The sequence below is a fragment of the Mus caroli genome, chromosome 5 (assembly GCF_900094665.2).
Source record: "Mus caroli chromosome 5, CAROLI_EIJ_v1.1, whole genome shotgun sequence".
NCBI classification, from domain to species: domain Eukaryota; kingdom Metazoa; phylum Chordata; class Mammalia; order Rodentia; family Muridae; genus Mus; species Mus caroli.
In genome coordinates, this window is record NC_034574.1 from 107,673,526 (window position 1) to 107,781,032 (window position 107,507).

The following is a 107,507-nucleotide window of genomic DNA, read 5'->3' on the forward strand; positions in this document are numbered from 1 at the left end:
CCCCCCCCCCCATGCCTCACTTTCTAATCCTGCCTCAGCTCATTGGCCAGAGGCTTTTTTTGAGACCTGATGCTTCCACACAGTACACTGCAGAAGAGAGTCTCTCTGCAGGTAACACTGGCCACGGTCATAGGAGAGATGAGCTTGCCAGCCCGAGTAAGGGGAAACAGAGAGGAAGCCAGCACCCACTCTTATGTACCTTACAGGGAGTGTTTGGTATGCGGCTTATAAGTCACTGTGTGGGATTCATCTTCACTTTTTTCAGTTCTCTGGTCCCACCAATACCTGGGAACGTTGTATTTTATGTTTTGGGTGGCTATGGTAACTAGTTGCAGTCTGTGTATTTTAGCCTAGTATGTATTTAGAAACTTCTGCCCCTAGAAGGGACCCAGCCATAGCATCAGATCTTAGCTGGCTCTTGGTCCACTGAGACAGGCATTTGTCCATGCCCTTCCGATTGGCTCTGATGTCCCATCTCCAGAGCTGGTGTGCAAAGGCAGCAGGTTTTAATGGCAGACGGGGGTGTCATCACTGAAGGGAGAAGCTGACTTCTGTTGTATCTCATCTAAGTGTGGATGGATGTGAATAGTGACCTCACGTCTCCTGTGTTTTCTTGATAGATTGCTGAACGACTTTTGTATGAACACTGGAAGAAGAACAACCCCAAACTTCGAGAGGTGAGAACGAAGCCTCCATTGCTTCGCCTGGGTAGGCGCCATCGCGGTTTCAGATTTTGTTCCTTGTTTCTGGGTCTAGATGTGTGTTAGGCTGCCTCTTTGCCTCTCTGCCCCTCTGCCTCTCTGCCCCTCTGCCTCTCTGCCCCTCTGCCCCTCTGCCCCTCTGCCTCTGCCTCCCGAATGCTGGAGTTCAGTCCTTTAATCTCAGTACTGGGGAGGCGGTGGCAGCTGGGTCTCTGAGTTCAGGCAGGAAGTTTTGGTGAGCCAAGCTTAGGGCTGGCTCTGCTTACCCAGCATCTCCCGGGCTCTCCTTTCAAATTGCAGTTTTGTTTGAGAAATGCTCGCTGCCCTCCCCTGGGCTCCCGGAGAGAGCATTGGCCCTTTGTGACCAGGGGTAGACAGGGCTTAGAAGCTCGTGATCCTTTGGTTTCCTATTTGCTGATCATTTAGATTGGATTTTGTTTGTTGACTTTTTTTTTTTTTTTTTTTGGTTTTTCGAGACAGGATTTCTTTGTGTAGCCCTGGCTGTCCTGGAACTCACTCTGTAGACCAGGCTGGCCTNNAACNCAGAAATCCNNCTGCCTCTGCCTCCCAAGTGCTGGGATTAAAGGCGTGTGCCACCACCACCCAGCTTGTTGTTGATTTTTATTGACGATTGTGTGTGTGAGGGGTGCAGATGTGTTGTGGCCCCTGTGTGGAGGTCAGTGATCAACCATTGGGCGTCACTTCTCCTCCTGTCCCCCAGCCTCCCTTAGAGGCAGAGTCTGTCCTTTTCTGCTGCTAAGTTGAACTCTGGGCTAGCTGACCCTTAAATTTCTGGGCTTGTAGAGAGTCCTCTAGTCTCTGCCTCCCACCTCACCACAGAGGTGCAAGGAGCCCACACGCACACCATCACATCCTGCTCTTTACATGGGCAGTGCCAGGGATGGACCTCAGGTACGCAGACCACGACTTTACACTTGAGCCCTCTCGGTGGTCCTCATCAGGCTGTTTTTGTTGGGGTAGCGAGTCATGGTCAGGTTCCAACAGGTGGCACCGACCACAGCAAGTCACCTCAGTCAGTGTCACACAAACCCTCAGGCAAAGTAACATTTTCTTTCTCACCCTCAGCTTGAGTTGGACCTTCACAAGAAGCACGTGATAAATTCTTGGGCAACACAGAAAGAAGAAAAAAAGCAGGTATGTAATGTGTGACCCTCACACACTGTCGGCACTTGTGATTCTGTCCTGTCTCCGTGCTCTTGGCTAAATGAGCAGCAGGTGCCTGCCTGGATGCTTGCTGCATGTGCAGGCTGAGGTTTGCTTTGCGCATGCTCATATGCATGTTCTTGTATGTGTGCACACACATTCACATGTAGGTGTGTGCACGCGTGTGTGGGTTCACATGTGTAGGTGTGTATGCAGATGTGTGCATGTGTGGGGGTGATGTTTCTCAGGAGCCAGCTGTCGTTTTTTTGAGAGAGGGCCTTTCAGAAGTCTGTAGCTTTCCCAAGTAGACTTCCAAGGACCCGTGGGGACCCCTCACTTTCCACTTCCCTGGGACTAAGGCTACAAGGGTGGACTCTTTTGCCAGCTTTTTTAAATTAAAGAAAAAAGTTTTTAAAATGTATTTTCTGTGTATGGGTGCTTTCCTTGCATGGATGTGTAGGTGCCTCAAGCATGCCTGGTACCTTTGGAGGCCAGAAGAGGGTGTTGAATCCTCTGGAGCTGAAGTTATGGGCGGCTTCAAGCTGCCATGTAGGTCCTAGGAATTGAACCTGGGTCCTCTGGAAGAGCAGCCAGTCAGTGCTCTTAACCATGGAAGCATCTCTCAGCCAGCCGTAGGTTTTTATTTTTTATTTTATTTTTGTGTGTGGGTGTGTGTGTGCTACATGTGCTGGTATCTGAGAGGTTAGGTGAGGGCATCAGATCACTTGGAGGAGGAATTAGAAAGTTCATGAGCTGTCCAATCTGGATACAGGGGACTGGACTCAGCTCATCCTCTGGAAGAACAGCATGAGCCCTTAACCGCCAAGCCACCTCCGGCCCCAGCATCATAAACCTACATCACAAACACTCGACCCTGGCTTATCTAGTGCAGCACCTCTGCGGTCCACAAGACACATGTGTCATTTCGCGTCTAGGTTCATTGTGTTATCTTGTAAGCCGGACAGGAGGAAGGAACCTGGCGTTGCTGAGCCCCCAGGGCTTCTGCGCTGAGCTTGCCTGGGCCCTGTCGCCCACTGAAGGGCTGCATGTTGACCCGTTGTCCTCTTATAGCAAGAAGCCACGGAGAAGCAGGAGAACAAGCGGTTGGAGAACCAGTACGCAGCAGCCCGCCGGGAAGCCGAGGCGAGGATGAGAGTCGAGGAGGAGAGGAGGCAGCTAGAGGGGCGCCTGCAGGCCGAGGCGCTGCGCCAGCAGATGGAGGAGCTGAAGCAGAAGGAGATGGAGGTGAGCGGGAGCCTTCCTGGCCTGACCCAGCCGCTTTGTACACACTACTCTAACATACATGGGAATGGGGAAATTTCAAAGGCCATTCTGAGAAGATCACAGCGGGAGTGGGGGTGGGAGGGTCTGTGAACCCGATCCAGCCTGTGTCCTCTCTTCTTGCTTGTACACCCCATTCATGGTTCTGCTGAGATGCTCCACAGTGTGCCTCGGACTTGGGAACATTATGGTCTAAGACACACCTGTCCGCTCGGATGACACACCTCGCCAGCGCCTTTTCAGATCAGGGTTTTCCCAGTGGGACATGGTCTAGCACCCAACACACAACATTCCACTAGTAACAGCTTTGGGTCTCAGTATGTAAGTCATGAGGGAGTTTGGTACACTGTGGTCTCCTGAGAGAGCTGAGTCCTCTGTTCAGATGGAGGGAGGCCTCTCCTCTTTGGTCTCCTGTGTTTCCCTCTCCCTGGCCCCGTTGTTTTAATAACTGGGAATGTGGTACCCACTCATTCTGAATGAAGAGACAGGGCCCAAGCAAGGACTTGCTCATCTCTGGCCTCACCCGTGGCTGCTGTGCTGGCCAAGGAAACTGAAGCTAAGTTAGCTAAGTGTGGCCCAGCACTGGAAGTTTCTCGGGCTGGGCCAGCCTTGTAGGAATGGTTTAGTTGAGGTGGGACTCAAGAGTCACATGAGGTGGCCATGACATTTGGGGCCAGCCTGGGCTCACATAGTACCTGCCAGACCTGGGGATGTGCAGGAGGGCAGTCTGATCGCCCCATCTCACCCGGGGTTTACCATTGTAACCACAGGCAACCAAACTGAAGAAGGAACAGGAGAACCTGCTGAGGCAGCGCTGGGAGCTGGAAAGACTGGAGGAGGAAAGGAGGCAGATGGCCGCCCTCCGGCGCAAGACAGAGCTGGGGTGAGTCGGGGATGCCCAGGGCTCTCCCCAGAGGGTGGGTCTCTTGCCTTCTCAGGTGTCCTTGGGATCTCCTGAGAACCAAAGGGGTTGTGGTCTGTAGGGTGCCGCTGTTAATCGGCCCTGTGGGGACTGAAGCTGCCTGATTCTTCCTGTCTTTAGGCGCTTCTTGAAACATCAGTACAACGCGCAGCTCAACAGGCGCACCCAGGAAATCCAGGAGGAGCTGGTGAGTGAGCAGGCAGGCTTTTGCCGATCCTCTGGGAACAGCATCACCAGTGCGCAGGCAGGACCTGATGGGGGCAGAGCAGTGCTGGTGGACGGTGCAGAGAGGAGGGGAGCTTGAAGCACGGGTCACTCTCACAACACTACCCATGTGCCTGAGCTGCCAGGCGCTGTGCGACCATGGTGGACTGTGTTGCTTTGGGTTTTTGTTTGTTTGTTTGTTTTGTTGTTGTTGTTTTATTTATATGAGTACACTATCGCCATCTTTGGACATACCAGAAGGGGGCATCCGATCCCATTACAGATGGTTGTGAGCCACCATGTGGTTGCTGGGAACTGAACTCAGGACCTCTGGAAGAGCAGCCAGCACTCTTAACCCCTGAGCCATCTCTCCAGCCCCTGTTTGTGTGTGTTTTTGAGGCAGGGTCTCACAGTGTGCCCTTGGCTGGGTAGGAATATGCTATGTAGACCAGCCTGGCCTCAAACACACAGAAATCCACCTGCCTTTGCCAAGTGCTGGGATTAAAGGTGTGTGTCATCATACCTGGCTCGTAGGCATTCCTTTAAAAATAAGTAAATGGATGGAGGAATGTTAGGGAATGGAGAGACGGCTCAGTGGTTAAGGTCACTTGCTGCTCTTGCAGAAGCCCTGGGTGTGGTTCCCATCTGCAGCCATGCCTGCTCCCACGCAGGCGCAGATTCTCTTGGTCTTGTTTACCACACACCCACAGCGGCGGTTCCTCCTGTGCTTGTTTCCCAGGGCCCTTTCAGTTGCTTTGCACACGACGGTTTTTATAGGGAAGAGTGTATGTTGGGTGGGCTTTGTAGCAGTGGCTGCTTGGTGTTCCTGTCACGAGCTGTAGTAGGCTGTGGGTGAGCACAGCCATATTTCCTGACCGTCTGCCTCCTCTGGTCAGACTTGGGTGTACTGTCACTGTTCTGCCTCACCCCAGAATCCCCCCCTGCTTTTGTTGTGTAGACATGGTTAAAGCTCGCCCCCTGCCGGTGCGCATTCCTGATGTCTGGGTTTCCCTGTTTACTGGAAAGTTGCAGCGAGCAGTTTGTGCATGTGTCTGTTTGAGTTCTGCTGTAACTTAAATGGGTTCTCGCTACGTAGTGTTAAGTGTGCTGCCGTACATGTCCAGGGGCGAATGCCTGTGGTGGCACAGATGGCAGGAGGGGGTCACTCCTTTTTTGGGGGCGGGGGGAGGAATGTTTCGAGACAGGGTTTCTCTGTGTAGCCCTGGGGCTGTCCTGGAACTCACTTTGTAGACCTGGCTGGCCTCGAACTCAGAAATCCACCTGCCTCTGCCTCCTGAGTGGGGGGTCACTCCTTTTACTGGCAAGCATATGTGCCTGAAGCTGATGACGTTATCAGAAGCAGCACTCCAGCCCCTTCCCTTCTGTCCTGAGGATGTGTGTCAGGCCCTACATGGCTGGGTAGCAGGGACTGTGTGGGAAGGCGGGCTCACCTTGCCGCTGCCCCAGGGCTGGGAGCAGCCCACCCACAGGCCCTGCCCCTTCACCCAGGAGGTAGATGGGCGGATCCTGCAGGCCCTCCTAGAGAAGGAAGGCGAGTTGCAGCAGGTGGAACTGGCCAGGCGGGAGCAAGCCCGGGCCGACGCGGCCTGGATGAAGCAGGTCATCGAGGAGCAGCTGCAGCTGGAGAAAGCGCGGGAGGCAGAGCTGCAGCAGCTGCTGAGGTGAGCAACCCTGCTGGGCAGGAGGCTCCGTGAGGTGCCCTTGGGTCCCTGGGTGGGCCACTTTTGTTCTGCGACATCTGTCCTTGTGACTCACTTAACCATCCCCGGGGACTATGTCTTTGCTAGTGGCTTAGGGTAGTGACCTAATGTTCTTCAAGGTGGAAATCATTATAGTTCAGAGTAACTGACGTGGTCATGTCAAGTCTCAAACAGCGTGAGGAGGGTGCTTGCAGGGTGCAGATGTTTAATGCTGCTTAGCTCTGTAACAAGATCCTGGGGTCTGGATCCTAATGCCCTCCTGAAGATGGTGCTGCCGTGGTGCCTCAGCTGGTCTCCTCCTTAGTGATCTCCTTAGCGCCCAGGGACTGGGACGGCTGGGACTGCTGGCCTGTGTGTCCAGCTTTGGGGACTAAAAGTCCAACCCATAGATGGAAATAGCCAAATAGCAGGCACTAGACACTGATGTCCAGACACCATTATTGGGTCCTGACATTCAGCCAAGCGGTAAGTGCATGGCACATGGAGACCTGAGGGGGTTGCTAGCTGTCTAGAGGCTTTAAGCCACTAGTCTTCTCGGGAATGCAGTGACCGGGCTTGGGTGCAGGCCATAGCCTCCTCCTGTCTCTGGCTTCCGGTCTCATCAGCACTAAATGATGACTTAAAATACTAGAGACGTGTCCCTAAGTATCATCGTAGGAAAGCTGGTGTGGACACTCTTGCCTGAAGCTTGGTGGCTGCGTGTGCCCTCCCATCCATCTTGTCCCTTTTGTGTTTGTCCAGGGAGGAGGCCAAGGAGATGTGGGAGAAGAGAGAGGCCGAGTGGGCCCGAGAGCAGGTCGCGCGGGACAGACTGATGAGTGAGGTAATTCCAAAAAGCATGCTGGTGTCTTTTTCTCCCCACTGTGCATTTGATTGGGAGCATTCTCACCAGCTCGTCATCAGTGACAACACTCACAGAGTGGTCTGGAACGATCGTCTGCGTGTGGCAATCGGTCCGCGGTTGGTGGTGTTCACTCTTGTATAATGCACCCTGTGGCTTTCCACCTTCCTCACTTCAGTGTCCTCCCTGCCTGTTCGTGGCCACGTTATTGTCCCCTCCTTACAGAACACATGTCAGCATGTCTGGTGGTTTCTTGGATCCAGGGCTGGGACTGGAATATCTGACTGCTCTGGGTCAAGGTCTAAGCCGCAAACAACAGCAGGCGTCTGCCTCTTGGAGCAGTGGAGGGGACGCCTGGCTCCATCTCCCTACCTGTGTGGCTGACCCCTGGTGGGCCAAGTCTTAGGTGTTTCTCTGAAGCTCCTCCCTCCCTGTGGAGAGGGCTCCCCGGCGTTTTGCTGTCCTTCCTCGAGCACTGCTGTGTCCTGTGGGTTGGTGTCGTTCAGGGTTCCTTTTGGCTCACAGCTCTCAGGTCACAGTCTGTCACTGAGGGAAGCCAGGAATAGAATCTGAGGCCGTGGAGGAAGGCTGCTTGCTGACTCGCTCGCTCCTCATGACTGACTTAGCCTGCTTCCTCATACAACTCAGGGCTCCATGCTCAAGGGTAGTACCAGCCACGGTGGGCTGGGCCCTTTCCTGTCAATCATTAACCAAGCACATTCCCTGCTGACCTGCCTGTAGGCCAGCCTGGTGGAGGCATTCTCTCACTGAGATTCCCCTTCCCATATGACTCTAGTGTGTGGAGAGTTAGAAAAACAAACTAAACTGACCAGGGCAGTTGGCATGGATGCGAAAGAGCAGTGGCCCGCACTGGGCCTGTGGCTCAGGCCTGCTCTCCATGTATTAGGGTGGACTAGACTGGGTTGGTAAGGATGCGGCTATAGCTGGGGTGAGGCTTGGGACAGGAGGTTTAGACTGAAATGCAAACCTTCTCTTCCCCCTCGGCCAGGTTCTGACCGGGAGGCAGCAGCAGATCCTGGAGAAGATTGAACAGAACCGGCGGGCGCAGGAGGAGACCCTCAAACACAGGGAGAAACTCATCAAGAGTCTCGAGGAGGGGAAGCAGTTAGCTCAGCGAGCTAAGGAGGAGAGTGAAGAGCTGAAGTCGGCCAGGAAGCAGGAGCTGGAAGCCCAGGTGGGGCCCAAGGGCAAGGGCAGCCTCTCAGGACACTGCAGAGCAGAGCTCAGCCGGGGTCCTTGAGTCCAGTCCATTGCTTGCTTACATCCAAATCTCTGCCGCAGGCTCCATCCTGGTTTCCTAGTCTGTGGAAACCAGGCTAATGTCACTGTCCCCTTTTCTTCTTTCTATCCTGTTCTCCAAACACATGGCTGCATTCAGAGCTGTCCCATGGTTCACAGCACCGTCCGTATGGCCGTTCCCAATCCTCAGGTTCTTGTCCTGGTTTCTGGCACTTGCCATCTGTGTCCTTGCTTGAAGGAGGGCTGTGACCTCTGGGCCTTGTTTCTGGTGACTCTGTTCTCGGTGTCCAGGTTGCAGAGCGCCAGGGACAGGAATGGGAAGCAGCCCAGCAGGAGGAGGAGCAAGAGGAGGAGGCCAGGCAGGCGGAAGAGCGCTCCAATGTTCTGCTGCAGCAGGAGGCGAAGACCATGGTGGAGAAGGGCTACCAGCCCAAGGTGGGTACTTGCCAGGTGTCGAGCCACCATGGTGCCATCCTCAGCTCTTCTTGTCTTCTCCCTGTGTCTGTCTGTCCTGACTGGTTATAGCCTCTGTTCAAAGGCTGTCATTCCTTAACTTGACCTCAGATGGTCCAAGGGTTCTTCTCTGGTCCCCATGGCTTCAGCCTTTGCAAAGACCCAGAGGCTGACTGCTGATTGTGGGCCTGCCCACTCTGTTGGGGGACAGAGTGCAATCTAGAAGAGCCCTGGCCATAGCTGGTGAGAGCCGGATCAGGTCCCAGCTGCCAGTGAAGCCAAGTGACCAAGAGATCTACACCTGTCTCCCCCTTTTCCTCTGTTCTTTGTCTCTTTCTGAGCATCTTTATGTGTGAGCCCTGAGCAGGGCACCATGGAGCACATAGGAGCAAAGGCTGTCATGTCTGTTGTGAGGAACCTGCTGACTAGGCTCTCTGGAGCTAGGGCTGCCTGGCCCCTGGCATTCTGAGGGGTGTGTGCTGCAGAGAGCATTCATTATTTCCCTGTCAGAGAACCCGGGGCCTGGGTGGCGTAAGGCTAGAGTGGGTCTTCCATTTGCTGTAGAGCCTCAAAGCCCTATAGACCGAGGGCTCTAAGCACAGGGAACAGCATTTCCAAAGCCACCTGAGCACGCATCAGTGTGTCAGGATGCGCTTCACAGAGCACACGCAAGTGTCTCAGGGCAGCTCATAAAGAGCCTTATTTATGGCCCAGAGTCAAGGCTTTCTCAGCGGTACATGAAAACCCACTTGTATGCTCCTAAAGAAAAGGGAGTCGGTTCCCAGTGTTCCAGACTGCTGGCCTGATGGAATGTTATGCTTTCTCTCCTCAGCTTCACGGACACCTCAGAGTTGCCTGGGACTGACGTTGAGCACAGAGAAGCAAGCCGACTCACTACCACTCCAGACAGTTGTACGGTGTTGGTGCTGGCCAGTGCTCAGGGTGCTGCTGGCTAGTTGAGCCATACCTGTCAGGCACATCATGGGCCATAGATGTCAGGATGCCATGGGTGTGCAGCGTCCCCTGAGAGCCCTTCTCACCCCAATAGGCCTTGGCTTCAGTGCCGCCAGAGATCAGGAATGATTTATAAGTAGATGTTAGAGTTAGTCTAAGAAGAAGTCATGTTCCCTGACAGACAGGAGTACCATGACAGGATACGTAGGTTCCTCTCATCTCACCTGTAGCTGTCAGCTCAGGGAGGACCAGCCGCAGAGAGGAGGGAGCCGTTTAGGTTTTCAAATTGCTGTTCAGAAGTTATTCTATTGAGGGCTCATAGGTCTTGGTGCTGTTATTGCCAGTTATGAGCTGTGTAGCCCCAAGGCCCACGTGTGTACTGTGGAAGAGCTGGCAGTCTGGAGAGCTGGTGACAAAGGCATCCTTGTTTGGAAGTGTTGTGAGGGCTACCCCTAGGGGTTAGGGGTTCTCAGCGTGGGGTACTTAACCTTCCACTTGTGTGGTCCTCTGCCCAGCTCCACACCACCGAGAAGAAAAGAATCCTACAGAGCACTTGAGCCCAACATGTGCCATCCCGAAAGAGTCCTCAAGGTCACTTGGTTGGCTAAGCCTGATCAAGGCAGAGGCTTGACTTGGGACCTCCTGTGTCTGCGGAAGCCCAGGGTGCAGCCCCATGGGAATTAAGTGCCCAGAGAGACATGTGACCCTGGAGAAATGGCATGGGACTCGGAATCACAGATGAGCGTGGCCCCACTGTTAGGTCCCAATACACCTCTGCAAGCGGCCATGGGTCCTCATGGCGACAGTCGGGTTGTTATGGCTTGTATCTTTCCGTAGCCTTCCTCGAGTTGGCTTTCATCCCTGTATTCCAGATTCTGCCCACTCTAGCTGAATATACGGTATTGTCCCTGATTATGGGAACCCAGAGTTCGCCTGGGCTCTGAGTGCTGTATCACTTCTCTTCTATCACAGAACTGGTTCTCAGCCTGTTTCATTTCCTGCTGAGGTCCTTGGATGTGGCCCCCAGCTCTGTTTCCACTACACATTTGCGAGCACTTGTCAAATGCTCACTAACTGAAGTAAAGCTCTGTCTCAGTATCACCTCAGGCTGTCACTGCTGCTTTCTATGGTGTTAGGCTGGTGGGCGCTGGGTGTTACTGGCATGTCATCATGTAACATAGGACCCTGTTTGACTTAAAGTGGTCCAAGATCTCTTGAGTCCGTTCCTCTAACGATCATTCTGTATAGAGATGGGATGCAGCTAAGGGCGTGGACTAATGGAAGCTCTGTGCAGACAGCCTGTCCTCTAGGCTGCTCTCTTCAGTCTCCCTAGGGGGATCCAGGCCTTAGGAAGTCTCTGGCAGGAATCAGACACTGCACTGAGCCACGGACACACAGACAGCACAGCCTGAGACAGACCGTGGTGCCACAGGAAGTCAACATAGCTCTGTTCCTTTATGGACAGAAAGCTTTCCTGCCACCTGGGTTTTATGGGTTTTAGGAGCTTTCTGTTCATGAACTAAAGCAGTCGCTTTCAGGACTGCGATGCTCTCCATGACCTGGCTTGGGGTCAGCCATGTGGAGCCATGAGGAAGGGGACCTTTATGGTCACCAGGACACAGTTGTGCGCTCTGTGAGCAGTTCTACAGTGCCCTAACTTTCACGCCGCAGCTCCCCTGTGATCCTTTCCCCAAACGCCCAGTGCTCCGTTTCCCTAGTCACTGTAGGCAGGGTGTGCGTAAGAGTCCTCGCCACCGTTCATGCCACCTGAGCCATGACTCCCAAGACCGCACTGAGCACTTAGACCTAACTGGCCACACCACCTGCTTCTAGCTGCCAGCTCAGAGTTATTTCTGAACCTTTCTGGGCTGTGAATAGAAATTAGTTTTGCAAGATGGCTTAAGGGTTAGATGCACTTGTTGCAAAGCCTGATGAGTTTAGTACTTGAGACTCACGGTAGGAGTACAGACACTTGTAAATAAGTACACAAGTGTGCACGCACATGTACACACACAGCTGGTCTTTGCTACTTTGTGGGTTCTTTTTCCCACCTTTATCCCTCCTGCCCCCATTTCTCCCCCACCACTAAGTAGGAAGGAAAGAAAGAAGAGAGATCCCTGAATCTAACTTCTTATGTTTCTTCTTTGGGCACAACTACTAACAAACCATAACAACCTCCCTAGATGACGCCGACCACTGACCATTCTTCTCAGGGCCCCTAGCATTTATCAACCCTCTGAAAAACTCCCAGAATCTCAAACATCACACAATCACGGAAACTATCTGCAGCTGGCGAAACCACGCCTCTGCTAGAGCAGGAGGCAAATCAGTGAGCTGGGGAAACAAGTGGCCCCACCCCCTACCCCTGTGGGTAAAATGCAAGCACATTCTTAGGATATTCCTGTGTGTTTTAAAGAAACCAGAATTCCAGAATTATCACTATACACACAGGCCCACAGAGCAAGCGAGCACCTCTGAGCTTACCTGCAGCGTCACTGGCTTCTTCCATCATCAAGTCAGGAGTGCAGCCCTGAAGGTTCAGATCCTGACACCTCCCAGGCCTTTCAGGGTGACATGAGGCAGGCTTCTGGTTTTCAGTAACCTCCTCATTGGTACTTCACGGGGCCGCAGGCTTTTCGCAACTCTCATGCCCTCACCGTGGAGCCTCTGTCCCGTGCCAGGCAGTCATCAGGTAAGGCCAGACTCCCATCACAACCCAGAAGTCTGTCTGCTCTCTGTGTTCTCAGCTAAGTCAACGCCATCTGTCCTGACACCAACCCAGAGTCCAAGTTTCTCCCGCCTCACCCATATTGATGAAGGAGATGTGGGCTTACTCCCCAACCCCATCTTTTCCTCAGCCTGTAGTCATCCCCTTTACACACTCAAACCTGCAGTGACCAATAAGGGAGGGCCTCGCTCATTGTGGGCAGAGCCATCCCTGGGCTGGTGGTCCTGGATTCTATAAGAAAGCAGGCTGAGCAAGCCATGAGGAGCAAGCCAATAAGCAGCAACCCTCCATGGCCTCTGCATCAGGTCCTGCCTCCAGGGTCCTGTCCTGATTTCCTCCAATGATGGACTAGGATCTGGAAGTGTGAGCCAAATAAGCCCTTTCCCCCAGACACGTATTTTGGTCATGGTGCTTCATTACAGCAAAAGAAACCCTAACTAAAACGAATTGATACCAGGAGTGGGGTGCTGCTGTGACAGACCTTACCAGACCATGTGTTTTGGGAACCATGTGTTTTGAGGAAGGATTGTGGAAGGACTTTGGAACTTTGGGCTAGAAGAGCCATTGAGTATTGAGGGCTCTGGGATGTTCTGCAGGAGCCTGGAAGATAAGAATGTTGAGAGCAGTGCAGATGAGGCCTGGCTTGTGACATATCAGAGGGAACATTAAAGACTCTATCAGGGCTGTTTGCTGTTTTAAAATTATGTGGTTCAGAGCTGGGCGTAGTGGCACATGCCTTTAATCCCAGCACTTGGGAGGCAGAGGCAGGCGGATTTCTGAGTTCGAGGCCAGCCTGGTCTACAGAGTGAGTTCCAGGACAGCCAGGGGTATACAGAGAAACCCTGTCTCAAAAAACAAAACAACAACAAAAAAGATTATGTGGTTCTGGTTAATTGGGGCTGAAGAATCAGTTGTGAAGGCATCAGATCTTATTACCGACGGTTGTGAGCCACCATGTGGGTGCTGGGAATAGAACTCAGGACCTTTGGAAGAGCAGTCAGTGCTCTCAACCGCTGAGCTAACTCTCCAGCCCCGAAATAAATAATTCTTAAAACATTTTTTTTCTAAAAAAAAAAAAAATAAGAAGAAAGAAAAGAGGGGGCTGTGGGGTATTCGGGATGGGGAGCAAGGGCCAGTTGTGCACAGGGGGTTGGATGTAGGGGTGCTGCTGGGATCATACCTACCTCTTGGAGCCCTGCTTCATGACTGACGTCTGTATACAGAAAGCGAGTGAATGTGAGGACCTGCAGTCGGGTTGAAGGGCAGAGGGCAGAGGTCGTTCCTGAACAACCTCACACCCTTGGCCTGCTGGGTAGCAGGCAGGACTCTTGGGTCCCTCTGTGGGAGATGGCCTGTGCTCAACCTACAGATGCAGGGCATGCTTGCACAGTGCTGACCCAGTGGGTAGGCTCAGCAGTCCTTTCTGTTGGCCTCTGCTGACACCAGGCAGTCCGGGTGCACCGGCCTGAGAGCTTGCAGCCCAGACCCCATTGGGGAGGCCCCAGGCTGACAGCTGAGAACCATTTGTTTGAGCAGCCTTAGTGGTGCCCCTGCAGTGGCTTTGAGGCCCCCAGAGGTGCTGTCAGTGGCTTCTCTGCTTCAGTTCTATCAACTGTCAACATTCCTCACCCTCCCCAGGCTGGGGGAGTTTGCCTCCTTGTGTGCTGGCTTCTTCTCCTGTCAAATGGATACACCTTCCTCCGTGAGTTAGCGTGAAGACTGTAGGGGTTTATTTTGTGTGTGTCCGTGGGTGTACACATGCCACAGTGCACTCGTGGGGTTAGAGGGTAACTCACAGAAGTTGATTTTCTCTACCAAGTGGGACCTGGGGATCAAACTCAGGTTATCAGGCTGCGAGGCAAGCGCCTTTACTGGCTAAGGTATCTCCCCGGTACTCCCAAGAAGTCACCCACCTAAGGAACAGAGCAATGCCTGACACAGCCAACTGCAGCTAGAATTACGATGGCTGACCAAGAGCTGGGGAAGTGTGGTGCATGGACTTCACAAGAGTCTGCCTGCAGCAGCACAATGCCTTCTGGCATGGTGTAGACCTGCAGTGGCGGCCGCGGCGGCGGTGGTGGCAACAGCTCTAGAGCACACATCATGCAGTCAGATCAGGGTGTGCGTGGGATAGGCTCAGCAGCTCTGCAGGCGGTCTTGGGAACCTGGCTCAGGAGCACTCTGAGCTGTTGGCTCCAACCTGAGGGTTGTGGGCCCTCCCTCCTGGCAAGCTGGGCCACACAGGGTATATGCTAACACTCCATCTTGCTTAGACTTCATTTGGAGAAGCCCAGGAATGGTCCTTTTGTCTCCTCCTCCTTTCATCTGAAGTACCAAGTCACTTCTCAAAACATGCTGGTGGGGCTAAGGTTGGCCCCACTGTGGGCCTAGTTTTATCACCCGACTGCCTGTTGGGAAGGAGGGCACATGCACGGGGCCAGCTTGGGCCGACCTAAAAATGACTGGGGTAAGCTTACCGGGTTAGATGGATACATGGGCGAAGAGCTGGGCATGGTGGCACATGCTTGTAATCCCAGTTAGTATTCAGGAAGCAGAGGCAGGGGAATGACAGCTCAAGGTGCACCTAAGCTACATGAGACCCTGCCTCAAATACAAAACAAACAGGCTACAGAGAACATAGGAAGGAGAAGACTGAGCCGAGACCATGTCTCCTTAAACCATGCCTCCTTACAGATCAGCCACGTGGGAGTTTGCCCCCATTGTTGCAGAAAGTATTTAATCTTGGTCTGAGGTTTCTACCCTGACTTTGTTTAGGTTCCTGGATGAAAGACACAAACAACCCTCATATTCACCATAAGCCTTAAACAGGATGAAAGTCAGGCCATTGTCTACCCCCTCTATGCTGTTAGAATCTATTTCCTACCGACAACCCCAAGTTATTACTATATTTCATCTGGGCTGCTATTTTTGTTTGTATGTTTGTTTTCAAGACAGGGTTTCTCTGTGTAGCCCTGGCTGTCCTGGAACTCACTCTGTAGATCAGGCTGGCCTCGAACTCAGAAATCCGCCTGCCTCTGCCTCTCAAGTGCTGGGGTCAAAGGCATGCGCCACCACTGCCCATGGCTATCTGGGCTCCTCTTAACTCCAATTGGCCAGCCCACGGAGCCATTTTTCTTTCCTCCTAACCCATGGCTGCTCTCATTCCCCCTCCTGCTGCCTTCTTTTCCTCATGATCCTCCTCCAATCCCAAGCCCTTGAAACCCAAACTCCACCTATGTCTCTTCTGCCCAGTTATTGGCATCTTTATTTTCCAGTCAGAGTTAACTTGGGGACAGGGTCACCTAATGTCTTCAGTGGGGACTCTCTTGTCTCTGGGACAACCAGGCTTTGGGAGCCTGCACTTAGCATTACAATAGATAACAAAAGACCAAATCTCAACCCCCCCCCCACCCACCCAGCCTACCTAGTCTGGAAATATCCACCAGCTAGAGGGGCACATGACCACACACTTAAAGAGACGATTTATTGCATAACCAGTGGGGCACAGATTCCAGAAGGACTTTACAGTAACTTCAGGATGCTGACTGAGAAGCCACCAGAGGAGGAGGAGCGAGGGGGCTTAACACCAGGTATGCAATGCATCTTCTTTTCTCTATGCAGCACTTTGCTTTGTAAGAGCGTGGGTGATAGCCAGCTAGGACAAGGAAGGAAAGGAAACTGCACTGCGAGTCCACGGAAGCCGTGGAGGATGAAAAACGTGGCTTTCAGGATGCATTCCATGATGGAGGTCACTGCGGTCAGGGCAGAGCCCCTGCGCTGTGCCATTAAGAGTCCCGAGTACACGCAACACTGGACTTTGTCTTTGGCAAGTAAAGACCGTGGTGCTGAGGCCACGGTGCCTTCCGGGAACAGAGCTTGAGGCAGGGCCTGCTCCATTAATTGTGTTTTCATCCTCTCCATCTTAGAAAGTGGGGTACACAGGCAGGAAGGCAGAATCCCAGAGAGGGGAGAGAGCAGCCAGATTGGATGCAGAGCTCACTCCTGCGAGGCGATGAGACCCACATGCAAAAAACCCAAAAATGGCCAGGGTGAGTTTTGAGACAAAACACATTTGCCTACAGGAACAGTGTGCTCTAACCCCAGGTCTCAGGGGGGACCGTGTGGGGCCCCTCCTGCTGTCTCCTCAGGCCTCCACGCAGGGCCTTCAGCCTGAGGACATGGGACTGACTCTGGTGTTCTTGAGAGCATCTGGAAACACTGTACTGGCCCCATGTTCTTTGATTTCTCAAGGACAGCGTCCTTCTTCATGACTTAACGGGAGGACACCACTCCACCTCTAACAGTTCTTTTCCCGGAAGCCTCCAACAGAGGCCTGCTCTCCCTGGGGATGGTGGGAACCAGCTCAGGCTGGAACCAGCTCCAGGGAGCCTGCCAGGAAGAGTAGTCGTCCTCGGAGCACGCAGAAAAGCTTGTCAGAGAGGATGCCTGAGCTCGCAGTGGCTGGCCCCTTTCTAAAAGGCCCTGCTGGACATCCTCCAGCACTTAGGGTTGTATGTATCCAAGAGTGGGCAGGCCTCTGGAGCGCTGAGCTTTTCCTCCGAGCTGTGAGCCTCACGTTGAGGTGATGCTGTCTCCAGGACGCGTTGGCCGTGCTGTAAGAGGGACCATGAGGCAGGCTCAGCACACTGAGGTCACCTCACTTTGGTCGTTCTAAGGGAGACTGATGCTGCCTTCCGGGGCTGGCTGACAGGTTCACTCATGTGCAGGTTACAGACCCCAGCAGAGGCTGAGATGGGCAGCCTGTTCAGTGGGCATGTCTGGATTGACTGTCCACATTTTTGATTAGAAAAATGTCATGAAGCCAGGCAGTGGTGGCGCACACCTTTAATCCCAGCACTTGGGAGGTAGAGGCAGGTGAATTTCTGAGTTCGAGGCCAGCCTGGTCTACAAAGTGAGTTCCAGGACTGCCAGGGCTACACAGAGAAACCCTGTCTCGAAAAACCAAAAAAAAAAAAAAAAGAAAAAAAAGAAAAGAAAAATGTCATGACAGAACTCAAACTTCTGGTTCCTTGAAAAACCAAAGCACTGGCAGCCACAGGCTACTTTACAGCTGCATGAGGGTTATGAGTGGGAGAAGCTGCTGTTCTCACAGGCTGGGTGGGGTCCCTTGGCTGTCTGTGCACCTGGCTGGCGACATAGCCACTGCCTGCTCCCTCAGGTCAGGGCCAGAGCTCCACCCAGGCAGAAGTGATGCAGTGAAGCCACAACAGTCAAACATTCCAAACGACAAAGTGCCTTCAGCACATCGAGCACCAGTGCTGTGGTGGCCTGGGTGTCAACCTCTGCCCTTGGGGAGCTGTGGGGGAGCTGCCACCAGCTAGGGCACACGGGGAACTCTTCGTGCAGCGCCACAGGATTTCTAATCATGAACTGCCCCTGAGGGGATGGGGACACTGAGGCCCTGCGTCTTACCTGGGAAGACATCCTTCCAGAGGAGCCGTGCGGAGGATGTCAGCAGCACGGCCTGTGAAACTGACTCAGGGTTCTGAGTGAACTGTCTGGCTTGGGGGGAAGCAGGCCCCGGCAGTGGGCAGTGCTCCTGCTCTGAATGGAACCGACTGGAAGCTGATGTAAAGGGTGGGTTTGTAACTACTTTCTTGGACATTATGGAGACATCAGCATGATGGTAAAATCTTTATAGATAGAAAATCAAGATAAAAACATTAAATAAGACAACACTTAACATGATACAAGAGTTAGAAATGGATCCGCTCCTTGTCACTCCCAAGAGATGCACTCTCTCTAGGAAGTGGGAAGCTCTGCTCCCCGTGCACACGGAGAGACCCCAAACCCCGAGACCCCACAGGATGGAAGGGAAATTTCCTGACTGACTGCACGATGCTTGGAAGGAACGGATGCTGCTGCTGGGGGTTTTGTTTTTAAATCCAACTTTCTTATCTCTTAAGAAAATGTTTTACTAAAAATATCAATTATAGCTTTAGGCATGGGTAGAGATTGTAAAGGAGAGGAAAGTTATAACACACACGGAGAAATGACTTTTGAACACATGGGGTCATGACCTAAGCACTTGGTGACAATCTGACAGGACAGAACTAAGTTGCAAATAGGCACAAATAAGGCAAGGGTTAAATTACAGTCAAAAATCTGTTAGAAAACATGCAAAAAATAATACTGAGTTTTCTTTTAAAAAGTCTGAAATCATTAAATGTTTTGTAAAAATCTGAAGAGTTCGTGTGTAGTCTACAGGCAGGCGGACAGTGCCCGAGCTCAGCTGCTGTTCTCTTTGGTGGTGATTGTGACCAGCTGTTTGGCGGCCTTGGCGATGTCATAGGCACACTGGATGACCTGCTGTGTGACCAGCTGCACATCTGTGGGTAAGCTGGAGTCTCCTGGGAGAGCCTTTCTGCACTCCGACTGGAGCCGGTAGGCACTGGACGTGAGTAGGCGGAGGGAAGTCCTTACTGTGTCAGACTTGGGTTTCTGAAATGAAAGCAGAGCCGTCTGCTGGGGGCTGCAGGGTGGGGAGCCAGCAACACGGAGTAAGCCCGTTCCCAAGAGCAACCTGAGCTGCCCCAGAAAGTCTGACTGCTTTCAGCTGGGTATTTTATTGTTTTGTTTTGAGACAGGGTTTCTCTGTGTAGCCCTGGCTATCCTGGAACTGGCTCTGTAGATCAGGTGAGCCTCTTGCCTCGGCTTCCCAAGGCATGCCCCATCACCACCCATCTAGTTGGGCATTTTAAACATTATCAGCTTTGCAACTTGTGGCCTACGAAGAGAAGTTTAGGTGCTATATCCTAAACTCCATTGCGTTGCCTTGCAGCACCTGACCTAAATATTGATGCCTTATTAAACCGATGTTCATGCACGGTAAAAACATCTCAAAGCCCCGTGAGACGGCATACTTGAAAACAACGTGGAACAGGAACGTGAGAAGAAGGTTAGGGGCTGAAGCTCTGCGGTGCTGTGCTTGCCCGGTGTGCACGGGCTCTGGGCTCCTCCCTAGATGACACAGGGCCAGGAAGCAGCGCCTAGCAGCTCATTTGAAGATAAACAGGAAGAGAACTTACTTTGGGGAACAGGGCTGCCATCTCGGTTACAGCAACGTGTATCCTCTCTGAGCAGGGAATATAGCTGTAAGATATCGGAGAGGCTGTTAAAACGCAGCTCAAACACTTGAGAGGTAGAGTCCTCAGAGGCTGGACAGGCCCCACCTCTACTTGGTTAATGAAGGGGTGGAGGCTGTCCCTGCCCTATGTGCACGCTGGACGGCAGGCTCCCCATCCTGTCACGAACACACATTCACCCCGAGACAAACAGTCCTAGGCCTGAAATCTGTAGTCTGTGACTGGGGCGACAGGTGAGAGAGCCACGGCTCTTGTACGCCTGGTGCCTGCCATCAGATGTCTAGAATGAGGAGCAAGGGTCCATGTCACGGTCCATAAAGGTGACAACTGAAGGGCTGAGGACACTTCCTTAAATCCCAGTTGGCACCTATATGCCACTGTCCTGCTGCTGGTCACTGAGCCCCCCCCCCCCAGTTCTGTTCCCACAGACAATCTGATCTCAGCAGCAAGGAGGCGACCTCTCACCTCTGTCTCTTTCCACGGGCATGGTGGCTGCCGTGTGCTGAGAGAGGGCTTTGCAAGGACTCTTACCTTCAGCACTGACAGAGCAGCAGATGGCTGACTCACTGTAGCCTACTGTGCAGGTTTGAAGCCTGAGGACTGACTGTGTGCTAGAGGACACAAACCAACAGGCCCCAGGGCCAGTTCCTAAGGCAACACTGCCACCGAGCCATGGTTCCTTGTGCAGGACTGACCAATGCCTGGGAGGGCCATGGGCACAGGGAGAGCAAAGCACTTCGGGGGCACTTTCTGCAAGGAAACACAGCCAAGGCTGTGGCAGGTTTGGCCTGGCAAAGCTGTTCCTAACTGTCACAGACCCAAAGCCTCAAGTAACAGTCTTTCATTCTTTCCCTGTTTTTTTTAGATTATAAAATTAACTTCTGATGAAATCCATTAAAAGCCATCTTTATTTGTAATTTTATATTACTCTGGCATGTGTGTGTGTGTGTGTGTGTGTGTGTGTGTGTGTGTGTTGGTGAGATGACAGACACGTGACCCTGGCAAGTGAGGCTGCAGGATCGATGAGGGGCAGTGAGGGGACTTCCTGGACTCCGTTAGCTGGAACCCAGATGGAGGTGCAGGTGCGCCTTGGCAAGCCTTCACCTCAGCAACCGTGAGTGACATGACACAGACACGTGTGATACCGAGGCAGAGGGGTCAGGCTGCCCCAGCTCAGCATGCGTCCCAGTGGAGGTACAGAACCCATGACATTAATAGAGTGAGTTCTCTAGGCCGGCTGGCTCCAGCTTCAGGAGCATAAGCCCATGGTTCTAGGATCACTGCTTTCTCCTGGCCTTCAAAGCAAAGGCGATCAAATCATAAAAGGTGCTGACAGGGGGGCTGGAGAGATGGCTCAGTGGGTAAGAGCACCCGACTGCTCTTCTGAAGGTCCAGAGTTCAAATCCCAGCAACCACATGGTGGCTCACAACCTGCCATAATGACATCTGGCGCCCTCTTCTGGAGTGTCTGAAGACAGCTACAGTGTATTTATATATAATAAATAAATATTTAAAAAAAAAAAAAGGTGCTGACAGGATTTCTAAATAAAAAGTCTTCCCAAATCAAAGCAAATGCCATATTGTAATCTTTGAAGGCAGAAATGGCCACAGGGCACCCATTTATATTTCTGACACCATCAGAGAGTGATCAGTGAAGTGCAGCTTGTAGCCCAGCAGTGTTTCTAACTGTGTAAGGAGTCAAGCACAGAGCCCCGTCAGATGGGAGCCCTCGAGGCGTGGCTCTTGTTTAAGACTTCTTTACTGAGCTCAGGCTGTGCTGTGCACGGTAGAGGCTGTGGGCACTCTGCTCTGTACAGGAAGGTACAGTCACCTTATACCACGTTAACATGCTCAACTCTATGTGCACAAGGGAGCAGACAGCTCTCAGGTAGCTCCACTCAGGACAGCTCTGCAAACTTTGGCTCAGGGAATCTTGGAGCAGCATTGGCTAGAAGACAGACCTGCTTGCTAGTTGTGAGGTGGCTTCTCTCCTGCCCCTGGTACACTGCAGTTTTGTTTCTAGATATATTTACTTTCAGATTACTTTATTTATTTATTTACTTATATTTATTTATTTATTATACATAAGTACCCTGTAGCTGTCTTCAGACACTCCAGAATAGGGCGTCAAATCCCATTACAGATGGTTGTGAGTCACCATGTCATTGCTGGGAATTGAACTCAGGACCTCTGGAAGAGCAGTCAGTGCTCTTAACCACTGAGCCATCTCTCCAGCCCGCAAATTACTTTGTAACATGATGAAAGCAGTACAGGACCACACTAATATGATGCTTAGGTTTGGGTACCCCCTCCCAGAGCGCAGCGGCGGCCCATACCTGTCATGCTTGTTCTCCTGGGCTGCTCGCAGGAGCTCCTGGATGTTTTTGGTGATCTGCTCGGTCTTCCGGATGACGTCTTCTGTGCTGGGGAGGGCAGGGCTGGGGACCGAGTGGGGCTCTGCTGTGTCTGGCAATAAGCCATCACCTTGCCAGAGCATGCTCCGCTGCCGTCCCTTCCGGGTTGACCTGCAGACAGGTAAGAGCTGCATGTTGATGGCATGATAAGCATGCATCGGAGGTTCCTGCGTCTGTGACTCACACCACTGGCACTCAAGCAGGCTGTGTCTGTGGTCTGCTTTCTCCTGTTCAGTGGGAGGCTCATGGGCTCTGCTTATCACCCGGCACCTACAGCCATCCTAGGAGCTTTCCCCTTTCTCCTGGGTGGGAGGTTAGTGCTGCTGTGGACAGGGTGAAGGAGGCGGAGGGGATGGCTGACAGAGGGGCATAGCTACACACAGCCATCCCTGCAGGCAGTATCTTGGGAGACCAAGGTGGACTGTGGCTCACGTTCGTGTGGCACAGTGGATCCTGCATGTCAGCACAAGGGCAAACAGCCCGAAGGTTGCAGTGTGAGCAACAGAAGACATAGTTTATGAGCATAGACACAGGGCTGGGGGTGCTGAGGCCTGCCGTGTCCCCGCTCCCTCTGCCTCACACACGTACCCCGTGTCGTCTGGCTCAGGGTCACAGGCAGTGTTGTCATAGTCACTCTCCGGGGTGCTGTTCTGCTTCTCCAGTCTGGAGGCCTAGAAGGAGAAGGGGCCCCATTAGTGTTGAGCATCCTTCCGCCTGCCAGGCTCTGTCACCTTCATACCCAGGGCACATGTGGTACAGGAACCAGCCCTTTACTGGAAATCTAGTAAAGAGGAGTGAGTAGTAGGTCCAAAAGTGCCTTTTCGACTTCTGCGCCATGTCTTCTTAATTCACTAACGAGTCCTAAACAGACCCCGGTGCCGCCCACAGTCTGACAGCCACACGTGCACACACACATGCACACCCGTGCCGTGCAGTCAGTAACAAACACACTTATCTGAACACACACTTCAGAGCTGGACTTAGCAGGCTCTAATTGCCTGGTTTCACAGCAGAAGAGAACAGGACCAGAATAAGCTAGCTGCCCACCTTCAGGCACAGTCTGCGGGAGGAGAGGACAGGAGCCCTCTGCGGCTCCCTCCATTACTACATGCTTGGGAAGCCTGCACCGACCGCTCCTGCTAAAACCTGACCCAAGGGAGGGTTTTCATGAGCTCTCAAGGAAGCCAGCCCCCTTGCTGCCTGTGAGTCCCCATGCTGCTGCCTGTGAACCACATGGATTAGCCCTGGAAGAGCCTTAGTTCCAAACCACTTTACTCGTTTTCCAAAATATTGACCTCTGAAAATACAGAGATTAGGTCTAACTGTGGAGGTTACAAATGAGCTTTATCAGGACTGGCAGCAGCACTAGAGGTGGGGCCTGTCAGTGTGAGGGGGTGGGCACGGATGGCATCCTCTGGAGGAGCCTGGTCTGGAGCGTGGGAAGAAACCTCTCTCGTTGTTCATCTCAAGGTGTGACAACCCCTCACCTGGATGGCAGCATAAGCCGATGAGCAATCTAAACTGATTACTGATTAGCTATTTCCAGCCGTGTAGCCTGCAGTCAAGCCATGGTTATTAAAGTACACGGCTAGGTGGTTTAACTGATGCAGGGAAAGGTGGTGAAGGCTGCGACTGTAGAGGCTTTGCTAAGTCACATGAGATGTGCAGCCTTATTCAGAAAAATGGCTGCTAGAGGAAGTTGGTGGGGCAGTCTGCACGAGGCCTGGGGTTCAGCCGGCTGAGGAGTGGCGTCTTGAGACCTGCTCCACTTTGCTCCCCCTCCCTCCTCCCGAGGCCCTCACATTTTCCCCTGGACATCCTCTTTCCCACTCTATGGACGATACTGAGCAGACCCTTTCCACACACTGCACTTCACCCAGCAGGTGGTAAGTGCTGGCTAGCCGCTTTATGAGGCTATCAAGTGAAGTTCGTAACTTCCTGCTCTGTGGCTAAGTCAGCGGGTAACTGACACTAGAGAGAGGGGACACGGTATTCGTGCAGGGGCAGAGAGCAGGGTCTGGTGGTCCTGAGTTCCGAAATCTGTCCCCCTAAGACCTTTTCTACCTGTAAAGGAATGTCTGACTAATCTTTACTTAAAAAAAAAATGATTTCAGACATACACGCCCACACACACACACAAACTGAATTTTAATTATGTTGGACAGTTCATTCATTGAAACTGCTCCAGTGGGGAGAGAAATCTAGAAGACAGTGCTAACACCCTCCATAGCTTACATTTTGGGTTTTGAGACAGTGTTTGTCTTAAATTAGCAATCTTTTGCGTCCTGGAATCCTGTATCTCTCTAAGGGACGCTGCTGCCTCCCCTGATGTCACGGTGACAGTTGGAGATGGAATACATTACCCAGAGTGATCAGAAGTGCCAGGGTCTGTTTGAGGATCTCAGAAGAGTGACACACCTCCACTAACCGCGTTCAGGAAACGCTCCTCAAGTACAGCGCACAAGTACTGACGGACTAAGTCCTCCTCCGTCAAAGTGCACAGCACTTCAATGAGCCGGCATTTAAGTTTATGGAAGTTACAGTGAGCATGCAGAGCCAGGAGTGTTAAAGCTGTTAACACGAGCGTTACCTTGTAGCTGCTCTTACTTCTCTGCACAGACAAACCCCAGAAACCTAAGCCAGGACAGAGCTGCCAGGAGGAGCTCAGAGGACCCTGGATGACGTCACTGCTCACTGTGCACAGAATCACTTCAGTGACTGGTCCCTTTCAAAGCTACCACACCACAAATCAAAAAAACTACAAAATTTTATGGTAAGACCAACCTACCTGACTCTCAACATCATTATTATCAAAATGGGGGATTTCCTTATTTCTATGCTCTTCCGTAACCACCATTTGGAACAAAGACTACAGTGCACTTCTAGGGCTGCTCAGAACACCAGAAGTGCCAAGCTTCAAGAAGTCCTCTGACTTCACAAAGGCTGTAAGGAAACTCAGAGTGACCTGGTCAGCCAGTGGCCCCGGCAGTGCACAGGGTCCTCTTCCCCACACGGGGGTTTGCTGGGAAAGGTGGTGTCTTGTTTGCAGTTCCCTGCCTTTTTTCACCCTTGCTACAGACAGACCGAGCTAGGAGCCAAAGGGCAGGCCTCTAACACTCAGGCTTGCCCCAGTCTCCCACAAGAGGAAATCAGCATGCTCTCTGTGCACATGAAAACAGTTTTCTTCTTACACAATGTCCCTTTGGGAACAGGGACCATGTCACTTAAATCTTTTGCACCCTTTAGCTGCCTTTTTTTTTTTTTTTTTTGGTTTTTTGAGACAGGGTTTCTCTTCATAGCTCTGGCTGTCCTGGAGCTCACTTTGTAGACCAGGCTGGCCTCGAACTCAGAAATCCGCCTGCCTCTGCCTCCCGAGTGCTGGGATTAAAGGCGTGCGCCACCACGCCCGGCTCTTAGCTGCCTTTCTTAAAAGTGGGTGTTAGGGAGGCCACCGGCGTGAGTCACACACCAGCAGAAGGGTCCGGCCTACCATTCCAAGTGGACAGCTTTAAGCCTGTAGCCACCTCTCCTCTGCATGACAGTACCAACTGAGGTGGGGCTTGTCAGAGATGATGGTGCTAACAAAAAGTAAGTCAGCAGTTAGAAGAAAAAAGCTATGATACTTTTGCGCTAACCCAAATATACTTTTAATTTCATAACTGTAGCTCAAAAACCCTGGGTGGACTGCCCTGTTCTATGTGACCAGTAGCTAGCTCAAGCTCCGTTTGCTTAACACGACAGTGCTCGGAAGATGTGCTCTAGGTGATCTGTGAGGCGGTTAGACAGGTGAGAGAGGCAGCGTGGAAGGCACACAGCGTGGAGGCGCAGAGGCCGGCTGTGCACGGCTGCATGTGCCTGCTGCTATGAGAACCCAGGAGCAAAGCTGCTTCATGCAGGATGAGGGCAGTTAGGAAGGGGCGGGGGCACAAAGCCAAGGGGTGCTGGCCCTCCTCCAGGGCAGACCAGTCAGAGTGTACTTAACCCTTCGGGCGCTTTCGTCCCTGGACCAGGAAAGTGTGGAGGGGAAGGAGGGCAGAGACGAAGAGGAGGCCACAAGTGCACTCCTCCCAATCTGGAAGTGGAGAGAGAAACAAACATAAAACAAACACGTCCCACCTCCCACCGCACAGCTCCCACGTGTCCCTCAGCTCGGTGACAGCTGTGGCAATGATCCCTAATTAGGCAAGTGGCCTGCTGGAAACCACTCTGCACTGAAGAGGCCACTTGTGCTTACGGAAGAGATCCTACCGCCATCGCAGCTACACTTGGCACTCACTGTTAGCGCCTATAGTGCCGCTTGCTCTGGGTTGGGAGGGACAGGACCACACAGCGCTATGGACGACTCTGAACAGATGTGCACATCACCCTGGTCCTCAGGTCAGACTGGGCGGCACAGCCACAGCCTCACACCCACTTCCTCTAGGATCAAGTGCACTGTGTAAGCTACCAAGGTGAGGTTGCCTAAGTTTTGTTCTCAGCTCTATGAAAATGAGGCTCCTTTCACTGAGAACATCAGGTCAGTGACCGGTCTTCAAGCATTAAACCCACATAAAGAGAAGCTGAGACAATGGATTCCTGGATACATACGGTACTGCAGTCTTACACTGCTAAAGTCTCGAATGTATTAGATCTTACCATCTGCTTCACATTACCCTAAGAAGCTTATTGAAGCACTCTATGTACTTTGAAGAAATAATTTTGACATTCCAAAGGATGAATACCACACTCTGAAGGAAGAACTACGTAAGGCAGTTTATGTCTGGAGCACTCTGTGGAAACCGGTATCTTCACAATAGATCGATCCAAATGACAGAATAGTTTAATGTTTGAAAACTTGGCACCCCAACGCGTGCACCACTGTGGTCGGCGAGAGCCTGCCACAGAGCAGACACTGTGGGCAGATGGACATTTTCAATTATTTACATATTTCCTTCTTTTTCCTTTTTTTTGGAGATAAGATCTTATGTGGTCCAGGCAATCCTCCTGCTTCAGCTTCCTGAGTGTGCTGATATAATGGCTGCTTACACTGCATCTTTATGAGATGTCCAAGTCATGCTACCAGCCTAGGTGAGGTCAGTAACCAGGCTGCCGAAGCCCAGACTCTCTCAACTCCATGTATCCAGTCACAGGGGAGTTCCAGCTTATAAGGAGGGCATGCCTCTGTCTACTCTGTTGTTTTTAAAAAGATCATTTTACGTATGAGTGTTCTGCCTGCTTGTCTGTGTGCCATGTGCATGCGGAGCCCTGGGAGGCCAGAGGAAACATCAAATCCCCTAAAGCAAGAGTTAAGTTGGTTGGGAGTGGGCTATGTGCCACCTGGGTGTCCTCGGCGACAGCAGCCAGTGTGGTTACCACTGGGCCATGTCTCCAGCCCCAGCTTCTGCCTATGATGAAGACAGACACTTCTGCCAGTGACCTTTACAACTGGCTTCTGTTTGTGGAGCTCAGGAAGGAAGCTCTACACAACACATGCCAACAGAGGCTGCCTGGGAATGACATCATGGAAACAGAGGAACTGAAGGGGAGGGGCTGAGCGAGAGCCAGAACGCCCAACTTTAGCCAAACCCCTTCAGTCCTCAAGCCTGGCGTGACCAGGAGGGAACACACAGTCAGACTGCACAGCAGAAATGGGACACACAGCAGTGCTACTCACATGTGTGGGGAAGGGTTGAAGTCTCGTCCGGCTCTCCTCAGGGTGGCTGGCTTCTCCCATTGGGAGGTATGGCTTCTGGCCTGATCCAGTCTCATACATGGACATGGGTCTACTGCCCCGGGCAGATGGACGGCGCTTTAGGGACGAGTGGCTTGCAGTGTCCTTGTGGTCAGAGCCAGTCTGCACCTGACAGGCACTGGCTGTGGCCTGTCTCCTGAGGCTTGAGTTCTCACTCTGGAGAGTTTGAAGCTGAAAGAAATGTTTGGCAGTGGGTCTGTGTTTTTGCACACCAGACAAACAAAGCAAAGTCAAGTACACCAACGTAACACGACCTTGTGAGGACATAAAGCTAGTAGGGCTGCAAGGCGAAGCCATGGCAACTCCTCCTCCTTCCGGGATAACCTACAGGCTCATGAGAAACTCAAGTCTACCCGCCTAGAGAGTTGTCACGGTGGGGCCAGAAAACATGTGCAGACCAGCAATACTCTGGGTCATTCTAAGGCCGTCTCGAGAAAGAGATTCAGAACATTGACTTTGACTCTTCACACGGCCCTGAGCCATCTGCAAATGGGGAAGTGACAGGAGATGCCATGGAAGCAGCCCAAAGTGCAAAGCAAGCAAAGGTGAGGTCCACCAGGGGAAATCCCAGCACCAATGCTTTCCAAAACGCCAACAAGAAAAATTAGGATAAAAATGTCTTTAGTATGTAGCATTTTTGATATTCTAAACAATTCAAGCACATCTTTAAAAAAATATAAGGGACCCAAACCATGGTAAGTCTGCTAATTTAACGTATCACAAGAAACCGGCAACCTCTTGGACTAGATCAGTGTCCTCACGAGAAGGGCACTCCCTGAGGCCCACTGGCTTCCCTTGGTGGTCAGTCTTTTTCTGCATGGCTGTTACCTGACCTCTCTCTCCTTGACCCATCAGTGATGTTGGCCTTGAGTGGGCCGGGCTGCCTGGTGCCAGCTCACTTTGGTTAGACACTGACACCCAGAGACCCTGAGTATTCTTTGCAATTTTCACACGTGAGCTGCTTCATGAGATCAGAGATCAGCAAGGAATTGTGAGGCTGGCAACTTAAATACAAGTGACCGTGTCTGTGCTGCCTCAGCCCCGCACCTGTGTGGCATAAGCTGGGGATGGTATGGGTCCAACTGCCTTCTCTGAGAGAATGTACGCTTTGACCACGCTGTCCTCCAGCGCCAAGGTTTAAGTCCGTAAGCAACCATGTCTGCACCAGGGGGTCCTCACTGTCCAATAGCAAGGTCATGCAGTATTGGGAGTTAACTTTCAAGTTTTATTTAGAAAGCACCAATCTGTGGGAGTCCATCACTAGCGGCTGACCCTCTTCATTGATCTGCATAGTTTCTAAGCAACTGTTAACCGTGAAAGATGAGATAGAAATCACACTACTTGGCCAACTCTACTACAAACTTTAAAATAAAACAGTACAGCCTGGCTATGTGAACAAGCCCCATGCTCTATCTGTAGTGCCTACCTCTACACAAGCATGGCTTCCCCGCCTATATTTATAACCTCCTCTGCAAAGAGGGGGAGCCTCTAGAAATTCTTGCATTCCAGGACAGACAAGTGTGAGTGGGCTGTCGGGATATGAATGGAAACTGGGTGGGGTCCAGACAGAGGGAATAATACAAGGGACTATATCCCTAGATGCAGGGCTCATGTGTCTGCCTGAGCTAAAAGCTCTCTGTGCTATTCTGAGCAGGCTGTGAAAGTATAAACGCCCTGAACACTGCTGCTACCTCTGAAACACCCAGTCTGGACTCTGGCCAGCTGCCTTCTGAGATGAGCACAGACCCTGGTTTCAGTCACCTCAGCCCCTCCCCTACACAGGGAATTTAACCCAGGGCCTGAAGCACAGAGGCACATGGTCTACCAGGGCCTCCCCCTGGTACATCATGCCCAGGAGCTGAGACAGAGTCCAAGTTACTCAGGCGGGCCTCGAACTAGTTCTTACCCCAAGAAGGAACTTACGATTCTTGTATCTCAGCCTCCAAAGTAGCTGGGATTACAGGGCTGTGTCCAATTAAAAAATTCATTACTCTGCATTTATGAAAATGTCCTAAGACAGATTTTAATAATGTTTATAAGATCCAGGCTGGGGCTGGTGAGATGGCTCAGTGGGTAAGAGCACCCGACTACTCTTCTGAAGGTCTGGAGTTCAAATCCCAGCAATCACATGGTGGCTCACAACCATCCGTAGCAAGATCTGACTCCTTCTTCTGGAGTGTCTGAAGACAGCTACAGTGTACTTACATATAATAAATAAATAGATAAATCTTAAAAAAAAAAAAAAATCCAGGCTGTACTCTGGAAAAAGTATGGCAGGAAATAAAAAGTTACAGATAATTCACTAGTTTAGAAATCATAGGCATCGGTATGATAATAATGGACAATGGCTCTGCTCGTCAACACTTGGCTTGTCTGAGTGTATGTGCATGTGTGTCAGGGTGAGTGCACAGCACGGTACACATGTGGAGGTCAGGGAGTCTAGGGACTTGAACTCAGGCCATCAGGCTGGGTACTCGTCTCTTACCCACTAAGTCTCTCCCCAATTCTTGCTCTAGAGAAACTATAGACACTTGCTTTCAAGAGATTCGAGCTGTCTCTAGCAATTACAATAAAAATGAAGTCTGACTGTGTCTGCGTGTGCTTGGTGGCTGCGTGTGGTGTCAGACGACAACTCTGGGGCTTCTTCTCCCGCTTTCTGTCGGCTCTGGGAGTTGAACTCAAGCTGTCGGCTTCTGCAGCTGTCAAGTTCCTTTACCTGCTGAGCCATCTCTTCAGCCAACACTGAGTTTTCTTTATTAATCTTTGGCATACACGTGTGTACACATGTGTGATGGGAGGCTCGAGTGGGGCACTGGTATCTCCCAAAACCACTCTGTGAGCCTGAGCACACAGGTTAGCTGGTCTGGCTGGCAGCTTGCTCTGGGGACTCCCTGTCACTGCGCTTGCTGCTCGGCACTGCAGGTGGACCACTGTGCCCAACTGGTCTTTCACATGGGTTCTGGGGGTCTGGACTTCGGTCCTCTTCTTGTCTTTCAATGTTTGACTTGGGCCATCTCCCCAGCACAGGTAACCATTATGAACACTAAAGGAGAACTATGGGTAAAAAGGTGAAGCCCCGCAGACCAACAATCAAAGGCAAGTTTCAGAAAAACAAATCCCCCAAGAAGCTGGTAAGATGGTGACTGCATTAACTACCACATCTGTGTGACCCTGCTCAGAAAAGGCCGAGGAGATGTAAGCTGTCTGCTGCGGCAAAGGCCTCTCAGGCTCTTGGTCACAGCTGTGCACTAGCCTAGACGGGGCTGCGAGGCAGGTCGGGGTGCTAGTCCACGAGGGCTCAGTATCTCAGCCTCCGCACTACAGCACAAGAGCCACTGACTGACTTCACAGGTCTCACAACCTTGCTCCCTAGCCAGTGGGAGTGCCCTTCTTTGGCTTTCCTTGAGAAGATGTACCTTGTGACCGGGCCTTACAATACTCTGAGTCTGAAATCGCGTTCCTCAACAATAGTATAAACCCCAAAGCCAGTCTATTTTTTTCTGCGTGGGGGTGCATAGCGAGCTTTTTCTCACAACAGTCAGCGATGCTTACGCTTACGGTGCCGAGTCTAGGGCACAGCTGGCTTTCCTGTCTGTCGCTCTCCCATCGTTATCCCAAGCATTGCCTTCCCTACTGACCTCTCCTACAGGTGAATTTACTCGTGCAGTTCCCAGTCCCTGAAGCAGGGGTTCTCAACCTTCCTGACGCTGTGACCCCTTAACACAGCTCCTCATGTTTGTTGTGCTGACCCCTAACCACAAAATTATTTTGTTGCTACTTCCTAACTGTAATTCTGCGTTTTCCAATGAACTTAGGCGACCCCTGTGAAAGGATTGCTTGATGTCCCCTAAAGGTTGAGAACGGCTGCCCTGGGGGAATGACTAGGATAGTGCAGCGTACATGGGTTGTCTCTCCTCGTCAGTACAGGCAGACATGTGGCAGTCTTCTGCGTGTCAAGCCCTGCTCCAGGTGGCGACAGCAGGCTGAGATGCTGGCGAGGGTTGCCAGGGTAGCAGTCAGAGTCATTGCCAGCAGAGAAAGCACGGCACATGGTACGTGCTAGGGCTTACGCTGAGAAGCACGTGCTTCTGCCTGCTCTGTCTGCATGGTGAGATTAATCTTAAGAATTAGCAATAGGTGTGGAAAATCACACCCAAGCAGTAGCTTCCAGATTCCCAGAAAGCCCAGGACAGGGCAAAGTAATGCTATCTCACACAAACAGTGGGCTGTTAGGTCTCTCCTAGGGGAGTTTACTCTGAATGCATTTTTAGGTGCAAACCCAAGGCTTTGTGTCCATACATACACTGAATTAGAATCCCAGCCAAGCACAGACCCTGGCCCAGGCTTTGCTCATGCTAGGCAGATGCACCACCCACCACTGGGCTATAGTTTCTGTCCTACGCTGAACACATTTCTCATCAGAGCGCTGCATTTCAAACATACACACACAGCCTGCTTTCAAGAGGACAGCTTGGCCACAGTATGTCTATGTCTGTTACAGTGTTTTCTTCCCTCTGACCATAAGCATGGTGACTGGGATCAACGAGTCAACCATCCTGGCATTTATTAACATGTTACCTTTTTCTGCATAATTCTCAGCTCGTCACTCAAGTTGTTATTCACCTTCATTAGCTGCTGTCTCTTGGCCTCAGAAGCCACTAGGGCGCTTTTGACCTCCATAAATTCCTGCACAGTGACTGGTCCATCTGACAAATCTGAATCTAGGCTCTAAAAATAAACCGGGAAAATGTTCACAATCCGCGATGATGATGTTAAAGACTAACAGCTAAAGAATGTCCATCTCCGCCACGCCCGCTGGACTGCAAAGGTGGACCATATGAAAGGCAGGGGCACTCCAGGACTCATGACACTCTGCAGAGCTTCCTGCAGGAGCAGGCAGAGTGCTGCAAACCTCTGTGGACACTGGCTGCCAAGGCTCTGCGCTGCCCTGCACACACTGTCCTTGCTAACTTAAAGAGCTCACTCTTTATGGATTCACTCGCTCCACATGACCTAGTGAGCATCAGGCAGTCTCCAGTGCGCTGTGACAGAGAGGACAGGCTGCTACACATCCATGGCGCTCACACTCCAGCAGCACAGGAAAGGGAATGGCTAAGGTGTTCCAAGGCAGGACCAGCAGGATGGAGGGACTGAGTGCTGGGGACACAGACAATGGAGTGGGTGGGACGCAGCAGCTGGCTGGGCTGCCTGGGGAGGAGCTGGGGGAGTTGGGAGGCGTGCCTGAGGAGGCCAGGGCTCCTGAGAGTCCAGCAGCAGTGCTCAGTGAGAGGCTGAAAGGGCAGCAGGAGCCCAGCCAATCAATGGATAGTCCGTCCCTGAGGGACTGGTAATGACCCTACCTGTCACTGAGTGGACTGGCACGGGGCAGTCCAGGTAGGGGCGTCCCTTCTGCCAATATCAAACAGCAAATGCTGGACACATCTAAGCTTATCTCCCTGCTTCAAACCTGCAGACCTCGGCAGCCTAGCTTCTTGTTTATTTGTTACTCAGTGTCTGTGGAGTGTCTATCTGAGTCCATCCTGAGGGTTCAGCCTGCAGACCCCTTGGCCCTCTCCCCTGTTCACTCAACAGTGCCCTGTCTCTCTCCCTGGGCCCCACTGGCCTGAGCCCTGAGGCCATGCTGCAATGCCCTTTAGAGCTGAGGTCCTCACTGTGCTGTCCGGAGTCTCTGCAAAGTGTGTGACTCTTCTAGGCTGTTCCAACCCAGGCTTTCTTGTTCTGCCTTCTACGCGGGTGCAGGACAGCACATCTGTGAGGCCTTGTTTCAGAGCTCTGCACTGTCAAGAGCTCCTCCCTTGATGCTCTCTCTTCCAAACTCCTAACCTCCAGCTTGTCTGCTCTTGCGATGCGCACCACCTGTGCAGTGCATAGTCTCCTGTCCCTGCTTCCCCATCAGTGACATCATGAGGGGAGGAGCTAAGCACACTGGGAGGATGACACACAGAGAAGCCTCCAGTCCTGACCTCAGCCTAGAGTCATGGCTGATCCTTCACGTGCTCAGTGACAGGGCCTTATTTTGAGAACATGGCTTGAGTTAGCAGTGAGCCTAACTTGAGCCCTCTCACAGCACCTTCCAAGGCTTAACCCTTCTGCTAGTTTTACTTTTTCTGCCATGTATATGTGTCTTCTGGTGGCACTGGGAACTAAACTCAGGGCCCTGTATAAACTGGCGAGCACTCTGCCATTCAGCGACAGCCCCAGGGCAAGAACACGTTTTAGGAGGAGCACGTCTGTCCTGTGGGAGGTGTGTCCTCTCACCTTCTGCCGGTTTGCCTTGCTTGCCCTGGTCTCCACGTCTGTGTCTTCATCGGAGGCCACGCTGTCATAGTCTGGCTGGTCGTTGTCTTGGCTCTCAGTGCTGTGCTGGGTACTGACTGTTCTCAATATGAGCTCCACATTGTCTGTTCACAGAAGAAGGAAAACTACTTCAGAGTTAAGATATATTTTTCCTTCTAAAAAACTACTAAGGTGACTTTCTGGTTTAGCCATTAAAGGGTGAAGAAAATGACAGAAAGAGCAACGCCCGAAGAGGCTTAAGGGACAGCCACACAGAGCAGTTCCAATGCTTCCCACTCACCACAGAGCTCAGCCACGCCCCTCGGGGTGGCTGTCAGCCTGAGCGGGGAATGCCTAACTCAGACACACCCCTTGGGCTTCCAGACTGAGTGGGGAAGTCTCAGGTTTGCATGCACAGGGCACTGCTTCAGCCATAAGAACATAAGGTGATCCAGGCAGTGGTGGCACATGCCTTCAATCCCAGCACTCAGGAGGCAGAGGCAGGTGGATTTCTGAGTTCAAGGCCAGCCTGGTCTACAGAGTGAGTTCCAGGACGGCCAGAGCTACACAGAGAAATCTTGTCTCAAAAAAACAAACAAGCAAACAAACAAAAAACAAAAAAAAAAAAAAGAGAAAACACCCAGCCTAGAAGTCAGGTGCAAAGACAAGAACAGCAGTGGTCGCTCATCTGCATCCAGGCTGCGAGACAGACAAGGGGACACTGGACCAAGTAGACACATACGTGTACATTATCAGTAGTGTCCATTCCACAGATGGGGAGCAGTGACTTACACACTCTTGCACATTTAGAATAAGTGTTCAGAAATCCCCAAACATTTTTGGTTTATTTGAGGCAACTCAAGTTAAGCTCCAATTTCCAATGATGTTTTATAGATAGCTTCATCTGGACAGTGAATTCTGATTTCTTAAGACATAGTGGTCCTATTTTAACTTTTACAATGAATCTTTAAGATTCATCAGCATGGCTGGGCGGTGGTGGCACACGCCTTTAATCCCAGCACTCGGGAGGCAGAGGTAGGCAGATTTCTGAGTTCGAGGCCAGCCTGATCTACAGAGTGAGTTCCAGGACAGCCAGAGATACACAATGAAACCCTGTCTCGAAAAAAAAAACAAGGGCTGGTGAGATGGCTCAGTGGGTTAGAGCACCCGACTGCTCTTCCGAAGGTCCAGAGTTCAAATCCCAGCAACCACATGATGGCTCACAACCATCCGTAACGAGATCTGGACACTCTTCTGGAGTGTCTGAGGACAGCTACAGTGTACTTACATATAATAAATAAATCTTAAAAAAAAAAAAAAAAAAGAAAAAACCAAAAAACCAAAACAAACCAAAACAAACAAAAAACACCAGCATGCCAATACAGAGATACAATACAAAGACTGAATACAGAGGCTGTAACCACTTGTGAGGAACAGTGGAGATCACCCAGTCTGAGACACGCTGGCCTGTTTCTCTCTAGTTACTGTCCTAAGCATATATGCACACATACAGTCTTGTTCTCAGTGAATACAGTCTAAAAGCTTGTCACTCACTGAGACAAAGGACTCAGTTCCTGAGAGCTGCCAGTCACAGCCTTATCATGAGCCAGTCCACACACACGCTTCTGTTTAAGGACACCCTGTGTGACACATACCATGGATTCATGACCACAGTCTGAGGCCACTCCATTCACACCAGGAAGATGCTCACTGTGCACACACAGCTTCCCATGAGCCTCTCCTTAGCCCTCTTGCATGCAGGCACACTGTTCAACATCTTCCCATTGTGCTCAGAGCCTTTGTTAGAGCAGTGAAATCACCAACAAAAAGTATGAGAACACAGGCAAACATGGCACCCAGCAGTCTACGCGAGGCCAGTGACAGGGTATGAAACTGAAACCTGCAGGAGAGTGCCAGCCTCAGCCTCAGCCAGACATCTAGACAAGCATCAAATCTGATGTCAAGGAGCAACCACATGTGCATATTCATCTGGGGAAGGCACCGTTCCCTGTACAGTTACTTATATTAATACACACACCTGACAAAACAGAGACTATAGCAAACCTTTAAAGACTGTATTGTTTTACTCCACACCATGAAGTATTTCCGGGAGATGTCTGTACATTAATCATGTGACTGTTTCTCTAGAATTTATTATTTAGTTGTTTCTAATGTTTTTGACATTATACACAATATGGAATCTCTCGTTATTTCTCTTTTAGAGTGGGCATATTTTGAGGTTTCAAGTTTATACAAAACCTCTCCAGACTGCAACCTCACCAATTTAATGCCACTTCTGAGAGCATCTTTACTGCTGGCTGGATTGATAGGACCAAATTCCTCAACAGTCAAGAAGAAACATAAATTACTGTTACTTAATAATTCCTGCCTTAGGGGAGTGTGATATTGACAGGAACCTTAATTTTTATGGTACAAACATCTTGTTCAAGTACCTCAAAATAAAAAGGCATAGTTCCTGTATCTATAAAAAAAACAAGAACAAACTTATGGGCTGGCTAGGAGGAAGCGGGCCCTATGTCTGGAGACAGGGCCTGTAAGAGCCATTCTGAAATAGATGCTCAGCGGACATCCCAAGGTTTCTTGCTACAGACATTTAAAATTACAGCAGTAAACAGTAATTGTTCAGAGGCAGGGGTTCTGAGTTAAGTGACAGCTGCCATCAGGAGTCTCCATCTCCTCACTTATGTCCTTGGTAAAATGTTAGAGTTACGCTTTTGGGTTAATTTCAACATGCCAATTTTTGGGGAAAATAAGTGATTATGAAAAAATACATATAAAACAAATGTGAATTATACTTAGTAACTTTGAGGTACTCCTTATTCTTCAGGATTCCAACAGGTACCTCTCTGTCGTAGTCTATTAGTGAGGAGACTCTCAGGATGGCTGTTCTTATGACTGCCCCATCACCTCCAGCTCGGGACTCCACAGTGCATCCCAGAAGGCCCAGGCACTCTCAGCTGGGGCTGGGCTGGACACTTGCCTTTTGACCTGGACAGAGGACTGCCCTGCTGTCTCCTCTTGGCGTCACTAAGGATGTCGATGACCAGCGTAGCAAACTCGTGGGCGTTAAACCGAGCTAATTTCTGTCTGCCCTAAGGGAGAGAAGAGAATGGAAAATATTACCTAGTGTAAGAATGTAAGCGCCAAGGGCGACAACGAGTGCCCAGGACTGCAGCTTACGCAAGGGTCTCCCAGCTCAATCACGGAATCTCAGCCACCATTGCTCTCTAGTCAACACTAATATTTCCTGTGGCAGAGGATTTAACATCTCCATTTCTACAGCAGGGATTACTGTAATGAATTATAAAATGGTTCTGGCTGTATAGCTCACTGCTGGGACACTTGACAAGCAAGGATCAGGCCCTGGCTTCGATCTTCAGAGCTGCCAGAATAGAAAACTTCTAGTCCCAGTGATTTAATTTGCAGTGCGTGAGAAGTGAATCTGGAGGGACATCTCTGACTTTAGAGATGAGGTGGGTCTGCTCTTACAGTCAGCCATTATTCAGCACCAACCCCTCTCCTCCTTCCCTCCCTCCTGTCAGAGGCTGAGGCTCCCTTCAGTGCTCTGTTGTTATAGACAGCAGCACAAGGGTGGAAACCACATGTATGCGCCTGCTTCCATTTTATTGGAAATAGCCTTAACTGAGGACTCCTTTGTACATCTGAGGCTTCAGATCACCTGGAAAACAAATTACCCCACTTCGTTCTCTCCACTTCCCCTCCACCATCTCTGTCATGGTCTTGCTATGTAGTCCAGGCTAGATGCCAGCTTGAGGTCCCCCTGTTCCAGCTTCCTGAGCACCAGGACCCCACCAGAAGCCAACAAGCCACCCACAAGCTTGGCAGTGGCATGGGACCCCCATGCTCCCCGACAACTTGGAGTCTCCTTTACGATCTTTTATCCTTTCTCCTCATGTTTGTGTGTCGTTTGTATTTCTCTTACCAATTCTCACATTGTCTGTTTCCGTGTATGTCCACAAGGACACCAAATATCACGCCATCAGTCACTGCCCAAATAATACTATTAGTAACTTTTCATACAGAGCCACTTGCCTGGTTTCGTGTGGAGGAGTACTCGGGGTTGACTGGAAGGAAAGGGACGACGGTCGTCTCGGTTACCAAGGTACTGTGGTTCTGTGTGGCAAGCCAGACTAGCCGGAAGAAAGGAAAAGCCGGAAAGAGAATCTCAACACACCTGCGGCGGCACGGCTCTGCTGAGAGGCATAGCTCATGCACTGGGCGGGAGACCTGGGGAAGCCCACCTCGGAAGCCAACTCGAGCAAAAGCACGTGTCTGCACATGGGCTATGAGGACAGGGGCATCTAGACAAGAAGAAACCCAGGCCAGCAGCTGGCCACCGCCCACCGGGAGTAGGTAGGCCGCATGCTAAGTCACCTGCATCTGTCTCTCGCCTGTCAACTTCGTCGTACACATCCATGGCAAGTTCTTCAAACAAATGATTACTCAGCTGAAAGTAAACATATCAGGGACACAGGGACAGCAGTTAACACGGGAGCACGCCTGTGCCGGCCTCACCCTTCATCTTGGGGCGGGTGTGGGGGGGTGTTCCTACTCAAAGCCAGCACTAGAACAGCATTTCTCAGGCCCTGCTCTTTGACACACAGGCTACTGCCACAGAGAAGGCAAGAGTAACTTGTTACAAACCCTCTCACACACAAGTCCCCGCCCTGCTCCCTGTGTCAGCCAGCACCCCAGAAGTCTGCTGTCCGGAGAACTTATGTCTGCTCTACAACAGGAAGGGGATGGCGACGGGGCTCAGCATCAGGACTTCTGCCCAGGCTGTGCAAGGCTATGGATTGGATGGCTGTACTGCTGGGGTGGGGAAGGATGCTACTGTGCACTGTGCAACAACATGCGTCTCAGAGAGGCTTCCTATCAAGCAAAGCACAGCGTGATCCCCCCCCCCCCCCCCGCCCATGCCGCTTGCGCTGCAGTTCACAGCGCAGCCCCACAGACCAAACTTCCATACAGCAGCCAGGAACTGGAGGACTATCCAGGTCTCCCCACGGAGGCAGGCTGAAACCCCAGCCTCGGGGTCTGGCTCCTCTGTCATCCTGCAACTCGAGGACTATGGCCTCTTTACTGCTTTGCATCCTGTGCCTTTACTGACTGCCTCGTGCCCCGTGTAAAAAAGCAGAGTATGAAATTCTGCTCCTACAGTTTCGAGAAAGAAAAAAACGATAGCGTGGGAAATAAAGGCTGAGGGGTATGCCAAGTGCTGAGCATGCGCTGGCCGAGAGCGAGGTGACTGAGGATGGTGCCATCTTTCTTTAAGTTCCCTAGTGCCCTCGGATTAACTGATCATTCAAAATAAACCCCACAGAAGGCGCTCGCTGAGGACCCTGCACGGGTTTGGACTGAAAGCTGTTTTGTTGTCACTCATGGCCACATGGCAGAACTGCTCAGGGCCAGTGGCATCTTAGACACAGTGCTAAGGACACCATCCAAAGCCAGCAGCGAGGACAGGACAGAATTCACTACTGTCTTACTTTACAGACAAGGACATCGAGGAACAGACATTTTCATAACTCAAGAATACACTGGGTTTTTGTTGTTGTTGTTGTTATATTTCTGTCAGTTTTTCACTAGGGAGGAAGGAGAGGGTATGAGACAGACTCAGGAAGGGAAGGAGCAAGGAAGAGAAGGATGGAAAAGGGCAGAGCAGGGGATGAGTGCTGCCCTGCGCTGCTAAGAGCAACCACCTATGAGGAGGGCCAGGATGCCCAACAGGGATGCCCACCTATGAGGAGGCCCTGGGATGCCAGCAGGGCAGACAGTGTCCTCTTCCCAGCACTCCTGTTGGAAGGGAGACTGTGCTTTGGGGGCTGCCGTGAGCTGGGCAAGCCTGACACACAGCCTAAGGTCTTAAGGGCATAGGAAACTATACCCAAGGTATGTATTTAATGCCCACCCCATAACCTCAGGCTTCATGTGGTATCCAGCCCAGCCAACAGACAGAGCAAGGAGGAGTCTGATGCCAGGTATACCTGTAGTTTGCTTACAAACTACAGTAAGGACAAGGAAAGCACTCGCTCTTGCGCTGCCTCGAAAGCTTAACATCTTATTTATCTACTAGGTGGCTTCCTTAAGAAAGGCATAATACACTCAAACACACAACTATAGATACAGAACACAGAGACACCAAACAAATTGCATAAAACATTTATTTCACAGTATAATTAAGTACTAGGAAGGATAAATCCACTTTATGTGATAGTGATATCATATGAGGCTCTAAAATCTCTGTGAAAGGGAAGGAGGGAAACCACAGGGCAGGAAACTGGGCTTTGCCCACACATGGAAGCACCAAGTTCTAAGTCTAAGAGGAGCCAGCACCAGACAAGGCAAACACGCAGGCACACGTCCTGGAGCAGGGCTCCAAGGCAGTGACTTTTGCCCTCAGAGAGCTGATTCACAGAGCTGCCCCAACAATGCACGCACACCTAACCAGAGGGGAAGGAAGTTGGTGCCTAAGGGTCTTTAAAGGTCACAGGAAGAAGCAGAGACTCTTGGTTCTGATGCAGGGACCACTGACAACAGGTAAGGAGTGAAATCTCACAAGGTGAGCAGGAAGCACCTGGTGAGGCATCATGGGAAAGACAGACAAAGGGCCTCTTGCCGGAAAGACAGAGTAAAGTGATCTTGTGACCTGCAGGGCTGGGTAAACCCTGAGCACACACAATGGTTCCAGGCCACAAGCTCTCAGCCGCATAAATTTACCAAGCTCTAGGAACGGTGTATGATTGATGGGCAGGAGTCACAGTACTGCAGTGGACGGACATCCAGACTCACTGTCCTACCAGCAGCTACTATTAGTCCTCAGTATCCCGTGTGAGTAACATAACAAATGCCAAGAAGGGGTGCCCCGCACACCCCAGGACCCCAAGACACACCCACAACTTTGGTTCTCTACCATCACAGGCAAGGGCTGCATTTTTAACAGAGAAGATCACGGGTTGTTTGAAGTAGTCAGCGGACTGGATATACTAAAGTGCTTTTGGTCTTGGTTACTGCATTCACACCAGACAGCATGCGTCTAATTTAGCTACTATGATGCAATAGGTAACGGACTGACAATAGGGACCAAGGGTTCCATACTGGGGTTCCTAGGGAAGAGATACTCACAGATTGAAGTTTCTTCTTTGCAGCTTTTGCCAACTCAGACAAATCCAGGCTGCTAAGAAAATGCACAAAACCATTAAGCCAGTGCACAGACACTGCCGTGACCTCACTAGAAGACTAAGACACCCGAGGGATGAGACAGCCCTGTTTATGGAACGATTCTGTAGCGGCAGAGTCACTGAAGACTTAGACACTTTGGTCAGGACTCTTAGAGACCCAATAGTCAGGTAAGAGCAAACTGCCCCACGGCAGGGTGGCAGAAGCTATCACTCGCTCTTCAGTTCTTCTCTAGGCCTCGGGGTGTGGCTCAGTGGGAAAGCCTGTGTCCAACGTGTGAGCCACTGCATTCCACCCATGGCACAAAGGGAAACAAAAGTCAAGACAAAACGGAGAGGAAACAGAAAAGGCAGAAAGACAAGCTCACAGCTACAACAGCAGTGAATCGGGGTGTGTGTGTGTGTGTGTGTGTGTGTGTGACAGTCACTGCACCTTACAGGCTGGGGACATGGCTAAGGACTTTTTATCAGCTCATGAACTAAGGGTGGCTTTTATGTTTTTAAACATTTTGAATAGAGAAGGAAAAAGAACATTCATTTCTCTCTTTCCCTTCTTCCTTTCCTTTCCTTTCCTTTCCTTTCCTTTTTCTTTCTTGCCCCTCTCGCCCTTTTTCTTTCTCATTTCTCAAATGTACAAATTCATCCAGCCTGTAACCCTAAGAGCCCACGGACACGCCAGAGGACATGCTGAGCAGCTGTGACACGCTGATAGCCCACAGATTAGTGTGAAGTGCGCCAGGGCCTGTCAAAGGCAAAGCAGACCGTGTTTCCTGACACAGAAACACCTGTGACTATAACCTATAGACACAAAACAGCAGGACAACTGGACAAACAGTGGAGGCATCCCTGGCTGCGACTCTGCATCAGTGCAACTGTCCTTTGGGCTCTTTCCAGGTTAAGTTTCACACGGTAATTTACTTACAGCCGTCTTATTTTCCAAAGTGAGTAGCCGTAAAAGAGAAAAATGTATGAGCTCTGTTAAACACAACATACAATGCACTTGAATACTGTAGACAAGGCGATAGTGGGTACGTAAACCAAACTGGTCCTTACCTGTCTGCCCTCTGAGGGATTAGAAAGTGCTGTCCGCTTTTATGATCTAAAACAGAAACCAGTTATGCTCACATCAATTTTGAAATCACCATTTTTTTCCAGTTTAAGTTTTCCCATTAGCCATTTTCCATAACCAGGTGCCACGTGGGACAACAGAAAAGTCTTGAGATTGGCTGCGAGTTCCCTGAAACCCGCCCTGCTCCAGACATCACTCAGTAAAAACTGCTGAGGAGCTCAGTGCAGGCTCTGTCACTGTCAGCTCCTGGTGGCAGATGGCAGAGCTGCCCTGAGCCTGGGAAAGGAAGGCAGCCAGGGCTGAGCAGGCCTGCTCTGTGTGCGGCTCTGGAGGGACCCGGCCTGGCCATCTGCTGAGTTCTGTGTCCTTCCCTAGCTTTCAGAACACGGATGTCCATCCCAATGACAAAACCACTCCAAGCACCTTTCGGGTTTCTGTGTGCAATCGGTTTACCCTCTGAGGCAATGCCCGAGAGCAGGAGCGCAGTGTCCGTGTCCGTGTCCGTGTGTGTGTGTCCGTGTGTGTGTGTGTGTGTGTTTGTGAGCGTGCGCATGCATCTTACTTGGTAGGAAGCTGCCATTTCTTCAGCACTTCTGCTGTTCTATATTCTGAACAGCAAGCGGAGTGCAGAGTTCACAGCACAGGGGAAGCTCAGGTAGAGGGACTGAGCTACAAAGGAAGACCCCTTGTCTCCTGACACAAACACTAAAAGCAGCCCTGCCCACCGCTCCCAGTGTTCTGTGCTCAACAGTGTGAGACTCACAGTTGTTCCATGCCTCACCCAAGCTATACTCCTGGTTCTGGGCAGCATTACAGTGTGTGTGCTTTTAATGTGTGTTTCTGAAGGAAGGATATGTGCCCGGGGTGTTATTGTTACTTGCCTGTTTGTCTGTTTTATTGCTATTTATTACCATCTTCAGGTTTTGCTTTTTTTTTTTTTTTTTTTTTTTTGGTCGTCTTGAACTCTAGGGCAGAGGAAATGTACCGGAGCCTGGAGATGGCTCAATAGGCAAACCCTCTGGCTGCTAAAGTCAGCTGTGGTTGCAAACACCTGCATCCCAGCACTCCCTTGGGGAGATGGGAAGTGGAGACAGAAGACTGCCTGTCATGGGTCAGCTAGGCTGGAGTACAGTGCAGAGACAAGATTCAAGCTGAAGAAAATGGAGAGAATTGACTTCAGTAAGCTGCTGCGAGTGTAAACACACGCGCACACGCATGGTACTGCATACCAATAACCCTAGCCCTTAGGTGGATGACCCAAGTTCAAGGTCACCTACAACCACAGCAACTTTAGAGAGCAGCCTAGGTGCAGGAGATCCTGTTTCATTTCTTCTTAAAATTTGTTTATGTATATGCCTGTTTTCCCTGCATGTATGTCCGCATATCACATGTGTGCTTTGTGCCCACAGAGGCCTGAGGGCAAAGGCTCTCTAGGAACTGGAGTTGTAAGCAGTCCTGAGCCAGCACGCGGGTGCTGGGAACAGAATCCAGGTCCTCTCCAAGAGCAGCAAATGCTCTGGACTACCGAGCCAGCTCCTCAGACCCCACACACCATCCTGTTTTAGACAGGTTTCTCTGTGTAGCTCTGGCTGTCCTGGTCCTCCTGGCTCTGCCTCCCAAGTGCTGAGATTAAATACTTCCTCCCCACTTCTCTTTCCATCCTTGTCAGTTCTTTAGAGCAGGAGCTTGGGGTTCTGAAGCTGGGGGTGATGCTGCACACCTCTAATCCAGGACTTGTGGGCAGGGCAAAGAGGGCAGCATGAGTCTGAAGCCAGCAGGGTATAGGCGAGTGAGCTGCTCACAGAAACAGAGAGCACATGAGAGTGAGTGCTTTTGACAATCACACATAATTAATCTAACAACTGAGAACTTTAATCCAAGATCACAGCCCCTCCATAGCTTATAGCTTTAGCGTTTGTAATTATCTTCTTGAAATTATTGTCTGAGTATGCTGCCTTTTAGTTCACTAATGCCCCGAACTACATTAACTGGTTTTCTTCTAAAACTTTTTTAAAAGTTTATGTATATGAGTGTTTTGCCTGCGTACCACGTATGTACCTGGGTGCCCAAGACGGGGCCACATCCCCTGAAACTGGAATTACAGATGGCCGTGAGCCAACTTGTGGGTGCTGGGAACTGAACCTGGGTCCTCTGTGAGAGCAGCAGGTCTCTGACGACCACGCCTTCGCCCAGTCACACTGACTGACTTCGGTTCGTTGTGTCCACTGGTTATGGTGCATCTTTCCATTTTACAGATTGCTGGATTTACTGTTTGCTGAGGATTTTTCTGTGTATGGGGAACCCCCCCCATACCCACCTTTCCTCTTCCCTCTTGCTGGGTTTGGTACCCCACTAATCCACTCACACAAACCCACAAGCACTCTCTGTTCTTATTCTCTCTCCTGAAGAGACTTATTTTGATGTCTTTTGCTTGTATACATCTGTGCACTCTCATGTGCCTGATGCCCCCACAGAGGGCAGAAAAGCAGGCAGACTCCTCTGAAACTGGCTGCCATGTGGGTGCTGGTGCCAAGCCATCTCTCCAGCCCCTCTTCCTATTTTTTTTAATTTATTCATTTTTATTTCATGAGCATTGGTGTTTTGTCTGCATGCATGTCTGTGTGAGGGTGTCTGACTCCCTGGAACTGGAGTTACAGACAGCTGTAATCTGCCATGTGGTTGCTGAGAATTGAACCCAGGTCCTCTGGAAGAGCAGTCAGTGCTCTTAACTGCTGAGCCATCTCTCCAGCCCTTCTTCCTACTTCTTGAACCTGACATTTTCATTAATGGGATGTGTTGAGGTACAAATTGAAATTCTTGAAAAATACAGTTGTACAGGGCTGGGGAGGAAGTGTCTTTTAAGTATGCAAAGGAACATACATATAAAATCATATATGGGGCTGGAGAGATGGCTCAGTGGTTAAGAGCACTGGTTGCTCTTCCAAAGGTCCTGAGTTCAATTTCTAGCAACCAAATGGTGGCTCACAACCATCTGTAATGGGATCTGATGCCCTTTTCTGGCATGTACAGAAAGAGCACTCATACATGAAATAAATACATCTTTTAAACATAATTGTATTATTATCTTCGCATTGTTTCTAGTGAAGATTGATTTGAGAGCTATACTTTTTTCATATCCAAGTATTTAATGCTACAAACTTCTTGTAAAGACTGTGTTAAATAAACTCCATAAAGTTTCCCCCATCCCCTGTTTCTGAGACGGTCTCACTATGTAGCCCTGGTTGGGCTGGCACACACTATGTGCACTAGACTGGCTCTGAATTCACAGGCATCCCAAGTGATGGGATTGATGGTATGTACCACCAGGCCTAGCTAATACTGCAGCTTTTGATACTGTATTTTCATTTAGTTGAAAATACCTTTGATCCAGGCATGGTAATACACACATGTAATTCCAGCACTTGGGAGGCTGAGGAAGGACTGTGGTGAGTCTGAGGCTAGCCTGGGCTACCACATGCTATCCTTTCAAAACAACTATCCAGCCCCAGATACATAATATGTATGACACTAATTTCCCTTGAGATTTTCTTTTGAGACCCATGGATGACTTAAAAATGTGTTGCTAAGCTTCTAGGTGATTGAAAATTTTGATTTTCATAAATTTCTAGCTTAGTTTTATTAGTCAGAGAATAAACTTTGTAGAAGTTTAAATTCTTTGGAGTTGCTAAGGTTTATCATTCAGAACATGACTCACCTTGCTGAAGGTGAACTTACAGAGCCGTGTGTGGAGTCTGCATTAAGTACTGCATTCTCACCTTCCTTTCAGCTCCACAGGCAGGGTTCATGTACTTTGTGCATGTGGATGCATGTGGACGCATGTGCATCAAGGCATGCACATGCAGGGTGGAAGACATCAAGAATCAGTCCTCTCCTTCCACCAGTTGGGACCTGAGGCTGGAACTCAGGGTGGCAGGTGCCTCTGCCTGCCGCCACCTTGGAGGCTCGCCTTTGGGTCTGTGGACACCGGGATATGTGACCTGGAGCGCTGCCATTGCCTATGCAGGCACTTTGTCACTGTCTCTCGACCCTCTCTGTCTTTGCTGAGGTCTGCTCTGACCCAGGCAGGTCATATCTGCTTCATTCAGGGTGGTGCAGCCACAGACACAGCCTGCTGCCATCACAGCCACAGTAGCCTTGATGTCTGCATGGACAACCGTTTTCTATCGTTTGGTGCTGACCTCGTCGTGGTATAGACTTGTGCATACTGTACAGCGCAGCTCTTGCTCTGTAACTCTTTTCTGACACCACTACTTTTAAAAGTCTCTTTAGACCATTAACAGTCACTGCAAACACAGTTTTGGAATTATGTGTTTGGATTTATGACATTTTATTATTTTCTGTTTAAGCGTCAGGTTTTTTCCTTTTTGTTCTGTTTTTGAATATTTTCAATAAAGATCTTTCGATTATTTAAGTACTGCTTCACAATGTGTTTTGTTTCGTTTTTATCTCTAGGTTTTTTGATCGCACATTGTTGTGCGATCTGTCTTTCGGTGGCTATGGGTTACAGGAACTACGCACACCTTGTCTACTTAGAAAGGTCACTGTCCAGCTCCGCCCACTCTTTCCCCTTCCTCTGCACTGCCCTGCACTCTGAGCCTGCTGTGCACCCACACGAGAGCCTCTGCCGTCAGCGGCCACACGCCTGCAACCCGGGCTACTGGGCTTCCATGCACTTCTTGCTGGGCTGCTCTTCCATCCTTCTATGCCGTCCTCAGGCCCACGCTGACCTGAGGAACCTTCTCTACTTCTGCTGCTAGAGCAATGAAGTCTTATAATCCTCATTTAGCAATGTGTTTAATTTGTCTTCATGCTAAAGGCTTTGCTGGATATGGAGCCCTGGGCCAGCAGCTCTTTTCTTTGGCCACCTGAATTATCATTCTTTTAAATTAAATTCCATTTAATTTCCTTTTCCTCTCAGTGACTTCTGAGAAGCACCAGGTGCTTCAGATTCCACATCAGAACGAGGCCCCTTCCTACCCTGTTACTCTTAGTTTCATAAAGCATGCATGCCATTATGTGCACACCTATGCTTTGCCTGCACATACATGAAAGCACCCATTGTGGCCGGTGGCTGCGGGAGGCAGAAGAGGGCTTCGAATCTCCTAAAACTTGAGTTACAGATGGTTGTGAGCCACCGTGTGGGAGAGAAAAACCAACCCTAGATCTTCTACACAGGCATCCAGTGCTCTTAACTGCTGGGCCAGCTCTCCAGTCCCTCTACTCTCTGCCCTTCTGCCTCTGCTTCCAAGTGCTGAGACCTAAAGGTAGGAAACTCACTTCCACTGCTTTAAATAAAATTAATTTTGAGATTATAATTATATCATTTTTCATTTCTTTCTCCCTGAAGCCCTCAGACATCCCTCCTTGCTCTTTCAAATTCATAGCCTCTTTTTATCATTAATTGCTGTTGTACCCAGATATGTATATACCACCACAGCTTTCTGAGACTGGGCCTCTTACCTAGGACTGGTTGACTGGTGAGACTCACTGGCCAGCAAGCCCCAGTGATCCCAGTGTCTCTGCTTTCCCAGTGGTGGAACTTACAGGCATGTGTCCCACCTGGTTTCTTATATGGATGCTGGAACAAGCACAGGTCTTAGGCTTGCAGAGCAAGTCCTTTATCCCTGCAGCGTGCCCGCCCCATTCTTCTAGTGCTTCCCCACAGGCCCAATGCATGCTGCCACTGGCTCTTTCTCTTGTGCTAGGGACTGAGCCTTCCACATGCCAGCTAACCACTCTACCATGAGCTACATCACTTCCTAGTCGCCTATTTTTAATTATGTTTTGAATATTTCTAGCCCTCTATTAAATCTATTAATCTGGAGTTAATATTTTACGTACTATAATTTATTTTATTTTTTGATTTTTCGACATTTTTCTCTATGTAGTTCTGGCTGTCATAAACCAGGTTGGCCTCGAACTCAGGGTCTGCCTCTGCCTCCATAATTAAAGCTATGTATCACCACTGCCCCACTGTAATTTTCACTTCTAACATCCTTACTAGGTTATTCTGTCTTATGTGCCTTTTTTTCCTTTTGAAAGAATGCTCATTGCTCTTCAGCCCACGCTCTTACTAGCTGGTTAAAATGCTTCTGACAATTCCAACAGGACAACTCACGGGAGCTGGCTCTCTATCATGTGCGTCACAGGATCACTCGGGTCACTGGGTGGCCCATTCTCTTTACCTGCTGACCACCATCTGGCCCCAGGCCTAGCGCCTGTTCACCTAGTACCTGCTTTCTCCATGCAGCCCTTGGTTTTCCCAACTCTTTCTCTCCTGAGTCACTATGGACGGAATCTGGGATATTCTAAACATTGTATTGCAAGACTCTGGGCTTCTTCAACATCTATGTCAAGTGTTATTTCTGTTTTTAGCAGGCAACAGGGCAGGCTGGGATTTGCCTACTAAGCAGGCAGCAAGAGAAACACAATCCATATTCTTTCATGCTGGTGCCCAGACATTTATACATCTGTGCTGTACACTGCCATTGCTGTGTTTAGAAAGAGCGGGAAAATAAAATGAAACAACCCAGAGGAACCTTCTTGTCTGTCTGCTTTAGGTCTCATTTCTGAAATCGGAAAGAGAAGGCCTCTTTGTACCTGCAGCTCCGTATCACAGGCCACCACTGCATCCACAGAAGGAAGATGCTACAAGCTTGATAGGACTTTGGGTCTTGTTATTCTTAGTTCAGATTTGCTTTTCAAAGCTAAGCATTTTGTCCATAGTTTTTAGTTCCATTCAGAAGGAGAGATGGGCTAGCGTATGCTTGCTCTACCTTGCCCCCAAATGGCTCCTAATGCTACTGCACAATCAGAGAAAGGAATCTGCACACAGGAATGAGGTGGCTCAGGATTACAAGTACTCATGGCCACTTCTGACGACCTAAGTGTGATTCCCCAGAAACCAAGAGAGAACTCCTGCACGTTGAACTCTGCCCTGTGTGTGATCATACACATATACATGCGTGTGCGTGCACACACATCCCACAGTATGTGCTCCTCCACAGACGTGTTTTTTAAATGGGGTTGGCAATGTCTCTGCATAGGGCTGTAGAGACAATGCTTGAGGCTTTGTGTTTATCTTTATCCCTTATGAGAGGGATAAAGAATAATTTCACTTCGTGAGGCGAAGAGAGAGTGAACTAGGCCGAGCCTGTCCTCAGCACTCTTCTAGTGATGAAGGCTCTAGCTCTGCGCTTCCACTGCATAGTGTGTAGTATGCAGGAGGGTTTCGAGGGGAAAAGGGCAGGGGGAGATGATGTAATCACAGTATCTCAAAAAAAATTGTAAAAAAGTTTAAAACCAGCTGAAGGTACAGAGAAAGCTGCAGGCAAAGCTGAGGTACATCATGAGATGCTACCTAAATGCAACACAAACATAAAAACCCTGACGTTACACTGTCCACCCAAATACAAACCCTATTGACGGTCATCTTCTCTTTCTGTCTTTTCAAGTAACAATGCCGTCCTGACTTGTCCCTCCAGATAAGAGGCGAGCAAGGCTGCTCTCCTCTCACTCACCTGGTTTCCGGCCGCAGAGGTAGAAGGCCAGTCTATCCGTCAGCTCGTACTGTATTTCTACAAGGCGTTCTGCCAACTCATGGTGCCCTCCTTGCCTACCAAGAGAACAAAGCAGCATTGACTCAGCTCACCGCCCACCAGCCGGGTCAGAGCGCACAAAGCATTGGGATACCTGAGCAGCTTACCAAGCATGGCTGGCTGGAATACTGTGCATGGCGGACCATCACCATCACTTTCAGTCCCTCTGGAAGCTGGGGCTCCCACCCAAGGTCCTTTCTTTCTTTATGGCATAGGAGAGTGCATTTTATGCACTTAAGAACTTAGGAGAGGGGCAAAAACTGACTTCATTTAACGAGGTGATGGAAGAGGTTCTACAGCTAGCTGGAGTGTTCCCAGAATACAGACCCTTGGGAATTCTGGGTCAGTCAGGACAGGATGGCCCCAGGCGTCAACACCCTGGAGAAGCCCTTCCTTCACATGATCCTGATGCACTCGGTCAGCTGGCGCCAGATCAGTCCAGAAATCCAAAATCACTGAAGGGCTTCAGGCAGACTGACCCACTGCAGAGCTTGTCCCCGCGGCTACTCCCCTGCGGCTACTCCTGCCTCTGCATCAACAGGAAACAGCACTGCCTTTCTTAACTCTCAGCCAAGCTGCCTGGGTCCTTCAGTGTAGAAGTAAACTGTGACACTGTGACGCGGACACGCTACTCCATGCAAAGTGCACAAGGAAGCAGGGTGACTGATAAAGCGTCTGCTGTGGATTCTGCTTATCTCCAAACATCAATCTAGCTTTAGCCAGGTTCTCTCTCCACACAATTCTTCCTGACCAACGACACACAGACGTCCACCAGACAGCGTCTCAGCCTGCGTCCATGCACCCGGCAGAGCTCTCTCTCAGGGGGTGAAATGAAGCAGCACGGTGGGACCTCAGTGCTGATGAAGCGCTGCTAGTCTCCCGGCCTACACCTCACTGTCTCCTGGCCCATCTCCATGGGGATGAACACTCCACCTTCCCTCTCTGGAGGATACTTTAGCTCCTCCTTCACGGGTCCATATTCAACCAGCTCTTTAAAGACCATCTGAAGTAATGGATTCATTGGGGCCACCACAAGGAAACCACCTGACACATGTTCATTTTCTGCACGTGTGTGTGTGTGTGTACACGTCTATGGAGACTCAAGGCTTACGTCAGCAATCTCTCTCTACCCATCACTGAGGCAGGGTCTTGATGGAACTAGAATCTGATGGTACAGCAGTCTTACTCGTCAGCTAGCTATGGCCATCCTCTGTCTCTGCCTCCTATGATCAGAACAGAGTAGGCCCCCACTCCTCCACGGCATTTGTGTGGTTTGAGGATCTAAACTCTGATCTTCATGTTTGCACAGCAAGTCCCCACAGCCCCTAACAGATGCCCTTTAAAAGGGATTATGTGTGTGACTGTGAGTGTGTATCATGGCATGTGTGTGGCTCAGGAGATGACTTCTGGAGTGGGCTCTTGCTGTCCATCCTACTGATGGCAGCAGGGTCTGCCCAGGCCATGAGAGCTGCCTCACACTTTATGACTCCCCTCTCTGCTTCTCGTCTAGCTGGGCTTACAGATGTGGGAGCCCGCACCTGGCTCTTCCTGTGGACTCTGAGGACCACACGCAGAATCTTAAGGCAGCGGGGCTTTTCTCGACTGAAGCCCATGTGCTTTTTAAGACCCACTGTCAGCCATGCATGGTAGTTCACACATGTGATCAGAGCCCGGGGAGGGCGGGCAGCACAGCAGGAAGACTGTTTTGAATTCAAGGCCGGCCTGAGTTACAGAGTCACACAGTCTTACAAAGGAAAACAAAACAAAACATGGCTGTCCATTTTGAAAACAAATCATATATAATCTTGCCTCAAACTTCTCAAAAATTTATTAATCATCTCTTCCAGAGAAGTAAGTGCTAGGACTCTAGAACAGACTTTTGTCATTTCCCATGGCATCCTTTATGACATAGAATGTGATCCTTCATAGTTAATAAAATAACAGGGAAAACAAGGAAAGCTATCCATCTTTCATCAGTTACATGTTAAAGGCTTTAACATTGATTAGGCCCCATGAAGTCCCCTTATGCAGCCCCAGATACTTAGGAGAACACAGTAACAGGCTTGTCCAAGATCTGCCTGTCTTAACCTTGCCCACAGACAGCAGGCAGGCCAGGGCTGCGGCACTGTGCCGGTTCCAACCCAGTTCTGTTCTTCATGCTTATAGGAAAACACACCACTCAGTGAGCCATTTCCCTAGCCTTCTCTAATTATTTCATTTTAAAAATTAAGATGTGTTGATTTTTACATATACAATGCTCTGTCTGCTCATAAGTGTACCGTGTGTGTGCCCGGTGCCCTTGGAGGTCAGAAGAGAGTGCTGGATCTCCTGAAATTGGAGGTACAGATGAGGCACTGTGGTTCTGGAAACTGAACCCTGAACCCCAGTTCTCTGCAGAGCAGATGGCAGTCTGAACCACTGAGCCCACTCTCTAGCCACCCCCACTCCCAGTTCTTGATCCCTGATCTGTATGCTATAACCTGAAAACCACTGTACTATGACAACCGGATATTAACCACACCAGCTAGGACTCTGCAGTCCTTTCATCTTGTCTGTCTCAGCCGACACACATTTGAAACATCTTCATCAACAAAATAATAGAATGGAAGTCTTTAAAGGGGGTAAACACAAGCCATACCCAGCATAGTCGCTTAGCAAGGAAAAGGACGGTCAGCACGCAGTGCAGTGAGAACCTCAGCCTCTCACCTGGCATAGTCAACAGGCGTCTTCCCACTAGAATCTTGTGTGCCTGGGTCAGCTCCGTACACGGCCAGTAATTCAGCCTGTAAGGTCTGTCCTGCTTTGGAGGCGACGTGGAGTGGAGTGCTGCCTTTTTCCTAAGAGTTATTAATAAGAAGTAGACAAAAAGAACAAACTGAGCAGACCTGGACTATCCAAACATAACTCAGCTTCCGTTTAATATCTGAATAATTGACATTTTCGTACAGGATGAAAGAAGTTGGCTTGGGCTCCTAAAGACAACAGTCTCAGACAGGTCTCAAGGTTCCCTGTTCTCACACTTGAATGGAGTTGCTGAAAAACAAACAGAAAGAGAGTAATGTCAGAAGGTCAGGAGAGCTGCGCCCGAGCTGCTGGCCGCGCGCTCTACACCACTAACAGGTCTTGTTTGGCTCAGGAAGATGGCTGGGATGGATGGGTGGGTGAGTTCTTTGCTGTTTACAATGACTTCAGGCTGCAGGTGGGTCTGTCAGTTTACCAACAAGGAGCTTGGACTGCCAAGGCCAATCTGCCCAGACGCAGGACTTGCCAGTAAGAGGTACAACCATAAACCCAGCAAGAAGCACTTGACCAGGAGGTGGTGGTGGTGGTGGTGGTGGGGGATATGGATTTCAAGGTCTACCTCCCTCCAGCTGTGTGTTCTGAGAAAACCTCTGAGCAGAGGAACCTGGGTGCTACGGTGCCCTCTGCCAGGAGGGTTATGGTGTGGACTGAAGGAGACAGGAAATGATTCAAAACTCAGCTGCTGCCACAGCACGGATCCCAGCGGCTCCAGCCACCCGCGGCACATGCTGGCCACCTGCTCACGGCACTCACTATCCGTCTGTGCTGTTTGTCCACACAGCGATTCTGCCAGGCTGCGCTCAGTGGGAAGTGGGCCTGTGCACACTAAATCCGTATCATCACAGAAACATTTTTAAACTCCCAAAGAACAAATGGCTCTCTCCTTCAGGGCTACTCTACAACTGTCCTGACTGGCTCACAGGGCAGAGGAGTCCTACGGAACCAGTCTTTGTTTTTTTTTTTTTAATTTTATTTTTATTTTTAATTGTATGTATGCGTACATCAATGTACATTGAGTGCAGGTGCCAACAGAGGCCAGAAGGGGGTGTCAGCTCCCGGGAGCTGGCGTTAGATGTGCTGTGAGTCATCTCACGAGCCATCTGCAGGAACAGTGTGTGCTCTCAATCACTGATCCACCTCTCCAGCCCAAGTCATCGCTCTCTTCTTCTTTTTATTCTTCTTATTTTTACACACACACCCTTTAACACAGGACTCACTGTAGCCCTGGCTGACCTGGAACTCACTATATAGACCAAGCTGGCCTTGAATTCACAGCTGTCTGCCAGTCTCTGCCTCCTGAATACTGGGGACTAAAAAAAGATCTGTGCCACCACACCTGACCATGTTTTTTATTTGGTAAAAAAGGAAACTATTTACTCACTAGGAAAATCACTTACGTCTGTGCAGAATTAGTATTCTGAATTGTGCACACGCTGTCTTGAGTGAGCATCTAGTTCAAAGCACCGCTCAAAAAACTGTGATGTGCATTTGTACGGCATCTCTTAGAAACAGCCTAGGCCACAGGAAGGCACCGCTCACAGTGTAACAGACACGGCTGTGCTACAGCTCCAGGTAAGCTTTGCCTTCTGAGGATCCCTCCAGCCTTGAACCTGGACAGCTGAAGCAGTCGGCCTCCTTCCTCCAGCATTCTGCTCTATTGCAGATGCTAGGTTCTCGAGAAAACCTTCTTTGAAATGGCTATTATTCTCAAGTAAAAAACTTATCAAAATCTATGTGAAAACTGTACTGAAAAAGTACAAATTAATTAATCAATTAAATGAAAATAAAAGGGGAAAAAATACAGTTTCTTAGAAGCGTATTTTCCTTTTGTCCAGTGTGTCCCAGAGGAGGAGTGAATGCCACGGAAGGGAGAAAGGTCAGTCAGTCAAAGGCATGCGCGAAAGGCTGCTTCTTCCTCCTGACATGGCTTTAAGGGAAGCGGCCCATCTCACGGGCCCCACAGAGGCAGAGCGTGCCCACCTTACTGAGATCTTTGGCTGTCACGCTGTCATCCTCGCGGCAGGGCAATCGGTGGACAAACGCTAACATCTGATACTTGGCTCTGATGAATTCTGCTTTATTGGGGCTGGTTTGGAAACAATTAAGAACACAGTTCATTTAACAGCTCTGACACATTTCTCATTCTTTGTGCTGTAAGAAGAGGAAGTGACCCCCCCCCCCCACACACACACTGGACAGTAAGAAGGGCAAAGCTGGACTCCATTGCAGCAGAGCCAAAGGCCTGAGCTGATAAGAGAACGCCTGCACTCCCCAGCGCCTCTCTTCCCTTTACCTTTCTCAACGGGGCACCCTGAGGAAGCAGCATCTAACCCTGTGCCACAGGCCAGGCACTGCCAGAACGCGGCGCGGCGGCCAGCAGACAGAGCGCTCGGCTTCATCTACCTCATCACCCCGAGTCAGGGCCCAAGCCCTGGACTCCAACTGGAGAAATCACTGACTTCAATTGGGTGAGCATCCAAAGTTATGGTCCCCCTGCCTCCCTCCCTCTGCCTTCCTCACAGCAAATGCCCCAGGCACAGCCCACAGCCCCTTTGGAGGCTGATCAAAATAGCCACACTCCTTTCCACAGGGCCACTTATTGAGAAGAAATAGAAGTTATAACCACTCCACTCACTGAACTTTGTCCTGTGGGTTAGCTTTCCGCCTCCCACTCATGATAGAGGCAGGGTCCAGCAGAGAGTGTTCCCATATAGAGTTAGCACCGTTGTTGTACAAGGTCTCAACCATCTGAAAACAAGGAGTAGGAGAGGAGAGTTTATCCCACAAATATTCAAAAACAACCAGTAACAAAAAGGAAAAAACAGGGCTGCATGAAAAACACTCCATATCTGGGGACCTCCCGCCACTGGGTCTGACTGCACAGTGAGACCAGGGACTGGGCCGGGGACCGGGACGTCACTGTTCCTGACTGGCAGTGAGACCTTGGAGCTCCACAAGGGAGCCAGCTTTGTGTGTAGGATAGCCCAATCCCGGCTCCTTGACACACACCTGCCGTTTACCACTGTGCACACCACTCGCTCAATGCTTTTCATTAAATTCATCTATTTAAAATAGCTTGTTAATAATTATGTTACTTTCCTTGTACATGATTAAATAAAGTAATGCTAAAAGCACAGGTCTGCGTGCTAAGCTCTCTCACACCCCACTGTGGTCCTGACCCTCCAGCCCCACCCCACCACTTCAGAGTCTGTTGCCTTAAAGTCAACCCTAGCATTTTCTTTTTTGTTGTTGTTGTTTTTGTTTTGTTTTGTTTTTTGTTTTTTGTAGACAGGGTTTCTCTGTACAGCCCTGGCTGTCCTGGAACTCACTGCAGACCAAGGCTGGCCTCGAACTCAGAAATCCGCCTGCCTCTGCATCCCGAGTGCTGGGATTACAGGCATGGGCCACCACGCCCTGCTAACCCTAGCATTTCCAATCATTCATCTCTGGATCATCTGTAAATTCTAAAACTGTAAACAAACACAATGTGGGTGGAGGGTGCTAACCTTTCACGAGAATGGGCCTTTGGACACTTCTAACAGACCTCGTGTAGTTTTGGTTGTGGGCTAGCATTTAAAGGCTCAGCCATCTCTTCAGCCCCTAAGTAGAACTTTTAATAAATCTCTCTCAACTTCCTTTCCAACCAGGACTCCTAGAGCTACCCGGCTGCTGGTGCAGCTCTCAGGGCTTCTCATCAGTAACCCGAACCACTTGCTTTGGTCCCTTCCTTTGTGGGAGTTTAAGTACTTCTGTGCAGCTGTTACAGCTTTAGTGAGATGTGTATTAAGACAAATATCGCAAAACACAGGATTAATCCCTGAGTTCCAGGAGACATGAAGACTGTGTATCTCAAACAGAAGTACCGGGAACATGACATCAGATCCCAAATAAGACAAAGCCCCCTGACAAGTGTTAGGCATGCGATCAAAACACGCTCACTCAAGTCTCTGCCTGACAGCAAGAGCTTTTAAAAAACTTCAAATGCTGAAGCAATTTCTGAGGAATCCCAGTCTACGCTGCTATCAAAGCAGGAAAAAAAAGTTCTGAAAATCTAGGCAGGTACTCAGAAATTTGCCTGTTAATGAAAATTTTCTGGATCATTTATTACAGTTTATAGGAAAGAAAGACTTTAAAAAATGTCTGAGTGCTGCAGAGATGGCTCAGTGTTTAAATAAAGCATTTGCTGCTCTGGGAGAGGACTCGGGTTTGAGTCCCAGCACAGGTGTGGTTCACAACGCTCTGTAATTCCAGTGTCAGGAAATCCAGTGCCCTCTTCTGGCCTCTGTGAGCACACACACAAACACAAACACACACACACATGCACAAACACACACATATATCCATACATACATATATATAAAAGAAATACATCTAAAAAAATAAAATGATTTCTGAAGTTGGGCATGGTTGCAATTACCTTTAATCCTAGTACTTAGCAGAGGCAGGTGGATTGTCTATGAGTTCAAGGCCAGCTAGGGCTATATAGCAAGACTCTGTTTCAAAACAAAACACAGCACAACACAACAATTTCTGGTGATACTCTCTAGAAAGCCACCAGTGAAAACACACTAGAGAATTTAAGCTTTTATCGACACAGTCTATTGATATATCTGTCTATGGATAACTGAGTGTGGGGAACACAATTATGTTAGGTAAACAAAGAAAGGACAGACAATGACTTCAACACAGGCAGTACTTTATACTATACAGAGAGAGTAAACTTTTATAAGATTTAAGATGTTTAGTAGGCAGTATTTTAGTTGCTAAGCAACAATCACTAAAATATAATTTTCCAATTATGAGAACTCTTCCTATGGTTTACCTGGAGCAGGGTTGGAGGCCATGCTGTGTGTTTAAGATGCCTCACTTGGGAGATATGGCGCCCCAGGCTCCGATGGACACTGCAACACTCGTCACATATGAAAGTTCCCCTATTTACTGACGCCCAGGAAGGATCTGGAAAAAGAACAACCCCTCAGTGGCAAGGACACCAATTGGCTGCTGTGTACAGGATGGCAAAAAGTGATGTTTGGTTTTTAAGAAAAACAGAGCACATTTTTGTTGTTTTATCTGCTCCTCAGCCTAGGAGGCTGACGATCCCCCACCCGGACTGACCCATCTGCTAACTAGGCTGGCAGCTGCACACAGCAGTCACCTTCCTGTGCAGGCCACAGTCTGCAGCCTGGATGTGGGTGCACGCCACAGACTCGTGCTCTCAGGGGATGTTGGTTAGAGCAGCAGATTGAGGGAGCAGGGGTGGTTGCTCCGCTGGTTGCTTCCAGTGCTGGAGACTGAGCAGTGCGGGGACCTTGTCTGGGCTAGGCAAGCACTCTATGCTGACCTCCAGCTGGATGACCACATCGAGTCCCTTTTTGAGAATAACAGAGCTGTGTGATCCTGACACACACAGTGCGTAACAGTAGCTAAGGTAAATGGTGAACTTATTGCTGCCCAGAGCAGGAAGTCCAGACCCAGGTGCTAACAGAAGCCAGAAGAGAACTGCAGAAGCGCCCAGGCCCCCATGCCCCGGGCAAGCAAGGGTGGCCCACTCTGCTCAGAGAGACAATGCTCTATGCTAGCACTGCAGTTTTTGACCACCTGCTGGATCTGAAGGAAGGTACTTCAAACAAACAGACGGAAAACAAAAATGATGGTGTTTTGATTGAGTACAATACCTTTTTCCTTTAAAATCCCACAAAACTGCAGACAACCTGTCATATGAGGAGTAACCCACACTGGATGGGTAGGACGGATCTGTGTGAGTAAACTGAGCCCTAGAACTCCCATTTCATCAGACTCACGTGGGGTGACATTAGATGCTACCCCGGCTGCCTGGCCTAAGGGTTCAGTTTAAAATTCTTCAATGTCCACAAAAATCTCGGAAATGCATGTAGATCATTTTTACCATTTTTATGTTTATTCCAACCCTTTCAAACCATATAATGAAAAGTTACGGGATTTCAATCAAGGTGTACTGTGGTTAAGAGGGCTGGTTATGGAGACAAACAGTCCATGGTTTGAATCCCAACCCTGCCACGCCACCTCTTGTGCAACCTCTTGTGCAATCACCTGAGGCAAGCTGCGTGTGGACCAAACTGGAATAGTGATGTATCTATCTCACAGAAGGGACTATGTAAAGAATAAAAATAGAGTGTCATTTTGGCACAAGAATGGTGCATTTAAAATGAACTAGATTCATTAGAAACAAACAAGAAATCAGGGCTGAGGGTGTGGCTCTCCTAGCCATTGTCAGGGCCTGGCTTTGATCCCCAACACACAAAGGCAGACAGTGAAGCTTCTCTAAAACAAAACAGAAAGGGTTTCAGCCAGCTTTATCATAGGTGCTACCAGCCATTCTAAGGAGCAAGGGTAGGAAACAGGAGGCTTTGCTCGCAGATGTGTGACATCTCTGCTTTCTGCAGCAAGTTATTAATATTGAGACTGAAAGTGTGACTTTGCTTTTTATTACCAGAGGTCCACAGTACTCTTGGGGCAAACTAGTCAGGATAAGGATGACAATGTTTTAACGCGCACCACACAATGGTCTCCATTAATCACTTAAACACCATGGAACAGAAGCCCATGGAAAGAATACAGACGACACATAAAACTTAAGCTTTTACAAGTGAGGCTGCGTGAAGCTCCTCCAGTTCATCTAGAAGGCAGGACTTTTTTGTTGTTGTTTTTTTTGTTTTTGTTTTTTTTTTCCGAGACAGGGTTTCTCTGTATAGCCCTGGCCGTCCTGGAACTCACTTTGTAGACCAGGCTGGCCTCGAACTCAGAGATCTGCCTGCCTCTGCCTCCCAAGTGCTTGGATTAAAGGCGTGCGCCACCAAGCCCAGAAAGGCAGGACTTTTTAATCAGGCTCCAGGAACAACACAAATGGACTTCAAAAGTATCTGTGCCCCCACCTGTCTTCTGCAAACATTGTCCAGGAGAGTCAAATGTCTGTCTGAGCGTCTTCTGAGAAGGCCTTAGCATGAGGATTTCAAAGGAGCCCTATTCCTACAGGTAACCTTTCACCTGAGCTGGGCACAAAAGGCAGTACCCATTCCTAGCTGTTCCTCAGCCTTCAAGGTAGCTTCATTCTATTCAAAACAGGAAGTGACTCAAGCCTTTCTAGATGTTGGCATTCAAGACCTCTAATATGAAACAATAGAAAAGGCCCCAAAACACCACAAAATGGACAAGACGGTATCCGGGATGGCAAGGGGAGGCAGCCCGCCTCTGCCAGGGACCAATCCCTGGAGAAGTAAGGAACACGCATACCAAGAGGAAGTTTTAAGTTAGACATGAATCAACGGAACACAGGCAAGAAAAGAAGGAAGCGGAACACACAACATCGTTAGCGAAATAATAGTTTGTATAAAAGGGGCTTGCAGACAAAGCATCTCTTTTAAAAGTGCCCCTGCCTCTCCTTATCTTTCATTTGTTAACCTGTAGGACCCAGGGCCATGAAATAACCAGTACAGTTACAACCGTACCACTTAAAACCAGTCTCTGCTTCCAAATGACAGACGAAGAGAAAAATCTGTTGCAAACCGCTGACGTCCAATGGCTTATTAAGACTGTTTATTGACACTGCTACACCAGGAAAGTCATCAGATATTTGACTTCAAACCCGAAAAGTCCAAGGACCAAAGCAAGCAAGCAAGCAAGCGCGCGCGCGCACACACACACACACACACACACACACACAATCAGAATCGAGACCTGTCAGTTGGGTTCCAATTACAAAGCCAGATCCAATCTTCAAATCCAAATCCTATCTGCAGTTTAGAACAGTTTTGGCTGTTCGAAGTCGCTGTGAGCCACAGTGTGAGTCTGAAGCCAGACTGTGGCCGAAGGAACTACAAGGGTTTTGAACTGAGTTATCCAACGAAAGGAGCCAATCCCGGGGGAATGTCCATTGACCACTGCGCACTGCATTGGCGATAGTTTCCAGCGGTGGGTGGGGGGAAAAAACCCCGAGGAAATCAAGGTTTGAGCAAGAGAACGCATCGGTCCAAGGTCACGCAGAGGGAATATCGGGGGGCGTGGGGGGGAAGGGAGCACGGATCCTCAAACTTGCGCTCCCGACTTGGGGCAGGCAGTCTGTCCCCTTAGGAGCGGCCGCCCGGAGCAGGGCTGCCCTCCACCTGGGGCCCGTGGGGCGGCGCAGCGGGCGATCGCGCACTCGCGCGGGCGGGGCGGGAGACCGGGAAGGGGAAACACCTGCAGCCTCCGGCCGTCCCCGTCTGACTCCTGTCACTTGGCCTTCCCGGGCTGCCTGTCCCGTTCGGTCCCGTCCCGTCCCGTCCCGTCCGGCCCCGGGCCCTCCGCCTCTGTGCTCGCCCGAGCCGCGGGAGGGAGGGAGCCCCGGGCCGCGCGGCTGACAGGCCCGGGACGGTCTCGCGCGCTCCGGCAGCCCGGGGGTCGGGGTGACTGGGCCGCGGTCAGGCTCCCGCCCGCGGGGACCGCCCCGCCAGGGGTCCCGGCCGGGAGAGCTTGGCCAGCGGGGGCCCGGGCGTCACTCACCAGGCCCGCTGCAGTCGGCGCACACGTCGCTGCTCCGGAGCCGCTTCGACATGGTGCCCGCTTCACCTGCCGGGAACCCCGCGAGCGACGGCAGAGGCGGCGACGGCTGTGCTTCCGCTCTAACGGGTCCCGGGGCGGCGCTGGCGGCGTCTCTCCCCCCCGCCCGCCTTTCCAGCGCCTCGCAGCCCCGGCGCACTGCGCACGCGCGGGGGGAAAAGACGGCCTGCGGGTCATGTGACCGGAAAGGGCACGCTTCCGTATCGCCATCTTGAATGAGGGCAGAGGTCCGCCCAACCCTCCAGTGCCTGTCTCTAGATGCTCTCGCAATTGTGTGTGTCTCCCTTTTGGGAAGTGATTGCTTGTTCCAGGATTGATTAGAACCAGAGAAGAAGCAAAACCTTGTGGCAGAAACTTTATACATATAATCTCCCGGGAGACAACAGTTAAGTTCATTTAGTCATGTCCATAAGAGGCCTTAGGAGCACGGGTCCTTTTTAATGAGCTTGATAGTTGCCACGCAGTCCTCCATTAGAGCTTTTAGGTACTACTTTATATATTAGCCTCATTCACTCTCCAATGACCCCGCACCCGAGGAGAATGCACTAGATCGGTCAGGATTCGTGGACAGCCTTCGTTCTCATCTGAAAAGCTAAGGTTGTGTAGCTAGAGCCAATAAGGAAGAGGGGGTGCTTGCAGGTTGCACTGGACGACTTCGTGGCAGTTGTAAACATCTGGGCAGACACAGCACTTGCTTCGTTCTTCCTTGTGTCGAGAAGACAGAGCGCCTGAAGTCGTAACCCAAAGAATGAATTTTACTTGCGCATACTGTGGGCCAACCTGGATTCTCCATTAGTCCTTTGGGCCACAATCCTGAATCTGAATGGCTAGTTTAAGGAGACTGATACGGGATAAACCTTCACAGCAAACGCTTTGAATTATAGCCGAGTTGGGAATTCAGACAAAAGAGTCGTTTTCAACTGGGCGTTTTTTGTCCTCCTGGGGAACAACCGCTCCAGTCTGGAGACAGTTTTGGGGATAGTGAATACTGATGGCATTTTTTGCATTAAACAGGCGGGCGTCCACCCTAACTTACAAAGCATCGGATGACCTCCGCGCACAGAACCACCCAGTTCAAAGATTCCAAAGCTTAAAAGCTCATAGGCACAACTACCCCGTTATCACGAGGGTATCTGGTGTCAGCTCTCCAGGTTCTAGCTCGCCCGTGAAAACGATTTCCCGTTGCCCACTTCCAAAATGGTTTCTGACCAATCGTGGAAGGCAGCCTGGGGAGGCTCCAGCCGGATGGTTTGGTCCAGGCCTGCGCGCTCACCCCGGGCTGCAGAGCCGATGGAAGAGGCCCGATTGTGGAGCGCACCACTGGAAGAGGCTGGGCAGGGGACGAGAGTCGCGGGGCGCGCATCGTGGACTTTGTGCGTGGAGATCTCGGGCTTCTCGAGGGCCCTGCGGTCCCACAAATCGTTGTTTGTCGTGTGTCCCGGGGTGGGGGCACGGCGGGGCGACATGGAGCGCGGCTCGGGCCGGTCGCGCGGTCGCGTCCCCCGGCCGCGGCGCGCGATGGAACTCCCCGTGCACTTCCCTATTCGGGGCGGTTCGGCCGGCAGCAGTCGGTTCCCGAGCTGTCAGCGCGGGCGCGAGCGCGCGGGGCGCGGGGTGGGCGCGGCCGAGCGGGTCCCCGAGCCGGTCCCCAGCCCGGCCCGCGACCCAGGCCTGCCGCGCCGCCCGCTCCGGACTCGGAGGCCCTTGTCGCCCGCTGCGCCCCGCACTCGCCGGCTCGCCGTCCTCCTCCCCTCGCTCTCCAGCCGGTCGGGCGGGCCCCCGAGACCCCGTCGGGTCCAGGCTGGTGGCAGGCGGGCGGTCAGGCCCGGGTGGCGGCCTCCTCGCCATGTCCTCGGCCCGCGACACCAGCAGCCGCTTCCCGCTGCACCTCCTGGTCTGGAACAACGACTACCAGCAGCTGGAGAAGGAGCTGCGAGACCAGGTGAGGTGCGCGGCGCGGAGTCGGGTCCGTTCGCCTCCTGAGCCCCGGGATCCATCGAGCGCTTACCGTAGACCGGGCTCGGTGCCGGGGGCTTTTGGTCCATTCTCCTCTTTCTGATATCGTTAGGAATGAGCGCTTATTATTCCATTTGACAGAGAAGGAAACTGAGACCCCAGAGCCTACTTGCCTTGCGCAAGGCCATCGGGCTAATGAGAACCACGTCGGGATCTTTTATCTCAGGCTCGCTGGCCCCAGAATTCACCTTTAAGCTTTATGGCCTTGAAGACGGAAGAAACACACACACACACACACCTTACTCCACCCGCCCTGGTGCTGGGGAAGAGCTTGGTTGGCTTCGGTGGCCTGGTTCTAACTCTCTTGTGACCTTGGGCAAAGCAGTTACGTTCGGGGGACCCCACTTTTCCTTACCCATTGGATGAGGATGGAGGCAGTGACGACGGAAAACCCAGTACTTGTCTAAATTGATGGGGCTGCGGCTGGGCCTAGGAATCGGGGTTTTAACGAGCTAGCTCCCCAGGGTGGTTGGTTTGAGAATCTTTGCTGCTCAGACTCCTTAGGACCTTCCTGTTCTGAAGTGCTTTTTTTTCCCCCCACCTCTGTAAATCAGTGGTTCTCAGATGAAGATGATAGTGAATATTTGGCAGTGCAAGGAGACGAGATGTTTTGGGTTGGGTTGACTTGAGAGGTGGGTGCTGTTGGCATGGAGTTGGGGAGAGACCAGCGACCTCTCTGTGCCCTACAGTGTTCAAGGCAGCCACCTACCCACCACTGAGTGTTACCAGACTCCCAATGTTAGTAGAGCCTTGGTGGAGAATCTTTGCATTAATATGAATTCTTATTTCATTTGTTTGGGTTTCTTGGTTTTTTTGTCCTTTTTGCTTGAGACAGGGTCTCACTGTGTAGCCCAGGCTGGCCCCTAACATGGGGGAGGGGTAGCCTCCTGAAAGGCAGAGCCACCCACCAGGAATGAGACACCTGCCATTAATGGCACTGCAGTCATTTCATTAGGTACAGGTGCCCTGAGTTGCTCTCTAGCCTGTAGCAAATGAGATAAGGATTTATAATTACTCCCGAAATCTGCCATAATTGTTATGGTTTGGCTTCATTCATTCAGCTTAGCCAGTGTGTCAGAGCCTTGCTTTTGAATGACTTAACCGCTGACTCAGTAATTGTTGCGAACCCTTGGTTCTTTTGATTGGTAAACATTGGGCTAGCCCCACATCACAGCGCTGTTGGAACGGTTCTAAGTGTTGGTTTTGCAGCTTGCCATATATATATTTTTAGTTGTATGGGCAGCATGGGAAGTCAGAAGTCGCATTTAAAAAAAGGATTCCACGGCGGGTGTACACGGGTAACCCAAGACACCCTGGAAGTTGAAGCAGGAAGATTTGAAGGCTAGCCTGGGCAACTTGGTGAGGATCTGTCCGAAAATAAATAAGAAAGGATGAGACTGTGTGCAGCGCAGTGGCCCCAACATTTGTGTGTTGTGTGGGAGGCCCTGGGATTCATCCTCAGGTGTGTGTGGGGCAGGAGAGGGTAGTCCAGACAGAAGATGGCTTTGTAAGAGTCATTGTTCTTAATTAGATGGCACAGTAACGACTTAGGATTTAAAGAGATATGACACATGCCCCCAGAGAGGATGATTCAGGCATCCCAGTATACCTGCTGATATAACTCTTTGCATCACACACACAGCTCAGAGGCCTTCTCTAGAATCTAAGCAAGAAGCTCTTCTGCCTATCCTCAAGGCCCACTCTGGACATTTCAAAGAAGCAGTAACCAGTTTTGACTGGACTTGGTGTCCCACAGCTGTAGTGGAGGCTGAGGCAAGAGAATGACAAGTTCAAGGCCAGTCTGGGCAAGTTTGACTCTGTCTCAAAATAAAAATGAAAAAAAAAAATGCAGAAAAAGGAATTGAAGCAGGTATATAGCCCAGGGCTAGGACGTGGAAGAGCTCCCGGTTCTGGTTCCATCCAGCCTTGGCACCGGTTCTGCTGTACACAGTGGTTCGAATCCCGAGCACCGCTGAAAGTACAGAGTCACGAGGTTAAATCCCATTTGATAGGAAGGTTTGTTGTCGTCACACCACGGGCTTCAGGCCTGAGTTCTGTAAGCAGCTTTCTCCTCACTGAGGAGGAAGAGCTGTCTGCAAAAGTAAGAGGCACATCTTGGTCAAGATCTCAGCTGTGACCCTGTCACCATTTCCTGAAAATGGCGATAAAGGTACCCAGGGACATTCTTCTGTCTTTGGCCATGACAAATCTTGAGGACGTTTGGAATTAAAATTTGGGAATTAAAATCTTTTAATTTTGAGACAGGGTGTCACTGTGTACATCTAGGTGGCCTGCAAGTCATCTGTGTGGCCCAGGCTGGCCTCAACCTTCCTCAGTGGCCTCCCTTCTTAACCTCCCCAGTCCTGGGGTGACAAGGCTTGGCAGGGCTTGGGAATTAAAGTCTTGCAGTAGATTCTATGGGAGAAAACTTAAGGTCACTGCTGCCCTTGACTTCAAGGTTGAGCGAATGCTCGTACTTGCTGATCCTCTGGTCCTCTGGTTTTGACACTGCCCTAATTTAACACAATGGGTTTCTTGACAGTGTAGCACTTGTGTCTAGGGAGTAGACCTTGACATGGACATCTTGCTGGTCATCACCGTACAGTCGAACTTCAGCAGGGATGGAGCAGCAGTGTAGGGCTGCCTCCTCTCTGTTGTCACAGTTATGAAATTTTTCACTATTTCGAATAAGGGGCATCTTGGACTTTCATTATATTGTAAATTATATGACTGGTTTGGGGTCAAGATGATCCATATTGCTAGAATATCCTTAAGCAACACAGCAGGAAGTGTGTGTTCATTCAGATTCTCCATTGGTTAAGAAATAGCCACCTTCTTCTTCGACCGGAAGGCAGTTGAGTTTAGTGGTCAGTACCAGTGCTAAGTTGTGTGTGGGGGTGTGTGGCTTGCCCTTGTTGAATGATCACCTGTGAATTTGGGTGGCCTGGAACTTTACTATGTAGTCTAGGCCAGCCTTGAACTCATGGCTGTCCTCCCGCCTCAGTCAATCTTCTGAGTGCTGGAATTAAAAGACGGTGTGGCCAGCTTCTGCTAAATATTTTTTTCTTATAAAATTGTAGGGTTGTTTGTTTGTTTTTTTAGGTCTAAATTTTGTGTGTGTGTGTGTGTGTGTGTGTGTGAGAGAGAGAGAGAGAGAGAGAGAGAGAGAGCTCATGGGTCTGAGATCTTTGATTTAGTTCTGCCGACTCTCTGAGGTAGGTCAGGTGGCTGTGCTTCCTGTCCTAGAGACCTGAGGAGCCTCTCACTTGCATGCTTTGTCTGTGCCTGAGCCATCATTTGAAACTGGAGAGGGGTGCTGTGCTCTGTCTGAATCCTGTCTCTGTTTCTGCTTCCCTCGCTCTGGAGAGAAAGACAAAAAGAAGAGAAATGAAAAGCAAAATTTTGTATTTTTATTTACTCTTACTTGGTATGCATTTGTGTTTGTGTGCATATGTGTGGGTGTGGTGTGGCTGTGTGGTTTGTGTTTGTAGGGTGTATGTGTGTATGTGTGTGTGTTCCTGGTTGTGTTTGCCTGTGAGGGAGCCGGGGAGGCCAGAGGTTGATGTTGGGGTGTTTTCCTCAATCATTTCTCTACCTTACTTTTTTCGACAAGCTTTATCACTGAACCCGCAGCTCATGATTTCCCCTAGAGCGGCTGGCCAGTGGACTCCTGGGATGCTCCTGATTCTGTGTCCCTAGTGCTGGGGTGACAGGTGTATGTCATGCCTGGCTTTTACATGGGCACTGGGGGGGGGGTCTGACTTCAGGACCTGATGCAAACACTTTCTTTACCCACTAAGGCACCTCCCCGGCCCCTGCTTTGTGTGTGTGTGTGTGTATCTGTGTGTGTTTAAGATAAGGTTCCAACATGTAGCCCCTGCTCCCCTCTGCAGAAGGGGCGTCCCACTAAACCTGGCTAAGAATTAAAGTCTTCAACCAACGAGCCCAGGCTGGCCTCAGACCTGCCTTCTTAACCTCTGCTCATCATCCAGGGAGCTTGCCCCTACTTCAGGGGAGCCAAGGACTGCAGTAGATTGAGCTTCTGGCCTACAGTAAATGGACCCAATGCCACCGAGAAGCAGCGTCAGCGCCCCCGAACCCAGGGATTTTAGCTTCACGTCCTGGTTTTTCTATAGGAGTTGGGAATTGGCTGTAAAATTAAAACCGAAGAATCCCCGTCCTCTCAGCTGTAAAGCCACTATTGGCCTTGCTCTGTCGCTGCCACTGAGCGTCGGCGGCCGGCCCCCTCAGCCTCCCATCTCATGAATGGGACCTGAAGCTGGCGGCCCACTAGCATTCTATTTTGTTCCCATACCTATGGTAGCCCGAGAAGAGTTGAGTTTATCCAGACCAGGACACTGAACCCTTGTCAGCTCCGAGTGTGGCTGGGAGCCGGTGGGCGGTGGTGTGACATGGCTGACTGTGGGAGTGTTTCAGTCACTTACTGGAGTGCCTCTTAACCCGCGGCTCAGATGTTCAGTGGGGCTTTGAAGTTGAAGGTGTCTGTGTTCCAGTTGTCATCTGGCCAACTCCATTGGCCTCACACTGATGCTGGGGAGTGAATGAACTCTTACAGAGATGAAGGCAACGGTGATGGCAGGTGTGTGGGACTGAGCATAAGGAGTGCTGGGACCAGTGGGGGAGTGGCAGGCAGGGAGCACTGGATCAGTGTAGGGTGGCTGGCAGGGAGCACTGGATCAGTGGGGGGTGGCAGGCAGGGAGCACTGGATCTGTGGAGGATGACAGACAGTCCACTCTTTCCCGAAGAGCCAGCAGTGCAAGCATGGTAGCAGGGAAGGGGAGAGAACGTTCCACACTGCAGGAGCCCCTGGCTCCTGGTGGAAGCCTGTGGCAGGCAGACAGGCAGGCGAGGTCTCTGGGCACACATTCTAGTCAGTGCCCTTTGCCTGAAGGCCCACACTGAGCCGTCCGAGGTGAAGCCCCCAGAGACTCTCTGGTGCACCTCCTTGGTCATCAGGACCTCAAGCTCACAAAGCCACCTCGGGGATACCTTTTCCTGTCTGACCTGAGGTGGAAGCCCCAGTCTCAGAGGCTCAGGGTGGCCGGAGAGAGGAGGAGAGAAGACAGTGGGTTGTCTGTTGGGAGACCTCAGAGGTAGTGACTGCCATGTGTCAGGGCCTTGAGAACTCACGGGAGCTACTGTGGCAGCTGGAGTCAGCGCCCAGGTTGTCCGCAGACCGCCCTCAAAGACCAGCCATTCTTGGCCTCTGGAAGATGGCAGGGTGGTAAAGAAGGCCTTTGTGCAAGAGCAGTGGCATTGTCCGCTGACTTCATTCGAGACTCAAAGGGAAAGTGGAACTTTTAATGTGAAATAGCTCGTGGCTGAGGAATCAAGAGTCAAGCTAGCAAGGACCAGGGGTTTGTTGAATTCTGAGAGCTCGTGCTTTCTAAGCTCTGGTAGCTCAGTGCTGAGCCCGTGTGCAACTCACGGAGCTGTGCAAACCTCTCTGGAAGGGTGACAGCTCTGAACCTGCACGGTGTGGGCGGATGCTCACCGAGGAGGCGGCAATCACGGAGCCAGGTGAGGCCTCCCCCCACCCCACCCCCGAGAGGTGCTCATTTTTATCGGGGAGCAAACCCGAGCTCAGGAGAACCAAAGAAACATCCCAAGCCATAAAGCAGTTTATCGATGCTATATTAGGTCCTGTGTGCTGCAAATAAACGCACATACCGTAAGTCTCCCCGTGGCGGGTTGAATGAATGGACTCTGAGCACTTGGTTCCAAGCTCGCAGTGTGTTTGTGGGGGGTTAGGTGGTGCAGCCTTGCTGGAGGAAGTGCGTCACTGGGGGCGGGCTTTGAGATTGTTCTGCTCCTGCCTCTTTTTTGGCACTGGGATGTGAACTTACAGCTTCCCCCCCTCTGGCCGCCACGATTGCCCACTATAGTAGACAACCCAGTGGGGACTATAAGCCAAATGAACACAGTCATTGCAGTCACTGCAGTCACGGTACTTTGTCACAGCAGCATGTTCTTCATGTAAAGTGGTCTAGCCTGTAGTGTCAGTGTGTCTGTCCCCTTGTCAGTTCCAGGCATTTCCATCACCCTAACAAGAGCCTCAGCCCATACACCCTCCCCCCTCATCATCTAAAGACTCCCACTTGCCAAATGCCACATGTCATCTGTGCCACCCGTCTCTGCCATCAGTGGCTTGGTCTGTTGGCCTCAACTTAGCCACTTCTGGCAAAATCCAAAGCTTGGTTTTTGTTTTTAACCTGTTAACCCTTGAAATTCTTTTTTAAAAAAAGCATTTGAATTATTTTTAAACATAATAAATAAGAAAGGAAAGCATATCTATATATATTCTTAGCATCCGCTTTTTTCCCTTCTCCCAATCCCTTTGGTCCCCCACAGCTAATGTGTGTTCTGTCTCGGTAGACCTGTCTGCTCTGGAAAGGCCACAGGAATAGACTCATGTGGCGTGGCCTTTTCTGTGTAGCATGCTGCTTTTGAGATTGGTCTGTGCTGTGGCACCCATCAGTTCTCCGTTGTTATCACTAACTGGTATGCTTCTGCATAGGTAGACTATGTCTTGTTCGCTTATAATATGGCCACTCTGATTAGCTTTTTGAAGGATTTCTAATTTTCAGAACAGTTGCACTTTTTTGTTTCATTTCGAGACAGGGTTTCTCCGTGCACCCCAGGACTGTCCTGGAACTCACTGTGTAGCCCAGGCCGGCCTCGAACTCTGAGGTCTGCCTGCCTCTGCCTCCCGAGCTCTGGGACTGTGGATTCCGTGGGATGTTCTGTGTGTCTGATCCTGTAACATGTGAGTTGAGATGCTTTTATTCACGTGTCATCTCGTGTCTTTCTGTATGAGCGTGCGCCACGTGCATGCAGGTATGCAGAGAGACCAGACACCCCGGGACTAGAGTTAGAGGTGGTTGTGAGCTTCCTGGTGTGTGGTGGGAACCAAACTTGAGCCCTCTGCAGCAGCAGCAGCAGCAGCAGCAGCAGCGTGCATGTGTTAGCTTGTCTCAGTGTACGTGGGCTGCAGGGGTAGCACTCGGGAGGTCAGGCTTGCGTGGATAGAGCTTCCAGCCGCCGACATGCCTCCTCTGCACCCACATTCATTCTTGACTCGAACAGCTCTTGGTTTTAAAAACCCAGGTCCCTCTTTCTTGCCAGTGTACCGAGGCATCTGTGGGTACAGTAAATGTGTCCAGGGCCCTCTGCTTCGTTGCTTTGGAAGTTCCTTATCTCCTCTCTGACCTTTATTCCCCCACGGTTTTCAGTCACACTGTCACCATAATGTAGAAGAGAAGGAGGCTCTTAAAAGAGTCCTCAGCAGCTGTGCAAGAAACGTGACGCTCATGCATCTTTCTTCCTGTAGGTCAGAACAGAGGAAAGCAAGTACATAGTGAGCTGGGGTTTTGTGTTCGCATCAGTCTAAGAATTGGTCTCCCGGGAGGTGGAGTGTTGGCTGCAGCCTCAGCGTTAAGAGAACAGGATGGCAGAAGCTAAGAAATATAATACTTAGACCCTATTTTTCTAGTTTCAGTCTCTTTGGTGCAATGGGCAAGCCATACCCTTGAAGTCTGGGAAACCCTGAGAGGTGGCGTGGACCGTATGTGGAGACACAATTGTAGAGCGGTCTCCCCTATTCAAGACTTTCCTTTATGTCAACTTGACCCACTATAGAATCAACTGGATTCTAGGGATTGTCAGCATTGGGTTGGCCAGTGGACATGTCTGTGAGGGGTTGTCTTAATTGGTTTCATTGATGTGGGAAGACTCAACCCACTGTGAGCGGCTCCATCCCCTTTGAAGTGGGTTCTGAAACAGTTGAGAAAGGAGAAAGCAAGCTGAGATCTGGTAAGCCAGCATGCCTGTATGTTTTTTTCTCTGCTCTTAGCTGTGGATGTGATGTGAGCAGCCGCCTTAAAACTCCCGCCTTTTATGATTTACCCAAAGCAATGGCTAGTACCCTGGAGTTGTGAGCCAGATAAGCCCCTGCCACTGCCTGGCACCAGACTGCTCGTTTTTTCAGGGTATTTTATCACAGCAACAGAAGCAAAACTAGAGGGTCACCCATGATTGGTCAGCCACAGCCTGCAACTACCAAGTGGGAAATTCCAGAGAGAACTTGTCCGTTCCCAGTTGTGTGTTGCTCAGCGTAGGGGGGTGACATCCCTACTGACTGCTCTGTTCTGCGGTGACATGAGCCATCCTTGTCCAGCAAGCCCACACTGTGTACTGCTGCCCGCCAGTCACTGAGCAGCCGCTGTGTGGATCAGATCTGCACATGGCACTCGCACCACAGTGTCTGCTCACATGATCTTGAGTTTACCTCATGTCCCCTAGGTACGAGGTGATGTTGGCAGCTGGGCTGTGCCCACGGGGACGCTAACTTTAGTCCTTGCAGTGCAAAGATGAAAAGGCTTAGTTAATTAATTCTTTAAACGGAGTCTCACTATGTAGCCCTGGCTGATCTGGAAATGACCATGTAGATCAGGCTGGCCTTAAACTCAGAGAGATTCATATGGCCCTGCCTTCAGGGTGCTGGGATTAATGATACGGGCTGTCCTGCTGGGTGACAATTCTTTTTTTTTTTTTTTTAAGATTTATTTATTTATTATATGTAAGTACACTGTAGCTGTCTTCAGACACTCCAGAAGAGGGCGCCAGATCTCGTTACGGATGGTTGTGAGCCACCATGTGGTTGCTGGGATTTGAACTCTGGACCTTCGGAAGAGCAGTCAGGTGTTCTTACCCACTGAGCCATCTCACCAGCCCCTGGGTGACAATTCTTGATCTTATTGTATGAATGTGTATGTAGGAAAAGCATGGTATATTTATGCCGTTCAGAACTTAGTTTCGGGGCTGGTGAGCAAATCCCAGCAACCACATAATGGCTCACAACTATCTATACAGCTACAGTGTACTCATACATTAAATAAATAAATAAATAAATAATCTTAAAAAAAAAAAACTTAGTTTCAGGCCTTCCCAAGGACTCCTGGGACCTATCCCCTAGGGGAAGAGGGTACCCTATTTTAGCAGTGGGGAGAGTGCTGGGGCCTGGGACGGGCTCAGGGACTCATGCCCCGCAGGCATGCTGCTGCCTGCGTCTTTTCCTCGATAACAGTTCTTATCTGTGTTGTGCAATAACTGTGATATAACTTTAGCAGAATGGGAGGTTGCATAACTGTCAGATGGTGGCCGTTAACCCCCCTGCCCCCCCTCCTGTCCCGCTCAGCTTCCTTCCTCAGGCCTGTGAGGCGATTGTTTGAAGACTATGGTTTGTACCTAAACAACTCTCAAGGCAAAGCACCTTTCTTTCCCAAGGACCTGCTGGCATTCAGAAAGACTCCTGTTCACCGTGTCCTTGGAAGAACTTGCAGTTGTGCAGCACAGGCAGTGCTGAGACATTGATACACCATCAGACTGGGCCACTTCTCTCTGGGGAGCCAAGGGGAAGAGGGAGGACCTCAGACCCAGTGTATGTTGAGAAATGATGTGTGTCCTCTCTGATTCCTGCACACGCGAGTTCACGGGCGTGTCCGACAGGTCTCACTCCCGCTCAGTGAGGCCTGCGGCTGCTGTGTCCTCTGCTGCTACTCCTGGGCATCTGGAATTCAGCATACACACACACACACATACATATGAGAGAGAGAGAGAGCACACACATACATATGAGAGAGAGAGAGAAGGCCTTTGTAATAAGTCCAATGGGGAATACAGGCTTGCCCTGGCCCAAGTTCTCATCTGAGCTCTCAGGGTTGCCTACCAGGCCATCTGTCCTTGAATGTGAGTGCTGAGCTGGCTCAGAGAAGTCCCCAGCATCTGTAGCTCAGGGCAGTTGCACCAGGAAAGCTCCTATTTGAATGGGGTGGGGGGGAGGCTCACCGGTTTGCATTGGAGGCCATGAGGCTGGCAGTCTTGTCTGTCTGTTAGGTGAGTAACTTTATAGAAAAAGGAACTCATTGTTTAAAAAATTAAAGCAAAAAAGGAACTTGGGCACAGTTGGTGGTGTCCTCCTGGATTCCCAGGACCTGGCGGGTGGAGGCAGGAGGAGCTCAAAGCCAGACTGTGTGAGAACCTGGAGAACCCCGTGAGTCTCCTTTGTTTCCGTCCCGAGTTCGCGCTCGCCCTGCCTGTCTGTTGCTGGAGTGTAGCCATAGGGTGTTCTGTTTTTTTCTGCACCTCCTAGGGGTTGGCAGTGCTCTTTCATGCTCTTTATATCCAGTGTGTGACGCCAGTGTTTGCTTCACAGAATGCAGAGGCCTTGGACCCCCGGGGTCGGACATTACTGCATCTTGCAGTTTCTCTGGGGCATCTGGAATCTGCTCGAGTCTTGCTGCGCCATAAAGCAGATGTGACCAAAGAGAACGGCCAGGGATGGACAGGCAAGTATCCTTGTCACCCACGCATCAGTTTCAGTGTCTCTGGCTGAAGACGATGAGTCTTCAGTGGTGCTCTCAGGGCAAGGGGCAGGGATGACAAGATGAAGCCAGGATACTGGTCTCCCTGTCCCGAACCCTCAGTAGAGGGTGACTCCTCTCCCAGAAGTGGTCCTGCCCAACATCTAGGAGCAAAGCTGGTTTGACCCTGGGAGTATGGTGGGAACACAACTGAGGCCAACTGAAATCAAAGATCTGAGTGCCAAAAGTGCCCCTTCTGGTGAAATCTTGGTTTTTGCTGTTTGCATACCCTCACGAAACAGTAGTTTCATGTAGACCAAGCAAGGACTCTTGTGCGTGTGAGTCCTGCCTCCAGAACTACCTGTAGGCGAGGCGGTGTGAGTGCAGGAGGGGTCAGTTTCAGGCTAGTAAGCGGGCCGAGTTTTCTTTAGTGGAGTGAGAGTTAGCAGCAGCCGTCCATAGACCCAGCCTCAGTGCTCTGCCCGTCTTAGGTGTGTCCTGGCCTTTGGGCAACCCCGAGCTACCCCTATGGCTTTTCATGTTGGGATGTGTCAGAGTGCGTGAGGATGCTTCGTGATTCTGTCCCACCCTTTTGTTTTCTAGTTTTACACGAAGCTGTGAGCACGGGTGATCCCGAGATGGTGTACACCGTCCTGCAGCACCGAGACTACCACAACACGTCCATGGCCCTGGAAGGTGTACCCGAGCTGCTACACAAAATCCTCGAGGTAGCTAGCCAAAAGACCGGCCACGCCGATCTCTGAGCCAAACACTGCCACGATCTCTGGAGACAGCTCCACAGCCTTGAGTGTCAAGGTTCCTTAAGTCGTCAGAATAGTGAACGTGGCACTCCACCGCCAAGTATTACCAACTTCCTCTTGTCTCGTTGGCATGCGGGGCCTCCTACAAGTTATGTCTCTGGGGCTCGATGCTTGCCTTTCTCGGTGCCACTTTGATATTCAAGCTTGAGGGACAGTGCATGTCCAACACAATTTGCCTAGGGCCCTGTGTCCTTAGCAGAGCCCTGTGCTGAGGTGATCACACGGGAGCAGCGACGGGCCCAGGGCTGTACCATGTCTCCTTACCACTCTGGCCACTCATAGCCATTAGTATTCTGCGGCTTCTAGTCCATTTCCCTAATTCCTTGGCAGTTAGTGGCTTTAGGGACATCATCTGTCTTGTGAATCTCGGGGTGAGAGGTCTTTCTTTAAAAGCAGTGACTCCTAGGCTCCAGGGTTGTTTGGGATGATGGCTCTCTGCCATTTGAAGGGACCGCCCCGGAGCACAGGTGGTGTGCCCACGGTGACAGTGGAGGGTCCGGTTCATCACCCTGGGATTCCAGCTTAAGCACGGAAGTGACTTTCCCAGAGCAGCTTCCTAGCGATACTAGTTAGGTCAGTGTGGAGAGAGGGAAGAACTCGGCTGTAAATAAAGCGCCGGGCAGTCGCTGTCCAAGCACTGTGTGTGATGCTTCAGGGAAATCCCGTGGAGATTCTCAATTTCCCAGGTAACCTCAGTGAAATGTCCCACCAAGTTGTCTTAAGAACGTGCCTGTTTGCATGTTTGTCCCATGCAGAAGACCCATGGCTCTCCTCTCACCTGTGTCCCCATCAGCGGAGCCAGTCATTTGAGCTTTTTCTTCTCCCTCTGAGACAGTGTCCCCTGTAGCCCAGGGTGTTCAGCCATCCGACGATGCCCTTGAGCTTCCGGTCCTCCCAGTTCCATGTCCAAAGGCCAGGCAGGTCACCAGTGTGCTGCCATGCCTGCTTCAGGCAGTGCTGGGATGGCAGTCAGAGCTTCTGGCATGGCTGGGCAGGTAGTGTATGTGCTGAATGACGTATGTCACCAGCCTTCAGCTGTCTATGTTGACAAGGAAGAATTAAGATCCAGTGTAAAGGATTTTTTAAAAACCTGTATTGATCCTCAGAAGTGGATTGCATTGATTTATATCTGATGCTTCAAGGGTTAGACGATGTCCAGATCGTTTTATTTTTTATTTTATTTTTTAAAGTTGTCTCTTTTTTTTTTTTTTAAAGATTTTATTTATTATTATACATAGGTACACTGTAGCTGTCGTCAGGTGCACCAGAAGAGGGTGTCAGATCTTATTATGGGTGGTTGTGAACCACCATGTGGTTGCTGGGATTTGAACTCAGGACCTTCAGAAAAGCAGTCAGTGCTCTTACCCGCTGAGCCATCTCGCCAGCCCCAGATCGTTTTATTGTGGCACCAGAAACTCTGTTGATGATTGTACGTTCCAATAATGTCTCCTTAGAACATATGTTAGCATTCCTTCCTTACCAGCTAGCTATCGCTTGGCGGGTGAGTTTGCCAATAGTAAAATCTTGATTGGTTTCACTCAGGGTAGATTTCCTTGCCTTCTGCCCCGTGCAGAGACAAAAATGAATGCAAAGCTTCGGGGGTAAAGGTGAAAAGGGAAGCAATTCTCTATATAATCCCACCTCTCTCCCTACTGCCTCCCCCTCCCCTTTCTCAGACAGGGTCTCACTATGTAGCCCCGGCTGTCCTGGAACTTACTCTGTAGATCTGTAGATGAGGCTGGCCTCGAACTCTCTCCCAAGTGCTGGGACTAAAGGCATGCAACACTGCCCACGCGCGCACGCACACACACACACCCATGTCTCTCTTTTTTGGACAGTCGGTTGGCTTTCTTAAGTAGCTGTTCAAGAGCCTTATGTAAGAAATTAATGAGAGACAAGAAAGAAAAAAAAATCCTAAACAAGGATGTTGCGGTGGTGTGAAATCTCAGAAAGCCAAATTCTAAAAGTTTAAGAGGAAGCTGGGCCATTGGTTAAGCAGAGTGAGAGCCCAGTTCCTGTGGAAGGGACGGCTGGCCTCCCGTTTCATGTTTGTATGCTTGGCCCTTCGTTAGCGGGCAGCACTTCCTAGCACACCCAGCCTAGCACACCCAGCCGCTTACAGTCATGTTCCCCGCAGAAGACAGGGAACTGCCTTCCTTCTGTTGACCTTGGACATTACCCACATCATATGGCAGCTTTAACTCTCTTAATGCTTGCAGCCCAGAGACCCCAGTAAGGTTCCATTTCCGACCCAGTCACTTTCCTGTTAACTTTTTTCTTTTTAAAGATGACCTATTTATTTGGATCGCGGTGATGGCATGTTTACCACAGCATAAATGTAGGCATCAGAGGACATCTTGTGGAAGTTGGTTCTCTCCTTCCACGGTATGGGTCCTAGGGAGCAAACCTGGGTTGTCAGGCCTGGCTGCTAACACCTTTGCCCACGGAACCATGTAGCTGCCCGATAGTATTTTCACCAGGATAAATAACTCATCAAATGTAAAATATCTGTCTTAGTGTATTCCTACACTGTCTCTTTGCATTTCTCATCCCTCCCGTAATTGTTTAAGACGCACATTAGCCATGCGACGCTTGCTGAGTTGGTAGTGCTATGGTTCACCCCTCATAACCTTCTGTCTGCCCTTCAGGCCCCGGATTTCTATGTGCAGATGAAGTGGGAGTTCACCAGCTGGGGTGAGTGACCATGGGCCTGGGATTTATTTGTTCTCAAATTCGCATAGTCTCCATAGGTTTATCTTCCGTTGTAAAAGCAGTATATGCGTGTGTGCGTGTGTGTGTGTGTGTGATGTGGGTCTGGGTGTGTGTGCGTGATGTGGGTCTGGGTGTGTGTGCGTGTGTGTGTGTGTGAGAGAGATGTGGGTCTGTGTGTGTGGTGCAGTGTGTGTGCGTGTGTCGGTGCAGGCGTGTGTGTATGTGTGTGTTCTCGTGCATGTGTGTGATGTGGGTCTGTGTGTTTTAATCCACATCTGGTTGATGCCCTGCATTCCCATTTAGTCTCTGGTCTGTCTTGCTGAGTGTTGTTCGTTTGGCCCTGAACATGCAGTGCTAGCATCCAGACACCCGTGTTTCCACCTCACATTGAGTGTCCCAGACACCCACATTGTTAGTTTGATTGCCTTTCGTGATTTTTCAGGGTGAGTGGGGTCGGGCTGGTATAGCCCTGCCAGGCTTTCTACTCTGGGTAGCCCATCCTGGCCACAGCCAGTCCTCCCACCCTCCGTGCTAAGACGACAGGTGCGTGCCCACACTTGCAGCTTCCTTAAGAAGCAGGGTCTCATTGTGGCCTCTGGGCACCTGGACTGAAGGGCCTTCCTGCCTCAGCTCCCCATGTAGCTAGGAAGCTCGGACCCCCTGACTGCCAGGTCCGTTTGAAATGACTTACCACGGTTTGTTACTTAAGGTGTTTCTCTTGATTCTTTCAAACTTGTTATTCTGGGAAAAATGAGACAGAGTGGAATTGTTCTCTTTCTGATTTTTCTTTTCTTAATTTAAGTTTCTACAAAATACATGTCTTTCTCTAAAATGTTCTATAGTACAATTTTTTTAAAAAGATGTATTTTTTTATTACATATAAGTACACTGTAGCTGTCCTTAGACACACCAGGAGAAGGCATCAGATCCCATTACAGATGGTTGTGAGCCACCATGTGGTTGCAGGGAATTGAACTCAGGACCTCTGGAAGAGCAGTCAGTGCTCTTAACCCCTGAGCCATCTCTCCAGCCCCTGTAAGGCAATTGATGATATAAATTTTCATAGAAAATTTATAGGAAGGCTAGAGCTAACACTTGTTTTTTTTAGCTTTTCACCTCACTCTGATTTCCAGTTTTGATAAAGAGCAGATTGTTTTTTTAAGATTTACTTATTTATTTACTTATTTTAATGAGTACACTGTAGCTGTCTACACCAGAAGAAGGCAGGCATCAGATCCTATTACAGATGGTTGTGAGCCACCATGTAGTTGCTGGGAATTGAACTCAGAGCCTCTGGAAGAGCAGTTAGTGCTCTTAACCCCTGAGCCATCTCTCCAGCCCTGATAAAGAACAGATTTTAGATCCTTGATATATTTTTAATGGCGACTGTACTATGGGAGCTGTGACCACATAGCAACAGTAGTAGACGTGGGATCTGAGAAGGCCAGATGGACACAGCCCCAGCCCTGGAGGGTCAGTCCAGGCCTTGGGAGGCTGATGGGAAATCTCTGTACTGTTTTCTCTGACATCCTAGAGGAAAAGGCTGAGTTTTCTTTGTTTTTCATTATGTTTTTAATGTTAGGACTTGAGCCCCACTGAGCTATAGCTCTAGCCTTCCTATTGCTTGTCTGCCTGCCTGCCTGCCTGTCTGTCTGTCTGTCTGTCTGTGGTACCAAGATGGAACCAGGTACATACGAGTGACCCACCACTGGGCTATGACTCTCACCTCTTAGAACATTGTTTAGTTTAAATTGGTCTTACTAGGTTGTCTTGCTACTGTGGCCCATGCTGGCCTCAAAATAGAACTCCTTCCCCAGCCTCTGAGTGTTGGGGTGCAGGCCTGCACCACCGTGCCCAGCTCCCGGTTCTGCTGCCAGGATGAGGTCCTTTAGGAGCCGGAAGGGAGTGGTCCAGTTGTGTGCGCCACTGGGATTGTATACCGACTCTGCCCTCTTTGCTAAAGTCAGAGTCCTGAGTCCCTGGTCCCCAGAGTCCTGCTGGGCCCTTGTGTTCTTCTCGGTCATACACCTACCTCTCTCCTCCAGTGCCCTTGGTGTCTAGAATATGCCCCAACGATGTCTGTCGCATATGGAAGAGTGGCGCCAAGCTGCGTGTAGACATCACCTTGCTGGGGTTTGAAAACATGAGCTGGATCAGAGGGAGGCGGAGCTTCATATTTAAGGGAGGAGGTAAGCAAGCGATTGTAGGAATCTCTTCTTGTTGTTACTGAGACAGGTCTCACTAGGTTGCCCAGGTTGGCCCTTGCCTCTCCTTGTAGAACAGGCTGGCCTCTGCCTCTCGACACTGAAGTTAAAGGTGTGCGCTCCCCTGTCTAGCTGCATGCTACATTTGAACCAGTAAAATATATTTGTATTTTATTCTTCGTCTGTTTGATATTTGGTCTTGGTGGTTACTGTAAGTATTCAGTTCTTCATCCCTCTTATTTTGGAGATTGGCTAGTTTCCTGCTCATTCATTACTGAACACCAGTTGTCTGTCACACGTGAAATACCACCTTCTGTCCCGTGTAGCTCGGCATTCCCTTTGTGATTGGGCGTGGTTCTGTAGTGAAGGGAGATGCCACAGTGCTCACCCGTGTGCCTAGTAGATCATTTACATTAACGCCATAGCAGTGCTCTGTAAAGGTCATAGGTGAAATGCATTGCTAATAAGGAAGGAATATTGGTTTTAAAATCTCCATTTTGGGGAAGATGCTCCAGGGTCTCTGGTGAGTCGTAGAGTGCTGGCCAGAGGAGCTCTGTGCAAGCCGAGTCAGTCAGTAATTGGTAACCTCCGAGGTGAGGTTCAGTGGGGGTGGAGTGGGGGAGGGGAGGGGAGGCCTCCATGCAGCCAGCTGCCTCACACCCAACCTCTCCCTAACAGACAACTGGGCGGAGCTGATGGAGGTCAACCACGATGACCGCGTGGTCACCACCGAACACTTCGATCTTTCCCAAGAAATGGAGCGCCTCACCCTGGACCTGATGAAGCCAAAAAGCAGGGAGGTGGAGAGGCGGCTGACAAGCCCAGTCATCAACACCAGCCTGGATACTAAGAACGTTGCCTTTGAGAGGTATGGACTGGATTCCCGGCCACCATCTCGTCTGGGGACTGCTTTCATAAACGACAGGGTTGCAGTAATGGGAAGTTATGGCTGGGTTGGGACTTCTCTAATACGGCGAAATGCTAGTCGGTTTTAAGAGTGCTCTCCAGGGCTAATCAAATAGGCATCATAATTGATGTGCTGTGCACGGCATCTCTGTGGCACGGTGTCTAAGTCTCATCCCTGCGTGCTTCTGTGGGCCCCTTCTTCTGGGCTCCCTGGGTCTTTTTATGTTTTGATAGTTTGGGATGCACAACACTCCTTCATCCCAAAATGTGGAACTTGGAGTTTCCTGAAGCTAGAGTTGACTGGAATTGTGTTGATGCTAGGCAGTCAGATTTATACTTAACATAACAGTTTCCTGAAGCTAGAGTTGACTGGAATTGTGTTGATGCTAGGCAGTCAGATTTATACTTAACATAACATATTGTCGCCCCAACCCCCGCCTGTGAGGCAACAGTGGGGAAGAAGCACCTGAAGGCTGCTCAGTTCTTTCCAGGTCCTAGGAGGCACTGGGAGCTCTCCGGAGACCAATGAGACGCCATCCGTAGGCGTCCACTGGCACAGCCCATCCTGTGCGGTGTGCTGGGCAGGGCAGGGGCACCCTGACCAGGAAGGAAGTAGAACCTGCCATCTCTCTCTCTACCATGGAGTTCAGTGAACTGAGGGTGTCTGCAGCATCTCTAGAGTTGGCCTAGGATGTCACGTCTGCTGCCTGTGAGTCAGTGTCGCCTGAGCTCATCTGGTCCTTGTTCCTGGATCCAGGCCTTCTTTTCTCCACGAGTGTGCTAACTGATTGATCTCTTTAACCTTGTTTTCACCAATAAAATTGGTGAAGAAAACTCAGAGACATCTCTGTAGTCAATTCTAAAACATAATGGCCCTTTTCTTTTTGGTCAGGAAAGCCACAAAGGCAGGTGTCTGACAGGGACTAGGACATGCAGCCCGTGTCACATCTTGGGGCTGTTTCTGCTTCAGAAGTAGGAACAGGAACTGGATTCTGAAGGAAGTCCTCTTGCCAGCCTAGTGGCTAGTGACACTGAGGCTTAGGGGCCAGCTATGGGGTCCTCTGCAGGCTCTTGGCCTGATGGCTTTAGGTTTCAGCATGAGCCTCACAGGCAGGGCGGGCCCTCAGAGGCCCTAGATGAGAGGAGGCGCTGGGTCACTCCTCGGGCATTGTTAGAGCCATTGTTTGCTGTGAAGTGGAGCCTATCCAGGGTGTGTGGCAACTCCTGGCCTTAGTCCACCAAGTGCAGATGGGAAACAAGAGTGTGGCCCTGTGTACCGAGGACGAAGGTACATTGTGTATTCGCGGGGTCACAGGGTTTTCAGACAGCCAGCTCCAGCTGACTTTCCTGAAGCTGACAGTAGGCCGAGGCGGGGGTGCTGAAAGACAGCTGGGTTTTTTTTTTTTTTTTGCTTTGTTTTAATGATGTTCATATGTGATCAGTGAACGTGGGAATAAATAGAGATTGGAGCCGCTCCTGAGTACGAGGTTTGCAGATTCAAAGACACATGACTGATCAGTTTCAGCAGAGGCTCTCTCCGAGGTTCTTTGCCATGTTGTAATGGTTACTGTCATCCTTTTCCAGTGCCTATACGGGATGATTCGATGCTTATAAAGCACTACCCTCCCTGATGAGTTTCGGGGGACGGTATGTAACTGGCCGAACTTTGGTTTTTACCCTTTTCCTGAATGCTATGCAGCAAGAACAACATCCCTGCCACTTGAGAGCCACCTTTAAACTTCATGATATTGAGTCACAGCGCCTGCTACGTGGCCTTTGGTGTGCTGGTCTCAGATGGGACAGGCAGAAGGAAGCTGGGTGTCCTGTGGTCTTCAGATGCTTGGTGCACACAGAGCTGACAGAGGCTCAGGGAGTCACAGCTGGGTTTAACATAGTGGAGGCTGAGCTTCCCAGCTCAGATGCTGTCAGAGCCGGGCAGCCAAGAACAGCAGGAGCAGAGATGGCGATGTGTGAGAGCAAATGACAACAGCCGAGGAATGGGCATGTCTGCCTAGCACTAGTGCAACATGAAATGGAGTTAACCCCGGGTGCATCTGGGGTTTTAGTCACTGGTGGCAGCAAGGGCTGTGACCTGCTAGTCAGGAGTGCAGTCCCAGTGCCCTGTTCTTGTTTGAACAGTGTAAGCTAGAGTAGCCAGCCTTTGCCAGAGTCCCTTTAGGACTCTATCTCTTGCTGTGTGGGGTCATGTTCACCCAAGAGGAAAATTAACACCCATGGGTCTTCCTTTTATGATGGGCTCAAACCAATCTATAAGACTCAGTGTGTTGCCTGATTTGACTTACCGGAATCCCACTAGAAATTCCTTTCTATGGAATTTATGTTATGGAAATAAACATTTTACAAACTGCATTCTGCTCTTGTCAGCTGGCTAGCCTGCCACCATCCTCTGAGCTTCCTCTGTGACAAGACAGAGCAAAGGGCAGACGGGTGGCAGCTCTACACAGTGCCAGGCAAAGCTAGGGTGACAAAGGCCGGGCAGATGGGCTCCTCCCAGGGCAAGCTGCTCTGAAAAGCAGTCACACCCAGGAGTGGCAGGAAGCTCTTGCCTGTAACTCCAGCACTTGGAGGCAAGAGGCTTACAGGTTAGAGGCAGTCTGGCCCATATAGCAAGATCCCGTCTTTAAACAAAAGAAACTAATCAGAACTTAGAGGCTGTCCTCTGATCCTGAATACACTTTCCCCTAGAAGTGTATAGCCCTGATGAAATGGCTTTCTAAGCACATAGCCCATGCTACAGGTGTAGCTGCAACCCGGGCTGCCTCAAAAGTCACCCATCAGCGACTGAGTTGAAAAGCCACTCTTCATGTCCTCCCTCCTTGCTATACCTGACAATGAACATGTGATTCTCCGGCCATTTTGAAAGCTTTAATGGCCTTCCCTAGCCTCTCAACATTGTTATGGGTTCAGACTCCACCTGCCTTTCTGCCAGAGGCGGGCAGGGAGCTGTGTGTTCACAGTTCTGAGAATTCCTGGATGGAGGAGAGGCTCTTGTGCCCTTGCTTGCAGTAGATGACCCAGATACATGCAAGCAAGACCTTGGACACGGGCCATCTTCACTCACTTATTTAGGACAGCCGTCCAACAGATGACATGACCTTTTCCCCCCTGTGCTGGCAGGTCCTGAACAGAAGCCAAGAGTGGATGCTCTCTTTGCCTGGAGTGCAGCACACTGATAACTGTGGGAGGGGGAGGGGATGTCTAAGCCATCTGTCACTGGTCGCATCGTTTTTTGTGGACAGTGGGACCACGATTTCCAAGTGTCCTTCACTAATGTCGGGGGCGGGGGTGGCCTGTAAGGGCTGCAGGGGTGACCTCTGTGCATGTGGAAATTTTTGTGGTGTTCACTTTTGTCAGAACTAAATCCGGATTCTGGGGCTGGAGGACAGATAAAGCTGAAGTTGTCAATGGTTATGAAGCCAAGGTAAAAGCAAGCTCTTGAACTAAGATTCCCTTTAGCTTTTCAGTGGCTATGCAAATGAGGGGTCTGTTCTGATTGCTTCCCTGGTCTGCCAGAAGGACAGTCCCTGGGGAGGAAGTTCTAAGGCATCTCCTACCTCCTGTTTCATCTTACTGGTTTTTTTTTTTTTCAGAAAATGGGACAGCATGCTCTGAGCAGGTCTGTAGCTTTATGGCTGTCCAGAAATGAGATGAGAGACATTCTTTTGGTTCTTTAAAAAATATTATTATTATTATTATTGTTGTTATTATTATTATATTTAGTCGGTTTTTCTCTTTTAAAGAAGATATATAGAAGATAGCTTCTGTGATCATTTGTTATTTAAGCTTTAGGTAATTTCTTTAGCTGACTCTAAGCCTCGGCTCAAAAACAAAAACAAAAACAAAAAAACCAAAAAAACCCAAACCCAGTCGCTGCAGCTGCTTCAGTGCCTGAAAACCTTGCAGTAGCAATGGCAGTGTCTGTGGTATCATTTGGTATTTTGCCAGCGGACAGGCCGTTTGCTAGCCTTTCCTTAGTGTACAGCAGGGACGGAGGGAGTGTCTTCTGCTGGCCTCCATCACACTCAGCGAGACGCATTTAGAAACAGCTGCTGTGGTGCAGAGTGCGGTTTCTGCAGCTGTCAGCACACAGCCCACTGAGACCCCTCACACAGCCCTGACGGACAGCACAGTGCTCCCTCTGGCAACCAGAATCTTTTTTTGTTAGTAGAAAGCCAGCCGGTTTTCTCTGATCTCCCAGGCGGTCTAAAGAGCCGAGGTCTGGCTTAGTCAGTACTGTCAGGAGAGCACCACAGATCACAGGAGACAGACGGGAGCAGGAGGAGCCGGGTGGACACCCTCCTATCTGCGGGACACCTGCCGAGCGAGCCCCTTTAGCTGGCGGTGCAGAGTAACTGCTGAGAGCATCCCTGGGCGGGCGGGAGCTGTCTGAGGGGCTGAGGCTGGCTGTCGGCCAGTTCTCGCTTTGATTTTGCTTCAGCATTCTTGGTCTCGCGGTGCGTGTGTTGGCTTTCGTCCCCCATGTCACAACTGTCTTTTGCACACAACCCTCAAGGTTTACTCGGTAAACAACGTGAGCGTGATAACCAGGATCCGCACTGAGCACCTGACGGAGGAGGAGAAGAAGCGGTACAAAGGTAAGCCCCGCCCCGCCCCGCCGCCCCGCCCCGCCCCGCCCCCCACTGATGGATTGTGTGCACCAGCATTGTTGATAGCACTGTGTTTCTTTAGTGTAAATGTGTTGGGTTTGGACATGTGAATCCTAACTTTCCTTTGTAAAAATTTCCTTAGTTTGACTCGTTTGTAGGCTTTTCCATGGTTGGTTTCAATTGTAATTAAAGCCACTCGTGAGGGCTTACTTAGGTGCTGTGGCAGTAGCTGTTGGTAGCAGAGGACAGTGAGAAGAACTGGGAATCTTGTCCTTAAGATGGGTGACTTTGCGGCCATTATAGTGACAAGATTTCCGTGGAACTCGGGCTTTGGGCAGAATCCCCTTGGGCCTGTGATTACTATATACCGGCTCTGCCCGCTCTGTGGCCTTGGAACGCTGTCTCTTTGTAGTAAAATGGAGTTGGTACTGAGCCATTCTTCTAGTCACTGAGAGGAGTATGAGTCGTCGCCACGTGCAAACATTTAAACAGTGCAGACAGTTACAGTTGGCCAGCGGCTGCCTCTGCTTTGGGTGGGCAGGTGGCTGGCAGAATACGGCAGTGGGAACCAAGGAGAGAAGGGACCCAGACCCAGCTCCTTACTTCGAAGCTTGCCAGGTGTTACAGCTGCTCTACCTGAAATCTTGGTTCTTTTTTTTTTTTTTTTCCATTTTCCTAATTGATCTGTGTTGATCGCTCCATGGTGAGTGCTTGGATTATTAGGACGGTCCCTCCAGGTTAAAGCTCCTAATGAGAAATGCTAAAGAGAACCTCACCTTGGTGGGTGGTTTTTATCTCCCTCACCTACAAATGGAATCCCTACTGTCGGTGGCTTGGATCAGGACCCGGGAATCACAGTGAGGAGCCTGATTCCATTGCTCTTCCCCCCTCTCTAGAGGACCGGAATCCACTGGAGTCTCTGCTTGGAACTGTGGAACATCAGTTTGGTGCTCAAGGGGTGAGTTGACGACAGGGTATTTGGGAGAACTTAATGATTAAGATTGCCCCTCTCATCTGGGTTTGGTGGCGCACGCCACCCAGTACTTGGGAGGCAGAGGCAGGCGGATTTCTGAGTTCGAGGCCAGCCTGGTCTACAAAGTGAGTTCCAGGACAGCCAGGGCTATACAGAGAAACCCTGTCTCGAAAAAACCAAAAAAAAGAAAAAAAGAAAAAAAGATTGCCCCTCTCCTGCTTGTGATGGTGGCTGTGGGTCCTGAGCAGGGTCACATGACTTGGGAAGGTTCTCAGGTGGCTCCTGGGAGAGAACTGGATGAACGAAACTTTGAAAATTCGAGATTTTGGAGGAAGGGTAGATCCTACAAACGGGCTCTCTCTCTGAGTGTGGCTCTTAGGTCAGGCTGGCTTTATTCTGCAGCCTGGCTCCTTACACACACACACACACACACACACACAACCCGCCCCAACTAACCACGCATCAGGAGCAATGATGTCACTGAGGGTCAGGAGATGCAGCTTCCTTTACAGCTTTGAAGCTGGAGACAGGAACGCCAGGTCCTCTAAATCCCCCACTTATGCACTGGGATGTCTTGGACTTAATCAGGTAGACCTGTTTCTGCTGGCTCCATGTCATGCTGGTCCCGTTGGGCCCTCCCCACAGAGTAATTTCTCTCTTTGTGAAGCTGTAGTAGACCTGCGCTTTCAGGTCAGGCCGTCCTGACTCTCCCTAGTTCTGGCTCAGCAGGACCTCACTACGGAGTGTGCCACTGTGAACAACCCCACGGCCATCACGCCCGACGAGTACTTTGACGAAGACTTTGACCTGAAAGACAGGGACATTGGAAGACCAAAAGAGCTGACAATTAGAACGCAGAAGTAAGTGTAAGACCCGGATGTGCGCTTCCATCTTCTGTGGTTTGCTGGTTCCTTGTCCCTTTTCTTTAAAAGTAATGTTGAAGTCCTCTTCTCTCTCTCTTAAAAGATTTATTTTATGTATATGAGTATACTGTTGCTTACTGTCTTCAGACATACCAGAAGAGGGCATTGGATCCCATTACAGATGGTTGTGAGCCACCAAGTGGTTGCTGGGATTTGAACTCAGGACCTCTGGAAGAGCAGTCAGCGCTCTTAACTGCTGAGCCTTCTCTCCAGCCCAAAGTTGAGGTTCTTAATCTGGCAAGACCCAACAGTCAGTGGCTCCCTGCCTTTGTCATAGAGGGCAAAGAGAGAGGAGCACGTGTGCTCGGGTGAGCACGCATGTGAGTGTGTGGCATGTATATGTGTGGTTTTACTGCCAGTAAAATCTAGCTGATGAGTTGAAATGCAGTCATGCCAGCCTGCTGTACAGGTAGGCAGCAATACAGGCCTTTCTCCTCCTGAGTTCCTCGGGGTTCCAGTCCCTCAAGAGTCCTGAGCTCAGGGCTAGTGCAGAGGTGGGGTTCGGAGGACAGTGTGTGTGTCTAGCCTTCTGAGCAGCAGTGACCGACCTGCCTCCCTCTCCCTCTCCCTCTCCCTCTCCCTCTCCCTCTCCCTCTCCCTCTCCCTCTCCCTCTCCCTCTCTCTCTCTCTCTGTCTCTCTCTCTCTGTCTGTCCACCCTGCAGGTTTAAGGCTACGCTGTGGATGTGTGAGGAGTTCCCACTCTCCCTCGTGGAGCAGGTTATCCCCATCATCGACCTCATGGCTCGCACCAGTGCTCACTTTGCCAGATTGAGAGATTTCATCAAATTGGACTTCCCTCCTGGATTCCCTGTCAAAATAGGTATGGCTAAATGCGATCGAGATCGAGGGGCGGGCGTTTGCAGGTTCTGCCTGTTTGTGAATCAGACTGAACCTGCTTCCGGGAACCGGAGCAGATTAAGGACAAATTAGCAGCAAGGTGTGGTGGTGCACACTCTTTAATCCCAGAGTTTAAGAGATAGGGTTGGGGGATTTCTGTGAGTTTGAAGCCAACTTGTTTTACCCAGGAAGTTTCCAGGGCTGTAGAGAGACCTTGTCTTAAAAAAGAAAAAAAGCAACAGTAACATTTAAAAAGAAAAATCAGCAGGGCTGGGCAGGTGTAGCACACACTGTTAATCTCAACACCCAGAGACTGCGGCAGGTGAAGCTTTGAGTTCTAGGCCAGCCAGGGTTATATAGAGAAACCTTGTCTCAAACAAACAAACAAGTTAGCACACGATAAACAGACCAGAGAAGGCCAGCACTATCCTCTGACTGGGCTACAACGGGAGGCTCCACGTGATGCAGTGTGTGATTGCTTTCCTTACCAGCCAGTTTAGCTCTGTGTACAGATGGTGCTATCAGGCACAGGCTGGCTAGGAGGGCTGGGGCACCTTAGTCCCAGCAGACAGAGGCAGGCAGAGCGGGATGCTGCCGAGGTCAGCCTGGTCTACATTAGAAGTTCCAGACAGCTCGGAGCTACAGTATGAGGCCCTTTCTCTGGAAACAAAGCAACCCTCCTCCCCTCCCTCCCCCCAAAACAAACATGGATTCTAGTGTTAGTGTCCTACCTTTAATGTAAGCAAAACTTCAAATTGGGTAATTTTATTTTGAACTTTTTGGATTATTCTTTGATATTTTGTTAATACTTGGATAATTCCGTGTGTGCGTGCGTGTGTGTGTGTGTGTGTGTGTGTGTGTGTTCGCGCACGTTTTTGATCATCCACATGCCCTACCTAACTGCTCTCTGCCACCCCTAGATAACTGTTGAATGAAGGCGTTTGGCAGGAAGATCTTTTGATGCATGGAGTAGTGTAGACAATGCTGTTTGGGTTTTGGATGGTTGACTATTCATGACACCTGACTCAGTTTCCCATCTGTGCACTCGGGGTAGGGGGTAGCTGGCCACTGTGGGGACTGAAGGAAGCCGTGCTGATAAAGCACGGTCTGCGCATGCTCGGTGTAGTGCTAACACGTGACCACTGTTCTCAGTGAAACCTACTAACAAAAGCTTCTGTTGGGCAGAAATCCCCTTATTCCACGTCTTAAACGCACGGATCACATTCGGAAATGTCAATGGCTGTAGCACTGCTGACGAGAGCCAGGGTGTGGAGGGGACCCCGGCCGAGGCAGGTAAGACGAACCGGAAGCTGGTCGTAAAACCGGAAGCTGGGACTTTAAAAGCAAGTTTTGGATGCTAAACATTCTGAAATGAGGCAAATCTGTGTTTCAGAAGAGGAGAGTTTAGATTAAGTGGGAAACAACTTGGAACGGTGGAGGAGGGAGGGTATGCTCCAGCCGGGGTCTCAGGAGGTCGGTCGGCTCCATTGTAGAGAAGAATCTCCTTTCAGTCCACTCTTGTTTCCTTCCTGAGGATCACGTTAGTTTTCCACCAAGAGAAATCAAAGAACAGAAGCTGTGTTATGGTGAAGTTTATTGTCACGATTATTATCCCTTTAGAGTTTCCGGAGCAAACTAATGAGGACTTTCATCATGGCCTCTTGTCTTACCTTTTATTGTCTGATCTCACTTAGTTGTCGCCCTGTGGGCGGGGTCATGTGCGCGGGGGTGGGGCCAGGAGCCTCCCTGCTGGCAAGCTCTGCTCTGTTCTGCTCGGCCACACCCTCAGCCCCAACCCTCCCCACCCCACCCCACCCTCAGCCCTTGGGTTCTTTTGTTACTGGTTTCATTCTTTTTAATGTGAAATGTTTTCAGGCTGAGGCAGGGGCAGGAGGGGCTTTGCATAAGTAATATTTTATTACTCTGCCTCTGTAGTTAGAGGCAGGAGAATTATGAGTTTGAGCCAGCCTGAGCTATATTTTGAATATTAGGCCAGCCTGGGCTGTGTTTTGAATTTTAGGCCAGCCTGAGTTACACAGACACTGTCTCCAAAAAACAAAACAATAAAATCAGAACAACAAAAAACAACCCTCTAAGAAACATTTGTCTGAATGGATTGTAGTGAATACAGACCTGGACCTTTGTATTTCAGTTTCTGAGGCCACAAACTTCGAGGTTGATCAGTCTGTCTTTGAAATCCCTGAATCCTACCACATTCAAGACAATGGCAGAAACGTGCACCTGCAAGACGAAGACTATGAGATCATGCAGTTTGCCATCCAGCAGAGCCTGCTGGAGGCCAGCAGGAGCCAGGTCGGGTATCAGCCTGGACCTGTGGGGCTGATGCACCCCACCCCGCCCCGCCCCCTCCCCATCCCACCTCCTGGGGAAATGTTTTGTGTTGGTCCTTTCACAAAGCTTGCTATGTAAGAGACCCAGCCTCTGTTGGTTGGCATCTTTTATGTGGTGTCTTCAGACGGACTTCCTGTCAAGTTTACCAGTACAGCTGTTATGTGATCGCCCTCCCCCAGGGGTGCTTTATAGTCTTGTAGCTCTGACACTTGCAGTCTTTACTTGGGAGTGCTGTGGATTCTGATCTCCAATACAGCAATCATGTGCCTCCCGGGCTTAGTCAGTGGGGTGAGAGAATGGAAGCCCAAGTTTGAGGTTTTCCCATTTTAATAGCTAGGTAAAAGCCGGGCGTGATGGCGCATGCCTTTAATCCCAGCACTTGGGAGGCAGAGGCAGGCAGATTTCTGAGTTCGAGGCCAGCCTGGTCTACAAAGTGAGTTCCAGGACAGCCAGGGCTACACAGAGAAACCCTGTCTCAGAGGGGAAAAAAAAAAGAGCTAGGTAAAGAGTGTTAGAGGGCCTATGCCCCGTTCCTCCAGACCCCGACTGCTTGAAACAGCCTGGGCATTAAAGACACCCTTCTGGTGCTGATGTGTGGTCTCTGCTGTCTGCTGTTCCTAGCTTGGGCAGAAGGCAGCATCAACATGGGGACAGAGAAGAAGGAAATCTGGAGTGTAAATATTAGTCTTTTCCTCCAAGGCAGGGTCATGTGGTCTGGAATGGCTGTGTGTCCTGGGTTTTTGTTGTCCATTTGTTGGTCGTTGGTTTCTTCTTCCTTCCCACGGACTGTCCAGCAGGAATCGCAGAGCATGCTGGGGATTCATGGGTGAAATCGCTTCCGCTCTGCTGGAACCTCTGAGCTGTGAGCACGGTGTCCTGCCACGGCTTTCTGGGGCTTGAGTAACTGGAGCCTTTCTTACTTGCCCACTGCCATCACAGACCTGTTCCAGATACATCCTTTTTTTTTTATTCTTCATTAATTAAAACAAACCATGTATAGTTATTTTCCCCTGCATGTCTGCCTGCACCTGGAGCCTGAGGAGGCCAGAAGAGTGTCGGCTCCTCTGAGCCAGAGTCAGAGATGGGTGTGAGCTGCCATGTGGGTGCTGGGAACCAAACCTGGGTTCTGGAAGAGCAGCCAGTGCTCTTAACCACTGAGCCATCTTTCCAGCCCTCACTGGGGGGTGGGGGAAGGTGGTGTTTATTTTGGGGGAGCTTCTTGGAGAAGATCCAGCCCCTCATAAAGCCCTCAGTGCTTCCTCTCAGCACAAACCAGCTTCTCCTTGTTCTCAGGAGAGCTAGAAAGACCTTGGTAGCCCTTTTTGAGGACAATAGCCAGAGTCTAGGGCAGCAGATGGCAACTCTATCTTCTTAGTTTCTCTTGAAAGCATGTTCTGTCTTGGTTGTTTGAATGTTGGGCCAGGCTAATGGTTCTTACTAGAGTGGAACTAGGTAAAGTCTAAGGAGGTGACGGCCTTGAATCCAGGGTACACGCTGATGATGCCCTGTGCCACGTTAGAAAAGCATGTCACTGTCGGCGGCATGCTGTCCGCGGCAAGCCGTAAATGCCCTGAGTCTTGTTCTCTCTCCATTCACTTCCTGGTTGCTTTGGCGACTCTTCCTTCAACGGCGAGATGAGTTTATACCTACCCTTTGTTTTTGTATTTGCCAGGACCTTTCAGGACCAGCTTCCAACGGAGGGGTCAGCCACACACACAGCTACGAAGCCCAGTATAAGAGGTAACAGATGGGGCTTCTCACGATGCGGTTCTCGTCACACCGAGCTTGTCACGGGCACTTGATACAGGGGCATTTGCGCGGCTTGTGCTCAGCAGGAGGTTTTAAGAGTCAGCTCTCCTGGCATCTATCGTTACTGTCCCTACTTAAACCAGCTCTGAACTGAGAGAGGGGGCACAGAGTGCTAGCTGGGGCCCAGGTTAGGGGTGCACAGCTGGAGTGCAGGTTAGGGGTGCTTAGAGCGAAGCATTGGGTAAATGTTTTCTGATTGGTGTGGTCTCCTGTGACCATGTGACTGCAGGTCTGTCTGGGCGAGGACATTCAGGGTTAGAGAGAGAGATGGAAATGGCTGGAAATCCCAAACAATGGCCATTCCTCCCTTTTCCTATATGGTAGGCATCTGTGAGCATTGCAACCTCAGCTTTGCTTTCAAACAGACCAAGTTCCTTCCACTCATAGCCTTGTACTGGGTGATGCTGGGTCACAGAAGCCCAGCAGCTCCACCTCAGGAGGCAAGATGACCCCATGCATCTGGAGTGCTCGGCACGGTACACCCTTAGTAACCAGTAAGAAAGAAATGGAGCTGCTGCCCCCGCACCCCCAGGACAGGAATGACGCTCTCCCACTCTCTACCCTAGGGCCATCCAGGAGAGTCTCCTAACCAACATGGAGGACAGGTGCCCAGGTGGCCTCAGCGAGTCGAGCCGATTCGATAGCGACCTGCAGCTGGCCATGGAGTTGTCTGCCAAAGAGCTGGCAGAGCAGGAGCTCAGGCTCCAGGAGGAAGAAGCGGAGCTCCAGCAAGTCTTACAGCTGTCTCTCACTGAGAAATAAGACATTGCCGTCCAGGGCTGCAGAGCAGAGGCTCTGGGCTGCACATGCCATGCCAGTGAGGCAGACCCGGGGGGCCGAGGGCGTGCACTTACACAGCAGCCCCCCTTTCCTTATGTAGAGGTGCAGGACCAGGGACTCCCCAGAGCGGAGATATGGGCGTCGGCAGAGCCCCATCTCCACACCGAGGGGAGGAGAGCATCTTTACCTTCCATTCGCTGTCCTGCCTGGCAGGTCACATTTTTTTTCTACCAGCTTTAGACAGAAATGCCGAGCCTGCAGGCTAGTAGATGCATCTTAGTCAGAAGTGACATGCTACTGCGGAGTCACGGTGCTTTTCCACAGGAGAACAGCAGCCTTTGTAGAGTGGGTACAAGCTGGAGACGTTCCTTCCTGTTCACCAAAGAAACAGGTTCTGCTGACCTCTTTATTTCCCTTCCCGTAGGGCTCTTGCAGCATGGCCATTGTGCCAGTCCCATTTCCACCTCGTTCCATGCCTTTTACCCCCAGCCAAGAGGATATGTACAGGAGCTGGTTTAGATTATAGCTATTTGCATCAAATTCAGATATACAAATGACCACGGATGTTGCCTTAGCCTTAAAAAATTACTAACAGTTTTAAGCCACCTCACTCCACACACCGAGGACTTGATTTGAATCTGTAAAGGCAGTCCCTTTGGGATCAGCATCCTCTGGGCTAAACCAAAGGCAGCTAATCCTGTCCTTGGAGGAGCAGCTAGGGGGTCCCCCTGTGGCTGGGTTCTCAGAGCAGGCAAGCTGGCCACATCCCTGGAAGAGCCCAGCCAGTGTGTTTCCAGCCTGGGGAGACCCAGCTGCACAGCCTGGCTTCATTAGAGAGGACAGGACGGACTTGAAACAAGAAAGGGAGCTAACTTAGAGCCAAGGCTCTTCATCCAAAAGGGAAAAATGACTCCACACTGCTTTTTAGAGTTCAAATCAACATCTTTCTGGAAAAATATATTTTTTAACAGAATCTTTTTATTATTTTTAAAAGATATAAAGCCGACTCCTCCCATCAGTAGCAATACAAGGTTATGCATTTTAACCAGACTTTCTCAGGCCTCTTTTGGATACCTTTAGTAGTTAACTATTTTTGTCTAACCCTCCTGTAAATACCTACTGCATAACAGCCCAACCCCTGGGGAACACAGCTGAGGGCACCTTGCCCCTCTCACGTGGCGCAGGCACCCACCCCCACAAGGCTGTGCTGATCACACGGCAAAACAGTACCTTTCCCTCTGTTCTCTGTCTGTTTCCTGTTATGCTTCTTTGGGGATAGGAAGAGAAGCCACCATTCCCAGGAATGTCTGTTTGATACAGTCAGTGTTGCCAGTAAAATGTTCTGAGACACAAAGAATTGTGAGTTTTATTTCTCATAGCCATCTGCCTTTTTTTTTTTTTTTTTTTTGGTCACAGTCTGATCCAAATCCCTTCCCTGCACACAAGGTCAGCATGGGCACATTGGTTCCGTACCCAGGCTGGTGGTCTGTTCACTTGGCATCTGCCAGGGGCACAGGCACTTCCGGGAGTGGCTGCAGCTGTGCCATGCGTGATCACGGAGGGGGACCCTAGGGAACACCGTCATCTGCATCCTGTGGCTCTGCTTCCCTGAAGTCTGTGACTGTGTCCTCGGAAGCCACATAAAGCGGGACTCAGCATTGCAGCAGCCTCTTACAGCCTTTCCCATGTTCTCTCTAAAAACACAAATAAATCCATTTCCATAAAGGGTGCTCAGTGTTGACAAGCCTGAGCAAGTCCTCCAGTCATTGTGTTGCCGGAACACAGGCTTCCTGTTCACACTTAACTTCCTGTCCACAGAGCGGCTCGCCTTCCACAGCACTCGCTGGATGGAAATAAAAAGTGTTGGGCTACCTGGATCCTCTTCGTGGGCCTCCTGAAGTATGGTGCCTTTGAAAAGAGAAACAGACTCGCTTCTTGAAACTGGGGTTTCAAGAGTGCTGGGGGCTGCTTTTAACACATTTGGGTAGATGCTGGGTAACAAATGATGTCAGGGTTCCAGAGGTGGGCGTTGGTGTTCTAGGAGACAGGAAAAGCCAGAGGCTTGTGAAGGTGAAGGCGTAGGGGTACAAAACGGGGCACCAAGGCTCCGGTGCCCCCAGCGAGCTGAAACTGAGAAGTTCTACCTGGACATATGCTGGCCCTGAGTCCAGGCTCCCGAGTGTCCCAGCCTTGGCATGAAATGCAGCAGGAAGGAAAAGCTGGCTTTAAACGGTGACCGGACCGTACAGGCAGCAGCACGGGCTCAGGCGCCTCACCTCCTGACTGTGATGACATGGAGAGATGGACCGGACTATAAAAACTAGGTGACTCCATGTGGGACAGTCCTGGAGACCAAAGTGTGCTACCCAGACCTCAGTCTAGAAATAGGTGTGGGTTTGGGATTTCAGTGCAGCTGGAAAATGACTGGTGCTCCCAGACCTCAAACAGCGCCCCGGGTGTGGTGTAGACTGGTCACTGTTCCACTGGCTACACAGGTAATGTGTGGGGGACAGTTTGACTAAGGGGCCTTGCACCCCTGAGTTCCCTTTAGTAAAGCTGTCTGTAGCCCTGGTTGGCCAGGAACTCTTCAGAGACTCACCGACTTCTGCCTCAGGAACCCTAGGATTAACGGTGTGCACCACCAGGTCTGGCAACTTATTTTTAAATACTTTTAATCGTGTGTGTCTGAGGAGGGAGGGTGTACACTTGAGCGCTGGTGCCCTCAAGCCAGGGCCTCCTGGAGCTGTATGCATAGGTGATCAGGTGCTGCCTGATGTAGGCGCTGGGAGGGTAAGTCCAGGTCCTCTGGAAGAGCAATATGTGCTCTGAATTCCCCAGCCATCTCTCCAGCCCCACGATTTCTATTTGTAACCATGCATTTCTGGTCTAATTCTCTGCCCCGGGAAAGAGCCTGGAGAACTTCAGCCAAGTACCCCTGGCGCTCACATCCACGTCTACACCAAGCAATGAACGAGTAATGAGGGTTATAGACTTGGCAAAGCTCTGGTGTTTCCTTTTAAAACATTTAAAAAATGGCAACAAGGACTAGAGTAGCATAGCAAAACAGGCTGGCATGTCCTGCTGGGGAGAACAGCCTGTGGCCACTCCTACATCTCAGTATTTTACACCACTGACTGCAGAGCGCCAGTGTTCTCACTGATAAAGAGGTGGGCACTGGAGAGGGTGAGGTTTTAAGTTCTTACAGTCGGCCCTGGGACCAAACCTGCAGGCCTGTTCGGTCCCTGCCAACTCCAGCTCAGCTCTACTATTTTTTTTTTTTTAAAGATTTATTTATCTATTATATGTATGTACACTGTAGTTGTCTTCAGACATTCCAGAAGAGGGTGCCAGATCTCGTTTCGGATGGTTGTGAGCCACCATGTGGTTGCTGGGATTTGAACTCTGGACCTTCGGAAGAGCAGTCGGGTGCTCTTACCCACTGAGCCATCTCACCAGCCCTCAGCTCTACTATTTAATGTACTATTTTAAACTCAGGGCTTCCTTAAACAAATCAGACCAGATATTCATTCATTCATTCACTCACTCACCCCCCCCCACACACACACACACACGCACACCTGCATTAAAGATTTTTTAAAAAGGATTTTATGTATATGAGTGTTTGCCTTTGTGGAATGTGTGGTGCCCGCCAGATATCAGAAGCAGGTAAAAGATCCTCTGGAACTGGAGCCACTGGTAGTTGTGAGCCACCGTGTGAGTGCTGGGAACCAAACCCGGGTTGTCTACAAAAGCAACAAGTGTTCTAAGGACGGAGACATCTCCAGCCCAACCCCTGCACTTCAAACACTTGGGAGCGTAATGAGGCACAGAACAGCAGACGGGACCTCTCTTCAATTTAACTGACATTTAATGGCTCAGCTCAGGGTTACAAGGTTCCAGATGTGACCCCCCACAGTTGGGTGGTATTCACATTAGTGCAGGCTGTTAAGTTAAAACACAAAGAGAATACACAGTAAAGCCTAACAACAATGTTAGAGCAAAATTTAAATAAATACTAATAACCTCTGTAACGACAGAAAGTCCCAACAGGGACGTCTAGTTCAGAAGCAGCAGCTGAAAGGCAGACAGGCAGTCTCGTCAGCTTGCACGGGGGTGGGGGTGGGGGGCACACGGCTGAACCCTCTACACCTAGGGAGAAAGGGAGACTAAATCCTAAGTCTCAGGTTGCCACCTGTCACCATGAGGACATCTATATGTCTGAGCCACCCAGAACCTTCCAGGCCAAAGTGGGAGGTGCGGGTGGGGGCATGTGACACTATCACAGACCTAGGATGCAACACTGATTGGCTCGGTGCCAACGCAGCAAGGAATGATGGCTAAGTTCCCTAGCTTTGTAGCCAGGGTATTTGACGGCAACTCAGTGGAGTGAGATGTGGTGTGTGTTTTTATAGTTACTTATTCCTGTGCAGAGGTCAAGGAACAACCCATGGGGGTGGGGTGGGGGGTTTCTCTCCCTCCAGGTTCCACCCAGGAATCAAAATTGGCCTCAGTGGCAAGTGCCTGTACCCGCTGGATCATCTTGTTGGCCCTCGAGTATGATGAACACACTGTGACAGAAAGGCAGAAAGCAGGGGGAGGTCTGCATGCTAGGTCTTCCTCTTCTATCCCAAGCATTAGCGATTAGTCCTTGGGGTAGCTCTTCCGGACACTTCACAATGGACATGTCTTTACAAGGGCTCTTGGAGCCTCCGACTTTACTTTTAACCAGCACAGCCAAGCAAAAAGAAAGAGACGCCGAATCAATCAGTAGCAAATAACTGAAAACAATCCCCACTGGGCGCTTTCCTAACCCTGTAGCATTTACCACCTGCCCAGAGTTCTGATTCCACCATCTCCAGTGGCCTGCGTGCAACACGACTTCTGTCCCGGAGACTTGGAGCAGCGCTTCCCCATGTGGCCATCACCGCCGACGGATGGGCTTGTAGACACAGAATGCCATAAGGAGGACAGTCACCAGCAGGATGCTAAAGATGGTTCCCATCAGCACTGCAAAGGGAGAACAGGTGATCTATCCATGAAGAGACAGCGCTCTTCCAACTGCTACTCACACCGAGGGGACTTACCACACAGGGGGGCCTGGAAGTAGCCATGAACAGGCGCTCACTCAAGTCACCCCACAGATACTGGAAAGTAAACACAAGCCTCCTTCAGACAGCCCCTGCTCTGCTCAAGGAAGAACCACAATGTGCCAGGAGGGGGGGAGGGGAGGAGGCTCCTTCTGAGAGACAACTCAGGAGGCCAGGGCAGTCACAGGGCTCAGCAAAGGGCCTTGAGGCCAGAACAAGGCCAGCACGTGAAGCAAGCAGGTAAGTATCGTGGAAAGCCAAGGTATGCAGGGCCTTTCAGACAACAAAAGAACAGGGACTGGCTGCTCACTGGGTGATTTTTGAAGGTTGTGTATGTGCATGGTACAGGTGTGTGTGTGCGCACGCGCGCGTGTACACACGTGCGCACAAGGCCAACACAAGATGTCATATCTCTTCCTGCAACTGCTCCATGATTTGATGCCTTCAGAGAGGAGCCCCCCCCCCCACCCCCGTGGGACCTGAAGCTTGTTGTTGTCATCTGGGCTGGCTGAACAGCCAGCAAGGTTTCTGTCAAGTGCAGCTTTGTATGTGGGTGTCAGGGACTCGAACCTGGGTCCTCGGGCTTGCAGGCTGAGCACTCGCTCTTACTGAGGCATCTTCTAGACCCAATCCTCACTAAGTATCAAGAAAGGCTGGAAGGCCTCAGGCCAAGACCACCTGATCTGATGAGTTGGGACAAAAAGGTCCTCTAGCTTCTGTTCTGAGAACATCTTGTGGCAGATGGCAGACCAGGGAGCCTGGGTAAATAACCCCGGTCAGGCGTTGGGTGGATCCTGAGAAGATCATCCTCACCAAAACAGCAACAACTTTACAAACCTGCTTTAAAAAAAAGTCTTGGGCTGGAGAGATGGCTCAGTGGTTAAGAGCACTGACTGCCCTTCCAGAGGTCCTGAGTTCAAATCCCAGCAACCACATGGTGGCTCACAACCACCCGTAATGAGATCTGATGCCCTCTTCTGGTGTGTCTGAGGACAGCGACAGTGTACTCGCATTAAATCAATCAATCAATCAAATAAATAAATCTTTAAAAAAAAAAGTCTTTTAAGAACTTATTTTTGTCTATGTCTGTGCATGCACAGGGGTCAAAGTGACAGAACTCAGGTCACTGGGCTCAGCGGCAAGTGCCTTTATCTGCTGGGCCATCTCAACTTACTGCGTGTGTGTGTGTGTGTGTGTGTGTGTGTGTGTGTGTTAAAACATTTAGGTGTCCTGTAAGTGTGTGTAAATGCCATGTTTATAAATGTAAGTGTGTGTATATGCCATGCATGTACAGGTGCTTCCTGCAGAGACCAGAAGACGACACTGGGCCCCTGGAACTAGAATTACAGGAGGCTGTGGGCCACCAGAGTGCGTACTGGGGACCAAACTCTCATCCTCTGGAAGAGCGGGAAACGCTCATAACTGCGGAGCCGTCTCTCCAGCCCCTGATGTCTTTCTGTGGGTGGGTTCCCATCTAAAATATTCAAGGCATTAACGGGAGGAGTGGGGCCTACAGGTGACTACTAAGCCTGGTGTCCCAGGCCTTGAGGACCCGATGACATAAATAACCAGCCACCCGCCTTACTCAGCAATAGCTGTCTTCCAGGACACTCAAAACACTATGACCTTCAATAAGCAAATTTATAAACCCTTAGTTCCAACTACGTGGCCCCACGCCAGGTTCCAACTGGGTCTGACCATGATTGTTGTGACCGAGTTCCTGTTCCTCTGAAAAGCCAGGACCGACCCAACCACTTTCCAGGCAATAATTTCAGAGCCTCTGTGCCCACCCCACCTCCTATACCATCACATCCTCTTAGCCTGGTCATCAAACACAAAGGTTCGTCTTTTCTTGGTGAGGGTGAGAAAGGACAGAAAAACATGACAGAGCATGCCACAACTCCAAAAAGGCCAGATGTCACTTTAAGACCTTTATGGATGCTAGGAACCAGGCTCTCTTAGAGTGCAGCCTGCTTCCGGGTTTGTTTGTTTTCCAAGACAGGGGTTTCTCTGTGCAGCCCTGGCTGTCCTGGACCGGGCTGGCCTCAAACTCACAGAGGTCTACCTGCCTCTGCCTCCTGAATGCTGGGATTAAAGGCATGCACCACTACACCCCCCATCCCCCACTCCTGCTTCTGCCTGTTTTAAAAAGCAGAGTTCCCTTCCAGTCTCAGAATCTGTCTTGAAAGTTTTGACTCTTTAAAGCCTCTTCCTAAGTAAGGAAATGGTTTAAATGGAGCGATAGGATTTAAGTCCAGCTGTAGTCATAACTTTAGGAAACTGGGAATTTGAGGCTTTTGTCAACTTGACCAGGCACTTAGTTGGCCTGGGCTATTTGGCAAAAGTAAGACCAAGACTGTGTTTAACAATGACCCAGGATCCATACTGGAGTTAACACCAGCTCCAGGGAACCTGATGCCCACTACCAGCCTCACTGGAAAACACACACAAGGATGTACATCTTAAAAATCTAAAATATAAAAGAAGAGAAAAGCTTAAGACCACGTGTTAGGTCCATAATATCATTTGGATTAATATCTGCCTGGAGCCCGATAAGTCCCTCTATTCTTCATCCTTATATCTCCCTCTCCTGCATGGCATATCCAGTAACTGACTGGACTGGTGGTTCCAAAGAGAGCCTTAAAAGACAATTTTAGCCCACCCTATGATCACTGAGCCCCACATTCTGCACCGATAATCTGGGGCAAGCAGAAACTCACTTAAAAGGATTCCTTTAAGCTTAACTATAGATTACCTTCAAAACTTCACTTCTGAACAAAACAGGCAGCACTCAGGGTGGCAGGCAAGTCTGCATATAGAGGGTAAAAGAGACTCCGCCCCCTGCCTTCCCTCCCAAGAAAGAATCACTTGATCCAATATGTCCCTAGGGTGATAAACCCAGCTCTAAAGGGAAATCCGTGAGAACCGCCCAGGGGAATGCTGGATAGGGTACCAAGTTAGTGGCCAAAACATGGAAGGAACCAAGCCGACTGAAAGGCAAACCACAAATGATACGGGGTGGCCACTAATGAGGAGGGAAGAGAGGCTGAGACAGGACAGACAGATTCTCTCTGAAGTCTGCCCACCTAGGCTTCCTTCACCGCCGTGCACTCGCTTGTGTGTGTGCGCGTGTGTGTAATAGACACCGCCCTAAAGTTCCTTCAAGCCCCCACAAACCCCGGGTTCAAGTACCGACATCCACCACTTCCTACCCGAGTACCCCTGAGTAACACCTCTACCTCTGGGCTTCATTTTCCTTTTCTCCAGAACAGGGTTGAAAGCCCTACTTTTCTCATTAGCCCTCTGCGAGGCCCAAAAGAATTCCCATAAACAGCGATGCTATGTAGGAACCCTTGCTGTGTAGGAAATGCTAAAACTTGTCAATCAGGAATGGCCATCGCTGAGAACGGACGAGGGATGCAGGATGAGCCCGGCTGCCTAGGCTGAAGCCACAGAGCGAGCGACAGAGGAGCGCACACACACCCAGGACTCCAGGTTCTGGCTCCAGCAGGTGCGCCAGCCAGCACACGGGGGTGCGAGCGCTGGCTCCCAAGCCTAGAAATGACCCCAGGAAAAGCAGCTTCGCGAGGACCACAGGGCCGGGCCGGGCCGGGGCCCGCCCGCTCGCGCCCCGCACAAGCTCCCCGCGCCCGGATCCGGCTGCAAACGCGTACCCTCCGCCCCGTCCCGCTTACCCAGGTTCTGCCCCCGCAGCACCGCGTAGGGCCGGCTCTGCTCCGGCGGCACCCCGGGGCTCGGGGCCTCGGCTCGCCCCAGCAGGAGGCTGCAGAGCGCGGGCAACAGCCGCATCCATCCTGAGCGCAACATCACTGAAACCCGCACCGCACGGAGCGCGCGGACGCCGCTTCCGCCGTAAGCCCCGCCCCTAGACGTTGCCGTTTTTCCCGAGGTCCGCCCACTCCGCTCGCGCAGTTGCCACGGAAACAGGACCGGTGGGGGGGGGCGAGGGGAGGAGCCACCCCGACCAACTTGGAGGGAGGGGGGAGAAATTATGGTTCCGCGCGGAAGGAACTGCGGCAAGCGCTCGCATCGGGCTTCCCCGTGGAAGGCTTTGCTTTACACATTCATACATTCATACATTTTCGTATTAAATAGTCAGTGCAGTCCGAAGAAAGAGACACCGTAATCTCATTTTTGAAAAATGTAAGTTATTTTAAACAATATTTTCTTAAAGATTTATTTATTATATATAAGCACACTGTAGCCATCTTCAGACACACCAGAAGAGGGAGTCAGAAATCATTACAGATGGTTGTGAGCCACCATGTGGTTGCTGGATTTTGAACTCAGGACCTTCAGAAGAGCAGTCAGTACTCTTACCTGCTGAGCCATCTCACCAGCCTGAAAAGTGTTAAGTTTTATGTATTTTGCTTCCTTTCGAGACAGGGTTTCTCTGTGTAGCCCTGCCTGTTGGAACTCACTCTGTAGACCAGGCTGACCCAGAACTCAGAAATCCTGCCTCTACCTCTCAAGTGCTGGGGTTAAAGACTTATACCACCACCACCACTGCCACCACCTTTCCATCTTCCATATGTGGGCATTTTTCAAGCATATTTTTCTGTGTATCACATACCTGGCAGTGCTCATAGAGGCCAGAAGAGGGCGTGGGATCGTCGGGAATTGGATTTACAGATGGTTGTTAGCCGCTGTGTGGGTTTTGGGATCTGAATATGGGTCCTCTGGAAGAGAAGTCAGTGCCGAGCCGCCTCTCCAGCACCCGTAGAGTGTGTGCGTATGCGTGTGTGTGAGACAGAGACAGAAAAAGTCGGAGAATGATGCTATATGGGTGCAGTGCCTGTGGCGGCCACTAGAGGGTGGTGTATATCCCTCAGCAGCTGGTGTTATAAGTGGTTGTGATGTATCTTCTGAAATCTCTCGCTCTAGACCACAAACTCATTGCTTCTTTTCCTAAGAATTTTAAAGTATATTGCCAATACCTCGTGGGATACCACACTAGTCCGTTTGAAATTCAAACCTATGATGGTGGTGGACGCGGGCTGTGTTCCTTTCCTTTGGGTTACAGTTGGTGACCAGATGGAAAGCACGCCTGTCTTCCTACCCGTGATGTCCTGGTGTCCTTGCTCCGGGGGCATGCTCACCATCCAGTGGCCAATAAGCATCCTCCATCCCTATGGCTGCAAGAACTAGTTCATGACCTAGTGAGTGGCCTGAGTTACAGGCAGCCTTCTTCCGAGAGGATTATTATCATCATTAATTTGTTATTATGAATGAGATGGAGGGGTCTCTTTAAACATCACTGTCCTGGAACTCACTATCCCAGCACTTGGGAGGCAGAGGCAGGTGGATTTCCGAGTTCAAGGCCAGCCTGGTGTACGTAGTGAATTCCAGAATAGCCAGGGCTACACATTGAAACCCCGTCTCCAAGCCCCCCCCCCCAAAAAAGGAAAATGTACCTTGAGATGAATAAAAACCAGGACGACCACACATCAAGCCTCTGTAACGTCGCAAAAGCAGTTTTTACAGGGAAACTGACAATAAATTCATTAAGAAGAAAAACAACCAGGCAGTGGTGGCGCCACCTTTAATCCCAGCACTTGGGAGGCAGAGGCAGGCAGATTTCTGAGTTCGAGGCCAGCCTGGTCTACAGAGTGAGTTCCAGGACAGCCAGGGCTACACAGAGAATCCCTGTCTCGGGAAAAAAAAAAACAAAAACAAAAACAACAACAACAAAAAAAACCCAGACCTTAAGGTATTTGGCGAAATCGAAGAAACCCATCCCAAAGTTAGATGAGGAAACTGATAATACAGGTTAGAGCGGCAATAAACGAAACAGAAAACAGAAAAATAAGAACAGCATTGATATGAAGGTGGGGAGGATCTCTTTAAAAGTCAACAAAATTGGCAAACTCTTTGCTATACTGAGAAAAATAAATTATAAAGGACACTGCACTGATTTGAGGTCATAGATTGCCACTGTGCTCGAGCTGAGGTGGAGAACGGAGACGCTCCACCTTCTGCAGGACAGGTGCCTAGACACACGACCCTACTATGGTAAGGAAGCAGTACTGTCTCACGATCCTGGGATGACAAATGGCGATCTCATTTGTGCGAATGACAGATGCATCCTTTCTGCAGGTTGGCCAAATCCTCTGAGGGATGCGGCAAGACTGACTTCCAAACGCATGGTCAGCAGGCACAGCGCAAGTCTGACTCACTAGTCAACAGATTCTTCTCTTTCCTCCACATCTTTACTGCCATTGGTTGGGGGTGGGGAGGTTAGCTGCTGCATAGACCCCACCCTTATCTGCAGTGTCTCCCTTGCCATTAATAGCTCAGTCTTATGCCAGGAAGATTCAAGGTTTTTAGCCTTCCTAAAATGTCAAGATTTGTCACACATTTTTTTTTTGTAAGTGAATTTTTATTGGGAAGGAAGTTGTCAACTTAAACAGCAGCAAATGAAGAATGCATAAGGAAACTCCCTGTTGTCACAGACAGATGTAACCTCCAGAATATGTGACACAGGAAACATTTTGATCTGTGACCCCAAGCCGGGATGCATTAAGCGCTTTCCCATTCAATCTAACACTTCTGGATTCCTACTAAAAAGGAATTTGTAATAAGAGCATGGAAAAGTTGCTTCTGAAAGGAAACCCCCAAAAAGGTTCAGAAAAGGAATGTAGAAATCAAGACGTTATTATTACAGTTACTTTAAATTGTAACACACTACATTTTCCATATCTTCGCAGTAATACAAAACACAGTCACTTGAAGGACTGGTTCAGATTACTTAAATACCAATTGTGCTGCCAGTCCTCTACACAAGTGTCTGGAGGTTACTCGTGTTTATAGGAAATGAAGCTATTGAGACTTTTCTACAGCAGTAATTGCTCACCAGGAAGTGGAGACAACACAAACCAAGGGATGGAGTTTCCCCAAAGCTGCAGTGTGAAAAGACTATAAACAGTTGATCCCATCCACATGAATGGGCTTCCTTGCTAAAGGAGATCCAAGTGGAATAAGGAATGGAGATGTAAAAAGGTTTTCTTGAGGGGAAGGAGGTTGGTGCCCTGGATGCCTTTAGTTTTCGACCACCTCTGCTGCATCACATTCTTCTCCTGCACTGTCTGATGTCCATAACGTTTTAGCCAGTGTGCAGGCGAGCTCTGGATTATTAAGGCTCTCATAGTAAAATACAGAGAAGTTAAGAGCCAGCCCCAGGCGGATTGGATGCGTAGGCTGCATCTCTTTCTTGCTTATATCAAATGCCTCTTGGTAGGCTCCTTGGGAATTTTCTATCATTTGTTTTCCATCATTGCCATAAGCTACTTCAGCAAGATACCGGAAATAATCTCCCTTCGTTTTCAGATAGAAGACCTTACTCTCTGAATTAGTTGCATTGGCTATATTTACTTGTCCAACAATTCCAGGACCATGGTGCAGATGGACCTCAGCTCCGACTCCACTTCCTCCCGATGGTCCTTGATCAGCTGCAACTTCTTGACCGAGGTGTCGGTCTTCTGCTCAATGCTCGAGATGACCCTCCAGGCAGACCTGCGGCCCCCTACCACGTTTTTGTAGGCCACCGACAGCAGGTTGCACTCCCCGTTGGACAGCTCGGCACCCTGCTCCGTCACGGCTTTCATGCAGGTGGCCATGTCGTCGTCGCAGCGCTCGGCCTGCTCGGCCAGCTTGGCCTTCTGGATCAGCTCGGTCTTCTCCATAGCGAGCGAAGGCGAGTGCCGAGCCAGATCCAGAGTTCTCCTTCTAGTCTCCTTGTCACACATCCTTAACTAAGATGATTTTTTTTCTCTAATAACAGAGAAGAGGTTAAGCTCAAAATGGAGATATTTCTCAGGTGGCCTCATCTTGGTAAAATCCTTCATCCTGACGGTGCTTTAAAAAAAAAAATTGTCCTTTTATTTTAGATCTGACATCACAAGATGATCATTTAAATTTGAGATTTTTATTTCTACTTTATGTGTATGAATGTTTTCCTTGAATGTATGTCTGTGCTTAACATTTCTGTGGTGCCCGAAGAGACCCATGGTTGTGAGCCCCCATGTGGATGTTGGGACTAGCAGCCAGTTCTCTTTTTGAGCCATCTGTGGTGGTTTGAATGAAGACCACCCCAAAAGCTCCTGTGTGAACGCATGGTCCCCCGTTGGTGGTTGGAGTGGGTGTGTCACTGAGAGTGGGCATTGAGGTTTCAAGGACCTGAGCCAAGCCGACTCCTGGCTGCTCGCTTGCTTGCTAGCTCTCTGCCTGCTGACTGTGGGTCAGAATGTAATTCTCAGCTGCTTGACCAGAGCAATGCCTGCCTGCTGGCCAGCACAAACTGCCATGAAGGTCATGGGCTGACCCTCTGAAACTGTAAATATGCTTTCTCCCCTCTTCCCCCAATTAAATGCTTTGCTTTTAAAGTTGCCTTAGCCCTGATGTCTCTTTGCAGCAATAGAACACTAAGGTGTTGCACACCTTTAATACCAGCACTTGGGAGGCAGAGGCAGGCAGATTTCTGAGTTCGAGGCCAGCCTGGTCTACAAAGTGAGTTCCAGGACAGCCAGTGCTATACAGAGAGAGAAACCCTGACTCGAAAAACCAAAAAAAACAAACAAAAAAAAAGGATCCCATCTCTGCAGCCCATCAGGTTTTATTAGGGTCCAGGCTGGAGAGCAGGGTTCTTGTAGTTTCTTCTCTCGCCTTCTCCTGGAGTTCCTCCCTTGGTCCCCCATTTATTGGATTGTCGCCACTTAGTTTTCATCTTAAACATTTGAATATAATCCTGTTTCTCCTCTTAGGACTTATTAAATGGCTCTCTTAATTTTGTTTTTTTTAAAAAAAAAAAAAAAAAAAAAAAAAAGAAAGATATAATTTAGGTCCTCTTCATCCCTGGTGCCCCATGGGACTTAGCTCACACAAAGAACTCAGGCTTGAACAAAAGGTTCATCCAGGCACCAGGTGTCTATGGGGAGAGGGAACTCCAGTGAGCTCCCTTGCACTGAATTGACAGCACAGCTTTGATTCTGCCCTTCGAATGAGTGGGCGCATCCCTTGTCCTACCTCCAATGCCTGATACGCTATCATTTTAAACAAGAATACTGATATGCAGCCCAGGTTAGTCTCAAGTTTCCTGTCTCAGCTTTCTGGATACTAGGATTACAGATCTCTCTCTCTCTCTCTCTCTCTCTCTCACTCTCTCTTTCATGCACATAAACTTTACCTAAATACGTCTGGAGTCAGAAGCAGTGTTGGCATGTCTTATATTTCAAAATGGAATTTTAAAAAACCCTCTTCTTAGTCTCATTATACCCAAGACTAAGAAAAATATTTAGAGTTGGGCCTAATAACACAGTTCCCTAGGTGGCTGGCACAGGGGGATCTCAAGTTCAAGGGGTGTCTATTGAGTAAAAATCGATCCCCAGTACTTAGTGAGACACGGCTCAAAGTACATTTTAAAAAGGGAGAATGTAGGAGGAGCTGGGGATAGACAGTGCTGGTACAGGCCCCCTCCCTGCCAACATGTTCATACATACATTCAAGAATGGTGAGTCCAAGCCGGGCGTGGTGGCGCACGCCTTTAATCCCAGCACTCAGAAGCAAAGGCAGGCGGATTTCTGAGTTCAAGGCCAGCCTGCTCTACAGAGTGAGTTCCAGGACAGCCAAGGCTACACAGAGAAACCCTGTCTCGAAAAAAACTAAAAAAGAAAAAAAAAATCCAAAACAAACAAACCAAAACCAAAACCAAACAAACAAAAAGATAGTTGTGAGCTGTCAAATTGGTGCCAGGCATCAAACCTGGGTCCTCTGGAAGAGCAGCCAGTGCTCTGTTGACCAAAGAGTCAACCCTCCAGCCCCCAAACCATACCCTTTTTAAGGTCTTGAAGTTTTGAATTTTACGTGTGTGTGTTTGTGTGTGTGTGCATGTACTGGCTAGTTCTGTGTCAACTTGACACAGCTGGAGTTATCACAGAGAAAGGAGCTTCAGTTGAGGAAATGCCTCCATGAGATCCAACTGTAAGGCATTTTCTCAAT

The 107,507-nt window shown here is 50.2% G+C and overlaps 3 protein-coding genes, 1 long non-coding RNA gene and 1 pseudogene across 15 annotated transcripts in view; 2 read left to right on the forward strand and 3 right to left on the reverse strand.

The window, feature by feature from the left end:
- Positions 1-10,602, forward strand: part of Tchp (trichoplein keratin filament binding) — a 13,496-nt gene extending 2,894 nt beyond the window's left edge. The window contains exons 4-13 of the mRNA XM_021162784.1: positions 621-677; positions 1,788-1,856; positions 2,937-3,110; positions 3,917-4,029; positions 4,189-4,255; positions 5,782-5,954; positions 6,735-6,816; positions 7,844-8,029; positions 8,386-8,529; positions 9,380-10,602. Of these exons, the coding sequence (XP_021018443.1) occupies positions 621-677; positions 1,788-1,856; positions 2,937-3,110; positions 3,917-4,029; positions 4,189-4,255; positions 5,782-5,954; positions 6,735-6,816; positions 7,844-8,029; positions 8,386-8,529; positions 9,380-9,412 (1,098 nt within the window). The 3' untranslated portion in view covers positions 9,413-10,602. The remainder of the gene's footprint in view (positions 1-620; positions 678-1,787; positions 1,857-2,936; positions 3,111-3,916; positions 4,030-4,188; positions 4,256-5,781; positions 5,955-6,734; positions 6,817-7,843; positions 8,030-8,385; positions 8,530-9,379) is intronic.
- Positions 10,603-15,699: 5,097 nt separating this feature from the next.
- Git2 (GIT ArfGAP 2) lies at positions 15,700-61,191 on the reverse strand. Of its 11 annotated transcripts, none has more exons than XM_029477205.1 (21): positions 61,005-61,191; positions 57,310-57,443; positions 55,123-55,235; positions 54,468-54,573; positions 52,632-52,718; positions 52,392-52,522; positions 49,608-49,702; positions 42,051-42,096; positions 41,920-41,925; positions 40,945-40,996; positions 38,194-38,266; positions 37,852-37,949; positions 36,779-36,890; positions 33,760-33,902; positions 32,059-32,208; positions 27,403-27,651; positions 25,732-25,821; positions 22,338-22,420; positions 21,672-21,860; positions 19,279-19,342; positions 15,700-18,691 (listed from the first exon to the last, which is right to left on the reverse strand). In XM_029477205.1, exons 1-21 carry the CDS (start codon positions 61,054-61,056, stop codon positions 18,479-18,481), a joined length of 2,286 nt encoding a protein of 761 aa, XP_029333065.1. In that variant the 5' UTR covers positions 61,057-61,191; the 3' UTR covers positions 15,700-18,478. The 11 variants fall into 11 exon arrangements, with proteins under 11 accessions (XP_029333065.1, XP_029333061.1, XP_021019642.1 ...); XM_029477201.1 differs by having other exon boundaries at positions 40,945-40,993; positions 61,005-61,157; XM_021163983.2 differs by lacking the exon at positions 41,920-41,925 and having other exon boundaries at positions 40,945-40,993; positions 61,005-61,157.
- Positions 61,192-62,362: 1,171 nt separating this feature from the next.
- Positions 62,363-93,784, forward strand: Ankrd13a (ankyrin repeat domain 13A). Of its 2 annotated transcripts, none has more exons than XM_021163137.1 (15): positions 62,363-63,003; positions 73,313-73,445; positions 74,064-74,188; positions 76,930-76,975; positions 79,039-79,182; positions 79,876-80,065; positions 83,479-83,545; positions 84,638-84,719; positions 85,628-85,689; positions 86,434-86,564; positions 87,291-87,448; positions 88,651-88,758; positions 89,618-89,778; positions 91,490-91,557; positions 92,193-93,784. In XM_021163137.1, exons 1-15 carry the CDS (start codon positions 62,908-62,910, stop codon positions 92,386-92,388), a joined length of 1,767 nt encoding a protein of 588 aa, XP_021018796.1. In that variant the 5' UTR covers positions 62,363-62,907; the 3' UTR covers positions 92,389-93,784. The 2 variants fall into 2 exon arrangements, with proteins under 2 accessions (XP_021018796.1, XP_021018795.1); XM_021163136.2 differs by having other exon boundaries at positions 62,697-63,003; positions 86,431-86,564.
- A 2,472-nt stretch (positions 93,785-96,256) lies between these two features.
- Positions 96,257-97,327, reverse strand: LOC115031092. The gene is made up of 2 exons (XR_003836673.1): positions 97,235-97,327; positions 96,257-97,119 (listed from the first exon to the last, which is right to left on the reverse strand). It is a non-coding gene; the product is annotated as an uncharacterized LOC115031092 (long non-coding RNA).
- Positions 97,328-103,871: 6,544 nt separating this feature from the next.
- LOC110295437 overlaps positions 103,872-107,507 on the reverse strand; it is a 7,631-nt pseudogene continuing 3,995 nt past the window's right edge.

What these genes read in the sequence shown, in the direction of transcription:
- Git2 (XM_029477205.1), bottom strand. Translation starts at nt 61,056, where the DNA reads ATGTCGAAGCGGCTCCGGAGCAGCGACGTGTGCGCCGACTGCAGCGGG. An exon ending in AAGCCAACTTCTTTCATCCT is followed by an intron (nt 52,523 to 52,631) that starts GTACGAAAATGT and finishes AATAACTCTTAG; the next exon opens with GAAAAAGGCAGCACTCCACT. An exon ending in CCTGAGCCAGACGACACGGG is followed by an intron (nt 21,861 to 22,337) that starts GTACGTGTGTGA and finishes ACCTGTCTGCAG; the next exon opens with GTCAACCCGGAAGGGACGGC.
- Ankrd13a (XM_021163136.2), top strand. Translation starts at nt 62,908, where the DNA reads ATGTCCTCGGCCCGCGACACCAGCAGCCGCTTCCCGCTGCACCTCCTG. An exon ending in GAACGGCCAGGGATGGACAG is followed by an intron (nt 73,446 to 74,063) that starts GCAAGTATCCTT and finishes TTTGTTTTCTAG; the next exon opens with TTTTACACGAAGCTGTGAGC. An exon ending in GGGGACCCCGGCCGAGGCAG is followed by an intron (nt 88,759 to 89,617) that starts GTAAGACGAACC and finishes TTTGTATTTCAG; the next exon opens with TTTCTGAGGCCACAAACTTC.